At 45.2% G+C, this 144179-nt stretch overlaps 2 protein-coding genes, 1 long non-coding RNA gene and 1 pseudogene across 4 annotated transcripts; 1 reads left to right on the forward strand and 3 right to left on the reverse strand.

Annotated features, from left to right (window-relative positions):
* Nucleotides 1–578: 578 nt before the first annotated feature.
* Smc3 (structural maintenance of chromosomes 3) lies at nucleotides 579–42920 on the reverse strand. Of its 2 annotated transcripts, XM_028875064.2 has the most exons (29): nucleotides 42758–42920; nucleotides 41803–41878; nucleotides 32737–32775; nucleotides 31185–31252; nucleotides 27340–27411; nucleotides 26923–27002; nucleotides 26624–26702; nucleotides 23578–23695; nucleotides 22474–22649; nucleotides 21855–21935; nucleotides 21108–21272; nucleotides 20751–20872; nucleotides 18435–18648; nucleotides 18112–18215; nucleotides 17914–18013; nucleotides 17256–17416; nucleotides 16757–16898; nucleotides 14517–14667; nucleotides 11655–11807; nucleotides 9708–9859; nucleotides 8932–9090; nucleotides 7184–7291; nucleotides 6540–6648; nucleotides 5813–6060; nucleotides 5512–5724; nucleotides 5074–5265; nucleotides 4752–4929; nucleotides 2993–3099; nucleotides 579–2404 (listed from the first exon to the last, which is right to left on the reverse strand). In XM_028875064.2, the coding sequence occupies exons 1-29, from the start codon at nucleotides 42770–42772 to the stop codon at nucleotides 2333–2335; spliced, it is 3654 nt and encodes a 1217-aa protein (XP_028730897.1). In that variant the 5' UTR covers nucleotides 42773–42920; the 3' UTR covers nucleotides 579–2332. The 2 variants fall into 2 exon arrangements, with proteins under 2 accessions (XP_028730897.1, XP_028730898.1); XM_028875065.2 differs by lacking the exons at nucleotides 32737–32775; nucleotides 41803–41878; nucleotides 42758–42920 and adding an exon at nucleotides 31978–32092 and having other exon boundaries at nucleotides 2162–2404.
* A 19036-nt stretch (nucleotides 42921–61956) lies between these two features.
* On the forward strand, nucleotides 61957–62347 carry LOC114697032 (annotated as a pseudogene).
* Nucleotides 62348–89076: 26729 nt separating this feature from the next.
* Dusp5 (dual specificity phosphatase 5) lies at nucleotides 89077–102871 on the reverse strand. Its single transcript, XM_028875063.2, has 4 exons — nucleotides 102278–102871; nucleotides 97907–98055; nucleotides 93483–93702; nucleotides 89077–90587 (listed from the first exon to the last, which is right to left on the reverse strand). The coding sequence occupies exons 1-4, from the start codon at nucleotides 102654–102656 to the stop codon at nucleotides 90181–90183; spliced, it is 1155 nt and encodes a 384-aa protein (XP_028730896.1). The 5' UTR covers nucleotides 102657–102871; the 3' UTR covers nucleotides 89077–90180.
* A 5044-nt stretch (nucleotides 102872–107915) lies between these two features.
* On the reverse strand, nucleotides 107916–113182 carry LOC119087475. Its single transcript, XR_005090951.1, has 3 exons — nucleotides 113142–113182; nucleotides 110760–110890; nucleotides 107916–108110 (listed from the first exon to the last, which is right to left on the reverse strand). It is a non-coding gene; the product is annotated as an uncharacterized LOC119087475 (long non-coding RNA).
* Nucleotides 113183–144179: the final 30997 nt, after the last annotated feature.

Genomic DNA, 144179 nt, shown 5'->3' on the forward strand with positions numbered 1-144179 from the left:
CACACACACACACCCAAGGTAGGACAAAAATGTACCAGCACATACCTTTTAAAGGATTTGTATCCAAAATAATAAAGAACCCTAGGGCTGGTAAGATGGCTCAGCAGGTAAAGATGCTTGCTACCAAACCTGAGGGCCTCGGGTCAATCCTTAGGTCCCATATGGTGCGGAGAACTGACTCTAGCAAGTTGTCCTCCTTGCACTCATACACACACACACACACACACACACACACACACACACACACACACACCCCTGAAGTAAATCTAATTTTTCAAACACTTTTAAAAAGCCCTCTTAAAATTCGACAAGAATAGGCTGGCCAGATGGTTAAGTGGTAAAGGCTCTTGCTGCCAAGCCTGACAACCTGAGTGAGTTCCACCCCTGAGACCCACATGGGGGAAGGAGAGACCCAACTCCCATCTCTCCATGCACATCATGGCAAGAATATATGCACACACACACATAAATAGAAGAATTCTTCAAGAATTCAAATAACAGAATTTAAAGATAGACAAAAGATATGAACAAAAGTTTCACCAGAGAAGATATACAAATGACAAACTCACAGAAAGTTCTTAACATCATTGGTAATCAGACAAATGCAAATTAAAACCTTTACTGAGACATTGCTTCACATCCATAAGAATGACTATTTTAAAAAGAAAAAGGAGTAACAAGTGTCAGTAAAGATGGAAAAATAGTAACTACATTAGTTAGAAACAATGGTCAGCTCCTTTGGAAAAGCTTGACAGTTCCTCAAAATGTTGAAATTAGTTACTCTAGGACCAAACAACCCCATACTTAGACACAGTCCTGAGAAACAAAAGTTCACAGACACCTGACATTCACAGCAGCATTATTTATAGAAGTAAAAGTTAAAAAACAAAACAACCCTCCTCCAAGCCCCGCTGAGGGATAAGCAAACCTCAATGCACATCCACACAGCAGGAATAGTTCACATTACGTCACAGATGAACCTTGAAACACTATGCTGAGTTAAAAGCTGCCAGTGACAAGGGCTACCGAATTGTATGAATCCACATGAAATCACCAAAACAAACGAATCTATAGCACAAGACTAAGAGCCAATTTGTGGTTGCCAGAGGCTAAGGGGTCAGCTCACACCCACAGTTCTAACATTATAGAAATGACTGTACAATTCTGTGAATATACTAAACATGCTGAATTGCGCACAGGCACACAGGGTAAATTTTATGACACATGAATGACAAGACCATGTAAACAAACCAAATGCCCAAAGACCTCATGGGGGATGTGGCTTCAGTAATAGAACCTTCTTTTTGTGGTACTAGGGAATGGGCTTTGCACATTGGAGACAAGGATTCTAGTACTGAGTTACTTCCCCTGGCTAGTTAAAAACATCTTATTTAAACTGTCCTGACTTATCCAGGAAACTGCATGGCTCATTTTTTGAGTCAGCATTTTAAATTCCACTTAAAATTGCTTTCCCAAACCCTCAACGACTTCTGTTAAAATACACTGTCATATTAAATTTACTATGTCCCAAGGGAGCGGCTAGAGAGATGCTCAGTGGCTAAGAGCACTGGCTGTTCTTCCAGTGATCCGAAGTTCATGTCTAAGTAGAAGCTCAGACATGTCTATAAGTAGCCCCAGGAGATCCGATACCCTCTTCTGGGTATATGGACACACACTCAGACAAAAATGTTCAAAGGACTACTATACTGAGTGAAAGCAGGCTGTTTAGCAACCGTCAAACTCAGCATCATCTGATGAATTTACAAGCAAGGTGGTTGGGACAGCACTCCCTTTAGATTGTGACTGGACTGCCCAAGGAAAGACCCTGTGAAAAGTTCACAACAGATGAAAACCTGCAGCCAGAACTGAACACCCACTGATGCAATTAACAGAATATGGAACTGCATTTTTCAATCCACTATTAACTGAAAAACAAAACACTTTCTTATGCAAAATATTTAATGTTTCTAACCATTACAATGACAAAAAGCCACATTTACACTAAATTAGTCATAAACCAATTATTTAATAGAAGCTATAAAAAGTGTAACTGGTAAAATAATTCAGAAGAATATTTAGAATATCTCAAAAGATTTAAAATAGGAGGACACTTTACAAAAAGCTGTGTAGGAAATAAAATTCCTCAACTATACGTAGAAATGTAACATTACAGGGGAGTTTATAAAATACAAAGACAAGTATAAAAGGACTGTGTATTCTAAATCCAAAAACTCAATAATAACCAATTATTTAGTTTTAAAATTTACAGTTCCTGGGTATGAAGACCACATTATTATACACATCTTCCAAGACAACAGGCAGTATCTTTCAATTAACCATGGGTGGTATCATCTTCTACAAAATCTTTGGCCATCTCCGCTGTGATCACATCAATGTGACTGACCTGAAGAACAGTAAATGTTAAGTCTGTTAGATCTTAAAGGAATATATCAGTTACTATTAGTACTGCATAGGGTGGTATCTAATATATATAGCAATCACCCACAAAATTTTTAATTTTACCGACCATGTCAAGTGATTCTGAAGCACTGGCTGTTGGAAGTCTTTATGAACAACCCTGTCTGTTCAACGTGGAAGGATAAAAAAAAAAATAAAAAAATATTCTACAGCTTGGCATGTGTCAGCACCCACGATCTCAGCACTTGGGAGGCAGAGGCAGGACTGCCAGTTGAGGGCAGCCTGGGCTACATTTCAGTTGTTTGGGGGCTGCAAACCCTAAAGCCTTATAAATGCTAGACAAGCACTTGGCCACCCACATCCACAACTCTTTTTCTCTTAATGAAAATCAAGGTAACAAATGGCATGAAAGTTAAAAGTTTTTCCTTTTTCTAGGAAGATGTCATCATTTAAACAATGACTTTCTAAGTCTTTCACTAATGTAACATCAAACCAAAATAAAAAATACAATGAAACCTAATACAAAATAATACAACCTAACATAAAATACCAACATAATACAAAATAAAATTACCTTATTTCTGAACTTTACACCATAGAATTTGTCGGCTGACTCGAGCAGTTCAGGCCTAAAAGTAGTAGTAATAAACTGGGCGTGCACAGCTAGTTCCATGATCATGTCTGTGAAAACAAAACTAAGTTAACAACTCTCCTTTCTCATACCTGAAATTTTAAAAGCAACTATTTTTATTCCTGCCTAAAATTCAAATCTGCTAAAGCAGGCTGTGATTTTTTTTGTCTACAAAAATTATCAACTTAACTTTTCAAAAGTAGTAATAAAATCCTTGGCAGAAGCAGTGTGGTCTACAGATTGAGTTCCAGGACAGCCAGGACTACACAGAGATCCTTGTCTCAAAACAACAAAAACAATTAAAAAAACAAAACCATTTCATCCTAGTATGTCTTAGAGCTACAGAATATAATGTTTTTATTTACTATAAAGAAACTTCTAACCCAGTATGGTGATATTATAATCATAGCACATGGAAGGAGGCTAGAGGATTAGTTGTCCAAGGTTCCTATATGACATTGTCTCAAAATGAAAAACCAAAAATAAATTCGAAACAGAAGACTTTTAACATTAGAAATGTCAGAGCCAAACATTTTCTCATGCACACACAAAATCCTATGTTAACTACGCCCACTACCCCATTCGAAAGCTTTTAACATGTAAGATCAGATTTAGCATCTCAAATAAAAAATTAAGTTTATAGCAAGCACTACTTTCTGAACATCTTGTGTGTGTGTGTGTGTGTGTGTGTGTGTGTGTGTGTGTGTGTGTGTACGTTTTGTCTGCATGTATACATGTATACCATATGTGTACCCAGTACCCTTCTCCTTGGAAGTCGGAAGAGGGTGTTGGATCCCCTGGAACTAGAATTATGAATGGCCATGAGTCGCCACAAGGGTGCTTGAAATCAAACCCAGATCCTGCAAGAGCAGCCAATGCTCTAATTGCTGAGCCATCTCCAGACACACAAGTACTACCCTTAATGCCAAAAAACTACAAGTTTTAAGGCTTTTGGATAAAAATTTAATTGAAAGATTTTCAATTAAGTGGAAGAATTAATTACATCTATTTCTCTAAAGTAAACTCTGAAAACAGTCTAATACCAAACTATTAAAACTGTTCAAAGAAAATATTTATTTTATTTTATTTATTTTATATACACATTTACTCAAATACTTCAGGCAAAAAGCCACTAAGAAAGGGCTAAGCCACCATTACTATTATCTTTAAGACATTTCTGGAGACAGAGCTGAATGCATCCCAGGCTGGCCACAAACTTGATGCGCACTTTCCGCTGGTCTTAAACTTCCGATCCTCCTGCCTCACTTTCTAAATGCTAGGAACACAGACAAGGGCCACCTTGCCCGGTTTAGGAAGAACTGGGCATCAAGTCCAAGACTCTGTGCTTGCTGGCTAAGCACTCTACCCCCAGCTCTATCCCTAGCCCAGCCAGTTCTTCAGTGTGCCTATGTTTAGCCTGATGATAATGTCTTCCTGCCACTCTCCCTGGCCTTCCACCTTATCTTTTTTTTTTTTTTTTTTTGAGATAAGGTCTGTCACCGAACCTGGAGCTCATGGTTTGGCTACACTGGGTGGTCTTTGACCTCCCAGGATTCTCGACCAAACTCCATTTGTTCCCTGGCCAACTTTTAGGTGGGTGCTAGAGGTCCAAACTTGGGCCCTCATGCTTGCATGGTAGGACTGTACTCCCCATCTCCCCAGGCATAGCAAGTTCTTATCGAACAGAAAATCAAAACTCTACCTGAGACAGCTTTTCTGTGCTGAGCATCCAAAGCTTGGTCAATCTCATCAAACAAGTAAAAAGGAGCAGGGTCACATTTCTGAATGGCAAAAATCAGAGCAAGGGCCACCAGAGATTTCTGTCCGCCTGAAAGCTGCTGCATTTCTCTCATTTCACCTTGCTTTCCCGTAAATGATACCTACAAGAACACAAAGAGTGTTACTATCCTAAAGGCGATGGTACCATCACCCTTCAAAATTAAGCGGCACATAAGCAATTCAGATAAATACAAATTCAACTCTGGCAAAGCTCCAAGGAGAATGGAATGCAAAGGGGTTTTTACCCTGATTCCGACTCCTGTGAACTGGTCAACCGACGGCACGCTGCTCTGTGACCCCGAGCCCCTCTCACTTTCGCCGCTCCCTTCTCCTTCATCCTGAGACTGACTGCCCTCCACATCCCCTTTCTTCATCACCAGAGTCGCTTTGCCACCAGGTACTAACTTCTGGAATACTTCACTGAAGTTCTTGGACACCTTAAAGAAAAAAATGTCAACTGAAATACAAATGTGGCCCAGGGATAATTCTGTCTGAAACCAATATTTAAAAGCAGTAAGAGGTATTTCTAAATCTTAGCCAAAACAACAGACCCTTTCCAGAGCTGTGTGGAACACTCAGGTCACTACGTCAGTGGCCAGTAAGCTGCATTAGCTCCTGTATGTTAAATCCACCTTCAAACAAAAGAAGAACTGAAGCTTTTGCCTATTTGGGGTTTTCATTACCTGTTTGAAAGTTAACTGAATAGCTTCATATTTTCGAAGTTCAAGTACATTCATTAATTCCATGATTGATTTGTATCCTCTATCCAATTCTTCTTGTCGCTTTATCAACTTTTCTTTCTGCTCAGAGAAATTCACAAACTGATCTAAAGCTTTTTTGTTGACATGGCTGTACTTCTTCAACTCTGTGTTGCACTGCTCAAGTTTTCGAAACAACTGGAAGAGAAACAAGCTAGATTAATATCCGCACACACTGGAGGGGATTTAGCAAGGACAACTCTGAAGTGCAGGGAGATAGGTTTACCTGCTTAAGGCTCAGTGTCTGATACTTCTCAAAGGCTTCCTGGGGAAGGGAGCCCAGCTCGCGGATCTTCTTCATGCACTCCTCTTTCTTCTTCAGCAGCATGCCTTGCCGGTTGGTCATCTTCTCCAGCTCTTTAGTGTCATGATTTATAGCATCCATGTGTTCTTTCTCCATATTTTTCCAGCGCTCCATACTTTTCTGGAGCTCTTTAATTCCAGCTTCGGTTTTGTCAATGGAATTATCCAAATCTAAGATGGGGAAAAAGAAAAGTAAGGATATTAAGACTCATTTCATAATCAGAATGTTATCTGAGTAAAGACTAATGGTCAGACTGTCTAAAGTAGGTAGGCTTTAAGTTTTCTCTGTTTATATTTTACTATGAAATTCACAAATTACCTAATTCCAGAGCACTACCACAGGAAAATTTGTAGAATCACTTGCATATCTACATTCTATCATGAATGACTTAAAGAGGTAATGACATCCCCTCCTTTAGACCATCACACAGAGTTAGGACCTGGACATGACTTTGGAGCATGGCCTGATGTTGACCATCACTTCTCCCTCTGACACTTCCCCCCAGTAAGTAAAATGCAGAACATGTTACTAGTCTCATAAAACTGCCAGAATCATTTTAACAAGTCACTTCTGTATTTCATTTTGCAGCAAACAATTTTGCGAAACAAACTAAATTCAACAAAACACTGAAAAAAATTTAAGTATTTACCTTCTGATCTTGCCATAGTATCTTTTACTCTTTTATTGATAGCTTCAAGTTCTGAGGTTGTGGCTGTAAGAACAGTACCACCTTCTGTCTCTCTCAGTTCATTAAGTTCCTGTAACAAAGAACAAAGTTTAATGAAATTAAACCTTAATAATATTTTAAGTTTAAAAATATATTTTAAATATATTATTAAATATATTTTAAGTTTAAAAATATTTTGAGTTTAAAAATATTATAATTAGCTGTTTAAATGAACATTTAAGGAAGAATATGTCTCATTTGTGTATGCATTTATACTTGAAAATAACCGAAGCAGCCATTACAGAGGAAAAACTTAATGATGTAAATCTGAGTGCCTAACTACTAAGTAACTGTAAAGTGACACTGAGCATGTAAGCATCTAGAACACAAGATTACAATCAAACAGAGCAGGTACCACTATTATACTATATTACACTACAGAAAACTGGGAACAGAAATATTAAATAATGACTTGCCCCAGTCATACACTAGGTGGCAGTGCTAGAATTCCAACCTAAGGATTATCCTCAGTGGGTCTTTTGGTCCCTAACTGATGCTTCCAATCAGTGCTCACTGACACACTTTCTATAGCTTATGATTAGAAAGAAGCTCAGAAAAGAATGTACCTGTTCTACTTGGTCCAAGCGTTTCCTCAGATTCTCATTCAGGTAAGTCTCTACTCGAGTAATAATACCTTCTAGTTTAATTCTTTCATTTAGCAGCTGTCTGTTTTCCTAGAATAATAGAATTAAAAAAAAATCACAGAATTATGAAATTGTCAAGAAATGCTAAAGGCCAGAGAGATGCCTCAACAGGTAGGTAAAGGCACTTGCACACAGCCTGATGACTTGATTTCAATCCTGGAACCCACATAAAGGTAGAAGCAGACAATCAACTCCACAAAGTTGTCCTCTGCCCTCCACATATACACTGTGTTATATACATGTGCCCCACCCCAACATCACACATATAAAGAATAATAAAGTAATGCTTAAGAAAGAAAGAAAAGAAAAAAAAATCTATTGTCCTGTTGCTTGTACTCAAATGAGCTGACATGGGAGTGTTCCAATCCCTGGAACCCCCGCAGTGCAAGTAGAGACCCGATTCTCACAAGCTGTTTTCTATAATCTCCAAGTCCAGCCATGAAATAAAAAAAAAAAAAAAAAAAAAAAAAAATTAAAGTTATTGTTTCTGTTCCTAGTTTGCTTTTTATAAGCCATGCTACCAAGAGGGCTGAAGAACACCAACACAGTGGTTCACAACTGTCTAGATCTCTAGGTCCAGGAGATCTGACATCCTCTTCTGGCCTCCAGCACCAGGCATTTAAGTAGTGCACATACATACACACAGGCGAAACACTCATATACATTAAATAAGAATAAAAGACATGCTACTAAGACCAACTTTCTTATCTCTCTTATCTTTTGAGATGACTATTGTTTACAACTATGTATTAAAATAAAAATCAAAAGTCCTGGGCTAGCAAGATGGCTCAGTGGATAAAAGTATTTACTGCCAAGACTACCAAACCTGAGTTCTACCCCAGAATCCACATGGTGGAGAGAACCAACTCCCAAGCCAAGGGCTGTCTCCAACCCCCACCCTACACACACAATGAGTGGCCAGACTAGGCTACATGTGGACAGTCCTATAAGAAAAAAACAGCACTAAATGTAATTAAAATGTCATACACAAAGCTGATAATTGGCGTGTGTCCACATGTGCACACATATACATCTAAGTAGAAAGCTAGCAGCATCACTGATGAATAAACACCCTCCACCTGACAGGCTCTTGTCACGCTTGTGAGACAGTTATTATCTCTTAGGTTATATGAAGATCTACTCTGAATGCGAACACGGTTATCTGTTTCCCTCTGCTACAATGTAGTGACAGCTGCCTCGAGCTCCTGATGCTGTGCGCCAAAAGAAACCCTTTCTCTCTAATGCCATGTTTGTTGATACATTTTATCAAAAGTGACCACTGCAGTTACTAATGATAAACATGTATTGAATGAGACGAAAGCAATGTAAGATATCCAGAACAGCTTAGACAAACATAACAAAACCTTATTTACTCTCATGGGTATTCAAATGCCATGTCTGTCTTTTTCTGTTTTCTTAACATTCTTCTCTTTCAATTTTTGTTTTCCCAAGACAGGATTTCTCTGTGAAGCCCTGCTGTCCTGGAACTCGCTTTGTAAACCAGGCTGGCCTCAAACTCACAGAGCTCTGCCTGCCTCTGCCTTCCAAGCACTGGGATTAAAGGCGTGGGCCACACCCCCTAGCATCAAATACTTTGAGACAGGGTCTTCCTGTACTTCTGGACAACAACCCATTTTCAACAGGTTTTTTTCACTGTTATGTGTACTTGCCTGCTGAAGTTGACGGATTTCATCATTCAGTGCATCTACTCTTTTCTGATCTTCTAGACTGAGTTGAGAAAGCAAATCAGTTCCTAGTTCTGCTTTCAGTGATTCTCTGGTAGACTCCATAGCATGCAGACTTGCCTCCAAGCTCTGTAAGCTACGTTGCTATATAAGATTATAATTTATTAATATTAGTCACTACAGTACAGTACATATAAACAGCAAAACACTGCAAACTATATATACATTAAGTGAGCTAAACTATATCAACGCAATTATTAAAGTACTATATAGGCTTCTGTTAGGTTTACTAAATGCTTTTTGTGCTTATGATATTTATAACTTATGATAGGTTTCCTGGAATAAAACTGAAATCAACAGAAACATGTACTAAGTACATTTTTTCCCTCTTGTTGGTGCTGGGAGTTGGATCCAGGGCCTCAACATCACCCCTGCTGGGCAAGACTTCATCACCAAGTATATATACTCCAGGCACTACACTATGTTTGGTAATTGGAGCTATGTAGGTATTTATAATGCAAAACTGAGAGGAGGGACAAATATTACATGGTTAAACTATATAAAAATCTTCAGGCATATTCATAACAGAAAGTGACATAATGTTCTGAATAACAGAACTAAGGAACCATCTTTTTTGTCTTCCACTGTGTTGTCTTATTGCTACTGATACACAAAGCATGAAATCAGTGATACCTGTGCAACCTATGATCCACTGCAAGTCTACACTAAAGCGAAGCTGTAACAAGACATTACTTACGGACCTTTGGCATAAAGGTCTTCTCTGACTGCTGCCTCTTCTCTTTTAGCATCTTCATCTCTGACAATATACTATCTCTGGATGCTTTAAATTTCCTTTGTTGGGTCTCTATCTGCTGCATTTGGTTCATCAACTGATCAATTTCATTATTAATCCATATACAAGGCTAAGGAAAATTCTCTTAAGGTTGTAAACATATCACATACTCTAGATTCCCTTCAGTTCTTACAAAACATCATCATGCACCCTCTCCTTTACCCTTAAGTAATTTCCCCAAATTTATGGACCACAACAATGTTGAACTAAATACTATCACTAAAAATGATCAGTCATAAGTTTGAAACATTTCCATTACACTTTCTATTCTAAATATGCATATTTATTTTACTTCTACTCAAATAAAACAAAAAAGTAGGATTAAAATATGTTAAGCAGCCGGACGTTGGTGGCCCACGCCTTTAATCCCAGCACTCGGGAGGCAGAGGCAGGCGGATCTCTGTGAGTTCGAGGCCAGCCTGGGCTATCAAGTGAGCTCCAGGAAAGGCGCAAAGCTACACAGAGAAACCCTGTCTCGGAAAAAAAAAAAAAAAAAAAAAGTTAAGCAAAATCAAGTAATAGCATATATGTGTGTATACACAGGCATACACACATATACACACACACACAAATATATTTTCTTTCAAAAAATATATATTTATTATGCTGAAAGCACTGCTTTGAGGGGTCAGGTATGAAGAGCAGCCTTGCCTAATGTGAAATAATTAAATCTAAATAGACTGGTAAATACAGACAGCAGCTTCAGCTGTCAACATCCTTTCTCTTTGTATTTGTGTGCATGAGGGTGGGGTGTACAGCACAAATATGGGTGAAGGCCAGAGGTTAACATCTGTTGTCTTCTTTTACTTTCTCCATTACTTTTTGAGTATTTCTTCATGAGTCTGGAAAGCACCAGTATGTTAAACTTGCTGGCCAACAAAGTCCTAGGATCCACCTGTCTCCATCCTTCTCCAAGTGCTCGGGTAAGAAAGAGCTCCGCCACACTCAGCTTTTCACATGGGTCCTGGAGATCTGAACTCATGTCTTCCTGCTATGCTCCAGGCACCTGACCCACTGAGCCAGCACCCAACACACAGCATCCTTTTTCTAATACTTCCTCATATTCTCTCTCCTATATCTTGCTGCATTTAAGCAGTTAAAAGTATCATACACAGATCCCTGCAGGATCAAAGCTAAAGCACTTGTCTCTTTCTGTATGTTGTTTGAACTACAAACTCGCAGTTAAAAAAATACCTTTCAGTTACGGATGTCCTGAAGCAGCGAAAATTCCTGTATTCAGGTATCCACACTCTTAGGTGACAAACAGGACGCACACACCAAAAGCCCATGGCTGTTTTAAGAAACACATATGTACAAGTGTTCTGGTGGTTGAACCAGCCACCCTTCATGTAGCACTAAACTTATCTGGAAGAACTAGTTACTCAGATTTGGATACCAGTTGTCATTACCTCCACTAAAACTAAATCTGCACACAATTTTGCCAAGATAGTAAACACTAAAGGACATTTCCCAGTGCGGACATATGTGACATCTGTTTACAACAGCATTACTGACGCTCCTCCCCCAGGAAACATCAGCCAGCTCTTCCTTCCATTTCCTCTCTGCCTGACAACCTTCAATTTTGTTGCTCCTCAAGTTTTATCTCTTCAAAGCACTCACTAGTAAAAACTACGTAACAGTGAAACAAAAATCAGCATTACTTTTTAAATGTTTTCTCTTAGTCTTCAGAAGCTAAACAAGCTCTGATGTTTACATAAAAACTAAAGTGAAATGTATAAGCTCCCCTATGCAATATGAAAAAACAAAAAAACCACCTAACACACAAGATTGTATCTGTAATTAAAATACAGTTCTTTCCCCACAGTATGGTGTTAAGCACAAAACAAAAAGATATTTTCAATGTTTCTGCGAAGGTTTTCATTGAGCTTTGCTTCAAGCTCACCCAACTCCTCTTCTGCTTTTCTGACATCTTTCTGTAGCTCAAGTCGAGACTTTCTTGTGTCGTAATAGCCTCCAGTCAGAGCACCTCGATGGCTGACTTGATCACCTGTAAACAAAACATAAGACTACTATACGTAGCTTTCTACTAAAATACTAACTTATAATGAAATACTAACCCAAGGGCTTTAACAACATAAGATTTAAAAGGATAACTTAAGAAATCCAGATACTCTTAAAAAACCCTACTTTTCAATTTCAATTTAAAATTGGTAGTCTTTAATTTGGGAAGATTTGAGCATCAAAAATTTGAGCAAATATGGAACCACGATGAATTTAAAACAAGAATCTACAAATACTTAAAAAACTGAGAGGAGGGTTCTTTGCCAAAGTAACAGGTAGAGTAAATGAGAAAAGAAACACCACTTTGAAACGCTGAGTTATTAATAACAAAGAATGTTTACTAACAAAGTATGTTTAAGCAATTGTCAGGGAGCCGGGAGTTGGTGGCGCACGCCTTTTAATCCCAGCACTCAGGAGGCAGAGCCAGGCGGATCTCTGTGAGTTCAAGGCCAGCCTAGGCTACCAAGTGAGCTCCAGGAAAGGTGCAAAGCTACACAGAGAAACCCTGTCTCGGAAAAACAAACAAACAAAAAAACAAAAGCAATTGTCAGGGAACCTGATATTCTCGTAGACTATCAATCTATCAATTAATCTGTTTATCTATCAATCTACTTACTACCCACCCACCCTACCTATCTTTCAGTGATAGGGTCTCACTATGCAGTCCTGGCTAGCCTGGGACTAGTTATGTAGACCATGCCAGCCTGAAATTCAGAGATCCACCTGCCTGTCTCCTGAGTGCGGGGATTAAAAGTGTGTACCATTGTGACCAGCTCATGTAGTCCTATAAATAACCTCACATTATATACAAAGAAGTAAAGTATCTTGACCTGAAAGACACGCTAATGATCAACTTTAGCATCATTAATATTGGGACACATTATCAGATATCTTAAAAAACAAATATCACTTACACAGCAGTCATATCAAGAATGTTGAACTAGCCGGGCGGTGGTGGCGCACGCCTTTTAATCCCTGCACTCGGGAGGCAGAGCCAGGCAGATCTCTGTGAGTTCGAGGCCAGCCTGGACTACCAAGTGAGCTCCAGGAAAGGTGCAAAGCTACACAGAGAAACCCTGTCTCGAAAAACCAAAAAAAAAAAAAAAAACACAAACAAACAAACAAAAAAAAGAATGTTGAACTAGAATCTAATGAGAAGGAATAAATATGATAAATCCAAAGAATGGGACATTTTCTCAGTTTCTAGGGAGGCAAAAGGGAGAAAAAGCCAGGCATGGTGGCACACGCCTTTGATCCCAATCTTGGGAGGCAGAGGCAGGAGGATCTGTGAGTTCAGGGCCAGCCTGGTCTACATCAAGAGTTCTGAGACAGCCAGAGCTACACAGTGAAACCCTATGTCATCATCCCCCACCCCCGCCCCACCAAGACGGGAGAGAGACAAGAGGCAGTGTCTTTTAATGTTCAAAGTTTTAGGTGGGACAATGTACTGACTGGAGAATGTCCTTCAGAGACACTCAGTAAGTTCTAGGATGAAATAATGTTTACAGCTTAATTTTCATTCAGATGGTTTGACAACAATATGGGCATGTTACTTTGAGAAATTAAACAAAAATGAGGACACTAAAACCTACATTCTTAAAAATTCTTATCCTGGGGCTGGAGAGATGGCTCAGAGGTTAAGAGCACTGGCTGTTCTTCCAGAGGTCCTGAGTTCAATTCCCAGCACCCACATGGTGGCTCACAACCATCTGTAATGAGATCTGGCGCCCTCTTCTGGCCTGAAGGCAAACACGCAGCCAGAACATTGCATACATAATTAAGTAAGTAAGTAAGTAAGTAAGTAAGTAATTCTTATCCTGAATTATACTGACAAATTTAATTACATCTGAGTAGGGGAAAGTTTGTTATTACCCTTGGAAGAAAATGTAGCATTATTAGCACCCATGACTTCCCTATAAAGAAAAGTTATTTTTATGTTAGATTACACTTGTTACAAATATCAAAATATTATTTACATGAAGTTTTAAAATTTTAAAATTTGGTAGTTAGCTGGGTGCATTGGTGTACGCCCTCAGTCCCAGCATTTGGGAGGCAGAGGCGGGTAGATCTCTACTCTACATTATGAGTTCCAGGCTAGCCATAGATGCACAGCTGAGACTCTGGTTTTTTGGTTTTTGTTTTTTTAAGTTTTAGACCCACTGCTATTATTTTAAAAAATCATGTTAAAATTATTTTGGTAATTATCCTAATAAACAGGTGCTTCTTAAAAAGTTTTTTTTTTCTTTCTTTTTTTTTTTGTTTCTTTGTTTTTTAAGAGAGGGTTTCTATGTAGGCCTGACTGTCCTGAAACTCACTCTATAAAACCAGGCTGGCATTGAACTCAGAGATCCGCCTGCCTCTACTAGAATCAAAGGCATGCGCCACCACCGCCCAGCCACTGTTTTCATTTTTGAGAAAAGGTCCATAGGCTTCGTTGTTCAACAGCCAAAGGAGCATATGATGCCAGAGACCAAACGTTTACACTTACAAGTAGAATCTGTACTTTTATTTAAACCAACTTTTATTTAAACCATTTTAAAAATTGATGAAACTGACGTGAATTTTCAAATGCTTTTAAAATATGACTAAACTCTACGAAATACTCCCCAATATGCTTACTGCCCAAGTGACACATTACGCATTGCATATTACATGTCTCATTGGAGTGTGTTTAAAGCTAATTACTATTACAAACCTTCCAAAGTAATACAATCCATAGTGAAAGCACGAGCCAGCTGAGTGGAAACTTCCATGCTCCGACAGATGAGTGTCTTCCCAAAAACATGTTTGAAAGCTTTGTCAAACCTGGGATTGTACCTCAGTTTACTGATCATAGGAATAGCATCCTAGAACAAAAATATGTTAGGAAAAATACTGTGAAACAGTTTATCAAAAACTGTTTACGGAATTATAACTATTTCTTTATGAAAAAAAAAACGAAAACAAATATTACAATTTACTGGTTTTTATACAGAAGTCAGTAGAGAAAAAAAATCATTGTACTGAACCAGCCTGGAAATCCTTCCCCTGTAGCCAAAGGTTTACCGCTGGTTACTGTGAAGAGCTACTCTAAGCTGACCTGACCATGAAAGCTTAACTCCTATCTCTGCTGCCAGGAGATGTGTGCTTAACTTACCTAGTTAAGACCTACTTCGAGACTGTAACAACAGCCCCTTCCTTATGTAGTTGTAAAGATTAAATGAGAAAATATATGGAAAGATGAGACAGTATATATGACATAAAAGGTAAAAATATAAAACTAGTTATTTCCTCAGTGTTCTAATTAGTTATGACAGACATCTAAATTGATATTCAGAAAAATACTTTTTCAGATAATATTTATTTTCAGGCTAGGAGAATGGCTCAGCAGGTAAAGGGCTTCGTGTGAAAGCTTGAGGACCTGAATTCAGAACCCCAGTACCCACACAAGAAGCCAGGCAGGGCAAAACACACCTGTAGCCTCAGCCCTGGAGAATGGGGGGGGGGGAGATAGGTGGATCCCTGGAGCTTACAGGACAAGTCAATCTAGCCAAATAGTGAGGTAGGCTTAGTAAAGAAACCCCTTCTCAAAAATTACGGTGAAAATGGGTAAGAGGATATTCTCTGGCCTCCACTTGCTCATAAACACACATACACATCATTTTCATTTTTTTCTTTCCTAAAGTCAGAACAGAGCTTTTTAATAATTAAAGAACAACGTAACCACTATACAGCACAAGAAGGAATATACTGTAGCACAGGAGCTATTTCTAACCGCATAGTAGCTACTTTGTGGTTACCCAATGAAGGTGATCACTACTTAGACTAAGCTACTGTCTATCTCTCTGGCCTGTTATCTTAATTAGGTCGCTCTTTATACAGTACAAACAGAACCACCCTGCATCCAGTCTTCTGTCTTCCTGTCACACTGAGGACTGAACCCAGAACATCTTGCACATTACATAAATGTTCTTCCAGTGAGCCACACATCTCAGACTCTCTCGCTCTGTACAGTATGTGTGTGTGTGTACTTTTCTGGGCATGTTGTATGTCTATGTACCTGTGTAGACATGCCACAGCACACATGTGGAGGTCAGAAGACAATCTGAAAGACTCAGTGTCTCTTTCCACCAGGTGGCTCCAGGGATCACACCTGGGTGCTCAGACTCGGCAGTACATGCCTTTACCTTCCCAGCCTCTTGTGTTTTGTTTCATTCATATGTCATATCTGTGAGCCTCAATTTACCCCCTCAGAGCTTCAATGGTAAAATTGGTATATTTAAAAGCAAGAGCCGGGCGGTGGTGGCGCACGCCTTTTAATCCCTGTACTCGGGAGGCAGAGCCAGGCGGATCTCTGTGAGTTCGAGGCCAGCCTGGGCTACCAAGTGAGTTCCAGGAAAAGGCGCAAAGCTACACAGAGAAACCCTGTCTTGAAAAACCAAAAAAAAAAAAAAAAAGCAAGAAAGGCTCTCTATATTCTACTTAAATTACAGATCATTCTCATATAGGTTCAGTCTTAATCCTAGAGCCTAAGTTTGCTAAAACAATCAACATTCTGAGATCAAATACCTCAAAGCAACTAAATTTTCAAAGCCGGCAATCCATTTAAAGTGTATATACCTAGTAACAAAAATAGATGTTTTTAGTTTAAACTATTTTAAAAGCATATCTCAAAACCCTCAACATACTCCTTTTATATGATAGGTTTCTTGGGGAATTCTCCCCCAATTCCTAAGCCTCCTGCTCTCTGTCACTGAGATGATAAACGCATATACAATGATTGTTTCATGACTTGGCTGTGACCTTTCCCTCCTCAACCCAACCCAGCACTAACTACACTCCATGCAAAGAAAGCATGTTTACCTTACAGATCAATGAATCGCAATGGAAAGTACCTAAGCACCAAAACACACTCAGTAGATGTTATAATAAAAAACAACCTAGACTTGGACTCACATTGGTTTCAGGATAGGCAGTATCCCTCACATCTAACTTGTTAAGAGGCAGAAAAGTCACTTCTCCAGGAAGATTCATTTTATTGAACTCCATTAAAATCTTCGTGCTGACTTCATCTGAATCAACAATGTGATAAAATAACCTACAAAACAGAATAAGACACATATTTACTGCTAGACTGTAAGGTGTTTATAAGCATTTAAGGATCACACAGTTCACATTTTTCTATGCAATCCAATCAATTTGTCTGGAGAAAAGACTGAAAACATTCCAATGAACTGGTGAGCCCCAAAAGGGTAAAGTTCTAGAAACAAGTATCTAGCATCTACCTTCTTTAATTTGAGAGATAAATATAAAACTAAGCAGGTAATAGATGACATATTGTACTACAAACCACAAAATTGTTTTTATATTGTCCTCATTTCTTCATCTTTAAAAGAACAACAACAGCAAAACCCACTTAAATGTCAGACTGGAAACAACAACAACAAAACCTCACCTGTTACCAGCAGTGACTTCCACACAAGTATAGAAAGCTGGCTCACACTCAAAATTATTCATTACGATGCCATGATAGCCATTTTGAACATGTTGGTTTATTCCTTTTCGACGAAAATGATCTAGCACTTTGTTTATGCTGTCTATTCCATTTAAAATAGCCTGTAAACCGGTTAGTGAAAAATATTAGCATCACCAAAGACACTCTTGCTGGCAAGAAATAAGCCTATTATGCCATTTTATATATGCTTATATATAAAATACTAAATATTAAACACTATCCAGCATATCATCTACTTGAAATATAACTACATTTAACACTATTATGGGCTCTGTTCTATGATGACAAACTTTAAAATGGGATCTTTAACAACCAAAATTGCTTTCATTAATAATGTTAAGTAATAAACCAGGTATGATGGCACACACCTGTGATTCCAGCACTCAGTGAGCTGAGCAGGACTATGAGTTCAGGGTCAGCCTGAGCTACACAGAGAGACCTTAACTCAAGCAGAGCAAAATAAAAGTATAAAGCAAACAAAAGAAAATCTGCCTACATAATCCACTACTTCATACTTCTGAGTGATCTCTTTCCTGCGTGGAACTCAGGCTGTACATACTGACTGTCGGATGGCTGCGGAAATGAGAGCCCCGCCTACCTTTCCTGTTGCCGCTCTAAGAAGTTGCTGCTTCTTTTCCAGGTCTTCTCTTTTAGCAGCAAGTGCTTGTTGCTCTGCATTCTCCTCTCTCCACAAGTAACTAACCAGTAAGAATGAGATGGCACAGTATTTAATTAAGAGAAAAGTACTGAAACCAAACAAAGACCATGTAAAAACACAGCATCTTAGTCTACTAACTTTCTTTCACTTTGTAATTCATCTTTCTTATTTTTTACTTCATAATATTTTCTGTCCAGTTCTTCAACCCGAGCTTTGACTTCATTGAGATCCTGATCCAGTTTCTATGGGAAAAAAATCATTATCAATTTAATCCATAGTGACAAAAAGCAGATAAACATATACATATTGAAATTCAACAAATGACATAACTTAAATATGTCCAATTTATTATATATTGATTATATGTAAGAGAAGCTACTAAAAACCCAATGAGTTCCAGAAACAGCCTGAGCTACAATGTCTCAGACAAACCAAAACCAAAAAAGCAAAATTGTTCTTACATTGTATTGCTCCAGATTTTTCTCTTTATTTGCCTCGGTATCCTCCAGATCCTTATGTATAGCAGCAATCTGTCTTTTCTTGTCATTAATAGCCTGATCTAAAGACTTCAGCTCCTTTTTAATCCACTTATCCCTTTCTTCCTTTGATGTAAACTGGCTTCCTCGACCCTGCTTTGCATAAAGGTCAGTTCTTTCCTGGGTAGCTTGAGCCAATCTATAGAAGATAGAAGAGAACAAGAAATAAAATTAATTGTAATCATTATCAATCCTGCAGAAACTATCCTTTAAAAATTACATTAAAAGAGAATTAAGGGTTGGTGAGATGGCTCAGGACCCATATGGTGGAAAAAGAAAACACTCATAAAAGTTGTCCTCTGACCTCTACACATGTGGCAAGCACATCCACACCCCACAATAAAATAAATGGGGAGGGGGATTAAGTGATAAAAATAACTGCTAAATAATAAAGCTCCTTTATGTAACACCAAATGAACTTGGATATCATAATTAAAATCAAGTAGAATAATCCCTTCACTAAGGATTTTACACAGACCCAAGGTCTGGTTTGGTCATTAAATCTAGACAATGATACTGTCCTACTTCAGAAACTTTCAAACATGATCTAACAATATTTAACTGATACATGAATTTTCAACTATACAATAAAACACCCTAAAGAATAATACAATGTTTTTAACATACAGAACATAAATGTTCTGATTACCTAAAATGTTCCTATAAAACAAGGGGAGACCCTCACACAATGATGGCCAAAGAATATGAATAATTGTCCACTAAAATAAATACAAGTGACGTAAAAATGTTAAGGGGCTACAGCTGAGAGATTAATTCAACAGGAGAGTGGAAGAGCACCTGCGAGGCATGTAAGAAAAACAGGAAAAAAACCCACAAAATATACTAAATCACAAGGAATAAGCAAACACTGAAATCTAGATGAATACTAAAATGTTTGGAAGTTAAAACAGTACTGAAAGGGGAAAATATTCAAAACAAAGAATGTTATTTAGATCTGGTATGGTAGTATGTACCTTTGGTTCCCAACTGAACTTGAGGCTGAGGCAAGAGAAATTCAAGGCCAGCCTCAGCTACAAGAGACCCAGGCCTCACCACTAACCCTAAAAAAGATGCTGCTTGGATTTTCTGACATTCAGTTATCTTAACTAAGTTATCTAACCTCTCCTGGGGATATAGCTCCTCTGGTAGAGATGCTTGCCTAACATGCAAACCCTGGGTTCATCCCTAGCACCTGTATAAATACTGGGTGTGGTGTTGCACACACACAGTGCAGATGCCTGTAATTCCAGCCCTTTCTAAGCAGGTCAGGAGGATCAGTCATTCAAAAATAAAAAACAAAACCTCTCAGAACCTCAGGGTTTTTTTTTTTTTTTTTTTTTTTTTTTTAAAGTAGATACTAGCAGCCAGCAAGAGATGGTTGAGTGGGATGAGACTCTTAATGACAAACTTGAACATCAGCTCCATCCCACAACTCACATGACAGGAGAAAACCAATTTAAATTGTCTTCTGACTGCCACATGCTCCAAGGCAGACCACACACCCAATAAAGAGTGAAGCTGGGCATGATGGTGCATGCCTTTAATCCCAGCACTGGGGAGGCAGAGGCAGATAGACCTGAGTTCAAGGCTAGCTAGAGCTCTAAAGTGAGACTGTCTTCCAAAAAGAAAAGGCATGTCCAACCTCCTAGGGCTTTTGAGTAGTGGTACTCTAGACCTTATAGGTACAAAAGCACCATGGGTATGATGGCACATAGAAACTAGCCTTATAAAGTGAGATCCAATCTCAAAAACAAAAATAAAAACAAAAACCACATGGCTCACAGTAATCACTAAAATTGCTTATATGAAGTGGGTCTATGATTTTTGCCTCTATTATGCTAGTACCTCCTTAACGTACAGATATGTAGGTTCTATAAAGGAACTCAGGCAGGCAAATATAGGAGCTTACCAACATGGGCTCCACTTGGCTTGGGCTATGCACACAGCCCTCTCCTAACAGTGTACCTAGCAACCTGTTGGCAACCTGGGACCCCTACCTGCACTGAGCTGCATGTACACCTCACTTCAAACAATGGAAGTTACTCCCCTTAGCAACCTCTTGATAACTGTTTGTGTTCAAATGGGTATTTCTGCTTTGCTCTAAATAAAACTAGTGGTTGTTTTCTTTTGTGTGAGCATCTTTCCCAATTCTTTGAACAAGACACCAAGAACCTGGAACCACCCAGAGATCACTGGTAACAACTACGCAGCAAGGTTAATGGTTGGTGAAAATTCTCAGACCTAGCAATTCCTCGCTCTTCTTTTTCTTTTACGCTGTTGAATTTAGGTTCTGTCTCTGCCAGTTCTTTCTGTTTTTCTTCTATTTTTTCAAGCAGCTTCTGCCTTTCTTTTAATAAACGTTTCTGTAAATAAAGCAAGTAAAATGCAATCTGCTTAATTTATACATCAGCAAAAAAATGTTTCCTCATGAAAATAACTCAATTCTACAACTAAACTATTAATAAAAAGAGCACTTACTAAGTTGATACTTGAGTACAAATCAAATGTGGCAAGTCTTTTGTAAAAACTCAACCATCACAGAAAAGGTTATCTTCTATCGTGTGGCTCTATCAACACAGTTATTATTCATTAACTTACCCGCTGTTCACTATTGCCTGCCAGCTCATCTTGTAAATCCTTGGCTTTAAGTTCCAACTTGGTCCTTTGCTTAATCTGCTCTTGCCTCTCAGCACTAAGCTGCTCTTTTTCTTCTTTCATAGCTGAAATTTTTGTTTTCAGTTCTCTAACCTGGCGCTCAATATCCTAATCAGAAAGAGAAAATAGGTCAGAAACACAAGTACAATGGAAGGACCACGACACCACCAACCACCTACATCTCTTTACAAAATATCCGTGGACCTGCACACACACACACTGTGAGGGTGCACATGCCACAGAGCACAAGTGAGGGTCAGAGGACAATGTTCTGGAATCAGTTCCAGAGATGGAACTCAGGCTGCTGGCTTGCAGCGTACACACCACTTTGCTAGGTCCATCTTTTTCTTTCAGTTGAAAGTCAACAATTAAGTTCCAATATCCAATCTCTGTCCCTTCCCTTTACGGTCACCATCCCACAACTCTGGTACAAAAAGTTTGCAATGTTGAAAATATAAATAAGCTGGGCAGTGGTGGCTCACACCTTTAATCCCAGCACTTGTAAGGCAGAGCCAACCTGGTCTACAGAGCGAGATCCAGGACAGGCACCAAAACTACACGGAGAAACCCTGTCTCGAAAAAAAAAACAGATAGATAGGTGATTGATAGATAGATAGATAGATAGATAGATAGATAGATAGATAGATAGATAGATAGATAGATAGATCTGAAGCTTATTTATGATCTTACCTCCATTTTATCTCTTGCATCCTGCTGGGCATCTCTTAATTGTCTAGATTTCTCTCCACTTGTTTCTCGCTTAGCAGAAAGCTGAAAAACAAAACAACTTACTATTTCTAACTCATTCTGTATGTCTAACACTTTATAAAATTATTTTCCAACTGCCAAAAAAAAGCTAACATAAAATTAACTTAAAATTTTATAAAGAAAATTTCTTTTATGTTTTCCTTTAAATAGAAAACAAGGATAATCTAAACTAAATTTTTGTATAAAGTATCATAAGTATTATTTTACAAAATATATTCTAAAATGTGAAAAAAAATATCTGGTCTGACATAATCACTCACTGTATTTTAGGTACAATGAGAGCTCTAAACATCCTTTTCAGTAACCAAAAGGAAATCAGTAACCAATGAATCTATTACTTTTTGGCCTGGTAGAGAGGCTAATTCCTGTAAATCCAACACTCAGTAGTCACAACCAGCCTGGGTCTTAAAGTAAAATTGTCTCAAACACACAAAAAGGTTTTCATTTTAAAGTTTCTATTTAAAAATCACTAAAAGGTAAATACAGAGATGTTACCATGATCATAAATCAGAACAACTTTGATGTAAAGGTCGCATCTTACCTCGTCCAGCTTGGCCCGAGTCTCATTGAGCTCCTGGTTGTAGATGGTGTACTCCAGGGCACGCCTCATTTTATCCCACTTCTGATACTGGGCGAGTTCTTCCTTTTCCTCCTCTAGAGTATGTAACCGCTCTTCAATGTATTTTAACAACTCATTGATTTTTTCCCGTTTGCCCTCTTCAAAAGAAAAAAGAAAACAATGGAAAGAAGATGGTGCTGAATAATTTTCATGGAATATCACTTGTCAAATATAAATCAAAATTACCTTCTAGGAGTATAGCATTATTTTTTTGGTATCATGTGGTAATGAAATCTAAGATGTAAAAATGGCAATTAAGATTGATTTTTTTTTTTTTTTAAACAAAAAGCACTGGAGAACAAATTTACACACTAACGGCCACTCTGACATGTGGCAAAGGATCCCAGTTTACACTTTGTTTTCACATCAGTGTGCTGGTCCCACAATAGTAAAGGAAAAGAAATTACCACCAGCATTACTAATCCACAGTTTTATCATTAAGGGTGCTGAATGCTGCTACCATATAAACAACTTACTATAATCCAGTCATGACATTACCTTAATCTACAAGACAAATGTCATAATCTGCAACAGGAGTTTGCAGACAGGAAGTCTTGGGACCAGACAAATCAAGCCTAAAGTCATGTCAGTTTACTGACTTTGAACTTAGAACTGTAAAAAAAAAAAAAAAAGTAGGGTTCCCACAGTAAATATACTAGTAAGGACCTCAAGTTAAAAATTCTACATCTACTTTTTTTCTGAACAATTTAGAACTTTGTAACAGCTGATACTTTTCCAGTATCTGTAAGGGAGGGAAAAACATAGCAGTTTTATTGATAACACTTCTGAGGAAGCTAGAATCAAGTTAGCTGACTTGCAAAGGCCCTATTACTTAATAATAGTCATTCAAAGATGAAGTACTACAAACCTCAACCCTTAAACTGCTTCAAACTAATTTCTCCTCTACTCAATATGCAGGAAAATTACCATATAGTGTGTTTCTGAGTCCAGACAACACTTTTTAACTATTATTAACAACGAGAAAATAACTGACAATAAAAATTAAGTAGAACACATTTATTTTACCTGTTTCTTTCATTAGGGAGATGCTTTCTTCCTTACGTTCATCATACACTCTAGTACCAGCTACTTCTCTCAATAGCTTTAATCTCTGAGAATCTGGTGCTGTTGCCATTTGGTTGATCTATAATTTCAGAAAAAATAATTATTAACAACTGACAACTATTTTTAGGTTTTCCTTTATTGTTCAGCTCCTTGAGACAGGTTCCATGTATGTAGCCCTGGCTGTCCTGGAACTCATCACATAGACCAGCCTAGCCTCAGACTCATCACCTGCCTCTGCTGAGTGCTGGGATCACAGGCATGCAACATCACGTCTGGCTCTCTCTTTTTTTAAGAACTGCTTACATTGTGTAGTTTAGGAGCTGGCCTCAAACGTTCAATCCTCCTGCCTCCGTTCCCTATTACTAAAATGCACCACTATGCTTGGCTCTGAAACATTTAATACAAATTTGCATGTGGTAAGTTTTTAGCAGGTTATGATTAAACCAACATATATATATTAAACAGACCATTTCTCTTGTGTGCATACTCAGGTATACGTAGTTGCACATATGCACACACGCCTGCGATATCAAAGGTCTATTCTTTAAGAGCTGTTCACCTTGTTTGAGACAGCCCTGGGAATCCTCTCCACCTCTCCAGCACTGGTATTACAAAGATGAGCCACTGCACTGGGCTTTTCACATGGGTGCTGGGGATCACCAGACACTGTTCCTACCTACACAGCAGGCACCTTACCAACTGAGCTCTCTCCCAGCCCCCATAGTCAACATCTCTCTAACGCCTTTATTTACCAGTCTCTTTTACTAGTATCACTATCTTATATATGAAATACTACCATTTTCCCCCCTTAGGCAATATAAAAAATTGTATAAAAGATGAATACCACTGTAAAAGAACACTGCAAAAATAGTCAGAACTCTTAACCACTGAGCCATCTCTCTCTCCCCATTACCATGCATTTTCATGAAATGTATATTTGTAACCTCATGATTACATCTCAATCTTATGGGCAAATATATTTGTGGATGGTCAGGAAGATGACTTCTCTCTACACTATGTTTTTCTGGTAAACAAAACAAGCTCTCCACATTACGGTGAGAAACTTAGAAGCCTGTTCTCTATCCTTGGCTTACTGACAGGGCAATTTGGCCAAACAAAGTGTCCTGAACAAATCACAAACAGAACTTTCACAGATTTCAGTAAGGTGGATTTGCAGGTAGCTGGCCTTGTTATACCAAAGTCCTTCAAAGATTAATAGCGACCTATATTGCCCTAAGCTTCCTCCACTAGCCCTACCTTACCAACACCTCCCCACTCTGATTCAAAAAGCAATTAACACTTTGTATATGCTTCTATACCAGTTTTTTTATGCAAGAGTTTAGGCTCAGGAGGCTGTTTATATTTAGGTCCTGAGATTCAGGTGATTAAGAGAAAAGGTTGTTAACCAACTAACCATGTCCAGATATTATTGTTATATCTGGACATATTCTTTGCTTCTTCTTAGATCTCTCTATGGTTTAAGTTTCTCCCCTTTGTAACTTGTAGCTGCCCCTTGAAGAAAAAAGCCACAACTTTTACAAATGCAGCAGAGACTGGCCGCCAATTAAGCTGACAAGTTTTCTGTTACATGTGCCTTTTATCATATCTACAAAGAATACTTGTGATCCTGAGAAATAACCTGGCAGCCCTTCTTATTGCCAACAAGTTGCTACATATAAACTTGGAAGCGTGTTACTGATGGAACAATAAACAGCACAACAGAGTGAAGAACATTTTGCCCGTGTGTGAAATTATTATAGAAATCTTTCATCCCTCACTCCTGGGAAACATTTCTCTGAGGAACTCTGGGTAGTGGCTAGGAGCTAGATTCTAGACCCTACACTCTGACCTCCCCATGTAAGCTATAGCACCATGGATCCTCACACCATGCACACATAATAATTTTAAAATTTTAAGTTACAAAAAAATAATAAGAATGGTATGTTTTAATAGACAAAGATACTGGTAGAATCTAAATGGCATGTCACTTAATACAAATCATTAGATATCAAAATACTACCACTGCATTAAAGAAATTGTTATTCTTACACTTTTACATTTAAAAAAAAAGCTGGTTCTGAGCTAAGAAACTATGGTTTATCAAAAGTACACATATCAAACAATACTCTAAAAAAATACCCCCCCCAAATCTACTGACAGATAAGTTCTAAGATGAAAATTATATGAGGAAGCAGTAGAATAATCAGCCAGAGTTTATAGTCTAGCTGATAAAAAAAAATTTCAAGGGAAAATGATATTTAGCATTATGGTATGTTTTTTGCAATGTAAGATTTTGAATATTTTAATTCCATAATAAACTAAATGAAACATTACTTTTAGGAAGTAATTTTTTCAAACGTAATTTTTCTTGTTTTTTGAGACAGGGTTTCTCTGTGTAACAGTACTACCTGTCCCAGAATTCACAGAGATCCGCCTGCCTCTACCTCCTAAGTGCTAGGATTAAAGGCATGTGCCACCACTGCCCAGCTTCAAATGTAATTTTTATAGAACTTATGTAATATAGTCTTAGATATGATCACTGTAACTTCCAAAAGTCAATGTTTTCCAATAAATTCTACCTCACTAGGTCACTAATAAACAAGAGGTCACTAATAAACAAGACCTACTTAATCTATTGACATATTTCTTGTAATATAAAGCTAGTGCCCAGTGATGGCACAAGCCGGTAATTCCAGCACTAGGGAGGGAGAGGCAGTCAGATCTCTGTTAGTTTGAGACCAGAGAAACTGGTCTATATATTGACTTCTGGGACAGCCAGGGCTTTCTACAAAAACAAATAAACAAAAATACCCAAATATATTTGGTACTTCACAGCCCTGCAAAACATTAACTTCAATACAAAATACATCAATGAATATAAAACAGTAATGACTAGTTTTTTTGTTCCAACTTAACAACTAGAACCAACAAATCAAACTCAATCATTCAGGGGGAATCAATATCAAGAAAAATAATTTCTACAAAAAAGGACGTACAACTGTTTTACCTTTCCTTGTTTAACAATGTAATAGGGATTACTTCGAGAAAACCCAGCACTTTCAAGGAGATTCATCACATCATTTTTCCTGTTAATAAACAATGAAGATTTCAAGATAAATAATTTTTAAAGCAACTAACAATAAGCAAATTAGCTGCTAAGTTACTTAGCATTAGGAACTACATAGAAACTGAACCCTCAGAGAAACCAGGGACTGCATGTTCATACTAACAACTGATTGCTGAATATGAGGTAGTTTATCTCGTGTTTTTTGTGAACAAACTGTAAACATCAAGACAAATGCTTACGTGACCATCTTCTTATCTAGGAAATACTGATCTTTTTTGGCACCAATAACTCTTCGAAGTGAAACTTCCTCTTTATCAATCTAAGAAAAAATAAAAGCCCAAAGACAGTCAAGTAGACATCTTTTTAAGTAAATTCATTTTAAAGTCTTTGATCACAACTATTTTAGAATTACAACAATCTCTCTAAAGATACTATGAATATTTAGAAAAATTTTTTCTTACAATTGCTTTACATACTCCTTTGTTTACTTGAGTAGTCATTAAAATTTAAACACAAAATCCATAGACACACTACTTATTTACCTTAGCATAAACTAAATTATAAATCTTCAGTGCTTATAATTTTAAACATTGAAAAATTAGCCATTGCATAAAATTCTCAACATTATTTTTAAAAAGAAATTAACTATCACTTACTGGTAACCGGTTGTCTGAATTGTCAAAAATGATTTCCACAAAAGCAGAAATAACACGAGGACCTGTACCCTCCTAAAACATTAAAAAAAAAAAAGGCAGATTTTTAACTTAGGTGGTATTTTTATATTATTTAATACCATTTTAAAGTCTGCACAGATAGACATGCTGGTGTACACCTGTGATTTCAGCACTGGAGAGACTAAGGTGGGAGATTGACTTTTAGTTCAACATCAGCCTAGGCTACACAGTAAGACCCTTTCTTAAGACAAGCAACCCCCCACAACACACACAAAGCTTAGTGCATACTAAGCATGACTCAATGGAGGAAAAACTTCCACCACACTAGTACATATCCTGAGTGCTAAATATTAAAGGCATTAAATCAGAATGACAAAACATTGTAGCTAGAGTTTTCCTGCCTTGCCCACAGTCAGGACAAATCTTTGTCACCCGCCAGTCCCACAGCCGCTCAGACCCAACCAAGTAAACACAGAAACTTATATTGCATACAAACTGTATGGCCGTGGCAGGCTTCTTGGTAATTGTTCTTATAGCTTAAATTAATCCATTTCCATAAATCTATACCTTGCTACGTGGCTGGTGGCTTACCGGCGTCTTCCCATGCTGCTTGTCATGGTGGCAGCTGGCAGTGTCTCTGCCTCAACCTTCTGCTTCCCAGAACTCTCCTCTCTCCTTGTCCCACCTACTTCCTGCCTGGCCACTGGCCAATCAGTGTTTTATTTATTGACTAATCAGAGCAATTTGACATACAGACCATCCCACAGCCAAACATCCTTACTAAATATTTTTTATTCTGAATAAGAACTATACAAAAAATATAAAGACAAAATATTGTTATGGTTTGGATATGAAGTATTCCTACCAAAAGACTCACACTGAAGTTTTGGGCCTTCATGGGACCACTATTTTTGAGGCAGGGCCAAACAAGAAGTAGTGTAGTAGGGATCTATCTTTGAGGGCTGTATTATGGCCCAGGTCTCTGACATTGTTTTTTGTTTCATTTTTTGAGACAGAGTCTCACTATATAGCCCAGGCTGGCCTCCCACTCAGAGATCTATGTTGTCTCTGCCTCCCAAGTGCTGGGATTAAAGGTATGTGCCACAATGTCCAGCTCTGCTTCTTGTCCACCATGAAATGAGTAGACCTGTCAGACATTCCCACTCCCATGATGCTCTGACTCGTTATGCGGCTGAGCAACAGAAACAAGGACCAGGGACGATGAAACTATGAACAAAATAAATCTTTCTGCCCTGAAGTTGTTTATGCTAGGTAGTTTATCACAGCAACAACGCTACTGCAGACATACTTTCTGGGGCTACTTTATTAGGGCACAATAGCCTGCAGCCACCTAATTCTACCAGTTTGCTAATATGTAATATACATTAAGGATCTTTTCTTGTAGCCTCATCTTGATACTGGAAAGGAACACTAAGAAACTGTGTGATGATTACTGAAAATCTGTTTTTTAAACACATGAGGCATAGTTTGAGATTTTAAATCTGCTAACAGAAATACACACATTTAAGGTGCCACATTCAGACCACTCTGTGACACAACTACATACCAAGTCCAGATAACTTACCATCATATCTCCTCAGCTCAGCTCATTCACTGTATCAAATCACTACTTATTTTCTAGAAATGGGGAAGTGCAGGCAAAACTAGCATGAGGACCTGAGTCTGAATAAACAGCACTCACATAAAAGCTAGGCACAACAGCCATGTCTGTAACCCCAGTATTTGGAGGGCAGGAAACAAAGGCAAAGAAAGACGCCCAGGAGCTCACTGAGACCTCACCTCAAAAAAATAATGCAGACAGCAACAGAGGAAAACACCTGATCTTGACATGTGGCCTTTAACCCTACCCCAACACACTCTCCCCCACCTAAAAGATTTGTTCTTTTAATGCCAATCTGAGAAGCCTAGTGAGTGTTCTATACTGTATCAGTTTTGATTATTGGGCTACAAACACAAAACAAAAAGGAAAAAAAAAAATCATTGATTAAAAAGGACTTCCTATATGTAAGAAACATCATTTAGATATACTGTGCAATCTTATTATCTGATCTTAAAACTAATTATATACAATATGTAAACAAGCTAAATTGTGGTGTATCATTACAGCCATTTATAATTTCTTATTCTAATAAAATTTATAACAACTTTCCTTATAGGTTTTGTTTTGTAGTGCTGGGGATCTGATGAGGAATATTAGTTTAAAATGTGTTACATTGTTTATGCTGTAGAATATTTGTTCAATGATGCAGACATGTTGCATTCTTTTATGTTGTATTTGTTTAACTCTGTAAAGCTGTTTTACTTTGCCTGTCTAAAACACTTGATTGGTCTAACAAAGCTGAACGGCCAATAGCTAGAGAGGAGAGAGGATAGCCAGGGCTGGCACACAGAATAGGGAAACAAGAGCAAAGGGGGGGGGTGGTTGGGGAGATTTTAGCTCAGTGGTAGAGCACCCCTGGGTTCAGTCCTGGAGACAAAAAAAAGGAGAAAAAGAGAGGATGCCAGGGGCCAGCCACACAGCCAGCCACGCAGTAAGAAAGGAAGAAAGACATATAGAATAACAAAGGTTAAAAAGCCTAGAGGCAAAATGTAGAAGACAAACGGGTTAATTTAAGTTAGAAAAACTAGCTAGAATTAAGCCAAGATAAGGCTGGACATTTTTAAGTAAAAATAAGTCTCTGTGCTATTTATTTGGGAGCTGGGTGGAGGGTCCCCAAAGAGTAAAATAAAAAATCAACTACAGGAATCAATCTATGACCTCAAACATGCTAGGCAAGCATTCTACCACTGAACTACATTACTAGCCCTAAATATACTGTTTCCCACATTGAAAAGAGGAGGTACTAATACAAATATGAACTTCATTAGGTTTGCAATGGTAATTTCTCTATGCCCTCAACTTCCAGCTGTGTATCTTAAGGCTCCCCAATCTGCAATTCTTCTTTGTCCTCAGCAAACCTGTCTATAGAACCAATAGTCTTACAGAAATGTAAATGGGCTGAAGAAATAGATCAGTGGTTAAGAACACCTACTGTTCTTGCCGAGGACCTAGGTTCAGTTCCCAGCACCCACACAGCGTGGCTTATAATCACCTGAAATTCCAGTTTCAATGAATCCAATGCCCTCTCTAGTTTCTCAAGCAACCTGCACTCATTTGATACACATAACAGAGAAGCAGGCAGGCACACCAACAATAATTTTTAAAAAGCAAAATCTGAAAAAGTTCATATGGAAGGAATATATATAACTTTCTTCTAACTATTATGAAATTATTAGGCCTTTATCTGGCACTGATGTAGAACAATAAATTTTATAAGAGAATAGCACACTTAAGGAATTAATACTACATCATGCTCACAAAGGATTTGTAATTTGAACTTTTTAAAAAAGATGTATTTATCTTTACTTTGCATGTACAGGTGTTTTGCCTGCATATGCATAACACACCATATGTGTGCCTGGTGCCCAGAGGCCAGAAGGAGATACAGACGTTTGTGAGCCACCATGTGGGTGCTGGAAATAGAGCCAAGACCCCTGGAAGAGCAGCCAGTGCTCTTAACTATTGAACTATCTTTCCAGTCCTTCCTCACCCAACTCCCTTTTTAAAAACAGGATCTCACACTGTAGCTCAAGCTGGCTTGGAACTATGAAAGCCCTGGGTGGCCTCAAACTCAAGGCAATCCTGTATCTTTCAAGAGCTGCAATTACAGTGAGCTGCCATGCCCAGCAAATTTTTTTCAAAGCAAGGACTGACAATGTATGCTTAAAAATACTTAACAATGAATGTCTTAAAGAGTCTCACTCACATGCAATAAAGCCAATCGCTGCTCCGGGCGAAGATGACTGAATTCATCACTAAGAACAAACTGAATGGCTAAAAACACAAAAATAAGGCTATTAGTACATTCCAAAGGAGGATTTGCAGCTTATTCATAACCCTGTATCTTAACAGAATGTAACGTATCAGGTAATAGACATTGCAGATAAACTGTTTCACATATAAACAAAATGACTGCAGACAATTTTCCAGTATATCAGACTAATCTGGTAGGGGGGGATGATATATCAAGAAACTAAGCTTTCACTGAAATACAAAAAGACATTCAAATATCCCCCCCCCCAAAAAAAAAAGAAAAAGAAACGAGAGAAGGAGAAGGTAGGTCAACTCCCTAATAAAAGTATATACTATACTAATTAATTAGGTCAACACTATAAAGCCATGCACTATAGAATAACAAACTACATAAACAGGCTACACAAGGTTTTAATCACCTTAAAAAAAAGTCCTCTTGCCTAATAACAGTACAATGATGTACTGCTAAATCTGAACACATTTCTGTGAACTAAGAAATACAGGGAACTGTTTCAAATTCCCAGCTCTTGCTGCACTGCTTATACCACACTTCTGTGAGAACTAGCCCTACATTCCATACAAAATACCTAACCGATGGACCACTCACTGTCCAAGATACGGTTATTTTAGCTATTCTGGTCCAGATCTACCCAAGAGATCTCTAAAATACCATCAGTGTAAGAACGAGGGAGGAACACTCATGTATGATGTTATGCGCTTTGACAGACTGGTTGCAACACCCTCACCTGGGATGGGTGGATTCGCACTGTCCTCCTTTCCCTGGGATCTGAGGTGCATGCTTTACTTCAATCTGCTCTCTGACCATCACCAAATTACAACCATTTCAGGACTTTCAGTATCCTTCAGGAACATGTGTAAAGGGACAGAACCTTTACTCCTACTAAACCGGTTCACAAGCACTATTAACTAAGCTAACATTTTTAACCCCTCCTTATAGTCCAAGTCCACTGATTTTTTTTTCTCCTCAAAGGACTTGTTAAAGGCATGTTATTTTTAATACATTTTTATCATCTTTAAACAGGTATCAGTATTTTTACTACACTGCTCTATCCTTCTCAGAATCCATCCAAGATATACCCCGAACAAGTGTTTCTGCTTTCTCACAAAGCCAGACCGAAGACAGATAATTCAGACCCACATACCCTAACCCACTACACTAAACCACAACTATGTATGACTTCTTAGGTTTCGTGCAGATATAATCTCAAAAATCAATCATTTTAATAAACTATTAAAGACACTTGAGGGCTGGAGAGATGGCTCAGCAGTTAAGAGCACAGACTGCTCTTCCAGAGGACTCCAGTTCGATTCCCAGCACCCATATGGCAGCTCACAACTGTCTCTAATTCCAGTTCCATGGACCCAACATCCATGGCAAAACACTAATGCATATATATGTATGTGTGTATGTGTGTGTGTGTGTGTGTATGAATGGAAAGACACTTGAGTCTTCATATAATTAAAATCCAAAAATCTATACTTACCATAAAAAAAGTTGCTTTTTCCAGATCCATTTCTGCCCACTATAAAATTTCAAAAAGTACAGATTAGTTCATATAAAAAAGTCAATTTAAAATTACTAAATCTATTTTTAAAAATTTCCATAACTTTTTTTTTAATTTGGGAATTTCATATCACAAACCCCAAGCATATTCACTTTCCAGTCCTCCCAGGTATGCCCCGCCCTCTACTTTAAAATTTTAAATGCAACTTCTTAACACTTAATATTGAAATTAAAAAGTGGTGGGTAAAAGAAACAGAGCTGTAGCCAGGCAGCAGTGGCACATGCCTTTAATCCCAGCACCCAGGAGGCAGAGCCAGGTGGATCTCTCTGAGTTTGAGGCCAGCCTGGTCTACAGAGCGAGATCCAGGACAGGCTCCAAAACTACACAGAGAAACCCTGTCTCGAAAAACCAAAAAGAAAGAAAAGAAAGAAACAGAGCAGTAATTACCTACTAAATTTAATCTTTATATAATTTTTAGGTAGTTTTTGCTTGTTCTGTTTTGAAACCAGGTCTTCCTACACAGCCCTGGTTGGTCTGGTACTCACTATGTAGTACAGGCTAGCTTCTAATTTTGTAATCCTGCTGCCTCAGCTTTCCAGATGCTGAAATTATAGGCACGCACTACCACACCTGACTGTAAAGTTTTTCTTTTTGTTAGTTTTCAGTGTGTGTTGTGTGTGTGTGTACACCCATGCACACATGGAAGACAAAAGTCAACACAGGTGTCTTCCTCTCTTGCTCATCCTAATTTTTGAGGTGGCCTCTCCCTGAACCTGGAACTCACCATTTCAGCTAGCCCAACTGGCTACCACCCCATACAGCTGAACTCTAGGCCGTGTTAAGGTCCCAGACCCACACTGACAGGCCCCACTTCTTGTGCACTGAAACCTGAACTCCAGTCTCAGGCCTGCACAGCAAGCACTCTACCCACTAAGCCACCCCTCGGAGTTGATTCTTTTGCTCTCTCCCCCAACAGTTTAAATGGGAGCAATGCTACCTGACATTGGTAACATAAAAATGCCACGAAAAACTGCATGTAAATTATACACGATATTTTTAGCAATTTGGATTCACATATTGTTAACTGTCTCATGCTACCTACTTATGATCAACCCTACACACTGATGCAGCCTAATGAAATCACAAAAGTGGAGACAATTATAAGGCACTTCTTTTGTGTGTGTTTTGTTTTGTTTGGCTGGTCTCAAACTCAAAGAGATCCTCTGGCTCCCAGTTCAGGGAATAAAGTTGTGCATCACCATGCCCACTATAAGGCGTGTTTTTAAAAGATATTTCACTTTTTTTTCCCCCTGAGACAGGGTTTCTCTGTGTAGCCCTGGCTGTCCTGGGCCTTGCTTTGTAGATCAGGCTGGCCTCATAACTCACAGAGATCCACCTGTCTCTGCCTCCCCTGAGAGTGCGCCACCACACCTAGCAGAAATCTTATTTATAAGTGTGTGTATGTGTGTGTGCGCACTCTCAACAACAAGTTTGAGCAAAGAGTGCTAGGAACTGACGACTGGTTCTCTACAAAAGCAGAATGTGCTTTTAACTGCTGAGTTACCTCTCCAGCTCTGTAAGGCACTTTTTCACTACCTGAATTTGAATGACAGAAATTATACACATTTGGCTTTCACGGGCCAAATCCTAGGAAATATGAGTACCAAACTGCCACCTTGATGATTAGTAGAAAGAATAATCCATTAGTTTATAGCAGTAATAGTAAGAAAAATAAGATCTCTTGCTTAGAAGGAAGCACCTACTGTCAAGTGATAAAAAGCCAAAGAATACTAGAAATAGAAAAATCATTTTGTAACTCTCAGACTAAAAACAAAACTCATCTATAAATGCTAAGCATAAAGACAATTTTTAAAAGCACTGGCTCCTCTTCCAGAGGTCCTGAATTCAGTTCCAAACACCCACATCTGTCTGTAACTCCAGTTCCAGAAATCTGATACTTTCTTCTAATCTCCAGTCACCATGCATGCATGTGTTACAGACATGCAGGCAAAACACCCATATACATAGAATAGAATAAAATAAATTTAAAAATAGAGTAGTTTCATGATCTAAAAGTGTCTCCCCATATTTACAAGGGGGAAAAGTATCTCCCTGTACTAGTGTGTGTGGTGGGGGGGGGGAACCAAGGCAGTGAAAACATTGGCTATGACCCTGATTAGTTAACAGTGTATCAACAGCACCAATAAGCAGTAAACTGACTTCCTGTCTCCAAAAATGATACTGTGAGAACACAGGGCACTATAGTACTTTTCAGAAACAACATTATAAAAGACAAAAAATACCAAGCACAGTGGTACACACCTGTAATCTAAACACTCTGAAGGCTAAAGGATGGGGATTTCCAGTTAATTGTAGTCTGGGCGACACAGCAAAGCACTATCTCAAAACTAAATAAATTAAAAGTAAATAAATAAATTTAAATAGAAAACACCTTCCATGGGTGGATAATGCCCTACCTCCCAGTAGCCAAATGTTATTAAAAGAAGACTCTAGTACCAAATATAGGATACAAGCTGTTGATCAGGGAAGCCCCAAGTCCCCCCAACATTACAGGCTACTGTCAATATAACTGGCTGCCCACTACAAACATATTGTAAGATGCTACTGCTGAAGACACCACATACTCGGGTTGCAAGACAATGAGAAATCAAGTTGTATCTTAGCTGGTTTCCTTTCGACTGGATAAGTTTCATAGTGCTGCCAAGTACTACAGTAGATGTTGGGGGAGAAAAGTCATCAACGGTCCTAACCCAGCTGTAGGCCTCATAAACTACAATGATGACCTGTCTGGTAAGATATGCCCAGTGGTGTTAAGAGTGGCATGACTACTGTAGGGTAACCAACAGCTTTCTGGCTGGATGCGAGGCTCCCTCCACAGGTGGAGACTTTAGGTCTGGGACTGTAAACTTAGACAAAAGCTGTGGTTGAGGTAGTCACAGGTCCCAGGGAAGAATCTACTATAGTTCTGCTAAACGGACATGACCGTTTTTTTTTTTTTTTTTTGGTTTTGTTCTTAAGATTTTGTTTTTTATGTGTATGGGTATTTTGACTGCAAGTATATCTGGGTACTACACGCATACCTGGTGTCTGTGGGATTCAGAAAAGGGCATCAGATTCTCTGGAACTCGAGCTACGGACAGTTGTTAACTACCATGTGGTTGCTAGGACCAGGGTCATCTGAAGGAGCAGTCAGTGCCCTTAATTGCTGGGCCATTTCTTCGGCCCCTAAATGGGAACAGTATAAAACTGCCTACTAAACATTATGTTTGCGCCTGTAGATTAGTGCTGCTCTCAGACTTCTTCAGAGAAGCTTCATTCTGTAAAGGGCAGTGGTTAATGCAGTGACTCACAATTAGCTCAAGGCAGAGACTATAAATGGATCATCTCTATCATCCTTCAAGGCTCAGGGAAAATCACAGAAGAGGAGGCAGAAACAATGCAAAAGCCAGAGAGGATGGGAAGGAGTGCTGTGGAAGCATGTCTTATAGACATGACATGGCCACTAGTCATCAATTCACTGCAGCTATGATCACCCGCACAAGATTAGACCCAGCATCACTTCATCACAGTTGGCTAATAAGCTCCTGAGTCCCCATCACTCACTGAGGTAGTTAATGTGCACTGAGAAGAAAGTGTCATTTTCTTCAGTGGTACTGCCACTGATAAGTTGCCAGGCTCCAATAAATAAACAGCCCTAGACTCGTACTTCTGTAAGCAACCATAATTCAATTCAATGGATCGGAAAAGAAAAATAGGTAGGAGAGGGCTTGTCAGGAAGCAGGGCTTCAGTCTGTGGTGGGAACAAGGGTAAGGGAAATAGGGGGTTTTGTGAAAACTCATTATATACATGTATGAAATTGTCAAATAAATTTTGAAAAAAATGAAGGTTGTTGAAGTGTTCCAGATTAAAGGCTCTTAAAGAAACATGACAATTAAACCTAATAGTTAATAATAAACTGGATCTTGTATTGGGGGGGTGGGGTTCCTGTAAAAAAACACTTCTAGGTCTACTAAAAAAACTAAAACCTGTGGAGAATGATATCATTAAGCTTATTTAAGATAATGACTACAAGAATATCCCTATCTTGCAAAGTACCCATTGAAGTAAGAGGCAAAAAATGCACATACCTGGTCGGGGATTTAAAAAGTATAATGAGAAAAAAGTACAATGATTGAAACTAGGCATTCATTCCCATTGGGAAATTTTTCTGTGAAGTCAAAATTATTCCTAAATAAAAGCTGAGAAGATCATCAAGTAAGTATAAGTACTTAAAATGACAACTGAAGCTACAGAAATGGTTAAGAGCACAGTGCTCCTGTAGAGGACCTAAAGTTCGTTTCCTAGCACCCACATCAGGTGGCTCACAACCACCTCTAACTCCAGCTGCAGGGAATCTAATGCTTTCTGTGTGTGCGCACACACAACCTTAAAAATAAGTCACAATTCATTAATAACTGGAAAAAAATTAAGTATCTCTATAAAATGTATTCTTATTCATAGAATAAAACACTAAAATCTTAAAGGATGCTAGACATTTAATAAAAAAGTCATTCAAGAACTATGCTGAGCTAGGCATAGTGGCACATTCCTGTAGTTCTCGTACTCAGAAGGCAGAGAAAGGAGGATTGCAGCAAGTTTCAGATCAGCTCAATCTCCAGCACTGAGGCAGCGGGACCTTGAGTTTGATGTCAGACTGGGCTACACAAGACTATATGAAAAATAAAATTACTCTAGCTGGGTATGGTGATACACATCTATAATCCTAACACTTAAAAGGCAGAAGCAGTATTACAGCCAAGTGTGAGGCCAACCTGATCTAGAGAGGGACTTCCAGGCCAGCCAGGGATACAAAGTAAAAACAAACAAATAAAAAACTGCCTCAAGTAACAAAAACAAACTTTTATTCTGGGTGAAAAAAATAGCAGATTGTCAACATGTTGAAAGAAGAACCCATTTTCATTTAATAAAGCTTAAATAAGTCTACGCACTTATGGAATCCTGAAGTCGACAGTTTCTATAGACTCCCAACTGGGAAACAACCAATAGGTTGTTTCAGCCTATTCCAGACATACATTTAAGCCAGGCCTGTGGATAACTAAAGGAAGTTGTAACTCCACAACTCCTTCAGAGTTTTGTATGCAGAGCAAAACATTCCAAAAGCCTGAAGGAATAAATGCCTTATGTAGTAAACTATGACCTATGAATGGCAGCCATTGATAGACAAATCCCTCTCCAGCCTTCTCTCTTCTGACCTTTCCAAGGCATAGCAGGTCCAGAAAATCTGTTTGGAAGTTATTCAACATGACAACAAACCAAATGTGTCTTCTTTAAAAAACTGAGAGATGGCTCAGTTGTTAAGAGCCCTTGTTGTTATTACAGAGGACCTGGGTTCACTTCTTAGCACCCACATGGTGGTTCACAACCATGTCTTAACTCCAATTTCAGGAGATTTCTGACTTTGTAGGCATAAAGCATGAACACAGTAGACTGACACAAATGCAGGCAAAACAATCATACACATTGTGGTAGTTCGAATGAGAATGGTCTCCAGTTGGTGAAACTGTTTGGGAAGGATTAGGAAGTGAGGCCTTGTTGGAGGAAGTATGTTACAGGGGACAGGCTTTGAGGTTTCAGAAGCCCACAGAGTGCCATTCCCACTTAGCTCTACCTTGTGCTTGTATATCAAGGTGTGAGGACTCAGCTACTGTTCCTGTCCCACTCCTGACTGCAGCCATGCTTCTCGCCACCATGGTCATGGACTCTAGCCCTCTGAAACTGTACATCCCAAATAAACTCTTTCTAGAAGTTGCCTTAGTCATAGTATTTATTATCACAGCAACAGAAAAGACAAAATAAATCAAAGAAAAGGTTGGTATCAGCTTCTCCACATCACTGTTGCCCTTAGATTGCACCTTCCATTAAAGCCCGCCTTTTCTGTCTTCTAGAAAAATCAGGGTTAAGGCAAGTCTTTCTCATTTAACATTTATTTGTGTATCTATGTGCCAGGTATGTGCATGCGTGCGTGCATGCACAAGGAAGCCAAAAGATCCCCAAAGCTGGATTACAGGTGGTTTTCAGCCTCCTGATGTGGGTGTTGGCAACCCAATGCAGGTTCTCTGGAATAGCAGCAAATGCTCCTAACAACTGAGTCATCACGCCAGCCCCCAGTTTTTCTTATTAACAATATGGAGCAGAACATGATATATTCCTGTAATCCCAGCACATGGGAGGCTGAGGCAAGAGGATCATAAATTTAAGGCCAAGCTTGTGCTATACAGTGCAACTCTGCCTCAAAATGAAAGAAAGGAAGGAAGGAAGGAAGGAAGGAAGGAAGGAAGGAAGGAAGGAAGGAAGGAAGAGGAAGGAAGAAAGAAAGGAAGAAAGAAAGAAAGAAAGAAAGAAAGAAAGAAAGAAAGAAAGAAATTTATTAACAAATACTTCTTATTAAAAGGCTGGCAGAAGGGACCCTAAAAAGTATATACAAATCATCCATAATATCCATAGGGGATTGATTCTAAGAGAGCTCTCCTCTCCAGCCACAGATACCAAAATCTGAGTATACTCAAATCCCTTTAATAAAATGTGACAACATGTACATACAAACACACAGGTCCTCTCTGGATTATTTATATATCCAATGCTATGGTTAAATAAGAGATTAAAACTCTGATCCTTTTGTTGTACTCTGCCAGGAAAGGCTATATAACCATCATACTATACTGCTTTAGGGAACAATGACAAGAAAAAAGTGTTTGTACAGGCTATGAAGGGCAACTTTTTCCCTTCTAATTAACCTTCACTGGGTACTTGGTTATATCTGAAGACTGAGGACAAGGAGATGCAAGGTAAACGGTATTTGGACTATCACAGATTCAAACATCAGCACAAGAGATATTTGCTTTCAAATCTTTTTTTTTATTTATTTATTATGTATACAGTGTTCTGCTTGCATGCACCCCTGAGGGCCAGAAGAGGGCACCAGATCTCATTACAGATGGTTGTGAGCCACCATGTGGTTGCTGGGAATTGAACTTAGGACCTTTGGAAGAGCAGCCAGTGCTCTTAACCTCTGAGCCATCTCTCCAGCCCAAATCTTTTTTTTTTTTTTTTTTTTGATCAAAATCATTAAAACAAAGTAGCTTTTTTTTTAAAAAGATTTACTTATTTCATCATTTGTGTATGAGTATTTTACCTGTATGTATGAATGTACATCATGTGTGTGTGTGTGCCTGGTGCCTCAAACTGGAATTACGGATGGTTATAAACCATCACTTGGGTGCTGGGAACCAAATGGGTCCTCCACAAGTGATCTTAACTGCTGAGCCATCTCTCTAGATCCTAACTATTTTTAAAGTCAATTTTACTACATAATTATTTTCTACTTTATTCACATAATAAAAACTTTTCATGTTTCTCACATTAAAGTATCTTTTTAATTTAAAAAAAAAAAGTACCAATAAAACCACTTCAAGTACATCTTAGTAAAAACATTAAAGAATTCTTATTTTCCTCTCAAAAGGAACTGTTATGTTTTGAGCAAAGCCCGACCGATAGCAACTAAAACAAAGATATTTAACAGACCTTAAGACACATAATTCTAGATAAGGACCACTATCTCACAGATCACCTACAAAACCATATAACTGAAACATTAAGGTGTTTTTCACCTTAGAAGGAAAATAAATAATGTAAAATCTAGTAATGTTTCTTTTTCCCCATTAAATATTTTCAGACTGGCAAACATCAAAATGCAACAAAATGTTAACACAATCTTGCTACTTCCACAGCATATTGATTCAATTAATAATCTTCTGTAGCTAGAACACAGAACAGTTTCCTCTATTCCCACAAAGGGTTGCAGCTCATGTACCGAGGGCAGAAAAAGCCTACTCTCCAATTTTTGTTTTTACTTATTTAATATCAAGGTCCTGCTATACTGACTGGGTTGGTCCGGAATCCCTGAACTCAAGCAATCCTCTCACTTGAGCCTCCTAAGTAGCTGGAACCACATCTGGGCCACACCTGGATTTCCTTTATTATTTTACACAATGTCTGCCTCTCTAAAGACCTTCTATGAACACTGGCATTCATCATTTCCCCTCAACTGATTCTGCATGCAAACCTCACCTATCCCATGGACTGCATGCAAACCTCACCTATCCCATGGACTGAATATTAGGAGGTGACTAAGGCTGGATGAGGTCCTGAGGTATATGTTAGCTGTCAACTGGGCAGAAATGAGGCCTCATCAGAACTCAATCATGCTCGCACCACACACACACACACACACACACACACACACACACACACACACACACAGACTTCTATCCTCCAGAACTGTCTAAGTCATCAACCTAGCAAACTGCAACAAGGATCCTGTAATAGCCAAACTGTCAATACTACAATCTGTTTCTGATGTCTAAAAGCACTCATTTCATCCATCCTTTAAAAATTCAGCAGAATGTGTTAACAGCTCTAATAGCAAAAGAGACTTTAAACAAACAAAAATCTTAATAACTAAGCACTGTTAATGACAACAACCATATACCTTCTCTAAATCTTTCCAACAGCCTTACAAGACAGGAATGATGTCTACTCGGTCACAAAGAAATTGGCAAGGGAATGACTGAGGACAACCTGTGCCTAAGCCACCTTTCAAAGAAAGCAATAGTGAGCACTTGAACAGAACAAAGCAGGCCAAACGTCTAACTCCCAGTCATCACAACTCAAAGCTTCAAAAACATAGGCTCTCACACATAAAGGGCTCTCAATCAACATCCCCACACATGCTGGGCAAGCACTTCTACTACTGAGCCTACACCACCAGCCCCCAAAATGATTTACCTCTGACTGAGTGACCTAAACATTTTATTCTATAAAATAAGCAATTCATCGGCGCAGAAAAGAGAAAGAAATTTCGTAGAGAAACGCTTAATGTTCAAAGACATTTCTGTCTTAGGCCTAGAGACAGAGTACACTTGTCTATCAACTCTAAATCTGACATTAAAACTAAGAACACTTACCAATAACATTATGTTTTGAACTGAAGGGATCTACAATTGTTTGATCTCGGTAACTTCGGAAACCCTGGATAATCACCTAGTAAAAAGAGACAGCCTTCAGAACACGCATAGCTGAACTTCCATGGCAACATTCTTTCCATTTCTCGCTTCTCGTTTAACACGAAACAGAAACATTCCATTTCGCTTTGGAGCGTGCACGTTAAAGATCTGCCAAAGCCCTTCCGATTATCCGCAACCACGGCTGGTGCAGCGTGGACGGGGGAGGAGAAGCTCTCAAAATGAAGAGCTGTGCAGGGTAACCTGCGACACCGAACTCTGCAGCGCTATCTAAAGGTGTAGCAAGCCGGCGAGGGGGTCCCAGCCTGCCTGACTCCAAGCTCGGAGGGGGCACCCTTCAGTCAGACCAGGAAAAAAAGGGGGGAGGGGGTGCTCAGAGTCTGACACGTCCTGCAGAAAAAAACACGGCCAGACGCGTGCGCACGGGCTCATCCCTGCGGCGGCCTCCTGCGCGGGAAGACCATTTTGACAGAAGTAAACAACTGAGCGATCGGGCGCGACGCGTTCTGTAACGAGGGTCCGCCCTTCGCGGGGACGGCCGGCAAAGGCGGGGTGGTGACAGTCTGCGGCGCAGCCGGGCCCCGAGGCCGCCTTCCCACGCGGCGGCCTGTGCCCCGCCATCCCTGCACCGGGACGCGGCCCGCCGCAGCCCCTCACCAGCTCGCAGCCCGCGGCGCCCGAGAAGGCCGGGCCTCTGCACGCCAGCCGCCGCTCCCGGCGCTGCTCCGCTCCGCTCGCTCCACAGCCCGGCGCCCTGAGGGGAGGCTCGGGCTGCGGCGGGACCCTCGGCCCGCCGGGGACCCTCGGCCCGCCCGGGGCCCGCTCCCCCCGACCCGCGGGTCGCGCCAGGACACCCCGCCTCCCGCGGCCCGTGAGGACGCAGGGCGCCAGCCCCTACCTGCTTGATGTACATGGCTCCGCGACCCCCGGCAGGGAGAAGCTTCCCTCAGGACAGCGACAGCGCGGCCGCAGACACCCGAGCGCCGCAGGCCAGCCCCCTCCCACTGGGCTCCGCTCGCTCCCGCTCGCTCTCCTGCGGCCGAACAAAATGGCGGCCGCCGCGGGGGCGGAGCCCGCGGCCGGGCGGAACCACTCCGGGATCGCCACAGATCGCAGGGGGGGTCGGGGCCAGCCCCGCTCGGAAGCGTCGCGAAGACCGCTCTCCCGCGGCCCTCCCTGGCGGGTTTCGCGTGATAAGCTGGCTGAGGGCGTACGGTTGGCTGAGAACTAGCCGGGGCGCCGGCTCGGAGGAGCCTTGCCGGGAAGGCTGGCCCGAACCACCTCCGCACGCGCGGACTATGGTCGCGCTCGCCGGGGGCGGGGCCTGCTCGGCGCCAAAGCCTAGAGGGAGCCGAGCGGAGCCAATCGCCGAGCGCGCCAGGGGTCACGCGCTCGCCCGGCTGCTTAATAAGGGTGGCCTAGCGGGCTAGCGCCCGACTTGAATGTGGGTCTCATTGAGACGGCCGGAATTCGGTGCTCGGAATCTCCGCGGCTCCATTATTCTCTTCATTACCTTAGAGCGCCGCCTGCTGGTTCCGAGCCTCCGGACAGCTCCGAGAGGACTGGAGCATGCTAGAAGATTGGAAGGTTTTGTGTTTGATTGGGGAGATTGTTTTTGTTTTGTTTTTCCGGGGCCAGCTCTAGGGCTGGCCTTGAATTCGCCTTGTAGCGGAGGATGGCCTTGAACTCGTTATCTTTATCCTTCCCCTTTAAGTGCTGAGATAATAGATGTGCCCGCACCACCACATTAGGCTTAAAATTTAATGATGTGCTAGGCGTGATGGCACAAAAATGCCTTTAATCCCAGTGCTCGGGAGGCAGAGGCAGGCGGATCTCTTAGTTCGAGGCCAGCCTGGTCTCCAAAGTGAATTCCAGGACAGCTGGGGCTATTACCCCTGTTTCGAAAATAATAATAATGATAATATTAATGATGATGATAATGTGGTAATATCCCGTGAGCCATAACATCTCCAAGTCTAGAAAGGATTGTACAATGCCACAAAGCAATTTCTTGAAATGTGGTAGGTATCCTTAAATGTATAGAATCTTTCAGTCCTAGGCTTTCCTGGAACTCACTCTGTAGAGCAGACTAGCCTTGAACTCAGAGATCCACCTTCCTCTGCCTCCCCAGTGCTGGGATTAAAGAGTGTGCCACCACATCCAACTAATGTTCACTGTCTTATCGATGTAGGACGTATAGTTCTGGGCCACTCTAAAAATTGGGACTGCCTAGTTTGGTCCTGGTCTCCGTTCCTGCTGCCTGAGGCAGTTCTCACCCTCCTAATTTCTAGACTCAACTGCCAGTCTTGCCTTGTGCTCCACTGGGAATCCTTTATCTGAAACATTGGCCAAATTCAACCCAAAGTTTGAGAAAAAGAAAGAAAAAATATGTTTTAAAAAGGAAATGGTTCTATTTAAAAGTTTCCCTTGGGGATTAATGTGAGGTTTTAGGTATTTCGTGAACAGAGTTCTAAGCTTTCAATTCCTAGGGATGAGGGCTGGTGATTTAGGAAGTCTGCTGTACAAATTCAAAATTATTTTTGTTGTATTGTATATATGTTTCTACGTCTGTTTAAAATTTTTTGTATATTGATACAAATGTAAAAATATTTTTGTCATACTGTATATATGTTTCTACTTCTGTTTAGAATATTTTGTATATTGATGCAAATTAAGGTTATTTTTGGCATATTGCACTATACATTTCTGTCTCTGGTTAAGATATTTTTGTATATTGTCACAATTTTGAGGTCATTGTTCCTATACTGTACCTCTGTTTAGAGATTGTTTATTTTCATGATGTGAAGCTTTAGTCTTTAAGCTATATAGGTTAATAGTCATCCATGTTTGTCATACTTATAGTTATGTTAGTTAGGTTTTCTAGGTGTGCAGAGATATATTCCACAAAGATAGGTAATCTCTAAATACTTCCTAGTCTAGAAAATATGGCATTTAAATGTTTTAATAACTTAGAATTCTGTCAGCACCGATCTACTCCCGAGAGGGTGTTGGCACTGAAGACACTCCATATGGAGTTTGTTTTCTTCTTGGCAAAACTGGCCTATTGGGGAAAAAAAATGCCCTTGCCTTGGCTGCTGACAGTAAGCATGCTGTCCATTCCAGACAAGCAGGACCCAAGGAAAAGCTACTGCTGAACCTTGCCAAGATGGGGTAGGACAGTCCTTCAAATTTTCTTGCTTCTGAAAATGGTCTGCAGATATTCGAGGCCTGTAGCCAAAGTTGGATGCCCCAACATTGCAGGAAAACATTGACTGTCCAGGCAGCCAGCTGTCTCTGTCACTCCTTGCATTTTTCCGAAGTCTCTTGTTTGCACTTTCTGCTTACTCGGGTAATATTACTTTCCTTCTCAGATCTTCGATGGAGTTGAAGACTGGATAATTACAGTTACAGTCCTCTTGAATCTTAGCTAAATGCACATTAGGTACAAGACTTAGACTCATCAGGACAACTACTGGAGTAATCTCTGTAATTTGCCAACTACCTGTGGTCTGGACATCAAGAATGTATTTCTTGCTTGATCTTGTTCTTGTCGGTTATAGTTCCATTTTTGTTTATTACCTGTTCTTTCTTGATAATTATTCTTATATATAGTTTTATATTAAGATTAGAACCTTCTTAATTAGACAAAAGAGGGGAAGCATTGTGGGAATTCTATCCGTTTAGCCAACGGTATTGGGGTGACTAGCCCTATGGATGTGGTCTTCTCTGGGTACAGGGCCAGATAAGAATTGAGGAGGAGGCTTGCACACTCTCTATGATGGTGGAAGGCTCCCTGACCCCCAGACACTGCTCGGTGACCTGGTCTGGACCTTTTCCCATCCCCCCTGGTGGATGAAGAGGTAGCTGCACCACTTCATTCTGTATTCTTGTGTTATATTTATTCATCCTTTAATAAATAAGTCTTGGTTGAAGCTTTCTTGCTGGATGATCTGCTCATGGCTAAACTTTTGGCTCCACTTTCCTACTGAAGGCACTTGTATATCTTGGGATAAACAATAGCAACATCTGTTGGAAATGATTCACCATCTAGCTGCTCTCAAGGACATGATGGTTTTACTTAAGGATTGTTTTGCTGTTTTTCTCATTTTCACAGAGTTAAGGGGACCAGCTGTCCCAGACAAGGAGTCTTGGAGGGCACTTTGAGACAAACATGTTTGTGTCTGACATGATGGGGAGGGCAGATATGCTTCCACAGTCAGATTCTCAGTGGAGTTCAACAGCATATGACATAATTTACAGATACAGTGTTCATTATATCATTGATACAATAATGTTAGTTGTACATACGGTTCATAAGTATGTCATTGCACTCATGGAATAATCTTTTACATTTAAAGATTATACTCTGATAATGGCAAATTTTCTTCTAAAGCATGGTGTTTGATTGTAACATCCCATGCCATTTTAATTTAATTAATAATATTAAAAATACTATGCTAAAATTTTATTCTTAATTTTCTTTTCTTTCTGTAAAGCTTTAGGCAAGTCTTGTTTGGACAGTGTGCACAATACCTGGATTTGGACTTTCTCTCCATGTGGAAATTGGATGTTTTATTAGGCATGCCTAACTTACTTCCTCAACTGTGATTACTGATGATCATAGTACTTTATGAGAATTTGAAATTTTACTGTGTCTCTAAATCTTATACCTTTCCCCATTTTTGCATCCTATTGTTTGGTAATGATTTCTTAAACTGTCTCTTAAATTGACATTATTTTAGAAAAAGGTATTACTCATATTTTCATTACTTTTGCTTGCTCTCACACTCATAAATTGCACAATTTAACACCTGCATCAGAATTTATAATAAATATTCTTGTCTTCTTTTGTAAAAAAAAAATAATAATAATAAAAAAATAAATAAATAAATAAGTCCTGATCCAAGACTTCTGTGGATTGCCACTTTAGAAGTCCTCGGCCCCTTCCCCAGCATTGCGTGGACTAGCCTGTGGCACACATCTATGAGCCCAGAACTCTCAGGAGGTGGAGGTGTGATCAAAAGTTCAAGTTCATCTTCTACCACATAGCAGATTCGAATGAGACCCTATCTGAAAATAAAATGAAACCAAGAGAACTTGCGCAATGGCTTCCATGGCAATGCTACTTTTGCTTCCTGTCTTAGGCCTTTACACACGTTATACAGTTAGCTTGTGTAATTGTAAAAGTAGGAAGAAAAGATTTTTTAACCCTAAAATATCAAATAGTGATTTTAGAAATGTATCTGTTGCCTTGTTTATATGTAGTTATTGTCTCTCTCCATGACAGTACAATCCAAGAGATGGAGAATTTAATTTTGTCCCTGTTGTTTCCTTCAGCAATTCGTTTGCACAAAGTAGCCAAAACTCATAAATGAAAATGCACAGCACAGTCCTTGCCACAGTGCTTGCTCATGTCTGACAGCTCTGACCCTAATGTCAAGTGATGTGAAGGACATCACAAAAAAACACCATTAAGCAATAAAAAAGACACTAGCATGTCAAGATGAATGTGAAGTGGGACACTAATCAGCAAAACAGGGATCTGTGACGACCATTAAGCAATAAAAAGCGCAATACACAGAGAAATGTCTCAAAAACAAAAAAAAAAAAAAAAAAAAAAAAAAAGAATGATTTTTTGTTCTGTTTTTAAATTTTATTCATTTATTATGTATATGGTGTTCTGTCTGCATGTATGCCTGCATGCCAGAAGAGGGCACCAGATCTCAATACAGGTGGTTGTGAGCCCCGATGTGGTTGCTGGAAACTGAACTCATGACCTCTGGAAGAGCAATCAGCACTCTTAACCTCTGAGCCATCTCTCCAGGCCCTGAATTACTTTTCTTTTTAATGCTAACAGAAGAAAACAACACAAGGTCTACAAAGCATATGGAATAAGAAGGTTGTAGGGTTTTTGGTGCAAAAAGTTTAACAAAATTGTACGTGAACATTTATAGCACCTCAGTCACAGTAGCTGAAAAGTAAGGGTACAGGTAGTTCATACAGAAGGTGCTCTCAGCCAGCAGAGTAATGGGGTAGGGGAGATGAGACAGAGAAAAGAGAACACCAGCAGTAGGTCCTCTGGGGTCAATCCCACTGGGAAACTCAGGGGAAATCAGTACAATGTGTCTTAAAATTGTCATAGCAAAGCACAGGGCAACTTGAAAATTGCCTTCAGAAAGCTTGACTTCCCAACAGAATTTCAACTCTACTTGGCTGTGCAGCCTCCCCTTCGCCTCAGAGGAAGAGGAGAAGCAGAGAATTGAGCTGTATTGGTACAGCACTTACGGATGGAGTTTACACACAAGGAGCTATCTGCAGCTTGCTGTTCTAAGGACCTGTGTTTGGGGTGGGATTTTTTTTTTTTTTTAACATATGCAACCAAGTTAGCCTGAAACTTGCTGTGCAGCTCAGTTGGCCTGAAACTCTTGATCCTCTCACCTCTAGGGCACTGGGATTACAGACAGAGAGCCACTATGCTGTGTATCTTTAATCTTCCATTGATTGTGAATGTTTACACACCTTTGTCTTGTTGCCTAACCTGGATGTCACCCTCTATACAGGCAGACTGTTGGTCAACCTAAAATGTATCATATAATCTCTTGAAATTAAGCAGTAGCTTACACATTTGTCAGTAGTTTATCTTTAACCAAGAAATGTGACCATCATGGCTGTGCAAGAAAAAAAAAGACACACTTAGACACTTTGAAATGTATACTCTGCTGACCTGGCCTTCCCTCACCTCTGGTTTTGTGCATCCTTGAGAAGGAAACTAGAGAGGTGGCATTATCTCTAGACAAGATGTTGAGGTGAACATCAGCTATAGAGATACACTGAGCTAAAGAACTAGAAGTTATGAAATTAAATCCCTACTGTCTGCAGATCATGCCTGAGGTCACAGCTATCTTTGGGATTACTTTATTAAAAGAAAAATAAGCAGTCATTGGGAGTCCTGGTCATATTATGTCATCTGAGATGGTTTTAGAGTCACCATAATGGCTTCTGGAGAGCAAAGCTAGTGATTCTGGTATCTGGAGAGGAAGACCGTGTCTTCCTGCCCAACCTCTGTCCTAAATAAGTAACACAATGCCATCATATACAAGCATACAGCCCGGACAATGTCCCCTGTATGACTAGATTACCAGGACAATGCTACTGTGATGGCTAAATTGTCAACTTGACACAACCTGAATCACCTGGGCAGAGAGCCTCAGTGAATGATTATCTACATCAGGTTAGCCTAATAGCATGCCTGCAGAGGATCAGTCTCTGTCATTTGTATGGGAAGACCCACCCAATAAATGTGGATGCCACCTTCTAGTAGTGGCCAGTTAAAAGGGCATGGAAGCAGGAACACCTCTGCTTTTTTGCTTGCTTGGTTTTACTGTCACTGGTGAGTTCATTTCTCCTGCTGCTGCTGCTGATGATGATGATGATGATAATGATGTTGATGATGATGATGATGATGATGATGATGATGATGAGTCCTTCCCTAATATTAGAACCAGTGTCTTTGGGCTTCCAACATGGACTGAAGACCAGGTAACTCTAGGACTCCTCAAGGCCTTTGGCACCAGATTGGGACTGCTGAGACACCCAGCCTCACAGGCTGAGCAACTACTAGGTCCTCAGCCTCTCTAGTGTGGAACAGCTATTGTTGGACTACTCTGTAAGCCAATTGGAAATCCTCTTCCATTGTACATTCACTCTGTATGCTCTGATCCTGAGCCTACACAGGACCCTCACCTGTACAGCCACCACATACAACTAGGCAGCCAAAAGAGTGCCTCCAATATAGCTGGGTGGAGTGCTCTGCAGAGTTTCTGAATGCCATCCCCATAGTAGTGCAATGTGAAGACCTGAATATGGTGGTATTCTATTTGTACTGAAATGTGATTTTAATTGTATGTTAATAAATAAAGTTGCCTGGGGGTCAGAGTTATTAGAGCCATAGAAAGAGTGTGGCAGTGGTGGCGCATGCCTTTAATCCCATAGATCTCTGTGTGTTCAAGGATACAGCCAGCATTGGAGACATACGCCTTTAAGACCTGGAGGGCTGTAGTTATAGGCAGTGACAAGGCAGTCATGTGTTTGGGTTTACAACCAATGAGAAGGCAGAACAGAAAGACTATTTAAAGACATACACACAGGAAGTAGTCTCTTTCAGAGAACTAGGAGCACCGTAGGAAGGGTAAGGTTTTTGCTCTGAGCTCTGACCTCTTGGCTTTCTCTTTTACATTGGGTCTGTGTTTCTTATTTAATAAGACTGTTGGTTACATCTACACCTGAAGATAAGGATTTTGAATAAAATCACCCTCAAATATGAAAGCATCAAGAAAGGAGAGCACTAATGAATGCAGATGCTCTTGGTCTCTGTCTTAGTCACTGTTGAATTGCTGTAAGGAGAAACCATGACCAAAGGAACTCTTGTAAAAGAAAGCATTTAACTGGGGGCTTGCTTACAGTTGTAGAGGTTTAGCCCATAATGACCACTGCAGGAAGCAGGCAGGAATTGGTTCCGAGAGCTAAATGCTTTTTGTAGAGTTGTACTGGCTAGTACAGCTAGTAACACTATTGTCTAACTATTACATAGGAGATAAAGAGGCAAGTTCAAACCCTGAAGAAACACTTCGAAAGAAAGGACATAGGATCTAAAAATGATGGAAGAGGGTGGAGAGATGGCTTAGCCATTAACAGCACTTATTCTTGTAGAGGACTGGGGTTCTCTTCCCAGCACCCACATGGAGGCTTACAACCATCTGTACCTCTAGTTCCAAGGGACCTCATACCCTCTTCTGAACTCTGCAGACACTGCACCAGTGTGATCCACAGACACATGTGCAGCCAAACCACCCATAAACACAAAATAAAAATGAACAAATCATTTAAAATATATGTATTTATTGTGTCTGTGTGTGCTTGTATGTGCACACGTGGAGGTCACAAGACGAGTTTATGGAACTGGTTCTCTTCTTGGGGTGGGTCCCGAGACTGAACGCAGGTCACCAGGTTTACACAACAAGCACATTTATTTACTCTCTGAGCATCCCACCAGCTGTCTTAGTGACTGTTGTCGTTCTCAATCGTGCAGATGATCAAAGAATGTAATTTAGGCTCCAGAATGTAATGTAGGCTCTAGCAGCAGGGAAGTCCAGCGTCTGATGGACTGAAGCTTGGATGGCCATTTAGAATCATATTTATTGATTATTACACAAAAGTTATTTTTTTGGGTAAAATACATTCCTCATACCAAAGACACTTTGATATATTCTATATGTTCCCCGAAGGAAATCATTATACCCCTGCAACCATTAGTCCTTATTACGTGCTGTTTGCAGTGCCCAATAATGCAAGTGTGCCAGCATAGTCTTGTGACCAAAGTAATGCAATGGATGGAGAACCCCTTCAGAAAAACAACTCTATAATCATAGAAAACAATCACTGTTCTCTGCTATGATTTCTCCAAGGTCTAAGTACCTCCAGCAAACAACTACCACATTCTAGTGTTGCCCTAGATACAGAGAGAAACAACTGTTTCATTTTAATGTTTGCCCTGGATACAATGACTCTACAGATTCCCACTAACAAGTTAGTGTTTCTGTTGCTGTGATGAGACACCTTGACCAAGGCAACTCTTACAAAAGAAGGTGTTTGATTGGGCTTGCTTACCGTTTCAGGGTCTTAGGCCATTATCATCATGGCAGGGAGCACAGTGGCACAAAGCAGACCTGCTACTGGACAAGCAGCTGAGAGTTCTACATCCTGATCCTCAGGCAGTAAGAGAGAGGAGGCAGAGAGGGCTGGACCTGGTGCAGGCTTCGGAAACCTCAAAGCCCACCACCAGTGACACACTTCTTCCAACAATCCATGCCTTCCAATCGTTTCCAACAATTCCACTCTCTGCTAACTAAGCACTCAAATGCATGAGCCTATGGGGACCATTCTTCTTCAAACCTCCACACCAACCCTTCACTAAATACTCTCCTCCTCTCCTCTCCTCTCCTCTCCTCTCCTCTCCTCCCTCCCCCCCCCCCCCCCCCCCCCCCCCCCCCCCTCCTCTCCTCTCCTCTCCTCTCCTCTCCTCTGTAGCTAGTTTTCCTGCCTGACCCACAGTCAGGACAAATCTATGTCACCCCCCAGTCCCACAGCCACTCAGACCCAACCAAGCTAAACACAGAGACTTATATTGCTTACAAACTGTATGGCTGGGTAGGCTTTTTGCTAACTGTTCTTACAGATTAAATTAATCCATTTCTATAAATCTATACCTTGCCACGTGGCTCGTAGGCTTACCGGTGTCTTCACATGCTGTTTGTCATGGCAGCGGCTGGCAGTGACTCCTTCGCCTTCACCTTTCTGTTCTTTCTTTTCTCCTCTCTGTTAGTCCCGCTATTCTTCCTGCCTAGCCACTGGCCAATCAGTGTTTTATTTATTGACCAATCAGAGCAATTTGACATACAGACCATCCCACAGCACTACTCTCCTCTCCTCCCCTCTCCTCCCCTCCCCTCCCTTCCTCCTCCTCCTTTCCTCCTCTTCTCTCTCCTCCTCTCCTCTTCTTCTTCTTCTTCTCTCTCTCTCTCTCTCTCTCTCTCTCTCTCTCTCTCTTCAGACAAGGTGTCTCTATGTAGTCCTAGCTGTCCTAGAACTCTGTAAGTAAACTAGGTTGACCTCGAACTGACAGAGATCCTTTTGCCTCTGCCTCCTGGCTGCTGGAATTAGGCCTGTGCCCCATGACTGGCTTTCCACTAAACTCATTCTTTTTTAAGTTTTTTGAATTGAAATTTTGTTTTATGTGTATGGGAACTTTGCTTGCATGTATTCATGTATGTAATACTTACATGCTTGGTACCTGCTTAGGTCAGAGGAGGGTGTTGGAGCCCCTGGAACTGGAGTTACAGAAGGTTGTGAGCCACCATATAGGCGCTAGAAATTAAACCTGAAACAAGTTGCTCTTAACTGCTGAACTAGCTCTGTAGCTCTCTGCTAAAATCTTACTCAAACAGAACGGAAACAGTTCTGACACACATCACACCTTGCAATATATCACTGGAGTCCACTCCTCCTGGACCAGATCATTTAAGCAATCATAACAGTTTTTACTCTTGAAAGGCAAGGAAAAACTCACGAAAAGCAGGGAAATGCTATTTTACTCATGATTTTTCATTTAGTTATGAAAGCAGAACACCATGAAATGCAATTCTCTGTATCAATTAAAAATACACACATTCAATAGATCCATAGCAATTTTGAGACTATTTTCCCAGGGTTATGTTTGTTGGAATGTACTATTATCTGTTGAATCTTATCTTAAATTTTGGGTTTTTATTTTGCATGTTTTTGTGTTTTGATGTGATTTATGCAGTAATTCATTTTGATTATATAAATGAATTGCTTCGCAACCCTTAAAAAAAACCTGGCTCTTCCCAGTCAATTTGAAAAACACTGTTCCATACACCATTATCTGTAAAGTGGATGTAAACGTTTACCTTTTTTGTTTTGGGTTGGTTTTTTATTTTTTTTGACACAGGGCTCACTATTTAGTTCCGGCTGGCCTGGAACTCACTATGTACAACCTCAGAGATCTACTTGCCTTTGCCTTGTGCTGGGATTAAAGGCTTGAACCCAGCTTTTATGTTTTCTGAAACAGGCTCTCCCTAGGTAGCCCAGCCTCGTCTGGAACTTACTGTGTAGCTCACAGCAATCCTCTTGCCTACACATCCTAAGTTCTAAGATTACAGAACCACTACACTTGACTCGACTTTCAACTGATCACAATTTGAGACTTGGTAGGGTCCAGTAAGAAAACCACACAAAAAGAACGCAAAAGGACACTTGTCGTCACCTGCCAGAAAGGCAAACAGGTTGTTCTCGAGCATCAATTTTCATTATTTCCACTAGAGGGCACTCTTACACTCATAACTGTGAGGCATTTCAAAGCTAAGGTGCCCTTAAACCAAGGGGGTGGGGGTGGGGAAACAAAAATCAATGACCATTTACTGAACACTCATCCCATTTTGTGCCGTACTAAGACTCAATAAAGGCTTTGTGGCTGGAAAGATGGCTCAGTGAATAAAAGGCGCTTGCCACCAAGCCTGATGACCCGAGTTCAACCCCTAGGACTCACGTGGACCCATGTGGACACTTGGTAGAAGAAAAGGGCCTATTCCAGCCAGAGTCAGCTGACCTCCACATGCACATCCCATGGGCCTTTCCCCACCCCACAAATAAATAAACAAACGAATGAATACTAAAAACCCATTGAAGACTTTAAACCCAGTGACTGTGTACTTGTGGCTAAAATCCAAGATGGCCGTGGAAAATATAATGGATGCGCGGTGAGAGAGACAGCTTGTAGAATGAGAAAGTCCTGGGTATTGATTGCACAACAATAGAAATTTAAACATGCAAACATTGAATGTACATTTAAAATAGCATGGTAAGTTTTGTGTTCTTTCCAGTTTATAACTTAAGAGAGAGAGAATGGGTGGGTGACAGACTTGGTGCCCCATTCCCAGAGCCTGGAGTAGGCAGAGACTCTTCCACGGGCAGCTATAGCTCACAGGCGTGGAGGAGACGAGAGACAGCCGGGCACAGGTCAGCATCTCAAGGGTGATCTGAGTTTTTACTTTCCATGTACAGCAGGAGTTTGTGTAACACACACACTTTGATTTCATTTTATTAATGTGTGTAGGCATGCATGCGCCATGGCACGCATGTGGAGGTCAGAAGACAGACTGCTCCTGTAGAGGATGCGGGGGTGGGGGGGGGGGCCGCGGGTGTCCCGTTCTCGCTCAGGTTTGGCGGCAAGAATACCTTTACCGGCTGAGCCATGTCACCCTCCTCCTTTCACTGTGGGTCACCACTACTAATCCTTTAATGACAAGTACTCTAGAGACAAGACAAGCAGATCTCTGAGTTCAAGGTTAGCCTCATCTACACAGTGAGTTCCTTGCTACATAGTGAGACTCCTGTCTCAAAAAGTTATACTGATTTCTCTCTCTCTCTCTCTCTCTCTCTCTCTCTCCCTCTCCTCTCTCTCTCTCTCTCTCCCCCCCCCTTCCTCTCTCTGTGTCTGTGTGTGGTGTGTGTGTATTCGGGCCCACGTGTGTCACAGCCCACATGTGGAGACCACCTTCAGGATGAGCCCAGCTCTCTCCCTCCGTCAGCAGGTCCCAGGTTGTCGGGGTGGCGGCAGCTCAATCTCAGGGAGCTACCACTGCAGGCCTTAGCCTATTACTCTGCCTAGGAAATGTGGCAGCCTTCGTTCCCTTACTTGCCATTTTTGCATGCATGGACTCACCATTTGGTGAGCTCCCCCTCTGTCCCAGGTGTTTTGTAAGTCCCTGCAGGGCGGCAATGAGTGGAAAAATGCTTACAGAATACCACCTCCTGGCTGAGAGCCTGAAGGTCCTAGTCACTGCCTTAATTTCGCCCTCTCCAATCATTCACCAGTGGGTCTCTGGGAATGGCCGTCTCAAGAAGGCAAGTAGAAGAATCACTTCAGAACCACAGAGTCCTAAGGTTGCCTTGACAACAAGATGAGAGAAAATGGTCAAGGTCAGTGGCACCAGGGCCAGCTCTGAGCCTCAGCTGAGCATCCACTCAGTGTCACCTTTTGACTCTAACAGAACCTCACTGTTCTTTGAAATCCAAAAGGAGAGGCACACGAATTGACAATTCATCTGCAACCACCCTTGTCTCGCTCCAGTTCCGCAGGTATGCAGAAGGGGCTCCCTCCAAAGCTATTGGATACCACGGAAGCTGTGTGGGATCATGAGCAAGAATTTGGTTTAAGAACCTAATAAAAGGGCTGGAGAGATGGCTCAGAGGTTAAGAGCACTGCCTGCTCTTCCAGAGGTCCTGAGTTCAATTCCCAGCAACCACATGGTGGCTCACAACCATCTATAATGAAATCTAGTGCCCTCTTCGGGCCTTCAGGGACACATGCAGGCAGAACACTGTATACATAATAAATAAGTAAGTCTTTTTTAAAAAAATAAAAAGAATCTAACAAAAAGCCAAAAAGTAGCTGTGTGGATTTGGATACTACAAATGTTGTTGAGCCTCGGTTTCCCCATTTGTAAAGTGGAATAGTAGTAGCACTTCAGAAGGTATTTATTATGAGGATGTAAATTCACAGTAAGTGGCAGACAATTAACACTCACTTGAAAACATAAGCTGAGTTGGAGCCCAGAGATCACCTAACTCCTTCATTCTTTAACTGAGAGATCTGAGGCCCAGCAGCCTGGCAAGACTTGAAAGTCAATAAACAGCGAGTTAGACAGACCGAGTTTTAAACCTTGGCTCTACCCATCATCTTCAGGAATTTCTTCTAATCTGTGAAATGTAGCCAGGTTGTTGCCAGGACTAAAGAAGATACTTTAAACTCCTTATAATGTTTCTTTGGTTCATTCCTTCTCCCTCCATCCTTCCAGAGTCAAACTAAGTCCTAACTTGAAAGCACAGGCCCCAGTGATCAGCAGCTGACCTGAGTGGACGCAGGCTAGGGACCCAGGCAGATCCCAACCCTCACGGAGTCCCTCCCAACGGGCAGGCCTTCCTGCAATTGCCGGTCTGTAAAAGGTGGGATAATAGTGAGCACCTCCAAGTGCTAGTGTGAAACCTGTGCTCTTTTTGGAAATATCTGGTAAGTGTCTCTTCCCCTTGAATTTTCGAGACAGGGTCTTGCGATGTAGCTCTGACTGTCCTGGAACTCTGTGAATCTTCCGGCCTCATCCTCTGAAATGCTAGGATTATAGGCACACACCACTATGCCTGGCCTAAATGTTCATTGTTTTGTCTTGCAGCCGTGGCTTTGATCAACGAGACTCTCCAGTAGATAAGCAGCAATGCTGATATTCATTATCAATTGCTTCATGTTTTTACTTGTGTGCTAGGCTGTTATCACAGCTGCAGTTCACAGGATTCAACAAGACTTTTGCTCTCTCATCCCTTACAGTCCAGAAGAGATATAGTAGCTGAGGCCATGGATCAATTTGTTAAAGTGCTAGCTTAACCTGGGTCCTGTTCCCAGCATGGCCAAACAACGGGCCATGGTGGCACCTGCCTGCAACCTCAGTATTTGGGAGGTAGAGGCAGAAGGATCATAAGTTCAAGGTCATCCTCTGCTGTGTGTTGAATAGGATGTCACTACATGAGACCTCAGTTCAACAAAAACAAGAGCTAGGTCATGGCCACAGGACTGTGGGCTTTAAGGACAACCTAGCTACTTATCTCTTGAAAGTCTAGGCTCTGGAACTGGGGAGAGAATCAATAAAGTACTTGCCATGCAAACATAAGACCGCACGCACGCACGCACACACGCGCACACACGCATGCACGCACAAAGATGGACATTGTGGTGTGCATTTATAATCTCAGAGTTAGAGAGATAGAAAAAGGAAGACCCCTGGGTTCACTGGTCAGCCAGCCCAGTCTACTAGCCAGTTCTAAATCAATAAGAGACCCTGTCTCACAAAACAAGGTGTATAGCAGACAACATCCAGAGCTGACCTCTGGTACACACACACACACACACACACACACACACACACACACACACACACTTCCCCAAACAGGTGCACACCCACCCACAAAAATATGCATGCATGAGCTTGCATCATGTCCACACATGTGCAGACGCGGAGCCAGACAGCTGAAATTGCTGCAAGCCCTGCTGGGTTTGTCATCTCGGGTACTCCTGACCCGTCCTGTGTTCCCACACAGTCGTGGCCAGAATACTTCATCTCTGGGCTACCCTGAATACTAAATGATTTTGTTTGGGTAAAGGACTCAGAATGTGGCCAGGCACATGGGAAGTTCTCTGTGCATGCTTGTTTAATTAGTAAAAACATGGTAGCATTCAGATTGGAAAGTGACTTTCAAGCAGAGGAAATAGAGACCATGAGAAATGGAGTGTGGTCCCTACACTTGGCTCACCCATACTTCACTGAAAATATTCCCAGCAGCCACTCCTGGGACGGACTGTGGAGAACTTTTTGTTGATGACTCTTAGTTTGCAGGTAAAGAAACTCAAGTCAGAGAGAAAAAGTAGTTTGCCAAGCTAGGAGGGTAGAATACCCAAACACAGGGCTGGAGAGGTAGCTCAGTGGTTAAGAGCACTGGCTGCTCTTCCAGAGGACCCGGCTTCAACTCCCAGCACCCACCTGACAACTCACAACTGTCTGTAACTACAGTTCCAGGGGATCTGACACCCTCACACAGACAAAACACAAATGCACATAAAACAACAGTAATAATAATAAAATAATATCAAAACGCACCTATTTCCCAAGCTCTAGAATCTATGAATATCTGACATTTTATGTCAGAGGGACTTTGCTGGTGTGACAGTTAAAGATTTTGAAGTAGGGAGACTATCTTGGCTTATCAGGATGGGTCCAAGGTCATCACAAGTTCTTTATAAGAGAAAAGGAGACAAAGTGTTGGATGTTGGGGTGGTGTACACCAAGGAACCAAGGCATGTGTGTGTGACTAGGACCTCCGCTCTCTCTACACCCCTTTCCCCAATGGCGCCCTTCTGATCTGAGCCCTTATTTTTCTGCTCTTTGTCCCAGGCACCAAGTTTGCTACTTTCAGCTTTGATAAAATGCCCTCCTTCCCCTCCTGCCTTTAGTGACAGGTCAGAGGGCCTCGCCTCAGCAGCAGAAGCCAAGTGTAATCAGAAAGCCAATGGGAACCTCTGGCAAGAAGTCATCTTTGAGCAAGGTTCACAAAGAAGGCTGATGAGATCTGGTACGGTAGAGAAGTACAGTGGGGGTCTCCTGAGAGATAAGACCTGGTGAGTGAGCTGGGAAACTGGCAGGATACCACTCCTCCAAAGCTGTGTGCAGAACTAGCCTGGGCAAAGAGGACTATTTTTTTCTAATTTTTTAAAAATTTATCTATTATGTATACAGTGTTCTCCCTGCATGTATGTCTGCATGCGAGAAGAGGGCACCAGATTTCATTACAGATGGTTGTAAGCCACCATGTGGTTGCTGGGAATTGAACTCAGGACCTCTGGAAGAGTCTCTTATATAAAATGGAATAGTGTTTGCTTTAGAACTCTGCTCCTCCTCTGACATACTTGAAATCATCTCTAGATAGTTATGACAATGTAGTTACAATACAGTTCTTCTGTGTTGTTTAGGGACTGTTCAGGACAGACACAGGTGACTGTTTACATTTTGGTTGTGGAGTCAGGGTCTTGCTGTGTAGCTTTTGTTGGCCTGGAACTTGCTGTGCAGACTAGACTGGCCTCTAACTAAAGGTGGTTCTCTTGCCTCACCTCCTACGGGCTGGACTTAGAGGAGTATGTCACCATGCCCATCTCAGAAACAGTTGTTGTTTGAGACAGGGTCTCTATGTAGTCCTGCTGTCCTGGATCTCACTCTGTAGACCAGGATGGCCTTGAACTCACAGAGATCCACCTGTCTCTGCCTCCTGAGTGCTGGCCTTAAAGGTATGTGCCACTACGCCCTGCTTCAGACACAAATTTTAAAAAACATTCTGGATATATATTTGTTTTTTGAGACAAGTCTCAGATAGCCTACACTGGCCTCCAACTCCCCATGTAAGTGGAGGATGGTGGCCTTGAACTCCTGATTGTCCGGCCTCTCCCTCCTAAGTTCTAGGAATACAGGCATTAACCAACATGCCTAGCTTTCTTTGAGACAGGACCTCACTATGTAGCTCCGGGTAACCAGAAACTCAGTATGCAGACTAGGCTGGACCTCCTGCCTCTGCCTCCTGTGTGCTGGGATAACAGGCATTTGCCATAAAACCTGGGGTTAGTTAAACCCAGGAATGTAGACCCTTCAGCAATGGAGGACCAATTATATTTGGACAGAAACATCTGTGTAGCAGAAAACAGAAAGTAATCAGGGTATTGGAAAAATCAACAACAACAACAAAATCCAGGATCGGCCTGGAGTCAGGGTGATGGATGATGCTGGCATGGATGGGAATATCAACTTACCTGAAGTTTCTGGAAGGCTGTTTGTCAGTAGGGAGCACCAATTCTTCCGGACGTTTATCATAGCGTAGCGGCTGCCAAGATACTCATTGCAGCTTTGTTTACAACGGGAACTGCTGGACAGCACAGGTGAGTTAAATACATGGTGTGTGACTGTGTGGGTCACTACACCCCACGCTGTTTTAAAAACTGATGCTGTGGAAGGAGACTGAGAGAAGCGAGCCGATGTTAATACCTACGCTGGAGGAAAGAGCAGGTGGCATGAAGCGGCACGAGAGTGAGGTCACACTTTTAGAGATTTTAGCTTATTTTTAATTATTTAACTATGTGTTTTTATGTGTCTAGGTACGTGTGCATGCAGGTGCCTGTAGAAGCCAGAAGAGGGCGTTAGATCCCCTGGTCCTGGGGTTACAGGTGTTTGTGAGATATTTGATGTGAGTGCTGGGAGCCTACCTCAGGTCCTCTACAAGAGCAATATGCACTCTTAACCACTAAGCCATCTCTTCAGTCCTGAGACCCTTTTTTTTTTTTTTTTTTTTTTGGTTTTTCGAGACAGGGTTTCTCTGTGTAGCTTTGCGCCTTTCCTGGAACTAGCTTTGGAGACCAGGCTGGCCTCGAACTCACAGAGATCCGCCTGCCTCTGCCTCCCGAGTGCTGGGATTAAAGGCGTGCACCACCACCGCCCAGCCGAGACCCCATTTTTAAGAACAACAATACATTAAAAAAATCCAAAAAGACATATAATAAAATGCCTCTGATTATTGTCTCTGGCTGATGGGGTTGGAGGAAGCTCCAGTGTTTTTCCTTTGGCTTACCAAATGTTTTCTAGTTTAATAACTAACATGATACATGCAAATCATCTGTAAAAATAATTAAAAGGAAGCAAACACTAGTGATACCCGCTTTGCGCCTAGATGTTTCTATTTGCCATCTTGCTTATTCTCAGAAGAGTCCTGTAGGGAGGTAGGGAGGTGTTACTAGCTTCACTTTACAATATGGAAATGGACACCCAGTAACTCACCTACAGTCACACAGTTCCTGAGGGCCAGAACCATCATTCCCAGCTGTGCTCGGCCACTTGCCTCCTTCTGAAGAATTCCCCAGTGTCTCTGGGATTTGTTCTATGTAACTTTTTATTGGGGGAGGTTGAGGCAGTCTTGCTTTATAGCCCTGGATGTCTTTGAACTAAATATGTAGTCCAGGCTGGCCTAGAACTCACAGCAATCCTCCTGCCTCAGCTCCCCAGTGTAGGATTACAGGGGTGAATCAGCAGCCCTCTTGTGTATTTAGTAGTCCTGACTTGCCTTCCTATCAGGACAGATGTGGTGCTGCCCCTGAACTTGAGGATTGGTCTTGGAAACAGCACATCTATTCCCTGTCTCCTTGTTCCCATTCTTGTTGATAAATCAGAATAAACTGGTCTCTTGAAACTTGATTAGGGAGAGGGGAGCTGAGGGGAGCTGGTACTCTCCACAAAGACTAGGCCTGGGGGCCAAACTCACAGGCTCTGACTGGTTTCCTGGCTGCTTTGTATGAGTTCCTTCACCCTGAGGCCTAGAAGGCAGGTCATTGGGAACAAAGCTTTGCCTTCTGCAAATACCAGTACCTAGGTGACCCTCCCCCGGTATCCAGCTGATACTAACCTAGGACCCTGGGATAAACATTGTTTCCATTGTGAAGTAACCAAAAAGAGAGACACGCCAGCCTAGAGTTGGCACCGTACTACTCTGTACAGTGTTTGGCATAGAACCCTCCAACGTGGAATAGATTCATCACTGGCCACAGAAACCACGGGTAGTAAGTCCCTTAACTGTGGGGACCTGGGAGAGACTGCTTCTGCTGTCACTCACCTTTGCCTGCGTGTGCAAATCTGTCAGAACACATGGGCATGCATGTATTACATATGTACACATGCCTAAACAGCACATCTACACGGATTATTATGTGGATACTTAGGAATAATATATATCAGTACACAATATATAAATATATATTATGTATATACATGCATGGGTGTACAAGTATCCTCTGCACTTTAAGTTGGATTCTTGGCTCTAGCAACAGGTAACGGAAGGATTTAAGAAGGGGCTTAAAGGTACAAATGTGTGCCGGGAGCCAAGATGTCAGGTTCCAAGTATAAGCCTGAGCCCCTGGCCACTCTCCCCAGAACCCTTGACCCAGCAGAGTATGACGTGGTATCTCCGGAGACCCGAAAGGCACAGGTGGAGCACTTGAGCATAAGGGCCCCACTTAAACAGGAATATCTGCTTCAGTACAACGACCCCAAACGCCAAACACACATTGAAGATCCTGCCTTGATTCATTGGACTTAGGCAAGATCAGCAAATACTTATCCTAATTTCAGAGCCACTCCCGAGAACTCACTTTTAAGAGCTGTGTTGGCATTGTGCCCCTCATCTTCTGATATTATGTTTTCAAAACAGACAGGGACAGAAAGGGAAGACTAACCCAGGAAGGAAAATAGACCAAACATTTAGCCTCTCCTATTAAGTTCAGCAAGGAAGTCTTGTTGCTTGCCTCCCTTGGGGGAGGGGGTGAGAAGGCGCCGCATCAACGACACAGACACTGGGAGTCTGTTGGAGGCAAATAACAAACTCATTTATTCCATAACAAGGAAGGCCTTATACATCCTCCTCCCAGCACCCAGTCTGTGTGGTTGTTCCTCATTGGCTGAGCACGATCAGGAACTCTGACATTGACTGTAGCTAGGTCCTCAGACAGACTCCAGGTTGGCTCATAAGGAAGTACGTTATGTGCATGCCTTGGCAACTGGTCTGAGCCAATTTCCTCAGCCCTATGGGCCTGTCCTACTACAAAGACTCTTATTTATTTCCTGCATAAATAAATCTTTTATTAATCACTGAAAAAATGAAAAGAAAGGGGCTTAAGCCCTGCCCCCACCCACTCCAGGACTCACTTTCCTAATTCATAAAACAGAAAGAGGTACAATGCCTAGCTTGTCACATTGTTGCAAGGATCAAATTAAAGTACTAGTCTGACGTAGTGATGCACACCTTTAATTCCAGTACACCAGAAAGCAGAGGCAGGGGGATGTCTGTGAGTCTGAGCTTGAGCTTGGTCTACAAAATGAGTTCTAAGACAGCCAGAGCCACATAGTGAGATCCTGTCTCAGGAAAAAAAAAGAAAAGAAACGAAAAGAAAGAAAACAAAAGAAAGAGTAGGCTTTCTTTAGGTCAGAAGTTGCCCGAATGGTCAGAGAATTGGACAAACTGTCAGTATTTCCTGAAGCCCCAAACTATGTTCTCCTATCTGAAACAGCTGAAGGAAACGTGGCAGAAAGGAATGGCTGTGGGCTGGCTGCATGAGTCCAACTCTCTCCTTCCGATGTCCATTCAGTGGGATATTCACCTTGTTGAATGTCTACTGTGATTCAGGCCACATCTTTGATGCCACATAAACAGAAGACAATTTTTCGGTGTGTGTGTGTGTGTGTGTGTGTGTGTGTGTGTCTGTGTGTGTCTGTGTGTGTGTTTCTGAACAGGGTCTCCCAGTGTAACCCTGTCTGACTTGGAACCCACATACAGACCAGGTTGGCCTTCTGCCTCCTGAGTGCTGTGGGGTTATAAGTGAATACCACCATACCCAGCTTAAAGAAGAATCTTTTTTGAAACCAGGTTGGCTTCAAACTCACAGAAATCCACTGCATCTGCCTTCCAAGAGCTGGGATTAAAGCCATACGCCACTACCTCCCCAGCTTAAAAAGGAATCTTTAAAGAAAACATCACGCAGTAAAGTGGGTTTTTTTCCTTCCTGTATACAATCCTATGCACTTAGACACACACACAGATAAACTCCCACCAGGATATAGAACAGCCATCAGACTTTTAAGATTTATTTGTTATGTATACAGTGCTCTGTCTGCATGTATTTCTGTATGCCAGAAGAGGGCACCTGATCTCATTATAGATGGTTGTGAGCCACCATGTGGGTGCTGGGAATTGAACTTAGGACCTCTGGAAGAACAGCTAGTGCTCTTAACCTCTGAGCTATCTCTCCAGCTCACCATTGGATTTTTAATTTCTAGTTGGATACTGTGGTAGTTTGAATGTAATCAACCCCATAAGCTCATAGAAGTGGCAGTATTAGGAGGTGTGGTCTTGTTGAAGGAAGTGTGTCACTGTGGAGGTGGGCTTTGAGGGTTTATATACTCAAGCCACACCCAGTGAGGCTGAGATCACTTTCTGTTGCCCTCTGATCAAGATGTAGCCAGTGCCATGTCTGCCTGTACACTTCCATGCTCCCAGACATGATGAGAATGGATTGAACCTCTGAACTGTAAGCTGCCCTGATTAAATGTTTTCTATATAAGAGTTGCTGTGGTCATGGTGTCTCTTCACAGCAATAGAAACCCTAACTAAAGCTGGGTGGTGGTGGTGGTGGTGGTGGTGGTGGTGGTGGTGCACACCTTTAATCCCAGCACTCGGGAGGCAGAGGCAGGCGGATCTCTGTGAGTTCTAGGCCAGCCTGGTCTACAGAGTGAGTTCCAGGAAAGGCACAAAGCTACACAGAGAAACCCTAACTAAGATAGATACTAAGGAAATTAAGCAGGAGAGAGTTTAAGTAATGATCCAGGGTCAGCAGGCTCATGTTGACCCAGATGACAGAGGGACTGTGAGTGTGTGTGTGTGTGTGTGTGTGTGTGTGTGTGTGTGTGTGTGTATGTGTGTGTGGTGCATGTGTAGTGTGTGTGGGTACATGTGTAGTGGGGAGTGCATGTGTGTGTGTGTATGGTGCATGTATGTGTGTGTGGTGCATGCATGCATGTGGGGGGGTGCATGTGTAGGCTGTGTATGTGGGGTGCGTGCATGCGACCATTCCCAGCCATTTTTTAGGATTTAGATAGTTTCACTTTGTCTGTGAGGATGGTTCTGAGGCAAGAAATACCTTAACCTTTAGAATTTTAAGAGTTCTAAGCTGGATGCGGTGCTGCAGACCTGTAACCCCAGCACTTAGGAGGTGCAGGCAGGAGAATCAGGAGGAGTTTAAGTCATCTACACTTTCAGAGTGAGTTTAAGGTTAGCCTGCGCTACAGAAGACCCTGTTTTGAAACAACAAAAGACTTGTAGAGGCTTCAGTGCAGCCCAATGGTCTTAGGTTCTCCCTGGGCCTATCTACCAGGGGAAGCCTCCTTCCCATCTGACCCTCAAGGATCTCATGGTTCCCTCCCCTCTCAGGCACCACTGTCGGGTGGTTCTCAGCCTCTGGGAAGCCCTTTCTGAGCAAATAGGAGAGAACTGGGGTTTCCCCAAAATACACACACTCCTTTGACATCTGTCTTCCCACATGTGTTCTGACACATGCGTTAGAAACAAGAGAGGTGGGTGAGTAGGCACCCCATGGGGAACCCACAGCCAGTGACTACCTCCTTCACTTCACGGCTGAGGCTGTCCCACCAGACCCCCTGTAGACACGGTCGTGGAACGGCACTAAGCGGAAAGTACGTCTCTCAGCACACACAGGAGATTACAGAAGGGTTGTCCAGTCCTCCAGAGCCAGCCAGAGGCCACGATCTTTGTGGTACTTACTGCTAAGTGACAAAGTAAGAGCGTTGGAGAACAGGGGACCCTGAGTGGACAGGAAGTGGTCACTGTGATTCAGCCACAAGCTTGTCTTGCAATGTTACTGTCAAGAGTGACACAGGCTTTGGAGAAAGTCACTGTGCAGAAACCGGAGAGTGGGTGGATGAGGGAAACTTGGCAGTGAAACCAGGAAGGAGTACAGCCTCCTGCTACGTGGGTGGGCATCTTCCGGGACCTTGGGGCCAGCCTCAGCCTCAGTCACGGAGAAAATCCTTCTCTAAAGAGAAGGATGGTCCCTAAAAGCAGGTTCTCACTGCTTTCCTGAATCGCAGACCTTATTGACAGAGAGTTACTGTTTGCACAGGTCACTTTACTTCTCCAGGCTTCTATTTTTTGTTTGTTTTATTTTTTAAAGGGATACCAAATCTATAGCTACTAGTAGAGTTGTTGTGAAAATCAAGTAACACACATAGACACGCCACACTCACACGCACACCCCGAGATAAAGATTTAAGGTAGGTGGAAGTTGTACACAATGGCAGTTACTGTGTTATCATAGTCAGAGACTCCCGGAAGTGGAAGCCTTAGTCTAAATCATCAGGTGAAAAACAATATGAAATATAAAAGGCTTGTGATGTCTCCAGGTAGTGAAACAGAGGCACAGCTGTACCCAAGAGCAACTCTGGCCCTTTCTGTCTTTCTTTCTGCCCCCGCCCTTCTCTTTACCATAGATCAGTCATCTCCTATGTGTGTGCTATCAGCTAATTCTCATACAAGTTTTGCACAGCGGCTCCCTCTCTAGGCTTCCATGCCATTCAAAATGCTTCCATTGCTCCTCTCAGCAATCCTGCTGAGAGCTGTCTCCAGCTGAGGCATGGCAGCTCACGCCTGTGGTCCCAGCTGCTCAGGAGGCTGAGGTAAGGAGGTCAGCCTGGACAACATGGAAAGACCTCATCTCCAAGACAGCAAGACCCTCCCAACCCCTTGTCTCCAGCCTACCTCTGGGGCAGTGCTCTGAGATGCTGTCTCCTCCCAGGACACTGATCTACCACCCAAACACCATGCCGGCTCAACACATTGCACCCAGCCTTCTCCAGGAAGTTCACCAACCAACAGCCAATACACACTTGCGGAAGAGGACAGTGTCCTAGCCTGTAGGAGGATCCTTCATGTCATGGCCCTCTCAAAAATTATGAAAAGGAATTTAATTCTAAGCAGCCATCCTTTCCTCTCTGTTTTATGTCAGGCCGCCTTCTAAGTGCTGTCCGTGAAACATCTTTATCTTTTTCTCGGGAAGCAAGGAGAATTCCTCCTCAGCTACCATTCCCCCTGGATTTCGCCTGACCTCTAGCAGCTCAGCCATGGTATTTGCGGCTTGGGACAGGCTCCCAGGCACAGGTTAAAGGTCTGGACTTCTCAAACACAGTCGTTGTACCTGTGAGCATAATTTTAAGGAGGGACCTGCCACCTGGCTAGGATCTGGTTCCCTCAGTTTCAGGGTCAGCCTGCTAGAAGTTAGCTGCATCACCCTGACCGTCTAAACCCTTAGAGGCTGTTCTTGACCTGGTGGGCTCGTCACTGCCCCTCCATGCCCTGTGGCCTCTGTCATCAACACTCACCACCTCCTCCCTCGGCTCCTGACTCCAACATCAGCAGCTTCCGGACAGCTGCCCCTGCCCGGTGAACTGGTGTGTCACATGACAGGGCTTCTGAACAGCTCTCCTCTATCCCCCTGCAGCGCTGGCTCCCCAGATTCAAGCTCTTACAGCAGAGAATGGGTTTTTTTCCCTCAATGGTAATGTAGATTGGACCCAGGGCCTTGCTGGATCTACGCAAGCACTTTCCCATTGCTATTCTCCAGCCAGCTCTTGCTGTTTTGAGACAGGTTCTCACTGTGTAGTCCCAGCTGTTCTTGAACTTGCTATGTAGACCAGGCTGTCCTCAAATTCAGACAGATCTACCTGCCTCTGCCTCCCCAGTGCTGGGATTTAAGCTATGCATCACCACATGGTCTCCTTAAGCTGCCCGGGGTGACCTTAAACTAACTCTCAGCCCAGACAGGCCTTGAACTTTCAGTCTTTGAACTTCAGTTCTCAGGCAGCTGGGACTACAGGCCTGGGCCACCAAACCCAGTTTGAAATTTAATTACCTTTTGTTCCAAGATTTGTTAATTTCGTTTGATGTGTGTGACTGTTTTGCTTGCATATGTGTGTGATACATGTGTGCCTGTGCCACAGAGGCCCGAAGAGGACATTGGATCCCTTGGAACTGGAGTTACAGACAATTGCTTGTAACCATGTGGGTGCTAGGAACCAAACTGGGGTCCTCTGCAAGAGAAGCAAGTGTTCTTAACTGATGAGTCACCTCTCAGGATTTAGTCCTTTTTTAACTTAAATTTTTATTTATGTGTTTAAGTACCTTACCTACATGCAGTCCCCAGAGATGCAGGGTGTCAGATCCCCTGGAACTGAAGTTATAGATGATTGTGAACCACCACATGGGTGCCAGGAACTGAATCCTAGTCCTCTGGAAGAGAAACCAGTGCTCTTAACTGCTGAGCCGTCTCCTGAGCCCTCCCATGGTTCAGTCTTAATTAAATTCTATTTAGTGAGCTGGCGAGATGGCTCAGGTGATACAGTGCTTGGACACAGCGTGAGGATCTGTGTTCCGTCCCTGGCACCTGCCATCTCAGTGCTGGAGAAGTTGGGGAAGGGAGAATCCTTGGGGGCTTCCTGGCCAGCCAGTTCAGCAGAATCAGTGAGTTCCAGCTACAGTAAGAGACTCTGTCTCAAAAAATAATGTGGAAGGGTTTGGGGAGATGGCTCAGAGGTTAAGAGCACTGCCTGCTCTTCCAGAGGTCCTGAGTTCAATTCCCAGCACCCACATGGTGGCTCACAAGCATCCGTAATGAGATCTGGTGCCCTCTTCCCACATGCAGGAGTACTTGCAGAAAGAACACAATATACATAATAAGTAAATAAATCTTTAAATAATGATAATAATGTGGAAACTGATTGAAGAAGACATCCAATGGTGTTGCTCCAGCCTCCACATGTATACACATAAACACACACTCACGAGTGCCTGCATACAAATGCACACACATGAATGCACACACACAACTTTATTTTGAAGTTAGGCCTTGTAATGCATGCCTGCAAGTTACTTGGGAAGTGGAGGGTCAGAAGTTCAAAGCTATCTCCAGCTGCATAGAAAATTTAAGGCCAGCCTGGGTTACACGAGACCCGACCCTAGCCTGCTTTCTGTTACTGCAATAAACACCAAAAGCAGCTCCGAGAGGGAAGGATTGTTTCCTCTTAGAGCTTCCGGTCCAGCCGAAGAGAAGCCAGGACAGAAGCTCAAGCAGGGCACCTGGAGGCAGGAACTGTCAAGAGGCCATGAGGGGTGCTGCTTACTGGCTTGCTCTCCATGGCTTGCTCAGCCTGCTTTTGTATACCCAGGTGTGGCACCAGCCACAGTGGGCTGGGCCCGCCCACGTCAATCACTAACAAGAAAATGCACAACAGACTTGCCTGCGGGCCAGTCTGAGGGGCGTATTCTCTCAGTCCTTCTGAATATCTCCACTTTGTATCAAGCTGACAAAAACCTAGCAAGCCAAGACCCCCATCTCAAAAAACAAAAACAGGGCTGAAGAGGCAGCAGCGCAAATGTTCAGAGAACTGGTTGCTCTTCCAGAGGACCAGGGTTTGATTCCCAACACTCACAGGGTGGCTCACAATCATCTGTAACTCTAGTTCCAGGGGCTCTGATGCTATGTTCTGGCTTCCACAGGCTGTGCACAGACATACAGACAGACAAAACTCCCATACACATAAAATAAACTTTAAAAAAAATATTTTTAAAATTGAAAATAACCAGAATAACTTTATTAAAAAAAACAAAACAATACCAACAAAACAGGCTACAAGCTGGTTGTATGCCACATGCCTGTAACCCCAGCATCTAGGAGGCTGCGTTAGGAGGTTTAGTGTCTACCATCCAGTTGGCAGAATGAACCAGGGAGAGCAGAGCCTAAACATGAGTCGGACTAAAGTCTCATGCAATAGACAGCTTTATTCAGAGCATCAGACAGTTTATATTCTGAGAGTTAATCAAGGTCATGAGCAAAGGTCACCTGAGTTTAGGCTGTATACAGTCACAGGGCAACCTGTGCTTAGAGACGTTTTTGAACAAAAGTAAGACGAGGCCCACGGTTAATCTGAGCAAACCCACTCCTACGTGCTCTACCTGGGAGGGGCGGGGAAGCACATTCCAGGAACAAATCCACGTTCTGGAGGAACAGAGATCACAAGACTCTGGTCTTGTTTACTTGAGTTTTCTCACAAGCTCTCGTGACAGGATTAGGAGTTTGAGGCTAGCCTGGGCTACATAGCAAGACCCTGTCTCAGCAACAAAAATCAAAACCAAGTTGTAGGAGTATTTGTTATTCATTTATCTATTTTTATATAATTTTGCTCGAAAACATCATTGTGCCAGCAAGATGGCTCAGCGGCAGATAAAGGCACTTGCCACTCAGGCTTGGTGACCGAAGTTTCACCTCTAGAAGCAACAGAAAGGCAGAAGGAGAGAATGTCCCCTGACCTTCACAGGTGCGCGGTCACACACATGCCCCAAGCCAATACATCGCACAAACACACAGTGATAATACATTTTAAAAATAACAAAGTAGGGGCTGGAGATATGGCTCAGAGGTTAAGAGCACCAACTGCTCTTCCAGAGGTCCTGAGTTCAATTCCCAGCACCCACATGGTGGATCACAACCATTTGTAATGAGATCTGGCACCCTCTTCCGTATACATAATAAATAAATTAATCTTTAAAAAAAATAACAAAGTAATATCTACTGTGATGACTAGGGTTTTTGGCCCCCTCCAAGGAGACTTTGTGCCCTGAGCGAACGCTCCACTTGTTCCTCCTTCGGCCTTGACTCTCTTGTTTGCATTTCCAGAGTCCAGCACAGTCCCTCTGTGTGTTAGGTCTGTTTCCATAGGTGGATGGAAACCAACCTGGGAATGAGGAAGTCTAGTCCTGTGTGGTATCTGCCACTGTGTGGTATCTGGTTACTGCTGTCAGCCTCAGTCTTCTGGTGTGAAAAACGCTGTGGTCTGTTCTTGCTGCAAACACTGCAACATCCATAGCTACAGTTGTGGAGCGAACACGGCCAGATGGACCCCGGTTGGCACCTTGCCCTGGGAGCCGCTCACTGTTGTATTAACCTCCTCTGAGATTAAAACATTCTATCCTGCCCGGGCGGTGGTGGCGCACGCCTTTAATACCAGCACTTGGGAGGCAGAGGCAGGCGGATCTCTGTGAGTTCGAGGCCAGCCTGGGCTACCAAGTGAATTCCAGGAAAGGCGCAAAAGATACACAGAGAAACCCTGTCTCGAAAAAAACAAAACAAAACAACAACAAAAAAAACATTCTATCCTGCATGGGAGCTCCTTAAACAGGGAGGTAAACAATTAAAAAATAGCTTCAGGAAGTCCCTGAAACTGATTGGATTCACCAGGCCTCTCTCCCAGAGTAAACATAGCCGGGAGTCCCCGTCAGAGGAAGAAGAGCTAGCTGAGCACCACACAAGACTCTCAGAAGAAAAGCTGCAAAGAAGATTGACTCCTGATGGGCTGCCTGGGAGACCCAGAAACCAGCCCCGCTGCCTAGAAGAGATTTAGACAAACTATGGCATTCGGAGCGGACATCTCCAGCCTGTGAAGCTGCCTGTAGGCTGTGCAGTGTGCCCCAGGTTTGGTGGGTCTTGGTGATACAGTTGTCTTTGAGTCATTTCTGTTCCTGTAAGTAACTCCCATAAAACTTGCTGGTGATACCCATACTTTGGTCTCTCATGGGTTCTCTACCGGGGGTAATTAGATAAGTGTGCTTCATCCCCAGGAAAACATGTTGTCACATTTGAGGGAACTTAGGCATTTGTCCCTGACAAATTGTGTGTTTGGGCACTGTTGTGATGTTTGACAAGAAAAGATAGATGTCATACACTGTTTACTCTAAGATCCCTCCACACTCAAAGATGGAATTGCTTTCATATTTCTTATAAATCGGCCACTAAAAGTATGAACACTAACTGCACATGGGTGCTGGGCTGAGGATACAGCTCCCTGCTAGGATTCTAATTCTATGGGGCACTTACTAGCTGTCTAACTTCTCTGAAAGTTACTGAACTTCTGCTGGGTAAGACTGCTACCAACAGCTCCATGTTGTTGCAAGGTGATAGATTAGTATGTGATCTTAAAATCAGCCTTCACGGAGAGCTACTATAGGATCCCTGCCAGCTCTGCCATGCGTTCACTCCTTCCCTTCCTCCATCATTCCAGAAACACTACTTTTAACCGATGTGGAAAGTGGTCCCTGCCAGGAGACCACCTAAGCTTATGCTTGAACTGGCGGCAAAGCCTTGAAGTTTAGCTGGGGGATGGTAGTTTAGCCTGGGTATGATACGGTACACCATACCTGTAATTTTAGCACTAAGGAGCCTGAGGCAGGAAGATTGTGAGTTCGAGGCTAGCCTGGGCTATACAGGAAACCTTTCTTTAAAATGAAGGGAGTGAAAAGGAATTTCAGGAACTGGGGGATAACAGAACTTAGGTATGGGTGCTTTCTACTTCACTGAAAACAGCAGCTCTTTCAAAACCTCAGTCAGGGGCCGGAGAGATGACTCAGCAGCTGAACACTTGTTCTTGCAGAGGCCCTGGGTTCTATTCCAGGCATCCACGTGGTGGCTCACAGTCATCCCTAACTCCAGTTCCAGAGGATCTGAAGTCCTCTTCTGACTTCCTTCCCCACACAGGTGATGCACATACACACAGACATACTGGCAAAACAGTCAAACACATTTTAAAAGGACATTAAAAAAAGCAACTTCCAGTCACTGTCCTCATTTGGTCATTTCTCATAGAATCCTAAGTAGAACATCCACTTTTGGGGGTGTTGGTATCCTCCTCTATAAAATGAGGACAATGGAGAGAGTATGGCCCTGGAGCCCTCCACATGTCTCCAGCTCCAATGTAGTTTTGGAAGGTGTGTGTGAGAAAGGGTGAAACCCCACCCCACCCCTGTCTCCTGCAACCTCTCTACCATGGTCAGCAGGACACCTACCCTGGAGGCTACAGGGACAGGTTCGAGGGGACCAGGAGGGAACTCCTTCAGAGCACCCTCCTGGAGACTGGGGACACTGGGGGTGGAATTCTCCACCCTGCTGGGCATCTGAACCCCGGGGCAAAGCTAGGGACATCTGCTTGCCTGCAGCCTGGAACCCAGGAGCACGTGGCACAATCACGGGCCAGGGAATGCAGCCCAGGCAGTTCCCACGGCTCCCTTCTCACGGTGGGACCCCTGGCTTGGCGGGGGCCATTGGAATGTCACCTGACAAAATATTAATTACTGTTGCTTCCAAGGTCCCACCAGTCACAGCGGTGGCGGGCCCTGCCCAGGAAGTCCAAATAATCGGCATCGCTGGTATTTTAGTCACCTGGATGAGGAGCCGGGTCACCTGACTCCACAGCTGCTCCCAGGCAGTCTCAGGCAGAGCCACTTCCCGGAACCGAGGGGGCCTAGGCAGGTCAGGGTGGGCGGCGGTTGGGGGGCGTGTTGGGGAGGAGGAGAGGAGAGTATGGAAAACAGAGTAGAAAAACTTGCCATCTGAGCACAGCGTGCTTCTCTTTAATCCTAGCAGAGATACACGACTCTTTACTTTACCAAAACAGGTTGAGAAATCTAAGAAAATTGCCCGAAGTCCCAGCCTGGCAAGAGCCAAGGCTGGGACACTTTCCACTAATGGCAGGTAATTTCACAGGCCGGAAAAACCGCTCCGGCCTAATCAGTGGTTGAGCATATTGAGAACGTGAGAAAGCAGTGGGCAGACTAATCAAGATGACCCTGGGCCTGTGGACACGCCCTCCTTGGTGGCATCAAAAGGACCCCAGGAAGAGGAAGGGGGGCCCACCTGCACTCCCCTCTTACCCACTCTGGGTTGTGGGAATTGAAGCAAACAGCTTCCCCCAAAGCCCCTAGAGATAAAATTTAGCAGAGGTCAAATGTCAATTAAGTATCTGCTAGTATTTCAAACAATAATTCCTGAATCTGAAATCGTTTTTGTTAAAGGATATTTGTAATTTCTACACACATCCCACTCCATGATCCCCTCCCCCCATCTAGCTGTTAGGGAATGGTGATTACCAAGAGTTAACACAGGGAAGTGCAAATACTACAGGGTAGGCTGTGTGCACACAGCTAGGTACACAGACCATCACAACTGTTCAAAGGCTTGGTAATGGAGTGCCCATCTCCTCCTATTGCTTATTTTTCAAGACTGTCGAGTCTCAGGTCCCTGACAATTCTATGCAGTGGACCCTCTTGTTTAAGATTGCCAGGCTGTTTCTATGACTTGTTAACTCAAGTCCTGAACCCTATCAGCCACTAACCAGAGCAGGGCTCCAATCAGACATACTCATCATGTCCTATGTATTCAAGTACCCTGTGCCTCACACTCCTGTCCTAAATGTGATGGAAATTTCTAGAAAATAAACCAGAATCGTTTTCTTGAAAACATTTTCAGAGGCTGGAAACCTATTCTACTACCGTGGGAACAGGGAAAGCCGTGTTGTGAAGGTCAGGAGGCTAGGGGGGATGATGCAGAGGATGGAGAGGGTGCAGGGGTGGGTCAGCCTCCCTGGCACTTCCTGCCTTGCACCAGAGGCCTGACTCAGTAGAGGTCTCCTCCCCACCTTCCTTGACCTTTGGAATCTGAGAGAGAGAGCCCTGGTGGGTTGGGCCCCCAGGGTCCCTGGCCTGCCCCCTCCTAGGCTGGAGAGTGGCAGCTTGTTTACATGTCTACCTCCATGCAACTGTTAACTTCTACAGGACAAAGACTGTGCCTTTTCCACCCCGACTTCCTGATGCCTGGCACAAAATGTTATTAGAGTGAATGGGAAGGTAAATGCACAGAGGGCGCTCCCTATCTCCAGCCGGGCAGCTGCGCCACCATTAAACTAGGATTTTCCAACAAGTCTTGGTTAGGTTGAATAGCCGTGGCCTTTAGCACTGATAAACTACTTGGAACTCTGGCTTCTAACCCACAAGCAGACTCCTGCTTAGCCTCTCCTGGGCCTCCTTCTCCTCATCTGGAGAGCGGGGTAGAACAGATACAACAGTGCCTGTGCCTGGTGGGCCCTGAGGACAGGCTGGTTGCGCGTCCTTCTCCCACACTTCATTCTGACTCAATTACTCCTTCCTGTTCCGCACCTGAGGAAAAGTCCAGAAATGGGGCAAAGGTTAAGTACACTAGAGCCTACCAGAAGACAAGAAAAAGATATTAGCAGTTGATAAAAGGTTTGACCAGTTATTTTTTGAAATGGCATAGAAAATGTGTATTCACATGAGGTGGAAAAGGAGCTAAAGGATACATATGTTATACTGTGCATACTTACGCTTGTATATGTAAGGATACATATGTTATACTGTGCATACTTACGCTTGTATATGTAAGGATACATATGTTTATATTACTTGTGTATGTAAGGATACATATGTTATACTGTGCATACTTACACTTGTGTATGTAATAAACAACTTCTGGAAGAGTCTACAAGAAACTCTAAGTGATTTCCTTCTATGGAAAGCAAAAGGTAGAATTTGACTTCTCACTGTATAGCCTTCTGTTCTGTTTGTATTTGGGTGTGCATGTAAAATTGTGCTTTATGGTAGGTGTGTACACACATATGTCTATGTTTTTCTCTGTGTATGTGTATATGTATGTCTTTGTTTTACTATAACTGTGTGCACACGTATGTGTCTGTTTTATTACGTGTGTATACACACGTTTGTATGTGGCATATGCATGTACACGTTTGTGCGGAGTCTAGAGGTCCACTTTGGGTGTCTTCTATTATTCCCCGCCTTATTGTTTTTGTTTATTTTTATGTGTAGGAGTATTTTCCCTGAATGTATGTATGTATGTGCACTGTTATGCATGCCTGGTGTCCACAGAAGTCGGAAGAGGCCCTCAGATCCCCAGGTCTAGAGTCACAGACAGTTGTGATCTGCCCGGTGGGTGCTGGGACTCAAACCTGCGTCCCCTGGAAGAGCAGCCAGTGCTCTCAGTTGCTGAGCATTCGCTCTAGCTCCCCACACCTTAGTTTTTGAGACAAGGTTTCTCACTGAACCTGGAGCCCATTGATTTCATCAAGACTAGCTAGCTGACCGGCAATCAGTCTCCAGGATCTCCTGTTTCTGCCTCCCCAAAGCTCCAATTACAAGACACTACCTTGCCTGGTGAGAGCTGGGGAGCCAAACAGCTCCTCACGCTTCAGGGGCAGAGGCTTTACTGACGGAGCCAGCTCTCCAGCTCCACTGTGAGTATATGCTAATATTTCCACGAACGCCAAAAACCAGACCGCTCGGTATGGTAGTGCACACTGGAATCCAGCACTGCAGAGGCAGAGGCAGAGGCAGATGGATCTGTGAGTTCAAGGCCAGCCTGGTCTACACAGTGAGTTCCTTCCAGGACAGCCAGAGCTGCATAGAGAGACCTGTCTTGAACAAAAAAAACAAAAAAACAAAAAAGAGCAGCAGCAACAAGTAGACAAAAATAAAGTAACAAGATCTCAGTCGTGGTTCTGTTGGCAGTGGTGGAATTGTTGAAATATTGTTTATATTTTCCTGCCTCAAGTGCTGGGATGAAAGGTGTGTACCACCACAACTACCCTAATATTTTTCAGTCTTTTCCAAGCTTTACACAACTAGCTTTTATTTCTTCGATAATGTGCATTAAAGACAAAAATCATTTCAAGTAGCTTCTCCCCTTGGAGGGGGGGAGCAGACAAGTGATTGTGTGGACTGTGTGGACAGGGTAGAGGCTGCCACAGTCCTGAAGCCAGGAGGTTTCTGCTGGGTCATCTAACATTGCTCAGCCTCAGCTGGCCAGTGGAGGCGAGCAATGCTCCACTCTTGGCTAGGTCATTCTTAGTCACCCTCTGGGTGATCAGGGCAGGGGGCAGGGGCAGGAAGCTAGTTGGAAGGAGCTTCATTTTGGCCCTGGAGCCTTCTAGACTGAAGGAGTCAAAGACCTAGGCCTCCTGCCCATGTGGCACTGTCCCCTTAGGGCTGCCGGCCCACTGGGGGTGAGTAGAAGGGTTGGGAAGGATGCAGGAAAATGCCCCCTGGCCTTTGGCTGGCACCATCATCCTATGGAAGCTGTTGTGAAAATTAATTACCATTTGTCTGGAACTTTGAGATTCCCCAGATGAAAGACCCAGCAGAAGGAGACTCATGATGAATACGTGTTTACGGTACTGACTTTCATCCTAAACATCCGACATGACAATCACATGTCCCTCCCCTAGCCTCCCACTGCCCGGACATCCTGCCTCAAAGTGTCAAAGGTCGAGCTTCAGAATTGAATCAGCACCAACGTGGGGAGGAAGGAGGGGAGGAGGGAGGGGAGGACACGAGACAGGTGGCATCCTGTGTTTCAGATAGCTGAACTCAGGTGCTCCATTCTCCCAGGACTGCAGCAAGGCTAGGGAAGGGAGGCTTGCAGAGAGGGATTATAGGTTATTTTGAGCTAGTCCTCCTTCCTGCCACTCTCTAGAATTAAGGATGGGAGGAATTCTAGAATATTCTAGCTCTGGCCTCACTACTGCTGGGCAGCTTGCTCCCCCATGCTGACATCAGATGGCGTCCACTGCAATGCCTCTCCTCCAGCAAACCGCACTTATTCTTTGTCGATGGCTTCTGAATACCGATGAGACTGAGTCCCACTGCCCCTGCTTCCTGGAGAACTCTGGTTTTCTCGATTCTTTTTTTTGCCTTTCCATCTTCATTTCATACACGATGACAGATGATCTGTAAAACCGTGGAAAGTTTTCTCTAGCCAGGTAGACAGGGTGAATCCAATGTGGGGGGGGGGGGGTCTTTGGTTTCTTTATTAATTTAGACAGCTTCTCATTGTCTAGCTCTTGCTTTTGCACCAGGCTGGCTTTGAACTCACAGAGATCTGCCTTCTCCTCCCCAGGACTGGGATTAAAGGTGTTCAACACCATGCCTGACTGTTTTTAAATTTTGTTTTGATTTGGGTTTTTTAAAACATGGTCTCATGAAGAAGCCCCCTGACTATCCTTGAACTTGATAGGTAGCTGACCAATTGGCCTTGAGTCCCTGACCTTGCCTCCACCTCCATGCACTGGGATTATAGGTGTGTACCACCTCACTAGCTTTTTATATACTTTTTTTAAATTAATTTTTTTGTTTCCTTCTTTTTTAGACAGGGTCTTGCATTGTAGCCCAGGTTGACCTAAGCTTTCAATCCTTCTGCCTCTGCCCCTGAGTGCTGGACTTATAGGTACAGTCACCATACCTAGTAAGAGAGGATCTTGAAGACTCCAGCCCCTCCCCCAAGAAGACTGAATTAACCACCTAAGGGAACAGTTAGGCGGAGACTGGCCTGTGCTCTGAACTGGAGAAGTCAGGAAACTGTCTCAGGCTCCAGGTGTGGAGGCCCAAAGGCATGCAGCTGAAGTGGATCTTGTCAAGAGAGCCCATCACGGCCAGAATGGAAGAATCCATTTCCGAGAGGATGGGGCTGGCAGACAGGCAGGCGGGGCAAGACTATGGAGGCCCTGAAGTGCCAAGTCAAAGATCTGGGATTTGCCCAGATTCTAGAGACCCCCTGCAAAGTCTCTGAGCCGTAGGGGGATATGATGCAAGTTTGAGAGGAAGATGAGATATTCCAGGAGATGAATCTCGTCGTCGTCTTCCTTCTCAAACCACCCAACTTCTATTTTAGCCGATGATGACACATCGGCACCGATGTCACCTCCCCAAGCTCCCTGTCACCTCCCCCTGCTCTCTGACACACTAGCCAGTTTTATTTTCATGGCACTGAACGCCCTCAGCAACGACCGTTTATACACTTGCTTACTTCCTGTGCTGCCCGTGTCCCACAGAACATAAACAAAATAGGGTAGGTGGGGGATCATTAGCTTGTTTTGTTCCCGGCTGCCTCTCCAGCACCTGTGACAAGCTAATGGCAGATGCTGTGAGTGTATTTGTGGAATGAATAGATAGATTGATAAATGGAATGATGGCATCACTATTTCTGTCCCAGGGCCCCAAGCCCCACGGTGATGCTTGACTCATTCTCCTGTGCAGAATCTGGCCATCTCTTTGTCTCGATGTGCTGTTTCTGTTTCCCTCCCAGCCCTCTGCCTGTGTGTGCAGCCTCTGCCCTTCCTAGCAATTGCGAGCAACTTGGGCAGAGGTTCTGCCTCATGGTTTTCCCAAGGGGCCCTGGAGCCTTGGCCATGACAGTTCCCACTGACCCAACCTCTATGATGAATGACTGCTGTGTACAAGACTGACGACAGGGAAAACTGGAGGTCGGAAGGGCAGCTGAGGAGAATGTTGGTCTTCACTGACCCCAAAAGACAGAAAACCATAGGAAGGCAAATGAATGGAGATGAGGAGAGTGGGTGAGGCTGGAAAGCCCAGGCTGACTCCCCAGAGAGTAGATTGCTTTGTCCATGTGCTATGTGTTTCCTCTGCAATCATCTAGTTATTTCAGGCAGAAAAAGCACGTAGGTAACTTGGGGGAGGATATCAGAGACAAAGTGGAAGGGGCACCAGGATTCTGAGTCCAAAGGAAATAGTATTTACTGGTTTATGTGAGTTTACTATTTCTAAGAAAAGAACCAGTTCCCCTGAGCAAAAATTAGTATGCAAAGGACAAAAAATACATAAATTTAAAAAAAAACCACAAAGCTGGGTATGATGGTATACTTTAATCCCAGCTACTCAGGAGGCTGAGGTACGTGGGTCATTTCAGCTCCCAAGTTCAAAGCCAACCCTGGTGGGCTGGAGAGATGGCCCAGCAGTTAGGAGCATGCTCTAATTCTGCAGACCTGAGTTCTATTACCAGAATCCACCCAGGCTTACAACCAGCTATAATGCTAGATCTGAAGCCTCTGGCCTGAGGACACCAGCACTAATGTGAACATCTTCATACACATATACAAACCTAATAATAAAATACAATACAAATTTTAAGTCCAACCTTGGCATGATAATAAAACTATTCCAAACAAACTTTGACAAAAGAGTTGGGTCTGGTGTCACAGACCCATAGTCTCAGCTCCTTGACAGAGGGGCAGAGGCACAGAGGGGCAAAGACAGGGCAAAGGCAGGGACAGAGGGGTAGAGGCACAGGCAGAGGATCACAAGTTCAAAACCTTCTCAGGCTACAGGCTACTGAATAGATTCAAGGCCAGCCCAGGCAACTTAGTGAGACACTGTCTCAAAAAACAAACAAACAAATACAGACTAGGGAACATATCTCAGTGACAGATGCTTATCCAGTATGCATGAGGCCCTAGGACCAATCCCCAGTACCAAGGTAGTGCTGGGGGGTGAGGGGGATTAAACAGTTACTTCACCATTCAGATAAAGAAGCTGGGGGTCTAGCTCTGTTGATAGCGTATTTGCCCAGCACGCACAAGGTCCTGGGTTCAGGTCCCAGTACTGCCTACAGCAAGTCAGATGGTGTTCACCTGTAATCCAGGTACTCAGGAGGAGGTGAAGGCAAGAGGATCAAGGGTTCAGGGCTGTCCTTGGCTACATAGGAAATGTGAGGCTGCTGATTGGGCTACATGAGGGAAGTGAGGTGTCTGGAAAGCTGAGGCTGTCTCTGCAGGGATCAGACTGCTCTGTCCAAGTGCTATGTGTTCCATAATGAGACTGTCTCAAAGGGAAAGAAAAGCTATTTTAATGTTAATGTGTAAAACCTTTCAGATTACATAAACATAATCACGAATACTTGTATTTATAAACTGCATTCACATGAAAATATTTAATATGTTCTATACACTTATATATAATCTAAATTAAAAATATTTACACAAGTGTACGTATACACTGCTGTTAGTAAGATGGGATTCATAGTTTGTGGTGGTTTGAATAAAAATGGTCCCCGTAGGCTCACAGGGAGTGAGTGACACTGTTAGGAGGTGTGGCTTTGTTGGAATACCTGTGGCTTTGTTGAAGTGTGTCATTAGAGGGTGGGCTTTGAGGTCTCAGAAGCTCAAGCCAGTTCTCTGCCTGCTGCATGCAGATCCAAACGTAGGACTCTCAGCTACCTCTCCAGCACCATGTCTGCCTGCATACTGCCATGTTTCCCATTATGATGATAATTGACTATATGAACTATAAGTCAGCTCCAATTAAATGTTTTCCTTTATACAAGTTCCATGGTCATGGTCTCTTCACAGCAATAGATACCCTAACCAAGACATAGTTTTATAACCTGCTTTTTGTTCACTTAATTATATGTATTGAACACAAAGGTGCTTTTATAAGCCCAAAGGGCAGTTTGAAAAGATAACCTTTGGGGTAAACAGGAAGGTAGGAATGATGTATGGATGTGAAGTGAGCTCTGTGGTTTTGATAAATATTATTAAAGTAAATAAATCTTAGCTGTGCTGCCAGGGTAGGTACTCATTAGCTCTGTGAGCAAAGCCACCAATGAAGACTTCTGGAACAGCGGTGCTTCAAGGAGCCATTGAGGTCATCGAACTCAATCCCCTTACCTTCCTCCTGAGAAGCTACAAGCCGAAGGCCATTAAATAATACACTAAAGAGATGTCACAGGGCTGGTGGCACAGTCAGGCCCATAACCGGCTGTCCCAGCCACTCAGGAGGCTGTGGTAGGAGAGTCACAACTTCAGGGCCTGCCTAGACTACAGAGTGAGTTCGAGGCCAGTTGGGGCGTTCTGTGAGACTTTGACTCAAAAAGACGTAAAAAGGGGCTGGGGCTATAGTATAGTCAAAGAGTATTTGCCCAGCAAGTGTGAGGCTGGAGTCAACCCTTAGCACTAAAGACAGGAGGAGGAGGAAGAAGAAGAGGAGGAGGAAGAAGGGGAGGGAGAAGGGGAGGAAGAGAAAGAGAACGAAGAGGAAGAGGAGGAAAAGAAGAAAGAAAAGACAAGATGAAAAAGGAAAGGAGAGATGGTTGATGGATAGATGGGTCAGAGCACACAACACTCTTCTGGAGGACCCGCATTCTATTCCCATCACCCATGTCAAGAGGCCCACAACTGCATGTAACTCCAGCTCTAGGGTGATCTTATGTCTCTGGCCTCCATAGGCCCCTACACTCGTGTGGACACACACATACACACATACACATAATTAAAAATAAAAATAAATTAAAAAGAAAGAAAGAAAAGAGAATAGGGAAAGTCACTGTAAAAGCTGGTCTGAGAACCCAAGCCTGACTCTCAGTTAGTGTTTTCAATACGGACCGCACTGGTTACAGTCTGTGTGCTCCAGTCACACCACACTGGCATGCGGAACAGAAAGGAAGGAGGCCTGCTCTAGTTTGCTTTCATCTCCACATCTGAAAAAGGGGAAGCAGTCATCTCTGCCTTGAGCACTGCAGTGAGAATTAGGAAAAAGCACACACAGAAGATGCAGCCGCGTGTCTGCATGTAGAAAGAGCAAGCATGAGTTTACCGTGTTTATTCACACTCCGGCAGGAAGGCTCTGTCCCGTAACCTCTAATGGAGCTTGAAGTCACAGCGGACGTCCATTAGAGAAGACAGGAGAGGGCCATCCGCGTGCTGGGCCAGCCCTGCCTGCTGGATGGGCAGTGACCAGGAGGGTACACTACCAAGACAGTGGGGGCGGAGAGTGAAGTGCGGGCTGGGGACTCGAGGACTGTGGGACACTTACTGTAGAAGGACCCCCACCCCAAACAGGAGCTGAGAGGTCACATCCGGATTCCTTGGACCAGCCACTTAACCAGTTAAGGGTCAAGGGAGGCTGCTTCTTCTGCATTAAATATCTATCTTTTTTTTTGTTTGTTTGTTTTTTGTTTTTTGTTTTTCGAGACAGCGTTTCTCTGCGTAGCTTTGCGCCTTTCCTGGAACTCACTTGGTAGCCCAGGCTGGCCTCAAACTCACAGAGATCCGCCTGCCTCTGCCTCCCGAGTGCTGGGATTAAAGGCGTGCGCCACCACCGCCAGGCTCTTTCTTTTATTTATTTTTTTTGTTTTGTTTTGAAAATATCTATCTTAACTATAACCAGCTGTTTGTACCAACGATAATAAGTCACTGTGGGTTTATAACATATCAAAGTGAATTAAATTAATTACAATAGCACTTTTTTTTTTTTTTGGTGGGTTTCTCTGTGTAGTTTTGGTGCCTGTCCTGGATCTCTGAAGTTATGTTGATTGTTATATAAAAGCTAATTCAACATAGAAGATCCAAAGAGAAACACGAAGTCATACTGTTTGCTACTTACAAACAACTCTGGGGGCCTGGATCTATCTCAGTGTAAGACCCTTTGCCTGGCGTGCATGGGGACCCAGGTTCATTTTGGTAAACCAACAGCAATGTGCAGGAACAACAAACCCTCTAAGAATTTTATGAAGGAAGCATTATTTCTGGTACCAAAGCAAGACAAATGCATCTCTAGAAAAGATTAGAGATGAGTATCCTTCATAATCACAAAATCTTTAACTAAATATTAGCAAACTAAAATCAGCAATATGTTAAAAAACACACACACACACACACACAACACAGCGGGGTTTCTCCAATAAGATTTGATCAGTATTTAAAAAGCAGTGCACAGGGGGGGGGGCGAGCAGGGAGGAGAGCAGGGATCTTGTGAGTCGAGCAGCCTGGCTACCAATGATCAAAAGCAAACACAAGAAAATTCGAAAAACCAAAAAAAAAAAAAAAAAAAAAAAAAAAAAGCAGTGCACAGCTGGGCTTGATGTCCCACGCCTTTAATCTCAGCATTACCAAGAAAGATGGGCAGATCTATGTGAGGTCTACACAGTGTCTACATAGTGAGTGCCAGACCAGCCAGAGATCCATAGTGAGACTCTGTCCTCTGTCTTAAAACGATGATGATGATGATAATGTAACCAATCCGTTGGCCAGACATGGTGGCACACGCCTTTAATCCCAGCACTCAGGAGGCAGGGGGCAGGCGAATCTCTCTGAGTTTGAGACCAGCCTGGTCTACACCGAGAGTTCCAGGATATCCAGGGCTACACAGAGAAACTCTGTCTCAAACCAACACCAATTCACGTAGGCAAGCTGGTTAGATGAATTCGAAGGAAGAGGTGTTTGTTGCTAGGACTGACGACTCGAATTCAGTCCCTGGAAGCTACGTGGTGGAAGAAGAGAACTGACTCCATGGCACATGCACACTCCCCACCCCCAAAACAAATAAATAAACGTAATTTCCAGTAAAAATACATCCATGTACTTAACCCTAAGGAAAATTTCCTCTACAGTATCCTCAGAAGCACTGGAGGGCTCTGGATGTAACTTGGTGGCAGAGTGTGCCTGGAATGTAAGGGACCGTGGGTTCGATCCCCACCACTGCAAAAGAAATAAGGAAACGGATAACTCTTAGGAATAGTTTGACAATAGTAGTCCAAGACTCACACAGTAGAAACTGCAGAATGTTGACGGAACAAGTTCCAGAATACCTAAACAGGGGCCAGGAAAGTGGCCCGTGGGGGAAAAGCACTTGTGGGAAAAAGCAATTGACCAGAGTTCAATCCCCAAGACTCACATGAAGGTGGAAGAGGAGAACCCACTCCATGTGGAGTCCTCTGAACTCCTCAAGTGCACTGTGACATGCACACCCTCTCCACTCATAACACACACAGGCACGCAGACACACACAGAACACCCCCTCTACACATAACACACACAAGCAGACACACACGGAACACCTAACTCAATGGAAAGGCATTCCATATGCATGGAACAGAAGGCTGGCTGTTATTAAGATGGTGTACCCCTTCAGTCTATCTATAGCCTCAATACAAGCTGTGTTTAAATGTTTGTTTGTTTGTTTATTTATTATTTCCATGGTAGGGATTGAAACCGGGACCCTGCACATGCTTATTTATTTATTTATTTATTTATTTATTTATTTATTTATTTATTATTTCTGTGGTGGGGATTGACACCGGGACCCTGCACATGCTAGGCAAACCACCACTAAGCAAGCCACATCTCAACTCTCAAAATCCATTCTTAATTCCCTTTGTGCCGTTGCTCCAAAGAGAAGGTGCAGACAGGTACTGGGAAAGGTGTTTAATATGGAATCCTAAAACCTAAGAAAATTTCTCAGAGGAAGGAAAACTGTGAGTGAGGTCCAAAGGAAGTCCACGAATGAGGGATATGGCAGAGGGGCTGCGTGCTAGCATCTTGGGCTCGGGTAATCCTCACTGCAGCTTCTCTGGCAGTATGCAAACTTGCCCAAACCCCACTCCAATGTTGTAACTATTGTAATCGATCATCACGGCTGCAGTTCCCAGGGGACCTGCTGTCCTTGACCTCATAACCTCACACGAGGCAGTTATTCCTCAGCACATCTACCTTTCACAATTGTATCTACAAAGTACATTGGCATATTTCTTTTATTTCAAAAGGCTAAAGCCTTTTGGACTAGTCAGGGAGAGGTGGCGGATGCCTTTAATCCCAGCACTCCGGAGACAGAGGCAGAGGGATCTCTGAGTTCGATTGAGGCCAGCTTGGTCTATAGGGCGAGTTACAGGACAGCCAGGGCTACACAGAGAAACCCTGTCTCAAAACAAAAACAAAAGAAAACAAAAATAAAAACGAAACCCCCTTTGGACTTAGAGACATGAAATAATTAGTCCATCTCCATACTGCTGGTGAGTGACAGAGACAGAATTCCAGTAGTAACTGCTATCTCATTAATCAGAACCTATGGTCCACACCACTCACTGGTCAGCCTATGGGTGGGCTGATTTTGAGTCAGGTGTCCACCTTGGGACCAATCCGTTTCTTTCAGTTCAGAGTCCTGTCTACTTAGATCCAATGACCAGGGCCCTCAATAAGCCAGTTCCAGCTAGAAGCAGTGAGCAGCTTGCCTTCTATGGTGTCCAGTTGAATGGTCTATGCTTCCGTGTCTCATAAGAGAATCCAGGAAATGTCCATATAAAATCCATCCCTAAACTGGCCACTGTGTTGGCTAGTTTTGTGTCAACTCGACATAAGCTAGAGTTGGGGGTGAGAGGGGAGGACCTTAATTGACAAAATGCCTCCATAAGATCCCGAGGAGAGCCCAGTCTGTTGTGGGTGGGGCCACCCATGGGCTGGTGTTCCTGGGTTCTCTAAGAATGCAGGCTGAGCAAGCTGTGGTGAGCAAGCCTGTAAGCAGCACCCCTCCAAGGCCTCTGCATCAGCTCCTGCCTCAGGTTCCTGCCCTGTTTGAGTTCCCATCCTGACTTCCTTCAATGATGGGCTACACAATGTGCAAGTGTAAGCTGAAATAAACTGTTTGTTCTCCAATTTGCTTTGGGTCATGGTGTTTCATCCCAGCAACAGAACCCCTAAGACATCCCCTACTGGACTACTCTGCCCTTATCAATGTAAACCCATCTAATAAGTACCTTTTAGATAATATATTTACATTATTTTGATCCTGCTCTAGAGAACTTGGCCAAGTCACCAAGGAAGCCTGTCCCACCTATGAATCCTTCAGAGAGAGGAGGACAGAGCATCCATTATTTCTGCATTCTGGAACCAGAATACCTGGCAGACCTTAAGGGAGAAAAGATTTACTTTTCTTCATGGTTTCAGTCCATCACACGGGGAAACCATGGCAGAGGAAGGGATGGTACATCAACTCAGTTCTTGAGGAGGAAGTAGGGAGGACCAGGAAGTAGAGAACAGACGGGACCCAGAGGACAATGCACCCAAAAGCCCACTCCGAGGGATCTATTTCAAACAATTAGACTCAATCTCCTAATGATTGCACAGCTGCCTGAAATATATCCACTGCCTTGGGAATACACATTTGAAACATGAACCTGGGGAGAGGGGGCATTCCAAGTTCAAATTATAGACAGCAGCACACAGGCCATAGGTATATATTCCTCACCTCTTTCCCTAAATGGTAGGTTTAGTCTTTAAATGGGTTTAAAGAGTTTGTGGTTGCTTTAAGTCTCTGAGAAAATGGAAGTTAAAAAAAAAGAAAATTGGGAATTTTTTTTATGGAAATGAAACTGAGTGGATAACAAGAATATATTCTCTGTGCTAGGCATGTGGTGTGCTCCCTGATCTCTGCACTGGGCATGGTGGTGTGCTCCCTGATCATCTCTGCACTGGACATGGTGGTATGTTCCTTGATCATCTCTACACTGGGCATGGTGGTGTGCTCCCTGATCATCTCTACACTGGGCATGGTGGTGTGCTCCCTGATCATCTCTGCACTGGGCATGGTGGTGTGCTCCCTGATCCCTGCGCTGGGCATGGTGGTGTGCTCCCTGATCTTCTTGGCACTGGGCATGGTGGTGTGCTCCCTGATCTTCTTGGCACTGGGCATGGTGGTGTGCTCCCTGATCCCTGCGCTGGGCATGGTGGTGTGCTCCCTGATCATCTTGGCACTGGGCATGGTGGTGTGCTCCCTGACCTCCACACTCAGAAAACCCAGGCAGGTGGACTGAGTCTGAGGCCAGTCTGGGCTACATAGCACATTCTGTCACAAAACAAAAATGAAAGACTGAACTAAAAGCAGAGCTTGTCATTGTTTCCTGTAGGTTAAAAGCTTAGTTCTGAACTACCACATAGCCTGAGAGAGAGACGGGCAGTCATGAGTTTCAGGATGCTCAGAAGATAAAGTTCAGACAGGTACCACTGTTCAGGCTGTTGAAGTTGGGGAGACATTTCCTTAGGGTCCTTGCCATGGATGCATAGGGCTCCAGACACACTCTGGGTACTTGTGTAACCCCGCCCTCCTGTAACACCCAGCTCAGAAATTCGGGTGAACATGAGAGGTTTGTGCATACATGTAGTTGGGAAATTAACGTCCTATCCTCTCAGACTGGGATGCGTCTTCACTTAAGACAATGCTGGAGACCGACGGAGCGTGGTTCCTCAAACCCTGGAGTTTAAGTGGCAATAACACTAGCTTGAATTCTCCACTGGTGCTGGACACCAGTGTGAGGTTGATCGGGCAGAAATGGAGGTGTGATTAACAGAGACTAGCAAGCGGAGTGACAGTCCCCGCACCTACCAGCTGTGGGGCTTCACTTGGCCTGCCCCCCTCTGCCCCACCATGACTCACGGGGCTTATGAGCAATCCTCATATGCCTGGTTTAGAGGACTTACTCACCCTTTAGAGGCAGACTTTAACGCAATAAAGCAAGTGACAGCGAGTGGGCTGCGGCTTAGCACAGCAGTCCAGCCTGCAGCTGGCTTCCTAGTCCCAGCTGTCCCTACAACGTCCTCTAGCCACTCGGCACCTGGACCAAACTGCACAGTGCTTCCAGGGGATACTCCAGGGCTCAGCAGAGGCTTAAGGGATGTGGGACTTGAGGGGGTCATGAATCAGGCAAAGCCAAGCCTCAGTCTGGTTGCAGATTAGCTTCAAAGCAGTAGTTAGTGGGAGGTGAGGACTTCTTCCTCCCTGTCCATTGCTCTACACAGAGGAAGACTTACTTGGATATGGTAAGGGAGTGACTCAAAGTGATTGGGTCTTCTTGGTCTGGGTGGCCTTCCCATCTGTGGGCTTTCTCAGGAGCCCGTGGACCTTGATTTGGGGAAAGGAAAGGAAGACAGCAAGGTCTCATGCAGTCTTTGGATGCTGTGTTTGGAGAAAACTGGGCTACTCTGCTGCTGTCTTGCTATTGCCAGCAAAGTGCACATTGGGGTAGCTGGAGAGCTCTTTGGGCCCTTCTAAGTGCGAGGTTTGGCTGGCAGCATCAGCTGAGTGGGATGGCATAAAAGCCAGTCATTCCTGTTGGCCCGAGTTAGGGACCATGCCCTGACTCTGCAACTTAGTCCGCACCAGCCCCGCAGTTGATTCTGCTTTTTCCTTCCTCCACTTATGCACAGGAAATTACTCAGGAGGCATGTTGAGCTTCACTTGGATTGAAACCCACTCAGAGGGATGTACCTAGGAACTCCAGAGGGAGTTATCTGGAAGAATTAGTTATAAGGGTAAAAAGAGGGGGGCAGGCCATTAAGGGGAACCTTTAACCCTCAACTATCTCTAGACAGCCTTTCCTGAGTCTACCATGTGCCAGGCAGGGCAGAGGGAGGCTGGCCACAAGCCTGGCATTTGGGTTTTCTGGAAAAAAAGGGCTGTGCATTTCTAGGAACTTTGCAGAGCATCTAGCTCCTTTCAGTCCACTTCAGGGCTGAGGAACCAAAAGTTAAAGCAGGCTGTTAAAGAGAGAGCCAAGGTGGGAGGTCCAGCTACCTTGAGGGCTTTTCTAGCAACAGTCTACGTCCTTGCTAAAATCAGACTCAAGAGCAAACATAGTGTTTCACATCCACCATACCTCACCCTACTATTCATTTGGATAAAATGGAGCTGGAGAGATGCTCAAACAGTTAGGTGCACACTGGCTGCTCTTCCAGAGGACCTGGGTTTGATTTCCAGTACCCACATGGCAGTTCACAACCATCTCTACCTCCAGTTCTAGGGAATGCGACGCCCTCTGCTGGCCTCTGCAGGTACCAGGTGTGCACGTGGTATAGAGGCAAAACATATAAAACAAAAATTTAAAAATAAACACAGAAAACAGTAAGGCACACTTAAGTCCCTGCTCAAAAGTACTCTCTCCTATCCCAAGTCATCACTAACAGGAACAAGTACTTTTTATTTTATGTTATTTTTATTTTGCACTATGTAAAAAAAAACAACAACCAGCAACATACTGCTTTTCTTCACATTCACATGGGGTTTGTGGGACTTATTGCCTTTCCCCTGGAGAAATAACCTATCTACGAACATAAGTAGTACCACATTGCAAAAGATGCAAATCCCAGAATCAGTAGCTTGAAGACAACCCCCCTCAGGGGCAGGGAGGGGAACGAGTGTCACAGTGGACAACAAGTCGGCACACAGAAGGACACTAAGCTGAGTAAGGGCTGTCACCACCACTGACCCAGAACACAGTGCACGCCCTTTTCTCGGGGTGCTTCCTGCTACCTCCTCAAAGGGGTGATTTTTGGTCTAGGGTCCAAAAACTCTTTGAATGATACCAGAGTTGCTTGAAAGAGAGATACAATGGGACAGGTTCAAGTATGCATAAAAATCATGCCAGAGTCCAAGGTCACGGAGGAACCCTTGGTGAGAAGGAAACCCTGATGGCTCAGCATCTTCTCCTTCAGCCAATAGCTTTCATGGGACCCAAGACAGAATCTCAGAAACACTTCTGGGTTCAGATTGGCAGGTACTTCTGCCTTGACAGATCTAGCTGGGGTAACTTTTCTGACTGGGTGGTGGCCAGCTTTATTCCCTGAAGCGACAGAGACAGACAGTTTGCCAACGTTCAAAAAACAGAGTGAAAATTGTGCTTCCTTTCGAAATGAACTGGCTTGTCTCTGCCTTCTCCCCAGTCCAGTGGCGTATCGCTCCCACTTTGCTGCGGGTTATTTATTGCCTTATGCTTGAAATGAAAAGGCGAACTTCTTGAGGTGCAGGGATGGGGAGGTCCTGAGTGGGCAGGGTTCTGGAAGTACAGTAGTCAGCACGGGCTGTGCCGCAGTCATGGCTTGGCCTTCCTACGGTCCCGAGACGCTGTCCTCGGGGTCGGTCTGAAGTGCACCTGCAAGCCTGGTGACCGTCACCATCTCACTGGGGCAGCGGGACAGAGAGAGGTCTTCAGTATTGCACGGGTTTGAAATGTCCACGAGTTTAAAAAAACAAAAATCACAGTTGCTCTTGGAGATTCACTGGGAGCCAATCCCAGTCTCAGCAGGATGTGGCTGTGGCCACAGAGCTCCTGTGGAGCTCTGCGACTGTGGAGTGGGTGGGCGCTGGCGCCAGCACTGAGGTAGGAAATGTGCAGTAGGCACCCTGCATTTCAGGGCTCAGTGTCTGTAAGTGGTCTATAAGGGAGGAGCTGGCTGCCTCCCCTTGGCAGGACGGAGGCTGGGGCGTGGGTGTGGAAGGCAAGATCTCAGACTCATACTGAAGAAGCTGTCCCATGAAGCCAAAGTTGGGAGAGATCACGCTCCTCCTCTGCTTGACGTAGTCGAAGGCCTCCTTCAGGCGGAACTGCTTGGTCTTCATGAGGTACGCCATGCAGATGGTGGGCGACCGGGAGACCCCAGCCTCACAGTGGACGAGGACCTTGCCTCCTTCTTCCTTGACACAGTCTGGAACGAAGCACAGAGAAAGGCAGTAGGTCAGAACTCGAATCTAAAGGCAGTACCAAATGCAGGGCACACGCAGGACAACCTCCGTGACCTAGTGGTCCTCCACTGTGCACGTGCAAGGGCCATGGTCCTCAAGCTGAGCAATGGTTTATATCCATAGTCTATAATCCCAACATCTGAGAGATGAATGGGAGGACCACAAGTTCAAGGCCAGCTTGGGCTACGCAATGAGACTCTGTAATAGAGTTTAAAATTCCAATGACATATGTCCCCATGTAGGACTTTTATCTGTGAAACTGTTTCCCAGGACAATTGCACAGATCCTTTCTGGAAGTGACAGACCTGAAAACGTCCTGTCTAGAGACAGCATCTTAACCTGTGTTCTAGATCAGATTCAAAGGGGCACTGGAAAATCATCAAAATTATATGTATTCTTTATGGGGTAATATGTAATTTCCTGAGTGTTGGAGGCTCAAAGATCGACCTGGAAAAACAACTTAGCCTCTCCAGTTCTGATACTAATGGTGAGGACATAAGCCCTATCCTGGAAGAGGTCTGCTGGATTCCCTGAGCACACTGTCTTGCTGTGACAGGGCGGGATGCTTGGTGAGGTTCCAGGGTTCTCATCACCAAACACACAACAAACAGTGCCCGGCCACTAATTATAGTCCTGGCTAAGTGACGCTTACTAGATGGAGGACATAAATGGCTTTTGCAAACTCCATCTTGCTCAACAATGGGAGTCACTGCTGTAAAGTTCCCACCATCAGTTAGCATTCTTCTGCTTACTATGACAGAGTGAGTGTGTGTGTGTGTGTGTGTGTGTGTGTGTGTGTGTAGAGTCCCTTTGTCCCTGCTCTACTCTTTCCAGCAAAACAACTGCTAAAAATAGGAAAGAATATAGGTGAACACATATCAAATCAAAATCACCCAAAAGGTCTCCTCAATTCCCTCTTGATAGTGAAGAAGTAATTACTTCACAGGAAGTTAGATGTAGCTATAACTGGTACTGTGTAAGACCATAGTATTTAAAAAAAAAAAAAAGTGAAGGGAAAATGTTACTCCTCTTACCACCTTCCACCATGTGCTTAAAGTTCAAGAAGTCTGAGAACGACTCTATGTTTACAAGATCAAATTTCTAAGGGGTCAGGGAGGAACCGTTGAGATTTCCAATCTGAACGACGAAACTCCAGAGCATGCCCAGAGGAGCTCACTGGAGGTACTGAGACTCATCAATCCAAAAGGAATAATAAAGAGCCGGCCCCCAACAAGAGTCCCTATAAGTCAGTTCAAAGGAGAGACTGCCCCCCCCCAGTCCTTGGGATAATGGGGTTGAGGGCAATTACAGAGTTTTCCCTGGCTCCTCCACTGGCTGTGAGCATTTAGTGGGCCACTGGCACATTCAAACCCTGAAAGGATATGGAATGCACTGTTTCAGGAACTCTCTCCAAACCTTAGGCTCTTGCCACCCACAGCATCCTCCTCCCTTAGAAAGAAGGGTCAGTGCTTATTAGCAGGGCTTGTGTCTGGGTTTAAAAAACATCAGGTGCTTTTGAAACGGGACTGTGGGACTGTGTCCACAAACAGACACAACATACACACAGGATGTGGAGGGAGGTTTCCCAGAACTGGACAGGAGCAGGTTGCATGACCTCACTCTACAGCTATCCAGGTAATTAAGTAACAGGCTGAGAAGGGCAGAGCCCTCCCAAGGGCATGAAAAGTCATGCGTTCCCACCTAGAACCCACCCCCTTGGCTGATTCTCAGCCCAGTGACTCGGGTGACAGGAAAGCCGCAGCCTGTGCCTCTGGTTTGTCAAGACTCCTTAGGACAGACTCTGTGTGGTGAGCAGGCCCTTCCACGTGGCTGAGGGGCTTTAATTGCTGCCTGCGTCAAGTAATCTCCCTTGTGCCTAACACCTGCCTTTAACAAGACAGGAAAATGATGTCTCAATCCCAACAACTACGCATGCTAAAGAGAAAGAAGGAAGAGGCCAGGATCATGAGAGTATTTGTACATTCGAAACAGAAAAGTCAGGCTAAACACAATGGGGGAAAGAGATCCAGAATGTGAGGGCAACCAAGGCAACACTGAGTAACAAAACACCCGAGGGCCCAGGCTCTCTCCGGGCGGAGGGACTAGAGGCTGAGGGTCAGTCCTCAGGCTTGTACGATGGAACATGACAGCTGCCTCACAAGGCTGCAGGGATGCAAAAGATGCCAAGTTTCCTGCGCACAGGGCGCAGGGCTGGAGTCCAGCGCTATCTTTGTAATCCAGAGTTAGCTGAAAATGCAAAATAAATTGCCTCCAAAGCCGTTTGCCAGAACTGTGCAAAGCTGCCGGGCCCTGGAGGCTTGGTGCGTAAGGAGCGCTCCCTCCAGCCTTCTGTTTGCTTTAAAAATAGCCTAACCTACGTAGAAGGAGGCTCGTCCCCCTGCTTTCCTCCTGCGGAACAGCACACACGGATGCACTCTGCTCCCGACGGGTCCAAACAATAACCAGAGCAGCAAAGCGCCGCCACACAGTGACATTAATTCATTTATCTCGGAAACAACAACTCTTAATAATAGTAACTCAGTCCTCCCCTTGCCTTTGTGATGGCTAAAGCTCCTGTTCTTGGTCCCAACTCTTTGGGCTGCATACACAGGACACTTTTCTGGTACAGTGGTTGGTTCCTGATCCCACCAGCTGGAAGGTGGAAGAAGATCAGGGCTTCAAAGTCATTCTTGATTGCGTAGCAAATTTGAGGCCACCCAGAGCTACAGAAGTTGCCGTTTTCAAAAACAGATTCCTTTCTCTCCAAGAAGGTAACCATACCAAGGTATCAAAAGATAAGAATATATATTCCACTCCACGGGGATTCCCAAACAACGGAGAGGGGTGGCTGAACCTACCGATAAACTCTATTGCTTCTTGAAAGTGGGAGCTAATGTCAGCAGTGTGGCTGTCCTCCACAGGGATCCATTTGTAGTGTAGGTGGGTGGTGCAGGCCTCGGAGGCCCGGCGGGAAACATTCAGCAGGGCTGTGATGTGCAGGTTGGCGAGGAACTCGCACTTGGATGCATGGTAGGCACTTCCAAGGTAGAGGAAGGGAAGGATTTCAACGGGGCCGCCCTAGAAGCAGGAACAAAGGACAACCAGGAAATATTGGATTAGCTTGCTCATTTGGGGGAAGAAAAAACAACAAACCTGACCTATTTGTGTCCTAAGGTGGGAGGTTCTCTTTCTGGTTCCCAGGTAGAGAGTTCAGAGCCAGGACAACTCAGGCAAGAGTGTGGGTGGACCTCCATCCCAGCAAACCCTCGAGACTCTGTGACAGCCAAACTCACAGGGACCACAGTCGCATTTGTTGCACGATCGAGGAGGTTAGAAGTCCTAACAGCCCTTCCCAGGTGGGAAGTGGTCAGAACTGAAAGGGCTCTTGTTTAAGTTCGAACTCCCCCGAGACAACCAGGGAAAGGCACTGTCCCTGCTGGGCAGCCTCCTAATCCACAGCTAACGTGGAAAAGAGTCTGACAGCGTCTCCTCTTTTACAGCGTTTTATATCACGTGCTGCATAAACCCTGACACACTGCTGATCTACATTTTAGGGACGGTAGAAGTACCACCCCCCCCACCTCCGCAAAAAAAAAAAAAGTATGTTTCTTAGAATCTACCTACTCAGAATCTAGACTCAGAAAAGCTGTTAGACCACAGCAGAGGGGCTTCCCCAGCCCGACCTTCACATGGAGTGTAGGACTTGGAGGCTGAGGTCATCACCCACACCGCAGGCTTCTAGCGGAAGTTCCCTACAAAGGCGGGGCCAAAGAGCACCTGCCCCCTAAGTGAAACTGAAATGGAGCTCTGGGCTAGACAGATGTAGTAATCTGCACATTTACAGGGTTCTAAGGTGCCAAGCGAAGGCCACAGACTGTTGGAGTCCCCCATTTCCTGCCCCAGAAAAGGGGTAGAATGGAAATTCTTAGTCAGACCCATAGTAAGGAAAAAGGTAAGGGACCAAGAGATGAGGGTGGGGGGTCAGCAGCAGGCATGTCTCAACCCACCCAGCACTCAAGGTGTTTAAGCAAAAGCCAATTTAACTACATAGAAGGAAGTAGCAGAGAACTTATGTAAGGTTAATAGTAACCAGCATAGGAACACGAACACACACACACACACACACACACACACACACACACACACACACACACTTTTTGAGATGGGATCCCACGTAGCTCAGGCTGGCCTCAAACTACACATAGCTGGGCTGGGCACAGGGTGTATTTTGATATTCCTGCCTCTGTCTCCCAAATGCTGGCATTAAAGGCATGTACCTCCATACCCAGTTTATGTGGTACTAGAGACTGAACCCAGGAGTTCAGTGTTTGGTAGGCAAGCACTCTACCAACTGAGTTACAGATCTACAACCAGCATTTTTATTAGCACCTACAATTTCCAGAGCTTGAGATACCTATATTCTAATCTTTAAACAGACCTGTAAGATAGTAACAATGCCATTTTCCAGTTACTTGAGGCTCCGATGGGATGAAAGAGTGTCCGAGACAGTCAGAGGGAGAGCTGGGACTGAAACCTGTCACTCAGCGTGAGTGGCAGGTCTCCCCGAGTCTTGTTTTGCAGCTCAGTATGAGAAAACGGCTAATTCTGTTGTACCCCTTCCTGACCCATGGTCTCTGCACGTGCCAGGCTGGCCTGGATGGCACTCACTGTGTAGCTCGGGCTGTCTTTGAATTTACGGCAATCCTGGTGCCTTATCCTGACAGAGTGCTGGTATTATGGGTGTGTACCCGGCTTAGATTTCAGTATTTCAGGTAAAAATGGGAAGAAAATACTTTCCTTCTTGTATTTCTCTAGAAATTCTCTAGGAATAAGAGCTCTGGGCGGAGTCCTCGCTTCTCACTGAGAGGAGCTCGGGCAGCTTCTCTACGCCCTGAATGAGAACTGGTGATAATTTCTATCCTCTTGGGATAATTGGTAAGACAGAAAGGAATACCGGCTGGATCATCAACTTGTATATATGCAGCTGCCACCTTCATCCAGCTGAAAACGAGTAAATAGAACCCAGTTTCTCTCCCTGGGGAAGACACGGGGCGGATCCTGACAGCAATCCCAACAGGCCTGGTCTTGGCCGGAGGGCAGATTGTCCCCTGTACCCAGCCCAGCCCAAGCTCCTTACTGGTTAGAAACTAGAAAAAAACGGTAGAGATGGTAGACCCTTCCTGAGAAAGAGGTCAGAGGCTCAAGTCTAATGCCATCCTACCTTTGGTCGGCTACAGCCCCACCCCACCCCCCTTGCCCCATGGCACCAATGTCAGTCACCCCTTCAGAGAAGCAGGCTGGACACTGCCTAAAACCTCAGAGTGCCTGGAAAATGCTGATACACCAGCCTGGGATGCCATCCAACTTCCCCTGCAGCTTGGCCCATCACACCTCTGAAATCCTATTTCTCTCCTTTCCCGAATCTTCTGTTCAATTCCAGAGGAAGACACCAAAGCTGCCAGAAAACTCAGAGGCTATGACAGCTTCACTCAGCCTCTCTCAGTGTATGGGGATCCCCAGGTGCGTGCTGAAGACACATCAGAGCACCCCACCCTCAGTGGGCCAAAGGGATGCAGAGCTTTCACAACCTGCTGCCAATTCCTACTTCTCTTTCACTTTCTGAGAAAGGGGCCAGACACAATCCCAACACACACACACACACACACACACACACACACACACACACACACACACACACGTCCAGCTTAGACACAGGCTGTGGCTGTAGGCTCATGCCACATGCTGATTGTTTTTGAAAGAAAACAAATAGAACCCATGACTCTGGCATCTGGCCAGGTTAAGAGGCTTCCAATGACCATGAACCCCATTAGAAGCAAGGCCACCTGTTTGTATTTAGAACTCTGTCTCCAGGGGTTGAGTTTTGCCCAGGGCAGGGAGCTTGCATTTCCAGTTATATCTAGAAGGCTCTTTATTAGGCTTTGCTATGTTCTTCATTTTGAGGGAAAGACTGAAAAATTGCTTCCAAGTCAGATGTGTAGGCCAAAGGGAAAACAGAAGGTTTGCCGGGCGGTGGTGGTACACGCCTTTAATCCTAGCACTCGGGAGGCAGAGGCAGGTGGATCTCTGTGAGTTCAAGGCCAGCCTGGTCTACAGAGCTAGATCCAGGAAAGGCGCAAAAGCTACACAGAGAAACCCTGTCTCGAAAAAACCAAAACAAACAAACAAACAAACAAAAAACCAGAAGGTTCTAGGAGGAACCAGAGCTGGGAATTGAAGAGTGGCTGCCTAAGCCTGGGGCTGTTGTGGACCAGCGGCCAGGGTGACATGATCAGACATCCATCCCACTGGCCAATGAGAAGTACCTTGCCCTCTGTGAGACGGCAAGGCTGGGTCTGAACTCTGCTTTCTGTCAGGCCTGGACGTTTGCCTGCTTTTTCCCCATACTCCCTCATCATTTTATAGGTACCCAGCCTCCTAACTGTTAGTGAGTTGTGCAAAGTATGCCTTTTTTTTTTAAAGGAAAAACAACAACAACAACAACCAAACAAAAAACTCATATGCTTACAGAAACATCTAGCCTTCTCGTATCTCCATTCCCTCTGTTGCCAGAATCAATGAAAATAATACCAGAAACCTTCAGGAGACAGCCAAGGATGGGGTACAAGCCTACAACCACAGCCTTTGGGAGGTTCAGGGAGGAGGATCCTAAATCAAGGCTACCCTGGGCTACATAGCAAGCCTATCCCAAAAAAACAAGAGAGAATGGGGCTGGAGAGATGGCCCGGCAGCTAAGGGCATTTGTTCTTCATTCCCAGCACCACATGGCAGCTCCTAACCCTCTGGATGTCTAGTTTCCGACCTCTGCAGGCATGCACGTGGTGCACATACATACATACATGCTGGATGTCTAGTTTCTGACCTTGCAGGCATGCACGTGGTGCACACACATACATGCAGGCAACAGTCACACACATCAAATAAAACAACAGCCACAAACAAACAAACAAACAACACAGGAAGCCTGAAAGTCAGCTCTGAATGTCTTCAGGGAAAGCTAAACCAGTATGTGCAAGTTTCCCTGAACTGCCCACGGCAGCTAATAACAATGTTCCCCTCTCACTTCCTCTTTTCTCCAGAAGCTGCCCAGCATCCTGTGGCCCCGGACCCTAGTTAGCTGTGTGTGTGCTGGAAGACTGCCCACTAACTCTGCGGTGGGACCCGAGGGCAAGCCACGGCAGCGCTCTGAAGAATAGTGTCCCAAAGACCCAAGCTGAGTCAGGGTGCTGAGGAGGCACAAAGGCAGGAGCGGGGACCCACATACCTGGTCATAGGCTGGTCTGAGGGTGACACTGAGAACCGGCTTTCCACACTGGCTGAGGAGGCCTCTCTCACTTTCGATCTTCTCTTGGGAAACGGGCTTCACATCCACACAGCACTCAGGATATTGTGAGTAGAAAGTCTCATATCCCCCTTCAAAAAGAAATGAACAAACAGAGGTGAGACAGGAAACGGCAGTGGGCTCTCGGACTGTCAGAAAACGTCCACCCCGACTGTGTGACAGTTAACGCAACACAAGCCTGCTGAAGTAACAACTTCTGAGAACTGAAAAACCAACAAGAGCAACTGAGCTGGCCCAGTGGGCAAAGCCACCTGCCACCACACCTGATGACCCGATTCCACCCGAGAACCATGTAACACAGGGAAAGAATCAATTCCTGCAAGTCATCCTCTGGCCTCCACATGTGCACTCCAACACATGCATGCTCAATAAAAACGTAAGTAAATAAATGTGATTTCAAGAAAACCGAACAAAACCACCAGTTTTAGAATTAAAAAAAAAAAATGGACTTTACTCACATACACGCCCCCAACACACATACACACATGCACACACCCCTAAAATTCTGTCATTTGGGGCTAGACAGATAGATAGCTCAGCAGTTAAGAGCACTTACTGCTCTTGCAGAGAACCTGGGGTTCAGTTTGCAGCATCTACGTGGCATCTCACAACACCTGTAATTCAAGTTCTGGGGGCGGGGGTCTAGCACCTTATTCTGACCTCCTTGGGTTCCTGTACATACACGGTACACATACACCCACACATACACACATAAAGAAATGATAAAGTTTTTAGATGTCTCTCAATGAGGGACAATGACTAACTTTTTGTGTCTGTCAGAAGCCACTTATCTGGCATCTGGTAAATATTAACCATATCCTCTCAGAAAACAAAAGCAATTTTTTTCCTGTTTACCTAAAACAAAGGTGTGAGTATGTAAAATTTCATTACTTTCTAAGAAGACTCCGTAACTGTTTTTTTCCCTGGCCCATTTGCTCTAGGTAAAATTAGAGCTGCATCCTCTCCCATTCACAGAAGCATGCCCCTTCTCACTCCTAAGGTCCTAAGGTCACAGACAACCCCTTCTATAGGTACAACTTAGTCATAAATCAAGTTAATACATTCTAAACCAAATGGAAGAATGCACACTTCTGGGCATGTAAGGATGCTGGTATTACATTTCAGTTCCTCCAGAAGGTTCACTTTAGGTTAAAGGGGATCCTCTAGAGCTGAGAATGTAGCACATGCCTATAATCTTAGCAGTTGGAGACTGAATTAGGAGGGTCATGAGTTGAAGGCCAGCCCGGGCTATATAGCAAGACTCACCCTCCTAAAAAAAAAAAAAAAAGGTAAAAATGACCAGGTAACAGAAATGCACCCACATCAATGGTCTCAGGATCAGTGAGGAAGAACCGGTAAATCTGGCCTGGAGGCCCATAGAAAGCCAAGACATTGTAGGTAGACACGTTCTTGCTTAGGAACTGTCTGTTTCACAACCAGCAACCTGAGGTGCATCTGAGAGCCTCCAGAAAACCCAACTGTCTTTCACTAGCCTCAAGGATTCACTTGGTGTCAAATCATCAGTTATGTAAGCATCCTGGGACAAGGGCCCTTCATAGAGCTTCCTTTGGCTTCTGTCTTTTGGTACTAGATAGCCCAACAGTGGAGGGCTCACTCCTGCAGTCAGCAAATGGTTAATGGATTGCATGGCAGTCTTCAACTCCCTCCCAGGAGCTGCAGCCAATTCCTAGAATGAGTCATCTTGTCATTCTGGCTTCCTCTCAGCTTCTGCCGCTGCCTCTGCCCCCATTTAGTACTCCCAAATCTCCCCTGTGGTCACTAGACAAAGAGCCCACTGGCTCCCCGGGAGAAACTTCTGGTCCTCCACAGATGGTCATGTTCTCTGTCATGAAGAAGGACAAGGGAGCAGAGGTGAAGGCTTTGGTGGCCTAGCTTCCCTAGGCAGCCCCCCTTCCCTTGAAGGAGGCAGAGGGAATGTTACAGATTTACACTAACCCACATAGCCTTGAGGGCAGGGGGTGGGGTTGCATTTCCTAGTCAATAAATCACAAGGCTAGGTCTGGGTTCAATAGTTTGGGTTCCAAGAAACAAAAAGTGACAGGTTTGTGGGCATCTGGAGAAAGAATAGCCCAGGCACTCCCAAACTTGAGGACGAGGCTTTGGGAAGAGAAGCCTTCAGGCCACTTCATCTCTAGGCCTTAAATAGACCATTTAAGAGCTGGCAGGCAGAAAGGCAGAGAGAGATGCTGGTTAGGGCTGGGAACTGCTTGCCAGTTAACAAAATGAAACAGGCAAAGTGTCTCAGTGTAGCTGAAGGACAGATAAACAGGGCTTGCCTCTTCAAACTGGGGTCAGGAGATTAGGTCTCTGCCCTCCACCCACTCCCATCGGAGGTGTGGAGACAGAACATTCTTCTCTGATGTCTCACTTGTGTCTCACTCAAATTGCAAGAGTGCTAGCAGTTCCTAAGGCTGCTTCAACCTTTTCCAGAGTGAGTCTACTTTCAATCATCACTGTAGAGGCAGCACACAGCACTGTATATAAATAAGCACCAGCTACCCGACTGGTCTTCATCGCCTCATTTCAGTGGGAGACGAGACTGTGGGAAGTGCAAAAGGCCTGGTACCAACATCTGGATGCCACCAGGTCAAACCCCAAATGCCCATTCGGACATGTGCTATGTAAGATAAAGGAATTCTCCTCTGCAACAGTGTGAACTTCAGCAGTGTTATAAGGGTAGCAGGTTTCTACTGAAATCCCAAATGCACATCACTTTTGATCTTGGAGTTTACACGGTTTGAATGAAAGACGAGACTGCCCATGCCAGAGCACCTTACAAGGACATCTACTCTCTCCTTCACACAGCCAGGCTGGGAGCAACCTAGTGTTCATCACCAGGCACTATCATGAAGCAGCATGGATGTCTCCAAGATCCAGTTGGGTGTAAGAGGCAGAATTGAGAGACAGATGGATTTCATTTGTTTAAAATCTATCCGTAAGAGGAATTATCTGAAGGCTGACAAGAAATCACTGGTACTGTTTCTGGGCAGAGGAACTAGGTTTTAGGGTGTAAGACATTTCCTTATACACACTTTGTGCTATTCATTTTCACCTGGATATATGTTACTTTGTTTTTTAAAAGTGAGAGACTTCTGCAGAGCTTAGAGAAGGCCACCTCCACACTTTGCAGCTGTCATCCACTCCTGTTATCTCCCAATGGGATCAACAAGGGACAGTTAGCAAGAGGTGTTAGTAGATAGGGAGCTACTCACAAGCCTCTGGAATCTTCCTAGCCTGCAGTATGTGAAATTCCAAGTTGCATGGCTTTGAAACAGGGTCTCAGCTCACTGTACCTGAATTCTGAACCACATCGTGTTCTTGTACAAGTTGTTCAGTCAAAAGAATTCTGGGGCCCTATCCGAGTTCACCTCTGCACCCAGGCCAGGGTTCCCACACTTTTGAGGTTAGACAGCAAGAGCAGTCACAGGAAATGACCCAGAAATCAATGATGTGGGGTTTGAGAGTAATTCACCCACCCACAACCGGAAGCCAAAGTTATCTCCGCAGCAGGTGAAATGGTCGGGCCTGGAGGCAGCCCTTGAAGGCCTAAAATCAAAGGCCACAGAATCTCCTCCGTATCTCACAGCCCCTGCAGCAGCACCTCTCCTAACCCGGCTGCCCTGTTGGCAATCTCTGAGGTGGCAGTCCCAGGGATAATCCCCTGCTGGGGAAGAGAGGACGAAAGGGGTGGGAAAGCTGTCAGCTCCAAATTAAGCTTGAGAAAGGCCTAGGATGGGAGAAGGAGGCTGGAGGAAAACAATAAAAAGCAATAAAGGGAGAGGAAGGGGAGGGACTTGCCAGGGTCAAAAAGGCAAGAGGCCCACCAAGACACTGCCTAACGTACTGTAATTGTCTAGGCGGGAAGAAAGGGGACACCGCGGCGCCACTCTCCCGGGGGAGGGTCTCGACTTGTTTGATCGCGCCAGATCTGTTAAGAAAGATCCCGACCCCCGTGGGTCTGCAAACGGCGCCAGACCAGCACGCGCCCTCCGCAGCACCTCCCCAGCCCACCCAGCCCAGAGGACAGACAGGTTGCCAGACGCTTTCGAGGAAAGGCGGGTGGGGAGAAGGAAGCCCCGGACGCTGACGTTTGCAAGGACCTCCCAAGCGCACGCGAAACCCCGGGGCGCACACTCCCTCAAGTTGTGACTTTCTCCGGTCCAGAGTTCCTACGCAGCGAGGGATCCCAGGGGCCCCCCGGTGTCCCGGCACAAGGGTGCAGGGGAAGGAGGGCGGGTGGCAAGGGACCCCTCTGCTCCCGGACGAGCTCACCTTTAAGGAAGTAGACCCGCGGGCCGGCGGGCAGGCAGGCCAGCAGCGAGGTGAGCACGACGCGCGCGGCGCTCTCCTCCCGCAGCTTCTGCCAGTGGCGGCTGCCTTGGTCCAGCACGACCACCGCCGCCACGCCGCCGCCGCCCTCCTGCAGCAGCCGGGCGCGCGCCGCCTCGTCGGGCAGCACGTAGCGCGCAGACACCGCGCCGCCCCGGGCCCGCCGCAGCACCACCGAGTTGAGGTTGACGTTGAGCGAGCCGCGCACGCTGGACGCGGCGAAGGCCAGGTAGGGCCGGCAGTCGAGCACCACGCAGCGCGCCTCTGCCTCCTTGCGGAGCATCTTGCGCAGCTGGCGCCCGTCGAGCGACGTGACCTTCATGCCGCTGCCACCCAGCGGCCCGGCGCTGCGCGCCCCACAGCTGCCCAGGGCCAGCGTGCGGGCGGCCGAGGACCAGCGGGCCACCCCGCGGGGCTGTGGCCTTGCAAACGGTGCCCGGCGCGAGGGGCCGCGCGACGCTCTTCACGCCCCGCGATCTCAGCACCAGGCCCCGCCACTCGCTGCCCCAGAAAGCCGGGGATTCCGCCGGCAGCGCAGCGTTTTATGTGAATGAGTGCGCGTCCTGTGACGTGACTGCCCATATAAGGCCAAATATGGGTGTTTCCCCGCCCCTCGGCGTTGGCCACGCCTCCTGGGCGGGGCGTGCGGGCACCCGCCTCCACCCCAGGAGCGGGATGGAGGGAGGGTGTCTTAGTCAGAGCGAGAAAGAGGAAGTGGCGGGCGCCGGCTGCCTCTCTCGGGGGCCCAGCGCGCAGAGACTCACTCACACATCACCCGGGACTGCCGGTGGGTTGTCAGGAACGCCACCAGGCCGAGGTGACCCACGCAGTGCGGGAAGAGGAGGAAGCAAATTCGGTTAGCACCCGACCCGGGGGCCGCGCTGTGGTACCCCTGGGGCCTCCGGGTGAATCCCGAACGAACGGATTCCAGTCCTAAGCAGATAGCATCTGAAACGGGCCGAGGTCGTCACCTTAAACGCTGGAGGCTTCTAACACGGTTTCTCCACTTTTGTCATGTTTTAATTTTCCTTAATAAAAAGTTCCTGAAAGTAAACAGACAACAGAATCCCAAGGGGAAATTGTGAATGGGTGAGACAGGAAAGGCAGGAGAATCAAATGGATTCTGTCTCAGAATTGACAGCCCTCTTCTGTCTCTCTCCATAGATAAGAATGTAACACCAGCGCTAATGAGACCATGTTTCAAAAAACAAACAAGAACAATACACCAATTTAGGAGCTGTTCTGGGAAGCCTGTCTTGAACCCAGTGGCAGCACTATCCACATGGATCCAACAGAGGGGCTCAGACCAGTAAACTTGTCCAGGTGGCTTCTGGATTTGGGGGGATTATGGTGGATCAGTATAATCCCAGGCTGTCTACCCCGGCCATTCTCTCTGGAGCGTCATGCCGCCCGCCCCCATTCCCGGAAAGCTAGGTGTGATTCGTCCCTTCTGCAAGTATTTATTGAGCGCTCTGTCAGCTACCAGGACACGTGGGCTGCAAACGCATCTTTGCCTCCAAGCCCTTTTGCCAACCATTTTACTGTTATCTTTTGATGAAAAAACATCTGTCCATTAGAGAGGGTTTTATTTACAACTGACATAAGGGGATGGGATTTTTAAGAGAAAGCAGAAATCAATTTCCGAGATCAAATCAATCAATCCCAACAACAGTAATAGCTGGCATTGTTTCCAGGTCATAGCTGTATTCAGTCAAAAGCCCTGTCCTGAGTATACAGTGGCTGGCCTGTGATGCCAGCATTTGGAGGGGCTGAGAAAAAAAGTATCACAAAATCAAGGCCAGTCTAAGTGACATAGACAAGCAAACAAAAGATGCTGGCCTAACCCTAACGGTGGGGTCACACTGATGTCATAAGATAGGTTTTGTTGTCTGGGGTTATCTGCTGCAGCCTCCCCATACCCTGCTCTTCTTCCAGAGGGTTCTGCCTCTATTATCAGCGGTCTCCACCCACAAGCATTTCATTCCAGGGCCTCCCAGATAACGTGGAGCCCCACAGGGGCCAGACTCTGTGAGGTGCTTGGTAACATCACTGTCTGCAGGATTCTCTCCAGCAGCCCATGAGGCCTGGCCCAGTCACAGGCCTCTAGGTGTCTGTGTCTTTTCACCCATGGTGGGTGGGCTGGGGGTGGAGGCTAGAGAAAGTTTCTCAAGAGATGAGAGCTAAGACAAACTTCTGAGAATGAATAGAAAGAAACCACTTGATATTAAGGAAACAATAAGACAACCAAACACACAAAATACCAAGCAACCCAGCACGCTATGTGCTGGAGGTGTTCAAATGACTGCTGCAAAAACTCAAAAGAGAGAAATTAAGGAAGTGGCCTTCTGCGCTTGCTCGGACAGGGAGACGTCTTGTACTGCGCATCGAAAACTCCCTGCCTGTCCTTGCCTCCCTAGTGATGGCATGAACCCTATTTTTTTTCTTCTCTTTGATTCCTTTCCTTTCCTTGATTTTTGTTTATGTTGTTTACTTTATGATTTGTTAATTGTATTTATTATTATCATTTTTGTTGTTGAGGCAGGGTCTCACTTATCATTTGATTGGTCAGTTCTGTCCCTGCCCCCCACACTTCCTGACCGGGATGGAAGATCAAGCTGTCATTTCCAGCTTCCCAGGATTTTAGGCTCCTCCAAGCCCCACCCAACACTGACTTCCGTAAATACATGGTTTTGTTTGTATTTTATTGCACTTCTATTTCTTCACTTCGTTGGTTTGTTTGTGTGTCAGGGTTCATATGTGGAGGTCAGAGGTCAACATACAAGGGAACCTTCCTTTCCTTCCAACATGTGGGAACAAACTCCAGCTCTGAGCCTTCGCCCCCCATCTCCTCAGCCCATGAAAACGTATTTTGGGTGGTGCTTTCTCCCTACAAAGCTGCAGGCTGCCTTGGAGGTCTTGATGATAGCCAGGCCAGGTTGGAAGGGCACCACAGAGCTGCAGCCTAGAGCCCCGAGACCCTCACTCACTTAGGCTCGGTGCTGCCCTGATTTGCCCAGCAGAGATTGCTCGACCGGAAGTTAAATTCAGGTTGGCTCACACTAAGGTCCTAGCATTCACACCAGCCAATCTGCACTGCCCTCCTTCAAGTGGCATGGATTACGTGTCCCAAAGCTACACATCCTAATGTAAGAAGACGTCCTGTTACCCTGCCCTACGGGGCCATTGCCCTAAGCCGCAGGTACCGCTCTTCATACTGCCCATTTACCTTCTTCCACCGTACTCAGTGAAAACTCGTCCCATTCTTAAAAATTAGGAAGAATTAAGACATCTGGATCAGCCGGGCGATGGTGGCGCACGCCCAGGCAGATCTCTGTGAGTTTGAGGCCAGCCTAGTCTACAGAGTGAGATCCAGGACAGGCACCAAAACTACCGAGAAACCCTGTTTCGAAAAACCAGCAAACAAAAAAAAAAAGACATTTGGATCTTATCTGCTGGGCCATAGTGACCTGAGTGGATTAGCATTTGGGGTCATCAGTGAAGCTGTTGGGAGAATTCATCCTTGAGCTGCCTCTGTCTCTTGATTCCATGGACCCAGTGAACCTACACCCACACCCGACATACAACAGAAGCAGCCCCGGAGGGTGGAGGATTTACTTGCGAGTGGAAATGGGATCCAGACTGAGGTTAGGGAGAGGCACACAGGGTTGCTACAGGTAGTTGACTTGAGCTGCTAAGGACTTGCTTGAACTTGGCAGTGATCACAGCTGTGAAGAAGCCACATGGATGAGAGATGTAGAAAGAAAATGGCCCAAAGGGATGCGATAAAGGCCCGAGGGGTGGCCCGAGGGGTGGGTGACGCCCAGGGGAGGGGACTTGGGAGTTTTCAGTGTGACTGGATGGATAGATAGACCGTTCGATAGAGACCCCACAGCACCAGCTTAGGGGTTGGAGGGAAAGAGGGGATGCTGTGTGGACACACTAACAAGTTAGAGCTTGTCACAGCTGCTCTAGGGGTGTCCGCCTAGGAAGTAAGGTACAGAGGCCTGTCATCTGCCTTGCTGCATTGTCTCTTCTCTTCCTGGGTCCTGGGACTGCGGTGTAGGTCTGTCTTTTGACCTGCCCTCTTCTGTCATGTCACCGGGGCTGGCTTCACCGCCCAGCTTGTTGCCCCATACAGTCTTGTATCTAAAAGCTCGCCCCAGAGGTTTAATCCTATGCTGTCATCTTGAAATGTTGAAGACTCGTGCAAGGAACCCCACATTTTTCTTTTGCAATTGAATCCCATAAATTACACAGCTGCTGCCGCTCGGAGCTGGAGCGCCCCCTCCTCAGACCCCACGGGAGCTGGAGCACCCCACAGGAGCTGGAGCACCCCCTCCTCAGACCCCACAGGACTAGCATTCTATGACCCACTTCCTAATCCTTTTGGATCTCTTGTCCTCTGGCTTGGTTTTAAGAATGAATGTGAACAGAGAGCCCACCTGCTCTGTCTCAAAACCTTTGATGACATGCAGATAAAACCCCAAATTCCACTGGGCATGGTGGTGTACTTGGGAGGCAGAGGCAGTCAAGTGTCTGTGAGTTTGAGATGAGGCTGCTCTACGTAGTGAGAGACTGTCTCAAATAAAAACAAATCCAGATGCCATCCAGCCTTCTTTTCTCCCCCTGTCCCTGTATGAGGATCCTTCCCCTCCACACAGCTGCAGCCACAGCTCAGTTCTCCCCTCCCCCAGCCTGATACAGAGTGTTATCACTCTTGCCACACTCAGGAACTATCTGATGTCTGCGTGTCTCTCACATGGTGTGGGCCAGACAGTGCTGGTGGAATGGAATTCATTGCTTGCTGAGAGACATGGAGCAGCTGGCCCTTGGGGAGGCACCCAGACAGCAAGTTGGCAGCAACAAGATCAGAACCACAGACACTGGGAAAGAGGCAAGAGGAGGATCCATAGTCCACAGCCCCAGATCTCAGGGGAAGGGGAAGAGGTGTCTTAGACAGGAGAGGCTTAATGGCATACTAGTCATTCCTGCTCTGCTCCTGATTTGGAACGGGATGAGGGTAGACTGAGGGCAGAAGCAGAATGCTACGATGAAGCCACAAGGCAGAGTCTTGTCCCGTTTGTTATTTTCTCCCCTCTGCTAGTTATCTTCAGAGTGAGCCCGTGTTTTCTGAGGGTTTCCGACCTTTGTTTGAGTCACATGCTTTGTTCATCAGTGCCTTGCACTTGGAAGGCCTTTGTCAACATTGGGTCTCTCTTTGGAAAACAGCACACACCGTATTCAGCTAACACTTTCAGGGAGCTCCTGGACTCATGGTTGATATGGACTCGACTCATGGTTGATATGGGCATCCTCAGTCAGAGCCTCTGGGCCTCTTGCCTATCCCTATGTGGGCCAGACAGATAGAGGGAATGGATTAACGAGTGTCCACAGTGCATTGCTCAGAGCAATCCCATGATGAGCCCAGGGTCTCCACAAGCTCCAGTCCTCCTGGAAAGATGCATCCCCCCTCACTCCCCCCCCCCAACTCCCTGTAATTCACTTGTTTGCTGCACATTGTCAGAGTAGTATGTGCTTGCCAATGAAGTAGAAAATTCAAAGAAGGGAAAAATGAGTGGAATTTTATTTTTATTTACCGGTGGGGATGGACACAAGCATGTCACAGCACACATGTAGAGTTCTTGGGGTTGAACTCAGGTTGTCAGGGTTGGTGGCCAGCGCCCTTACTGGCTGTGCCATCTCTCCGGCCTTCGTTTGGTTTTTTAGGGTGCAGCTTCTTCAAGCTAACAGATCCAGATCTGACACTTGCTTTGACCTTAGAGGAAGGAAAGGGACTGCGTTAGGAATCCAAGGTCTGGATTGCTATCAAGTCTCTGCTGCCCCGTGTTTAATCGTCGCTCTGCTATTTATAGTGTGTACGCCTTTCCCTCCCTGTGGCATCCCCACCTCTTGTCCCCTGGATCTTAGAACTGAACAAAGACAGGAGTGTGTCACTGCTGTGAAATGGCTCCTTTTCTTAGAACCCATGGGACTTGCTCACCGTCACACACAACATTCGACCAGTACAACCCCGAAAACTAACACCAAGGAGCTGAGTGACCTTCTCTCTCCTGTCAGGAAACTGGCAAAGGCCCTGTCCTTCACAGTCAGTTCCGCTTCACTCTCTCCCACTGCCCAACGAGGCAGCTAATGAGTTTCTCAGTCATATCTAGTGTAGTCTCTATCGGCCATAGGAAGACAGTCTGCCCAAGAAAAGCACAGCATGAGGACGAAGTCTTAGCACCCTGTGCTGAGGGACAAAGAAGAGACCAGAAGACTTCGGTCCTGACCTGGGAAGGCTGGGAGAAGGGCTGGACCGGGGAGAGTTTGCTCATGCAGAAAGGGGGAAAGGCTGTAACTGAAGGAGACGCTATCCCACGGGGAGTGGGAGGAAGGAAGCAGTCCTGTGTCATTTCCTGGGAGGATGAAACCTCCTTGGTGGGGGGCAGGGAGGCTCTAGAAAGCTGAGGAGGTGGGGGAGGTGCCGTAGAAGAGATGACACCTGCTGTGTGCCACCCAGCGTCACGAACACAAGGCCTAAAAATGTTTATTGCCTTTTCTCCTAGTAATTTCACTTCTGGGAAGTAATCTTAAAATCTAAATACGAGGGAGGTAAAAGCATCTCCACAGGAGTGTTTATCGCAGAGCTATTTATAAAAAGGTAGAACTGGAAGCAGCCGATACATCTACAAGAAAACAGTGTGTTCAGCAGCCATTGAACGTGACACCCTCAGAAACCGCAGAGCACCCCCAATCAATCATGCTAACACGCTGGGGGGGCCGACAGTTGAGGACAACAGCAGCGGTCCTTTATCGTGTGATGTTGTCGACTGCACTGACAGGGTGTTTTCCATAGAGTGTCCCCTTCAAGTCACGTCACGTCACATCACATCACATCACATCACATCACAGGGTGGGGCCATTTGCATGTAACAGATTTAGAGACTTCGGCTCACCCAACACGTGGCGGCTCGAGTCTGAACTTCAGCAGCGTGTTCCCATCATTACCTTCTGCGGTGGGACCAGAGGCAGGGAGGCACCCCCACGCCACGCCGGGAGAAAAGCGTAACTACAACAACGGCTCCTTCTTAGGAATAGAGGGACAAGGAGGGGTAATTTCCCACCCACCCTCATTTTTCTTCATTTTCTAAATTTTTAAAAACTTTTCTTCTTATTATTCTGAGAGGAGGGTACACCGTGCAGTGTGTGTAGAGGTCAGAGGGCAACTCAGTGAATTGGATCTCCCACCTTTACCTAGGTTCAAGGGACTCGAACTCATGAGCTCAGGCATGTACTGCAACTGCTTTTAACCTCCTCAGCCATCTTGCTGGTCCAATTTTCTAAAGCTCTCCTCATGAAATGGTGATATATTTTGCATCCCTTTCCCAATTTCCAGTTATCGACTAAGCTTATCAGTCTGCTGCTAGCTTTACCTGTCCCATTACCTACAGGTCTCGGTGACATTGTCATCCTCTGATGCCTTTAATCTTTTCATGGAAGGAGTTTAAGGGAAACACAGAATGTATCGAGTATGGATTTGGCAGAATTTATTTACCTTGAAGGGCATTTAGAAGATTTCTAAATTTTAATTGATTTATTTTGGGTTTTTGAAACAAGGTCTCAAGTAGTCCAGGCTAGCTTTGAATTCCCTATGTAGCCAAGGATGACCTTCAGCTCCTGATCCATCTGTCTCCACTTCCCAAATGCTGGAGCTACAAGCATGTAGCCCACACCTAGCTTAGAAGGTCTCTAATCCTTCACTCATGCAGACAGCCCAGCAAGGAGCATGTTTGAACCCCTTTGGGTAGAAGGAATTGTTTGCTTTTCACAGAAAAGACGGGCTCTCACAGATTGAGGGTGCAGAAATTTAATTGCTGGGTCTGCGTGGGAAAAACAGTCAGCAAGGTTAAAAATGGTGGTCTAGGGTGTGCCAGTGGTATAGCAAACGCCCTGGATTCTATCACCAGGATCCAATGAAAGTGAGGATGTGGTCAAGGGAGCAGTTTCTCTATCAGTATCCCCCTCACCCCATGCCCCCCCCCCCACTTCCCTTACATTTCCCCTCAGAGCATTCCTACAGACTTACCAGGGCATGTCTAGAGCTTTTCTCTTTAAGGGAAGTTATAGATCAGATCCCCCATGCCATCCCTGCCAGCTACCCCTTGACAGATACTAGCATGGGGTTCTGGTGTGTGTGTGTGTGTGTGTGTGTGTGTGTGTGTGTGTGTGTGTAATGGTAACACCAGGCACCAAACAAACCAGGGTATGGCAGATAAACTAGCCCTGAACTACATCCCCAACCCTTTTTTCTTGCAGAGTCTTGCTGTTCAGCCCTCAAAGACCTGATACTCCACACACAACCCAGGCTGGTTGGAACTCCTGGCAATCCTCCTCAGCCTCCCTAGTGCTGGGATTACTGATGTACCTCCATGCTCAGCGAAGCAGCTTGATTCTGTTTAGCTTTGGGTTAATCCTCTTCAGGAAGACAGTTACTCTGCTGCCCACGGGGCACCAGGATGCAAACATGTTTCCACTTCATTCATGTCCACTCTTCCCCTGGAGGTGTTTCAAAAGCAAATGTCATTTGAAAATCCGGGAACCTCAGCCAATTCCTTACACCTGCCGTGTGGCCGGCAGCCAGCTTTGTTGGGGGGCGGGGCGGGGGGCTGCACTGCTGCTTGAATTATGTGGAAGAAAAGGCTGGAGTTAGAGGTCTTAACAACTCAGGCCTTCGCCTATCACTCCTTAGACCCTATAAGAAAGTCACAGCTCCAGCCCTGGCAGGCCGTGTGATCTTGAGCAAGTCAGTTTCTCTTCTGTAAGTAGGGGTCTCGGAAGCTGCCTGATAAGGTTGTATGGAGTAAATGAACTGCCACTGTGCACTTCAGCTAACATTCTGTCTACACCTAGAGAATAAATGATGAGTCATGGATCCGATCCACCAGGATCCTAGGAAGGAAGTTCCTTGATCTTTAAGAGAGCTCTGCTGGAGAACCTCTGATCCAGGTTGGAAAGTCTACTCATTTCTCAGGCAATGAGATGGTAGCTTGAAGCCACGTAAGCAAACACTGTTTTGAAGGCAGCTCCTAAACAAACAGGAGTCCAAACCCGTCCTGCCGCTGCGCTGGCCAGCACGCTGTGTCCCATCTCCTTTTCACTTTTATCTTCATCCGATCTCTTCCGCTTAGCATCAGCAGCCGGAATGCCAATCTATACCTCTTAGGTAAGAGGAAAAGCATCAACTCAGTGAACTTTAAAGATTGTGTTCAAGATGTGTTATTAGAACCGAAAGCTGAGTGTCAGGGTAGTGGCACACACATGTATTCCCTTGGGAGGCCGAGGCAGGAGGATTACCTGGAGTTCAAGGCCAGCTGAGTTTCATATTGAAAACAAGGGGCTGGAGTGATGGCTCATTGGATAAGAGCACTGGCTATTCTTCCAGAGGACCAAGGTTTAATTCCTAGCACCCATCTGACAACTCACAATTACCTTTAACTCCAGTTCCAGGGAATCTGATGCCTCTGACCTCTGAGGGCCACACACCACCACCCACATACATATGCATGATTAGAAAATCAAGGTAAATCTTTAACAGCAACAAAAAAGAAATAAAAAAAAATGCATTGCGTTCTTGAAAACATCTAGAAGGTAAACCATTGTTGTTTATCCTGTGATATAAAAGTGCCTGTAGCAAGAAATTGAAGCTAGAAGTTCAGCCACAGGAAGCTGAGCCGTGGAGAGCAAGCTCAAGTGGGAAGTCCAGTAGACTAGACTGCCTCAACTTTCCCAGTCAGTGTCTGCTGGATATTGTGAGTATCTGATTTGATGATGTCATCTCTATCTGCCCCTTTTTGTTCTTTTATGTGGAGACCTCACCAGATGGGACAGTTCTCTCTGCCCTGGGTTCTCTCTCTTGGGAACTCCAACTTTCCTGCTTGCTTTCTGCTGGATGCTTTGAGTGCCTGATTTGGTGATGTTTTGCTATCTCTCCATCCATCCATCTGTCCCTTGTTATTTATTCTCTTACTTTGGCTTGTTGTATACTTAATGAACTCGCTCATTCGCAGTATAGCTGTCGTGGACCATTCCCTGGACAGTGCAGCACAACGTAAGAAGACAGCAATAATAAAACTGACCTCATACGGCTGTTCATCAGGCTAAAGAAGCAGATCTGTACACCTAGGGAAACGTTTGACACTCAGTCAACACGCAAAAATGGACTGGATATTACTTGTATCACCAAAAAGAAAATGTAAGTGTGTGTAGTGTGTGTGTGTGTGTGTGTGTGTGTGTGTGTGTGTGTGTGTGTGTAGCTGGATTATATAGCACGGCAGCATATGCCTGTAATCCTAGCATGTGGGAGATGGAGGCAGGAGGATCAATAGTTAGAGGCCGACTTAGACGACACAGTGAGAACAGATTATAAAACTACAGGAGTAGAGAGGTGGCTTAACGGACAATGTCCTTGCCGTGCACACTCAAGGGCTGCGGTACGGATCCCCAGCACCCAGGTAAATGCTGGGCAGGTAGAGTGCCTGTGTAATCCTGGCTCTCAGGAAGCAGAGACAGGGATCCCCAGGGCAAGCTGGCTAGCTAATCAGCTAGATATGGGTTCAGTGAGACTCTACCTCAGTACATAAAGTGGAAAGCAGTGGAAGAAGACCCCCAGACATCAACTTCTGGCCCTGCAAACAGGTGTCTGTAGCAGGAATGTTAAAAGTTCTTATTAATAAAATCAAACCTGAGGCCAGTTATTGGGGTGAATACTGGAAGGTCAGAGAGACAGAATAAGCCACAGCTATCTCACCTCGCTGGATCCTCAGCTGGTCTTGTCTCCTCAGACTAGAGGCCTCTGAGTCCTCATCCGAATGGGTCTCAGCTGAATTACTGCTCAAAAGCCTGAATGCTTAACCAGCCACATGCTTAACCAGCAAATTCCTAACCAGCCAAATGCTTCTAGTTTCTCACCTCACGCTTATATATCTTCCTGCTTTCTACACCACTCCTGGATTAAAGGCTGGCTTCTGGATTAAAGGCGGTCACATGCTTGGCTATTTCCATGTGGCTTGAACTCACAGAGATCCAGAGGATTTCTATCTCTGGAATGCTAGATTAAAGTGTGAGTGCCACCATTTTCTAGCCTTGTATCTATGCTGTCTGTTCTCTGACCCCAATAAATTTATTAGAATACATAATATTTTGGGGGACACAATACCCCCACAGGTGTCCATTCATGTGGTAACATGAACTCATGCTTGCACATGTGTACAGATGCAAATATATGTAAATATATGTGTGAGTGGTGGTTTGAATAAGAATGGCCCCCATAGGCCAATACATTTGAAAGCTTGGTCCTCGGATAGTGGAACTGTTGGGAAAGGATTAGGAGGTGTGGCCTTGTTGGAGAAGATGTGTCATTGGGGTGGGCTTGAAGTTTCAAAAGCCCATGCCAGACCCAGTGTCTCTCTCTCTGCCCAAGTATCTGGATGTAAAACCCTCAGCAACTATTGGCTTTTTGCAGTAATGACATAGGTTAGACCTTTAAAACTCTAAACAAACCCCCAATTAAATGTTTTCTTTTTAAAAAATGTATTTTGTTTTCCTTATTTATTTTTAAAATTTCTTTATGTATTTTATGTATATAAGTACTTTGTGTGCATGTACATCTGCACACCAAAAGACAGCATCAGACAGGTGTGAGCTGCCATGTGGGTGCTGAGAATTGAACTCAGGACCTGTGGAAGAGCAGTGAGAACTTTTAACCACGGAGTCATCTCTCCAACCCCAGATGCTTTCTTTTTTAAGAGCTGCCTTGGTTATGATGTTTCTTCACAGCAGTAGACATGTAGACAAGCCAGGCGGTGGTGGTGCACACCTTTAATCCCAGCACTTGGGGAGGCAGAGACAGGCGGATCTCTGTGAATTTGAGGCCAGCCTGGGCTACAGAGTGAGTTCCAGAACAGCCAGAGCTACACAGAGAAACCCTGTTTCGAAAAACCAAAAAAAAAAAAAAGACCAGTAACTAAAACAGGAGCACCCAGCCAGCTTATACAAAACAATGATCTCTAGGTTCAATGAGAGAATCTGTCTCAAAAAATAAGGTGGAGAGCAATTGAGGAAGACAGCCTTCATCGACCTCTGACCTCCACTTGCACTCACACACAAGCGTGTGTGCTCCCACCCGCATACATGCACACACAGAAGAACAAGCAGACAAGGGGCTGTGATGCAGACCGGTAGTGGAACCCTGTCTAGTGTGCCCAAAGCCATCGCTTCGATCCCTAGCACTACACTTGAGAGAGGGAAAGAGAGTTCCAAAGAAGGAAAAGGAGGAACGAATGGTGCTGGAGAAAACCAGCTGTGAAAGCCACCCTACCCTCCAGAAAGACAATCAAGGGAAACACTGATGGGGCCATAAAGGCCCAGCGGATAGTCTGGACTCCCACTATAGCCTTTGGGAAGACCGAAGAAGGACAGGAGTCTGTCTTCTCTCTTGCCTGGAAGCATCAGCAGTAGGCAAGAGAAGAGCTGTCACATTCATCTGCCCATCCAGGGACTGTGTATTGGGTGCCTGTAGAGTATTAGCACCGTAATATCTGGGTATACATGCCTATAATCCCAAGGCTTGGGAGGTCTCTGGAGGCAGAAGGATGAGAAATTCAAGGTCATCCTTGGCTATATAAAAATTTACGAGTCATCTTGAACTACACGAGAACTTGCCTCAAACAAATAAATAAATAAACCTGTTTTGTTAGCAAATTGTCACACTTACTTGGAAGGCATGTTACACACAGCCTCGGGACTTCCAAAGCAGATACTCTGATCACACGTTGCAAAGCCCAGGGAGGTTGCAGGTGGTGTCATGCACGCAGTTTGCATGGTGCTTCCAAGAGAAAGAAATCCCAGTGCTGAAAGGCAAACCCCAGAAGAAGCAGCCTGGCTGAGCACGACCACATCACACACGTATGACTCGGGTATGACTGGAGAGCCTCTTAGCATACTTGTCTGAACCCCACTGCTCCCCTTCAATTCGCAGCCTCCTGGATCCGGGGCTGGGCTGTGGACTGCGCTGGCCTTTGGGTAGTCTGTGATGGAGACACCTTTGGCCACACTGAACCAGCCTTCAACCCCTAGATTTTCAAAAATACTAGGTGTTCAGCCTGGTGTCACATCTATGTATTTTAACTATAATGTGTCTTTATGCTGGAGTGTTCCAGATGGACAATTTTACTTCTAATGTTTTTCTTTAAGCTTCAAAAACAAGTTGATGAAGGAATTAAAATTCTTATGAGTAAATCAGGCCTGTGGATAGATGGTTTATCTGACCCCAAACCCAAGCTCTTTGGCATTTCCCTGAATTGCTTTCATCCTAATGACCTATTGGACTTTCTGTTGCCTGTCCTCAAACTACTTGAGCAAAAGTTGAGTTCATGGCTGTGAATACAGATCAGAGCTTCTTTCTGGGATTATGTCCCAGAAAGAGAACTGGGCTGAGCACCCAGGTCCTAAGTCCTCTGCCCTGTGGAGCTTCTGTGGAACTTTCCAGAAGGTCCTTTCGTGTGAACACTCAGTTCTCCCTTCCTTTTGACAAGTCCTTCCCTTCCAGGCTGGGAGTTTCTACAAGGAACGAGGCCCACTTCCCCAGGGCTGCCTCCCCCAGAGCAACACACAGTAGCTCCCGGGGAGCCGACTCCTGAGCATTAAGGCCTTAGGAGCTGGAGAGATGGCGCAGTAAGTAAAGCCCTTTCTGAACAAGCACGAGGACCTGAGTTCAAATCCCAAACAGAAAGTCAAGTGTGGTGACCATGACTGTGACCCCAGCCCTGAGGAGGTGGAGGCAGGCAGACTCTTGGAGCACACTGGCCAGGCTAGTCAAACTGGTGAGCCCCGGGTTCAGAAGGAGACAAAAATTCAAGTGGAGAGCAGTTGAGGAAGATGTCTGAATTGACCTCTGACCTCCACACTTGCATGCATATGACCACACTTTTGCATACACATACATAAACCACCACTCCTAAAAAAAGATTCCACAGGAAAGGCGAAAAGCTACACAGAGAAACCCTGTCTCGAAAAACAAAAACAACAACAACAAAAAAAGATCCCAGACTTCTTTAAATATAAATCAAGAACTCTGTATATATTTTTTCTCTGACTCACATTTATTGGTATTTAATTTATTGAGTACTAAGTGTCAGTTCAAGTGCTAGGGATTCAATAGTAAACAAGGCAACTGAGTTTCCTGATGTCTTGGAGCTTCTGTGTGGTGGGAAAGACAGAAGGACCATATGCAGCAAGACTGGTTTCTGGCCTGTGTCTGGGGAGGCCCATTAGAACTGGAGGCCATAGAGACTTTCTGAGGAGTCAGCTTCTGAAATGACCATAGATTGACCAAGATGAGCTAGCAGGTCCTTGGGCCTGGACCATGTTTAGGATTTATGGATGCTGATATGGCTGCAGATCAGCGGGAGCTAAGGGGTGGGGAGGATGAACCAGGAGATGCTAGCCAGGCCCAATTGTATAGAACACTTGCCTGGCATGCCTGAAGGCCAGGGATCACCCTCAGCATGGCCCAGGACTGGCATGGTGGCACAGGTCGGATGGTAATCCCAGCACTTGGGAAGTAGGGGCAGGAAGGAAAATGAGTCCCAGTTAATTGTTTTGGCCATATAAGAGTTTGAAGTCAGCTTGGGCTACATGAAAACAAACCAACCAAACCAAAGCAAAGCCAAGAACGGAAGCTGACGAGCTGCTTGGGAAAGCCACAGTGGAGAGGACAGTGTGGAAGCAGAGACCAGTTAGGAGCCACGGTCATGGTCTCGATGAGACCTGATGGCGGCTTGGGAAGAAGGAGGAAGAATTTGAGAGAGGGGACGGCAAGCCTTTCCGACAGCAGTGACAGGCAGGGCCCCCAGGGAAGCGAGAATCAAGCAGATCTCCAAGATTCAAGGGACTCATGGGAGGAAGACTGTCTGAGGCTGAAAATAAAGCAAGAGCAGAATGAGCAGAGAAAAATCAAGAGTTCCAGTGCGCTCGTGTTGACAGTGGCAGGCTGCGTGATGGCCCCAACGATGGCGCTCCTGAACGTGTGACTTTACCTGGAGAAAGGGACTTTGCAGATGGGATTAAGCCAGGAATTTGGAGAGCAGGAAAGTATCTGGGATTATCTCAGTGAGTCACTGTAAACACAAGGGACTTTAAAAACCAAAGAGGGAGGGACAGAGTGGTTTGATGAGAGGATTGCACTTGGCTTGGCTCTGTGTTTACTTAAGATAGAGGGAGGAAATCCAGGTGTGGCAGAGGATGGTTGTAATCTCAGCACTGGTTGACTTAGGTGGGGGAGCCATAGTTTGAGGCCTGCCAGCCAGCCTGCTCAGTGAGCCCATGTCTAAAAACAAGAATAAATGAAAGGAACCACAAGGTAGGGGATGCAGACATCTAGGAGCTGGCAAGAGAACCTTTTTCTTCACTGAAACCTGCAGAGGGGTACTCCTTGTGGCCCCTAGCATTTAGCCCAATAAACCCCATTTTGGACTTGGGACTTCCAGAACTGTGAGATAACGTGTTGGTGCTGTTTTCGGCCTTGTTTCAACAGTGGGAGGAAGCAGGCATCCACCTAGAGAGGTGCTGACCTGAACCCAGTGCACACAGGGAGGCTGGAACTGTAAACTCTCCGCCACACAGTGGGAATTTGCTGGAGATGGACTGCCAGTCACTCACAGGATTCTGTATTCTCCAGGTGGAAAGCGGCAGGCTTCTAAGGAGAGACCCTTTGGCCCAGGAGACTAGAGTGGGCTTCTACAGGATCAGGCATCGTGGCAAAGGGTGAGAGTGAAATGTCAGGTTGGCTCCAGCCTTGGTACACAGGAGACCTCACCAGTGATCCTAGCTGTCCCACTGGGGAAGGTGAAACCCAGATGGAAATGTCTGCTTAGGCTCTGCTCAGTGCCAAGATTCTGGTCTGGAAGTCAGGGCTGGTTAAGAATCGGAAGTTTCACAAGTGTCTTCAGGTTACTTGCAGAAGGTCCACAGAGCACACGTTGAAAAACAGTGGCCAGCAGGCAGAGGGGGCCGTGCTGACCAGCACACTGGGCTGTCACATGTGAAATCAGAAGTTGTAACTGAAGGTGTCTTAGTTACTTTTCTGTTGCTGTGAGAAAACACTATGACCAAGACAACTTATACAAGAAAGTATTTAATTTGGGGCTCGTGGTTCCAGAGGGTAGGAGAGTCCATGGCAGGGAGCATGGCAGCAGGCAGGCAGGCATGTTGAGACGACCATGATGCATAGAGAAAGAGAGAGCTAGCTGGGAATAGCATGGGCTTTTGAAACCTCCAAGCCTGACCCAATGACACACTTCCTCCAACAAGGCCACACATCTAATTCTTCCCAAAAAGTTCTACCAACTGGGGATCAAGCTTTCAAATATATGAACCTATATGGGCCATTCTCGTTCTAACCACCACAGGAAGTTAGACATTAAGCCACTCTGTAAGTGCCATGGAGAAGACTTAGCATAACCAAAGAAGCCATCCATCCTACAGGCCATGTCTCCACCAGGTCATACCAGATATTCTCCAATGACAGATGCCATTCATCCTTAGGCCTGGAGTGAACCTGCAGGAGGCTCCCTATAATAAATGTACCGATATATGGGGAATGCACAGGGGTTTTTTCTAGTCACTCCCCCACCCCAGCTGGCTAGTTTCAACCCCATAGAAAGGATTTAAATTGTCCACATGAACCCAGAGGAATGGGGTAGAATGGGAATCTAGGAGATGGTTTCCAACTCTGATTTCTCTGTGGCTTGACTGGAATAAGGACTCCATAGCCAGGAGCCTACAGAATTCAGACGCAAAGGAGGCTATGGGAAATGTTGAGTGTGTGTGTGGTGATGGGAGTCCTGGGAGAGGGGGGTGGTGGTGGTTCTGCAGCCTGAACAGACTTCCCCTCTGATCCTGGCTTGAAATGAAAGGCCTGCATGCTACAGGCCATTGTGGTTTACTCAGTAAGTATTTACATATGCCCTGACAGCCAAGAGTTTCAGCTTTGTGGCCACAAGATCATAGTTACTTGAATTTGTGCTGTGTACTAATAAAACTTTATGTAGGGACAAACAAAAAGAGTACTTAAGCAACTACCATGGGCCCAGCCAGGCAAGGGGTACCAAGATGTCTGTACTTGGGGAGGTCAGACAGTAATACAAAATACAGAATTAATTTTAGAGATGATGAAAGAAATATAACCGAGTAACAGGGCAGGGGGCAGGGAGGTTCCTTTTCAGTGAGGATCACTGGGCAAAGATGTCTTTTTTAAAAAAATTTTTTTTTTTTTTGGTTTTTTCAAGACAGGGTTTCTCTGTGTAGCTTTGAGCCTTTCCTGGAGCTCACTCTGTAGCCCAGGCTGGCCTCGAACTCACAGAGATTCGCCTGCCTCTGCCTCCCGAGTGCTGGGATTAAAGGCGTGCACCACCACTGCCCAGCTGTTTATTTATTTTTGAGACAAGTTCTCTCTACATAGTTCTCGCTGTCCTGAAACTCATTATGTAGACAAAGAGATCTGCCTGCCTCTGCCTCCCAAGTGATAGGACTAAAGGCATGCGCCACCACACCTGGCTTAAGATTTTTTTATTCTCAAACAATGCTGATTTGAACTTATTTTATTAATAGCATATATATGTGGGTAGTTTCCTTTTCTTTTCTTTTTCTTTCCTTTTGAGACAATGTCTTGCACATCCCAGACGTAGCTGAAGATAATCTCTGGTCCCTTTTTGCCTCCTGGGTACACACCACTATGCCCCAGGATATTTTTAGCATAATTATGCACATGAAATTATGGTTTTGTCATATTATCACACATGTATAAAATGTACTTTGATCATGCCACCCCTCCCCCTCTCTCATTTCCATCCTCCCCCGGCCCCTGAGTAGGCTTTTTCTACTTTCTTGTCTCCCTTTTTTAATCTCTTTAAAGCTATACCTGAGTTTGAGGATCCAGCAGCCCCAGAGGTCCTGAAGTAGGAAGATACTCCTCAGCAAGAGGTAATTGTGTCCCTGGGTATTTGCCTGTATCATCTGAGGACTCATAGTTCTAATCTCAGGGACTCTGTAATCATGAAATAGTGGTTGTGACTGTGGCACACTTCAATGGAACCACATGCCAACATGCCAACTCTGCCTCTCTTGAGTATCACAGTGTTTGTTTTCTCGTCTTTCATATTTTTCTTTTCGTTTTTTTTTTTTGAGACGTAGCCTAGGCTAGCCCCACACTTGCTATGGCTATGTGGCCAAGGGTAACCTGAACATCTGAGCCTCCCACCTGCGCCTACCTCTCAAGTGCTGGCATTGCTGATGTGTGCAGTTCAGTGTGCTGCTGGGGAGCCAGCCCAAGGCCATTGCATGCTAGTGATGCCGACTGAGCCACATGCCCAGCCCTCTACTTACTCTCTCCTTTTTATTCAGTCCTGGAACCCCAGCCACAGAGTGGTACTGTTCTCATTGAGGCCAGTTCTCCCCACCTCAGTTAAATCTCTCTGGAAACACTCTCACAGACACCCCAGACTCCTCAGCATTCTAAATCTCGTTGGATTGACAGTGAAGATTAACCCTCACAGAATTTTACTGACTGGGAGGTTGACTCTGATAAAGCAAATTGCCCAGGACACTTGCTTATCAAGTGGCAGAACATAGATTTGAGTACAGGGCAAACTGTCACCTCCCAAATAATCAGTCGATACAAGATGCACTTGGTTTGATATAATTTGCCATCCCTTACCCATTCTCCATGCTACTTTCTCTTAAGCAGAAACTATTGGGTCTGGAGGTCACATCCTACCCTTAGGCCATGAGAATGACAGCGAGGCCTTGTGGCTGCTGGTTCCCACTGGGAGCCTTACACACACACACACACACACACACACACACACACACACGCATCTGCTGAGCGTGGACTGCTGAGGGCTATGGCTTGGGGGTGGTGAGCCACTGAAGCTCAGCTGGGCAATTTGTGCAGAAGGAAGAGTTCCTGGCCCAGAGCTGTGTTCTGTTCCCATCCTGCCTCCAGTCTGCCCCCTCCACAGCCCCAGACTTCCGCTTGAGTCAGCCCAAGGCCTGCGTGGGGGCGTCCTCTGGTCTTCGGCAACATCCTGTGCTCTGCCTTCTGCATACCTAGTTTCCATTCCCAGGGAATTCCTCCCATCGGGGTTTTTTTTTTTCTTCACCCAGGAGCCAAACAGCCCACAGAACAATTAAAATGGCTCCCCAGAGGTACCCCAGAGCCATCCCTGTATTACACATTCTCCTGCCTCCAGGGTCTGACAAGGACCTCCTTCCTTCATCCCCAAAGGAGCCAGCCTCTCCTCCAGCTTCACTATTAAGATCTTCTCGTCCACAGAGTCTCTGTCCTGACGCCACCGAGCTGTCTGAACTACTAGGGTACACATCCGCCATATTGCCTGCCCAGCATCCTTCCCATCCTCTCTGATGGGAGCTTTTAATTGCCTTGAGATACTGCTCAGCCCCAACTCCCTGAGAATAGGTGGGGCCACTAATCATACAATGCATTTTCTTCCAGCCATCATGATTGGCCAAGGAAGAGACATCAGGCCAATCAGAACTGGCCTGAGTTTTGCCTAAGGTCTTCGGCATTCCTTTGGATTTGACTGGCTGCCGGATACAAGCTGCTGGTTCTTTTTCCTACCTTGCCAGGGAGGGACTGCTATCGTTCGTAGGAAAACCTGGGCTAATACAAAAAGAAAGACAGAGTAAAAATGTAAGCAGCTCACTTACGAGTTTTTAGCATCCGTGATGCCATTTCCCTTAGTCACTGAGCCAGATTAATGTATTTGCTTACTTGTTACTTTTGCCTGGACTAGTTTTTGGTGTCAGTCACTTGCAATCAAAAGTCCCAACATGCACAGTCATGAGTGGGGATCTTGTGTGATGACATATCAAATGCATTTGATCCAACTGTCTTCTTAAACAGACACAATCCCCTTCAGAGCAGGAGGCAGGAAGCATTTCTTTAAAATCATTTTTTTGTTGTTTTTATTGCCTGTTTTAAATTTCTTTCATTGTTGTTGTTGTTTGTTGTGAGAGAGGATCTCACTTTGTAACCCTTCTACCTCTGCCTCCTAAGCATGGGCATTACAGATGTGTGGCACTATGCCCAGAAATTTGTTTTGGGGTATGAAAGATTATAGGTAATTGTCTTGGTGTTTTATTGCTGTGAAGAGACACCATGATCATGGCAACTCTTATAAAGGAAAACATTTAAGTGGGGCTGGCTTACTGTGGTGATTTGAAAGAAAATAGTCCCCAAAGGGAGTGGCACTATTAGGAGGTGTGGCCTTGTTGGAAGAAGTGTGTCACTGTGGAGGTGGCCTTTGAGGTCTCTTTTGTTCAAGCTTCACTCAGTGTGACAGTCGACTTCTTGCCTCCTTCTGGTCAAGATGTAGCCAACACCATGCCTGCCTGCACACTGCCACGCTCCCTGTCATAATCCTAATGGACTGAACCGCTGAAAGTGTAAGCCACCACCTCAATTAAATGTTTTCTTTATATGAGTTGCTATGGTCATGGTGTCTCTTCACAGCAATAGAAACCCTAACAAAGACACTTATCGTTCAGAAGTTTAGTCCTTATCGTCGTGACAGGAAGCATGGTGCATGCAGGCAGATGTGGTGCTGGAGAAGGAGCTGAGAGTTCTGCATCTGGATCAGCAGACAGCATGCAGAAACTGTGAGACACACTAGGTCTGGCTTGAACTCTGAGACCTCAAAGCCCACCCCAAGTGACACACTTTCTCCAACAAGGCCACACCTCCTAATAGTGCCACTTCCTAGTTTATTCAAACCACCACAGTAATTAATAAGAAAAATTTTGGCATGATCGCTCACACCTTTAATCTCAGCAGTTGGACAGAGTGCCAAAATTCTGGGTCAGCCTGGGCTACAAAGTAAGACCCTGTCTGAGGGGCTGGGGTTGGGATTTGTAATATACTATGTAGCCTAAGATCTAGATGTACCAGACCATTATCTAGTGTTTTGCACATCATTTCTTGGTGTAAAAAGTTTTAAAGCAATTTGTATGATTTTCTTAGAAAACATCCAGATTTACCTGTCCTCCAACCCTGGAGAGTATCCCTATTTAGTCCAGGTTGGTCTCAAACTCTTGATCCTCCAGCCTCAGCCTCCTGGGTGCTGAGCATATGAGTACCAAACCCTTCTAGAAGCTGTGTTTTAAAGGAGCAGCTCTTAGTAATGTGGTATGAGTTTCTTACTGTTAACACTCATGCCTTAGATACACTCACACTCTCACACACACACAAGCACGCGCGCGCGCATGCGCATGCACACACACACACACACACAGACAGAGAAAGAGAGAGAGAGAGAGAGAGAGAGAGAGAGAACAAGCATATGTCTTCCCTCTCTCGCTCTCTCAAGGTTCACATTCTTCCCATCCTTTCACTCCAAGCCTGTAAGAAGAATTTTCTGTGGAAGGTCAGTAGCTTTGATTGAGTTTCTTTATTTAGAACATTCTTTTTGCTGATGCTCATTCCATTACCTTCGAGTGTGCGGAAGTAGGGCCCATTAGAAGAACGGGCAGTCGGGAGGGAGGGAGACTTCCAAAGGGACTCAGAGTGCTGCTGAACCAGGACTGACTTAGCCGCTGCAGTTGATTTTATCCACTGGCCTCTCCCCTCCCCGCCCCCTCTTAATGACTCCTGCATTCCCCTGCTTTGCAACTGCTAACCTGCTTATGGGGAAGGAAACTCGGCTTTCAATGCCAACTTCAGCACCCATTCTCGTCCCTGTGCCTGCTCCTCCAGCGCGTGACCTACTTCCCGGGGCCCTCCTCTGACTTTTGTACACTCACATCCAGACCTCTGGCTGGCCCAGACAGAAGTGTGACCAGACAGTGGTTTGTCAGGAGTCTGGTGCAGTGGTTTCACAGACCGCCCTGACCCTTGGCTTGTGACTTGTGTGACCTTGGCTCATCTGGGCAGCCAGGGTCGGAGAGTCTGAGAGATGGCCCTCCTCCCTTCTGCACTGCCTGTTTTTTTCTGTTCCACTTTGTCCTATGGTCTTCCATCTTGTGGCTTCTGTCTTCTCTCTGTCGCTTAAAAGTCCTGCTGGGGTGCTGGTTTTGTGTCTCCAGCTTTCTGAGCTGCAGAGTTGAGGTGAGGATACTCACAGAATTAATGGGGGTGTGCGTACACTAAAAAGTGCAAGTTTAAGGTTATGGAACGGCACAGACAAAGCATCTATTCAGGGCTCCTACTGACACAGTGAATGCCTCTCTCAGCAAGCCGGGGTTAGGGGAGGGAGAGAACAGGCTCCCTGCCCCCCAAAAGAGCAATGGATCAACACTTATCAAAGCAGAAAATATAATATAATTATCCTGGAACAGGGAATCCTCCTTCTAGGAATTCAGCCAGGAGAGAGAACAAAGAGGCACATGTCTTTGTTGCAACAGTGTTGATGACACTGCAGGAGCTGGAGACCATGAAAATGCTCTTCTTCTGATAGGGTGAGTGGATGCTGCAGCAGTGCTGGTCCGGCCTCTGTCCGCGGGGCAGCTATGGGCTGATGGCAAGTGATTTCAGGGAATTTTTATGGTAAGTGTGTGTGTGTGTGTGTGTGTGTGTGTGTGTGTGTGTGTGTGTGTGTCTGCGCGTGTGTGCATGTGTGCGCGCATACCCTGAGATTATTTCTGGAAACAACTGAAAAATAAGCAGGAAGCAGAGAATGTTTTCCAGGGAGGGGATAGGTTTGGAAAGAGTGTTTGAAACTGTGTGCCCTTGTACATTGAAACTTTTATCATGAGGATATATTCGGTGTAAACAAAATTTTGAAATGGAAAAAGAGAGTGAGCAGGCCTGGTGTGCTGATGTATACTTGTAATCTCAACACCCATGAGGTGGAGGACAGAGGACAGAGAGTTCAAGGCCAGCCTGGGCTACATTTTGGAGAATCTTTCTCACAAACAAACCAATATTTTAAAAAAGGAAAGGAAAGGCGTGTAAGTTATTTCTGTTCTGACTACTCCCGGTTTATTTCTAGAACATTCATGTGATATAGATAGCAGCTCCGACAGTGACCTATGAAGAATGGAAATCCACCACACACTTTTGGAAACCAAAGAAGGATGTGTACTCACAGATGGTGCCCAGGAGTGTGCCTCCAAAAGTTTCACATGGCTTTAAGGCCAGAAAAATCAGTCATCGAAACTCGCTCTGGCCACATGTAATTTGCAGCATCGCTCTCCTCCGGCTCCCAGCCCTGCTGACTGTCTCTTCAGGCCTGTGCTGTGCGCTGCGGCATTTCCACACACCAGTTTCTGCCTTTGCCTTCCTCCTTCCTCACGGCCGGCATGGTAGCCAGGCTTCGAGAGCATCCTAACAAATGCTTGTCCCCTTCTGTCCATGCTCACACAGCTGCCAGAGTGAGCTGTCTAGAGTGTAAGTAGCTCATGTTCAGTGCTTAATTCCTGACCGAGCTGGGCATAGGAGCACATACCTCTAATCCTAGGTCTGGAGAGATGGAGGCAGGGGGATCTTCAGGTCTAAGGCAAAGGAAACCTTGTCAAAAACAAACAAAACAAACAAACAGAAACAACAACCCCCCCAAAAAAAAAACCCACCCCCCCCCCACACACACACAAAAAAAAAAACCCCAGCAATTCAGGTGAGAAATGTGTGTAATGTCAGGACTTGCTTGGAGACAGGAGGATCCAGAAGAGTAGGAGTCATCTTTGATCATTTAGTGAGTTACAAGACAATCTGGGCTACATGAGCAACTATTTGGAGGAAAGGAAAGAAAGGGAAGAGAGGGAGGAAAGAAATGAAAAGAAAGTTCCACCTGTAGATCGTTGCTATTAGGATAAAATCCACACTCAGCACCACGACAAGGATGCGTGGTCTGACCCTGACCTCCTTGAGCCTCCCTCTGCCTGTCACTCATCTGCTGCCTGTCACTCATCTGCTGCCTGTCACTCATCTGCTGCAACCATCTTTGCCTTTTTTCCTGTCCCAGAGCAGCCAACATTCCTGCCCCAGACTCCTTGCATTCCCTGTTCCTGGGAGCTGAATGCCTCTTCCCGGTTCTTCTCATAATTGTACCTCACCATCCCGTTCTCAGCTGAATGCCACCTTTCAGAGAAGCCTCCCTGGCTACCCTGGTACAGAGGATGCCCCTTCCCTAAATCCGACTGCCACTCTACCCCTCCACCCCCACTACCCAAACCACATTTTCTTTGTGGTAATTGTCACAGCTACTTGGTTGACTTATTGGAATTCTCATCTCTTTCCGTAGACTGTCAATGCTGGAGGCACAGGGGGACTGTTGATGTTAATCTCTCCTGCGTTTCAGGGCCCTGACCTGTGCCTGGAGAGGATGTCACTGGCATGGGTGGTAACCACATGGAGCACTCAGAGAATGTCACCCCAGTGATGGCTAGAGTCTCCGTGTCGGCAGAATCTCGGCTGCTCATTGTGTACCTCTGGGGAAAAAATCACATGTTCCGAAGCTGGGAAACAGGGCAAGCGGCGGGGAGCAACAGCCGTTCTGCTACAAGTCTGTTATTCTAAAGTTGGGCAGAAGTGCGTCCTCTGGCTTTCCAGCGGGGGCTGTCTCCTGCCCACCTTCCTGTTCTGGGAAGTAACACATGTTCTTGGGAAAGACTCTCCCTGGAGAAAGGGTTGGCCAGGAAAAATAGCCCAGTGCCTGGGAAGGGGGAGAGGGAAGATGGAGAGGAGGGGAAGGGATGCTTTCGGGAGAGGTGACCTCTCTAGAAAAAGGTGAAAGATTAGACCAGAGAAGACAGACATCAGGAAAGCTGGTTCAGGTGAACCCCTCAATCCTGTGCCCAAACTCACCGTATGCACACAGAGGATGTGAATGGCTGGTCACCATGATCATACCATAGAAGGTATAAACGGGTTTTGTCCATTTCCAATGGAACAAGCCAGACTACCTGAGACTGCATTCTCTGCCTCATTTACCTTCTATACCCCCCCCCCCCCCCGCACACATCCTCCCTGCCTGTGACAAGGTCTAGCTATGTTATCAAGATGGTCTTGAACTCCCAGGCTGTAGCAATCCTTTCACCTCAGCTTCCCAAGCAGCTGAGACGATCGGGACGTGCCAGCTTTCCCAGCTTGGGCAAATGCTCTCGTCATGCCCTTCTTCTGGTCGAGGGGACCTGGGCCCAGGAAGGGATCGTGCCAAGGTCTCACTCATCCTACAGAGGATGCAATCATACTCAGGTTTTCCTGCTACAATTTTGAGGCTTCTAGGACCTTCCCAGGATTCTTTATTTCGGTTAGCCCTGCCTTGTTTCCTGGTGGTTACCAAAAATAAAACAACCACAAAGAAAAGAGAGGGTATTGCGGGTTGATTTGGGAACAATGGGGCTAGGAAGAAGTAGGGCCATTAATGTCTGTGAGGGGATCTAAGACGGACCCCACAAGGGCCACCCAGGAAGGGAGAGAACCAGGACAAGTCTCAAGTTGCTCTGAAGCCAGGCAGTGGTGAGATTAGGCTTGAGAGGCCTCAGCTCTGGAGGAGAACTCAGTAGGAACAGAATGAAGCCATCTTCCCAGGCAGGCTCCTACAGGGCAGGGACTGTTGTAGCTGAAGTTTTCTCTGGTCCTGCCCAGCCCCACACACCCCAGAGCCACTTATAAAACAATCACTCAGAAGCTTATATTAATTAAAACTGCTCAGCCATTAGCTCAGGCCTACCACTAACTAGCTCTTATATTTAAACTCAGCCCATTTTCGTTAATCTGTATGTTGCCACATGTTCCGTGGCTTTACCTGTGTGCCGTTACATGCTGCTCCCTGGGCGGCGGCTGGTGTCTCCCCTGACTCAGCCTTCCTCTTCCCAGAATTCTCTCTGCTTGTCCCGCCTATATATCCTGCTTGGCTACTGGCTAATCAGCTTTTTATCTGTCAACCAATCAGAGCGACACATTCACAGCATACAGAACATCCCACAGCACCCACCCTGGGCTTGGGGCCTGGCCTCAATTCCTGATCTTCTAACTGCAGGACAAGCCCAGCCTGCAAGGTTTCCTTGGAAAGTCAAATACTTTGAATGGGAGCCACAGGTACAAGGAGCTTCTAACTCAAGACAGACTGGGAGCCATTTCCTCAGGATGCCAGCTCGGCGGACCAGACTCTAGCCATCACTGGGGTGATGGTGGTGGTCACATTCTCTCCTTTCCCTACAGGGGTGCCTGCAGCCTCATCACTCCCTAATCCACTGAAGTGAGCACTGGGGTGAAGTGTCTCATTAGAGGTGACATGGAATCTCTATGTCCTACTCAAAACAACATGTGGGTGATCTGGATATTGTGGTGCTCAGCCTTAGTCCTGGCAGATCTCTGTAAATTTGAGGCCAACCGGAGCTACACGGTGAGACGGAGGGGTGGGGAGTGGAGTTCGGGGTGGGCAGGAAGGAGTGAATATGCTTCAGGAGCTGAGAACACAGGAAGAAACATGAACTGAAGGATCAGAGAGACACACCATCCAGCCTGGGGTCTAGACCTGCAGAGCAAGTGGTGGAATCTGGCAGAGGCAGGCTGGGGTAGAGGGATGGAGAGGTGAGAATTGGGTGTACTTCATTAGGCTCTGGCATTTGAGGCGAGGCTACATCTCTGCCTGAGAGTCGGTCTGCTTTAAGACTGGATGAAGCCAGTACTGTCAGGGCCTGGTGCTCTGGGAAAGGCCAGCCGGGGTTTGCATGCGCCTTCTCCCTTTGCCTACTCCTAGCTCGTGCCCCTTCCTAACCCTCCTCCCCTCCTGTTCAGAGTTCCAGAGTGGCCACCCACAGAGCAGCTCAGGCTGGGTGCTGAGTCATAAGACCGTGGTGCCTGCCGGGGGTGAGAGTGACAGATGGCTCTGAGTGCAGTCGGGGGTGAGGGAGGCAGATGGAGGGGGCAGTGGCCTTGGACCCAGCAGGGATTCAAAGAGGTGACCTGGGAGGTAGGCCAAGTCCTGCTACAAGCAACTCTTCCTTTCGCCTGTCTCACTCCCATTCCCAAGGAAGCTTGTCACTGCTGCAGCAACCAGCCGTGGCCGGATTGGAGTGGAGAAGGATGGAAAAGACGTGGGGCCTGCAGCCCGATGCCCAGGGCTTCCGCCCACCAAGCTGGGCTGGCTGTGGGAGGCAGAACCTGGCTCTGTTTATCCAGGCCACGCTCTTCCGGAGCAGATGGGCGCCTGTCAATGCTGCCAGCCAGGAACTGGGCTGACGTCCACTCACTGCCAAGTGGCAGGTGACTTGGGACCTAGGAAGGGACTGTGTTTGGTTTGGCTGTTCATGAGGGGAAGTCTCTCCAGCTGGGAGCTGTCTGCACACCTGAGTGAGCACAGCCTCCAAGGAGCAGGGGACACAGGACACAGCACTGGACTCTGACCCAAAGAGGCCCAGCCTTTGCAGCGTCTGGGAGTTGGCAACTCAGGGGACTCCGGGCTCTCAGAAGCACTGTTGACATCTGCCCTTTGCCACTACAAGTGGCATACTACAGTAACAAGCTGCCACAAGCTGGGTGGCTTAACACAATAGAAATACTCTCCCAATTCTGGTGCATTCATCCTTGGTTCCTTTCAGAGGCCCAGGAAGAACGCTATGACACTACACTGGCTTCCGATGGCTGCCAGAAATCTGTGCGTTTTCTTGGTTGGACAGTCAGACCAACCTCTGCTTCCATCTTCCCATAGCCTTCTTCCCTCAGCAACTCCTTTTCTTTTTACTCCCTTTGTTTGTTTGTGTGTTTATTTAGTGTGTGTAGGGAGGATGCGTATCCACGGCAGTGTGGGCATGCAGATCAGAGGACAGCTTAATAGAGTCAGTTCTCTCCTTCCACCATGTTGGTATATGGATTGAACTTGGTCCTCAGGCTTGGCAGTTAGCAGCTTTGCTCACTGAGCCGGCTCAGCATCCCAGCATCTCCTTTTTTAAGATAAAGGATACTAGTCATATGGCGTCAAGGGCAATCATATCAGCAATGAACCTACTTCCAAAACGAGGCCAAGTTCTGAGGTCTTGGAAGGAGAGGAGTTTGGGGGTGCTGTGAACCAGGAACACTGCATTGCTACCTGCCTCTCCCAACCCTCTTTTTCTTTGGCTCCCTCTAGTCTGCTGTCTAGACAGGTGATATTCTGTGCTCAGCATCACTTCTAGGGGAGGGCATGAGTCTGCCATATTTCCAAGAGCGAACATTTACTTATAATGTCCTCAATAGTGAGAGCCTGGCAGAAAGATGAATAGGGGCCTGTCTTAGTTAGGGTTTCTATTGCTGTGATAAAACACTGGGGCCAAAAGCAACTTGGGGAGGAAAAGGTTTATTTGACTTATAAGTCTCAAGTCACACTCTGTGGTAGTTTGAATGTAATTGGCCCCCATAATCTCATAGGGAGAGGCACTATTAGGAGGTGTGGCTTTGTTGGAGTGGGTATGGCCTTGTTGGAGGAAGTGTGTCACAGTGCATGCCCCCAAAACTGAAATGGTAGCTGCAAGTTGAATGCCTCTTCTTTTCCAATTCTGGGGACTGAATCAAAGGTCTCATGCATGCTAGGCAAGTCTGCCACTGGGCTCCCCAATTCTTCTTCTTCTTCTTCTTCTTCTTCTTCTTCTTCTTCTTCTTCTTCTTCTTCTTCTTCTTCTTCTTCTTCTTCTCCTTCTCCTTCTTCCTTCTCCTTCTCCTTCTCCTTCTCCTTCTCCTTCTCCTTCTCCTTCTCCTCTTTCTCCTTCTTCTTCTTCTTTTACTTTTACTTTGAGATAGGGCTTGACAAGTTGACTAAGTTGGTCTTGAACTTCCAATCTTCCTGGCTCAAGCTCCAAGTAGCTGGTATTACAAGCAAGCACTACATCCTCAAGGTCTTCTAATGGATTTTCTCATTTACAAAGGAGAATTTGGGAGTCAGTTCCCTTCTTCATCAGGATGGAAAGCATCACCGTCATGGCGCTGGAGGAGGGAAGGGAGAGAGGGGGGCCTTTGTACACTTTTCCCTTGAACTCGCTACCCCTGTCTTTGTCTCAGAGTTGCTGGAACTAGAGCTCAGCCACCATCATACCCAGCCTTTTCTGTGTTCCTTCATTCAACAAACTGGTGAGTGTGGTAAATTGGGGAGAGCTAGGGAGACGCATCTTATAAAACTTGTATTCTAGGTGGAGTGGTAAAGCAACAGGGAAACAGGGTAAGAATAGATAGTGTCCTGGTTAGTTTTATGTCAACTCGACACAAGTTAGAGACATCAGAGAGGAAGGCGGGCGTCTCAGTTAAATGCCTCTGTAAGATCTGGCTGTAGGCAAGCCTGTAGGGCATTTTCTAATTAGTGATTGATGGGGGAGGGCCCAGCCCACTGTGGGTGGTGCCTTCCCTGGCCTAGTGGTCCTGGATTCTAATAAGAAAGCATGCTGAGCAAGCCATGGAGAGCAAGCCAGTATTCAGCATCTCTCCATGGCTTCTGCATCAGCTCCTGCCTCCAGGCTCCTGCCCTGCTTGAGTTCCTGTCCTGACTTCCTTCAATGAAGAGCTGTGATGTGGAAGCATAAGCTGAATAAACCCTTTCCTCCTGAGGTTTGGTCACGGTATTTCATCACTGCGTGATAATCCTAAGTCAAACATCTGAAGGAATTGATAGGTACCTAAAGCGGAAGAACCAGTGTCAGGAGAGGAAGGAAAGCTGCCACTAGGAGAGAGTCAGGAGAGGCCACAAAGAGAAAGTGACTCCTTCCCGAGGACTAGCATCTGCCCTGTACCTTGGAACAAAAGCATCCCGAGGCACCAGTGCCTATCTCAGATGAGGCAGCCAGAGTACCAGCAGCTTCCTGAGGGTCAGAGATGGGAGACCAGGAGGTAGAGAGGGCCTTGCTGGTCCTGCCCCAGAGAACCCAAACCCTACCCTAGCTGACTAACTCTTGTCCCTGCTTGGGGTAACCTCTATCATCAGGCCTCCAGCTCTCTCTGCCAGTGGCTATTGGGGGGCAGGTACAGATGAAGGAATTGCAACTGCTGTGTCTTTGGCCTCAGGACCACATGCAGTGTTTGACATCACGGACTACAGTCCCAGCCTTAGGTCAGGGCTTGGGAGTATGTGGAGGGCACAGGGCAGATGAAAGGAATTTAACCTTGACAGAGGCTGGGGATTAGCAGGAGAAAAGGAGTTGGGGGAGGCATTCTCTATGTATTTAACAGAACTCATGAGCTGGAAGGGACCAGAGAACAACCCTAATAAACTTATCTAGGGTCAGAGAACAGAACAGCCATTAGATAGACATAGAGGCCAGAAAATGGTGGCACACACACCTTTAATCCTAGCATTCTGAAGGCAGAGATCCATCTGGATCTCTGTGAGTTCAAGGCCACATTGGAAACAGCCAGGCATGGTGACACACGCCTTTAATCCCAGGAAGTGATGGCAGGAAGCAGAAAGGTACATAAGGTGTGAGGACCAGGAACTAGAGCCTGGTTAAGCTTTTAGGCTTTTAGCATCAATTCAGCTGAGATCCATTTGAATGAGGACTCAGAGGCTTCCAGTTTGAGGAAACAGGATCGGCTGAGAAGTTGGTGAGGTGAGGTAGCTATGGCCTGTTCTGTCTCTCTGATCTTTCAGCGTTCACCCCAATACCTGGCTCTGGGTTTGTTTTTATTAATAAAACCTAATGATTCTTGCTACACTAACTTTCGTTTGTTTGTTTAGACAGGGTCTCTTATAGCCCAGGCTGGCCTTAAACTCGCTATGTTGCTTAGGATGACCTTGAACTTCTGATCCTCCTCCCTCTGCCTCCTAAGTGTGGAGATCACTGGGGTGTGCTACCATGATTGTAGTATGATTAGCATTATAGGAGTGGTTAAATTAAGTGAACGCTGGTGAGCAGGTGAAACTCCATCCTAAAGGCACCAGGAAGCTACCAGATGTTTCAGGACCCCGCAGGAAGGAAAGGGCTAATGAGGTGAATGGATCTCAAATAGGGAAACACAGATGACTCAAATAGTTGAGAAAGGGCTCAACATCTTTAGCCATTAAAGAAATGCAAATCAAAACTACGTTGAGAGTCTATCTCATCCCGGTCAGAACGGATGTCATCAAGAAATGAGACAACAACAAATGTTGGTGAGGATGTGGAAAGAGGAGCAGCCTCCCCCACCCACCACCACCACCACCACCACAGTTTTCTTTTGTTTTTTGTTTCTTTGGTTTTCAAGATAGGGTTTCTCTGTGTAGCCCTGGCTGTTCCGGAACTTGCTCTGTAGACCAGGCTAGCCTTGAACTCACAGAGATCCACCTGCCTCTGCCTCCTGAGTCACACACAGTTTTTATTTGTTTTTGTTCCTTTGATTGTTTGAGACACAGTCTAATTCTGTAGACTAAGCTGGCCTAAAACTCATAGAAATCCTCCTGCCTTAGTTTCCCGAGTGCCAGGATTACTGGCACGAGCCACCATACTCTACTAAGAGGGACCATTGTACATCACTAACAGGAATGCAAACTGGTGCAATCGCTGTGGGAACCAGTATGGATGTCCTTCTGAAAAAAAAAAAAAAAAAAAAAAAAGAACCAGAACTATCATTTGGCCCAGCTACACCACTCCTGGATAATCGGAAGGGTTCTAGGTCAGCATACCCACCCACCCATGTTCATTGCCAACTGAGATATGGAGCCAGCTGAGATATGCACCAGCAGATGAATGGATAAAGAAAACATGGAACATAAATACAATGGATTTCTATTCAGTAAAGGAAGAAATGATGACATGTGCAGGAAGATGGATAGAACTGGAGATAATTATGTTCAGCAAATAAACCATTCAGAAAGACAGATAATGTGTACTTTTCCTCATATGGAAAACCTAGGGGTGTGTGTGTGTGTGTGTGTGTGTGTGTGTGTGTGTGTGTGTGTGCGCGCGCGCGTGCAGAACATGAAAGTAGGACTAAAAGAGGAAAAGGCCTAAAGAGATGGGCAAGAGAGGTTAAATGGATTTACATGTCATGAAAGGGAAAGGGGCTATTGTAGCATGAATCTTCAAAGTTCTTATTAATAAAATCAAACCTGAGGCGAGTTATTGGGCTGAATGCTGGTAGATCAGAGAGACAGAACAAGTCACAGCTATCTCACCTTGCCAATTCCTCAGCTGGTCTTGTTTCCTCAGACTGGAAGCCTCTGAGTCCTCATCCCAATGAATCTCAGCTGAACTGTGTTGCTCCAAAGCCTGAAAGCTTAACCAGCCAAAAGCTTCTAGTTCCTGGTCCTCACGCCTTACATACCTTTCTGCTTTCTACCGCCACTCCCTGGGATTAAAGGCATGATGAGCCACCATGCCTGTCTGTATTCTTGAACAGATGGATTTCTGCCTCTGGAATGCTAGGATTAAAGGCATGTGCTATCACTGCCTAACTAGTGGTTTTTCTGTTCTCTGACCCCAGATAAGTTTATTAATGTACACAATATTTTGGGGAACACAATATCACCACAGGCTATTGAGGAGGAAGGGGATTCACAGAGGGGACAGGAAAGCAGGAACGAGCAAGAACAGTTATATATCATATATATATATCATATATATACTTATATATACATATATACACATATACATATTTACATATACATGTATATATATATATGAGAAAATGTCACAGTGAATCCCATTTCTTTGTATGATAACCAAACAATTAATTTTAAGAGAGAGAGAAAGAGAAACAGGAGCTAGGAAGAGCTGGAAGTCATCTGGTTTACAGGAAAATGTCATGCCCCGCGGAGACACATCACCTCTGAGTCAAAGGGGCACTTGGAATGTTCTGGGCAGCGTCTCACACCCTAGGTCTGAGGGAAGAAATTCTCTGGGGGTGGATCCCGGCTCCTAAGGAGATGTTGGGAAGAGTTTCATCCCCGGCTCGGCTTGCTTCTACACCCAGAGGGCAGGATGCCCAGGTTGTGTAGAAAATAGCGAGGCCCTGTGCCTGCACCCTCTGCAATCAAGAGAGGAGGCCCCTGCCCATGTTCACCCCTTCCAGACCCCCAGCAGCAGTGGGTTGGTCCTCAGTCACCCTTGCCCTGGTGTGGGGGACGGGAGCCTCAGTCTCACAAAGAGGTCCTGTGCCCGTCTGTACCCCCAGCCATGTCCAGGGACAGTGGCATTTGATTACTGGTTTCTGTTGCTGAGTGTTGACAGGCACCTGCTTCAGGATCCACGAGAGCCAAACCTAATATCCATTAGCACAGGAACCGTTGTGAGCATTTAGTGTGGTCAGCTCTCCGTATAAGGCACAGAGCTCAAAGCCAAATTAGATACTCCCTTCCGGAAACCACGCCAACACAGGTTTTCAATTTTCTCTTTAAATCACTGATAGCAGTGTCTCAATATAGGTATCAGAGTGTCTCCGACCTCCAGTCATGCAGCTCTTGCTGGGGCTCGGCTTCCCAGGAAGATTTCTTAATTACATAAATAAACGTATTTCTGAAAAGTTATTGGGATTAGCCGTGTGTGTGTGTGTGTGTGTGTGTGTGTGTGTGTGTGTGTGTGTACATGTGGGTGCATGTTCATGTAGGTGGGTGTGTTTGTAGGTGCTGGTGCATGCACGTGCATGGGTGGGTGGTCAGAAGTCAGCCTCACACATCATTCCTCAGGCAACCATCTACCCCGTGTTTTGAGGCAGGATCTCACTAGGACCTGGTGCTTGCTAGAGTAGGCTTGGTTGGCCAGAGAATTCCAGAGCTTCTCCTGACTTACCTCCCCGCAACTATACTGGGATTACAGACCACCACACATCTTTTACATGGATCCTGGGGATTGAACTCAGGTCCCCAAACTGTGTGGCAAGCACCTCACTGTTTGTTTGTTTTTTAATGTCATTCTTTTAGGTCTGGGGATTTGGCTTGGTTGACAAATTTCTTACCACTCAAGCATAAGGACCTGAGTTTGGATCTCCAGCGCCACACGGAAGCTGGATGTGGTACCTGATGCCTGCTATCCCAGCCTAGCAGGTCAGTGAAAGAGCCAGATGTGTGGAGAATGAGAATGACCCTCCTACCATCAGATAAGCCCCCATTTTCGTTTTCCAAATGCATCCGGAGAACAATTCAAGTGGTCTGGAGAGAACAGGATGGGAGGTAAACTTTTCTCGATGCTTCCCTCCACTCCCATGCCTCTCCTTCCAGTTCCTGCTGTTAGCGGTTTCCTATACAGTGCCCTCCAGAAAATACTTAATGCATTTATCAACATTATAAATGTATGAGGTACTTCCTACTCTTAAAAGGCTCTTCCAGAGCGGCTCTCTCTGCGTTGATAATGTAGCTTTACGCTTTTTTGTCCTGTCATGACTGAAATGTAGGAAGAACCCACTTTCCGGGGCTGCCTGCTGCCTCAGACCAGCTGAGACTCAGCAGTTGGCTTCTTTACCTCCTTCTGGCCTCAGCCTTTCTCACTGTGAAAGTCGTCATTTTCAGGGCTCAGTGATGGGGACATGAAAGGGGCTGGCCTCACATCAGCTCTGGTTCTTGGAGCATTGCCCTCACCCCTACATGTGGGGGAGGGGCTGCCAGCTCTAAATAGATGTCACGGAATGGCCTGCCAATAGCTGTCCCTCAGAGTGACACTTGTAGTTTTCCAGCTACAGAAAGGAGAGTATAGAGTCCCCTGACGGGAGATGACAGGGTCACATGAATTGACACTCAGCAGTCCAGACTCTAAGACTGACTCCATCTGTCCCTGGCTTAGAGAGCTCCCTGATGATAAATGGGCCCAGTTACCCTCCCCTTTTTGTCTCTGGTCTCCGATTTTAACACCCATGTGACCCCAGCATTTGGGCACGGGGTCATAGCAAAGGTCTTCAGCATTTTCTGGGTCCAGAAGGTAGCCCGGTTATTGCCAGCGGAGCTATGCCCCGCCCTATGAAGAAGTCAGAGCAAGGAATCAGACCTTGGCTGGAGCAGACTGGTACAGCGGAGACAGCAGAGGTGGCCTGGGATGCACGGTGGAAAGCATCAGCTACAATGCTGGACCTTACAGGTAACCATCTACTCGGCTGTTCCAACTTCACTCTCACTTAGCCGATAAGGACAAGTGAGGTTCAGAGAGGTAAGCCAGGTTGCCATGAGCAACAGAAGGGATGGCCGGCCTACCCCGGGGGTGGGGTGGAGATGGGCCTCCCTAAACCGTACGTGTCCTCAGGGCTCTGTGGCACATCAAGCTAGAATTCCGGGTGAGGGACTGGGACACAGGGGCCTGGGCCGTGCCTGGGAACCAGTTCAGAGAGGCTGTGTCCTTCCAAGCAACCTGAGATTAGCACTGCTGCTCTCTGTATTCAGGTCTCACTGTGAAGGCCTTACACTGTCCTTGCCAAGCCTGGAGCTTCTGGGTTGGCCATCCAGTCTCTCTGCTGGAAAGTGTCATATGCAGAGCAGGTGGCCTTGACGGAAGGGAACAGAAGCCTATCCATGCCATGTTCCAGCGGAGCTCTGGCCTGAGCTGGCCCTCCAGCCAGCCACATGCAGCCACTTGAGGGTCCCAGAAAAAGGAAGCAGGAAGACCACCCAGGTAACAGCACAGGAAGCAGAAGTGAGCTCACTGTGCAGGTGGCAGAATCGTGGACATATACTTGCTTGAAGCCACAAAGTTTTGGGGTGTTTTAATGAAGCAATTGATACTGAAACAGGGGAAATGGCCTTAGTGATACTCAGTAAATGAAAGCATCCACAGAAGGAAGCCCAGTCCAGAACGCTGTGGTGATGTATTGTGTCTCCCAATATATTGTGCCCCCTAATAAAGTTTATCTGAGAGATCAGAGAAATAGGACAAGCCACAGACAACCTCACCTCTTTGACACCTCAGTCTCCAAAGAGACCCACACCTATATACCTTTCTGTTCTGCCATCTCATTTCCTCTCTCTGCCCAGCTATATCACTTCCTGTCTCTCTATACAGACCTCCAGACCTTTATGGTTAACTAGTGTTGGAATTTAAGGCATGTGCCACCATGCCTGGCTCTGTTTCCAGCGTGGCCTTGAACTCACAGAAATCCAGATGGATCTCTGCCTCCCGAGTAATAGGATTAAAGGTATGTACCATTGCCTGACCTCTATGTTTACTATAGTGGCTGGCTTTTTCCTCTGATCCTCAGATAAACTTTATTGGGGTGCACAAAGGAAATATCACCACAGAATGCTGTTCTCTTTGTCAACCAAGCCTTCCTGGGTGGTGCCTCTCACTCACCCTTCCTAATCTCATCACTCTTCTCTGTCCAGTCCTATACTGTGGAATAATCCTTCTGTACACTGTGTGAATAAATGTAGCTATGATTGGTTCAATAAACAAGCTGACTGGCCAATAGCTGAGCAGGATAATGCTAGGTGGGAAAGCCAAACTGAGAATGATGGGATGAGAAGGGCAGAGTCAGAGGAGGGAGATGCAGCTCAATGCAGCAGGAGCAGGAGATGAATGTGCAATGCTAATAAAGGTACCACCACGTGGCAGAGCATAAATAAGGAATATGGGTTGACTTGAAATGTAAGAGTTAGTTAGTAATAAGCCTGAGCTATTGGCCAAGCATTTGTAATTAATATAAGCCTCAGTGTATTTATTTGAGAGCTGCTACGGGACAGAAAAACTCTGCCTACAGTCCTATTTAAAAAAAAAATTGTGTGTATGTGTTATGCATGATGAGGGAGGGGAGCATGTGTCAGAGTGTGTCTGTAGAGGTTAGAGGACAACTTTGTAGAGTAGATTCTCTCCTTCCACTTTTATATAGGTCCAGAGATTGAACTAAGATCACCAAGTGAATGTGGCAAGCACCTTTCCATGCTGAGTCATCCCACAGCCCCTCGGCCACCATTAATAACCACACATGTCTATTTCCAGAGACCTAGTATCGGGTTCCCTGGAGCCAAGGCTGAGGAACCTGAGTCCTCTCTGCTGCTGTACGGCTTCCACTAGAGTTTGGCAGGTGCTGTAGCTGCCTCCTTCTCATCCCAAGCCACTGGGAGGTAGAGAACCTCATAGCCGAAGCGCCTGGTTCAAACCCTAGTTCTACCACGTGTTTGCTGTGTGGGTTTGGACACTCAAGCCACTTCTCTGAGCCTTTTATTTCCTTATCTCTAAAAGGAGAATTACATGCTGGGCAGAGTGGCAAAGCCCTGTGACCCCAGCACTTTGGAAGCTGATGCAGGAGGATTTCAAGTTTGAAGGCAGCTTGGGCTACATAGTGAGTTCAAGACCAGTCTCTCTCTCTCTCTCTCTCTCTCTCTCTCTCTCTCTCTCTCTCTCTCTCTCTCTCTCTCTCTCTCTCAATATATATACAGTCTCAGAAAACAAACTGAGGAATCACCCAACCCTATGAAGGTGAATGAAAACCCATTTGTGCAAAAACAAACACACTGCCTAGTATATATGTGCCGGCACATGTCAACATATTGTCCTTTTCTTACCTACAAACAGATGTAGCTAGAGTTTTCCTGCCTTGTCCACAGTCAGGACAAATCTCTGTCACCCGCCAGTCCCACAGCCACTCAGACCCAACCAAGTAAACACAGAGACTTATATTGCTTACAAACTGTATGGCCATGGCAGGCTTCTTGCTAACTGTTCTTATAGGTTAAATAAATCCATTTACATGAATCTATACCTTGCCACGTGGCACGTGGCTTACCGGTGCCTTCACATGCTGCTTGTCATGGCGGTGGCTGGCAGTGTCTCTCTCTGCCTCCCTGTCTCCTCAATTCTCCTCTCTGTTAGTCCCGCCTATACTTCCTGTCTGGCTACCAGCCAATCAGTGTTTTATTTATTGACCAATCAGAGCAATTTGACATACAGACCATCCCACAGTGAACAGAGTGAGCAACTTCGGGCTCCAATGAATGATTACACCACTCACCTCTAAAACCTTCCCACAGGTCAAGTGTGGACCTAAAATCCAAGCTTCAGCCATTGCTTTTTGCCGAGCTCTCAGGCTGCAGGACTGAGAAAAGGATGGTGTGTCAAGGCCAACTTCGGAGTTTCGAGACCTGGGCTGCAGTCTCAGCTCCTCTTCCTGCTGTCTGGGAGGTCTTGGAGGACCTGCCTGTGTGCTGTGCAGTGGGTCCTGTCCTGCCCTGTCCTGGAAGAGCTGCTATGAAGTTCCAGGGACCCATGGACACAAACAGGCTTTGTCACCAGCCGAATGTCAAATAAGTGCCTCTCTATGATGACATCATTGATGGTCTCTTCAGTGGGACCTGGAGAAACCAAACTCAATTTAAAATCCAGTTCTAGAGTCACCTCAGTCACATTTCATGTATGCAGTTGCTGCATGTGGCTGGTGGCTAGCACATAGACAGAGTGTGCCCATCATCACAGAAAGGTCTAGCAGCCACATCGCACCAGGGGTTTTCCAGTGGGAAATGAAAGGGAGAGATGAAGGCAGAGGAAACCTGAGCAGGGAAGAGGGGTGGCGTGGACTGTCTTTCTAAGCAAGGTCTGGCTTGCTTTTGCAGGCCTTGCTTAGAAAACTAGACTCAGGGGGCCCCCTTGCAGTTTGCAGGCATCCCAGGCAGGTTCTTAGAAAACAGCCATTCCTCACCACTAGGTCAGGGAGTCTCAGGCTGGCTCCAACAGACAGGACCACTGCAGCTGGTGGGCAGGCGGACCACTGCATACTGCTCCATTGGCCTGGCTGCTGGTGGACAGCGTGGCCTCTAGAGTTGACAGAGCACTCCTGTACACATTGCAGCATAAGCTGAGAGGGCATGGCAGGGAACAGTCACCACAGTGCCAAGGTGATGGTGCCTCAGAGTGGTGCCAAGGGATCAATTAGCTAGTCATGAGTTGCCTCCTGCTGAGGCTCCCTGAGTCCCAGATCCTCTCTAGACTCCAGGCCAAGACACTAAGAAACCAGCTCTCTCAGAGTCCCCAAGACCAGCTAGTATAGCCTGCCCATCAGACTGTGAAGCAGGGGTTCACAGAGCAAAGAGAGCCCTCTCCAAGAGGCCACCCTCTCTAAGAGGCCTACTGAGAGGTCACCCCAGATAATCGATTTTTTCTGACTTGTTCCATCAAATGTCCTCCCCCATGCCTACCCCTACAGACACAAGCCACATTCATATATGTGAAGATATGTGACTCATATACAGCAGACACACACATAGACATTCCTACCAAGATAGAGACAGATATGCAGGCATTAGAGAATCAAGGCAGATGACTTTTGCGGGGCTGGACCAGAATTTATCCCATACCCTGAACCAAAGACATTGAAAGGTTAAATGTGTGTTCCTGGATATAAACAATCCCCAGGAGACTTCCTGGATCCCAGTGTCTAAAACTAAACACCCTGAAGTCAGGACCAGGAGACCCTAAATTTGAACACATTATGGGAGGGTGGCCCTGCTAGACACATGCTTCAGCTTATATTCAGCCAGCACCGTTTTTCCACTGGACAATGAGAATATTAGGGGCCAGCAACTGCTTGTATCTTCCAGGCTTCCTGGGATGATTCTTGCCCCATTTTCTTTATCTCCTTCAATATCACAACAGCCCCATCTTTCTCATGGGACTTTCAAGTCTCTCCCAATTCCCTGCAGCGGGTAGGCAGCATTGCAAATGACCAATGAAAAGTCAGGGTTCTGGGTGCAGCAGTTGGTAGAACGCTTTCCTAGGATGCATGACAGCCGGCTTTGAGTCCTAGCACAGTTGGGCATGGTGGTTCACACCCACAGTCCCAATACCTGAAAGGTAAAGGCAGAAGGATCAAGAGTTCAGAGTCACCCTCAGCTAACATTTGGGGTCAGCCTGGGCTGTATGAAAGCCTACCTCCAAACACTAATCTGAAACAGCAAAAGTTATTCTCTCTTGAACTAGTGTGTCCCATGGCTTGGAGCAGCACCAGGAGGCTAAGGCTGGGTGGGAGTTCCTAGAAGGACCTTGAGATGTTATGGGTTCACGGCTGGCTGGTTTCCCTTCCTTCCCCACCCCAGGGTCAGATCTGTACTCTACTTTGCTCTTAGGAACTTCAGCTGGTGACTCAAAGCCAGGTTTTTTCATGGACCAGATTTTTAGAGTAATCTCCAAAAATGGCATCTTCTCACAGGGTCTGTAGATGATCCAGACTACAGTCATGCTGTCATCCCAAGGCTGTCATGAGCATCAAAAGCCATCCCCAAACCCAGTGTGAATTTAAAGAAAGTCACTCATCTCTGAAACTACAGGAAATTCCAAGTGAAACACTCCCTGCTTTGTGCCCCTTTAGATCAAGAAGATGATTTAGTAAGTGATGACTGATCATTTTCAATCACACTATTTATTTATTTATTTTTCTCTGTCGATCAGGCTGGCCAACTGTAATTCTAAAACACTAACAGCTAGCATTACTTATGTAATAATCGTTTCCTTAAAATAATTGCTATCATTAGACTATAAGCCACAGCACAAATCATACAAGGGCAGGTATTTTTGTCAATTTTTAAAACCAAAATCATCCCAGTAGCCTGGATCAGTGATTGGCGCATCCCTGGCAGTTGCTAAGTATTTGTTAAATAAAATGTTTACTATGTATGCTTTTCAAGTGTTTTAAGACTGTGTGTGTGTGTGTGTGTGTGTGTGTGTGTGTGTGTGTGTGTGTGTGTGAGATGGGAGGTTTACATGTCCCTCCATGTGATTACAGAAGTCATAGGATAGTCTTACAGAGCAGTTTTCTCTTTCTGTCTTTGCATGGGTCCCAGTGATCCTACTCAGGCCGTCAGGTTTACAGTGCCTTTACCTGCTGAACAATCTTGCTACTGTGCTTTTGAAGCATTATTCATTTAATTCTAACAACATTATGAAATGGGTAATAGTCTCACTTTGAAACACGGAGGCATGAAGAAACAAAGTAATGGACCTCGAATCTAACACCTACTACAGAGAGGCTCGGGAACCAGGCGTTTGATTGCCAAGTTCCATTGTCTCAACTGCAATATCATGCCACAGCTGTCACCATGCTTCGGGACAGAGGAGAGGGATTTGTTGGGGATGTAACCCAGAGCCTCGGACATGCAGTTCAGAGTCCTGTCACTGAGTTACATCAGCAGTCCTCTGTTGTAGTTCTTTAACAATAATTTATTGAGATCAACTTCTCTCCCCAGGCCATAATATCTCTAAGATCAAGGCTTGGGGAGAGATGCATATACCACATACAGAAAACACTTGATAAAGTTCATGGGATACATGGTGTGTCCTTCTGTCTCTTGAATATATGTCATTCACCAACATGAAATGGTTTGGGGTGAGAGGAAGGAACCAAGAGTTTCCAGCAGAAAGCACAGATCCCAGAGTTTGAATGACTGAGTTTGAATCCTCATCTCTATCCTACTCTGGCTGTGTGACCTTAGGCAGCCTGTTCAACCTTCTAGGCCTCAGTTTTGTCACATGTTAAATGGGGATAATAGTAGCTTCTGCCAGCTGGAATTGTTATAGGGGTTAAATGAGATAATGCTTGCTCAGTGCTTGGTGTACAGCGAGGGCTCCATAAACAACAGCTATGACACTGTTAATATGATGTTGGTGTGACTTCTGTTTGTCACGTATCTGATGTGGAGCCAAAGCACCCTATTAACTCTCCCACAGGCTGCAGCCAGCGGCTTGTTGGCAGGTGCCTGAAGCAGGTGTGGCCTGCTCCTGCCCATCTGTCAGGGCGAATCCTCTGCCACTTCCGGTCAGAGCTTACAACCTACTTATTAGATTAATTAGATGCAACACTTTTCCAAAGATCCTATGGCTCCAATGCCAGCACCAATGTCTGATGAGGCTACAGCTTGCCGGGGAATTGGGCAATGGCAAGTTCTCCTCAGCCTCTGGTTGGAGGAGCAAACAAAGCTGTGTGGGGCGG

This window comes from Peromyscus leucopus, chromosome 1 (assembly GCF_004664715.2).
Source record: "Peromyscus leucopus breed LL Stock chromosome 1, UCI_PerLeu_2.1, whole genome shotgun sequence".
NCBI lineage: Eukaryota > Metazoa > Chordata > Mammalia > Rodentia > Cricetidae > Peromyscus > Peromyscus leucopus.

What these genes read in the sequence shown, in the direction of transcription:
- Smc3 (XM_028875064.2), bottom strand. An exon ending in CTAGATAAGAAGATGGTCAC is followed by an intron (nt 26,703 to 26,922) that starts GTAAGCATTTGT and finishes GTTTATTAACAG; the next exon opens with GAAAAATGATGTGATGAATC. An exon ending in TACTATGGCAAGATCAGAAG is followed by an intron (nt 6,061 to 6,539) that starts GTAAATACTTAA and finishes TCCCCATCTTAG; the next exon opens with ATTTGGATAATTCCATTGAC.
- Dusp5 (XM_028875063.2), bottom strand. Translation starts at nt 102,656, where the DNA reads ATGAAGGTCACGTCGCTCGACGGGCGCCAGCTGCGCAAGATGCTCCGC. An exon ending in TCAGACCAGCCTATGACCAG is followed by an intron (nt 93,703 to 97,906) that starts GTATGTGGGTCC and finishes TCCTGCTTCTAG; the next exon opens with GGCGGCCCCGTTGAAATCCT. An exon ending in AGAAGCAATAGAGTTTATCG is followed by an intron (nt 90,588 to 93,482) that starts GTAGGTTCAGCC and finishes GCTTCGTTCCAG; the next exon opens with ACTGTGTCAAGGAAGAAGGA.